The following is a 141,756-nucleotide window of genomic DNA, read 5'->3' on the forward strand; positions in this document are numbered from 1 at the left end:
TCCCACTAACTGTAAGAACATCGGCTCTTCTTCCTTTGTGGCACATTCACCCACATCCCAATCCTCAAGCTGTACTTATATACATTTATATATAAACCCCTCCAAGCTACTATTTCTGTTTCATTCCTTCCCTCCCACCTCATAAGTCCATTGGATTTTTTTTAAATTCTTTGAATTTAGAAAGAATTTGAAAAATTGCTCATCACTGTCTGCTCCCATCTGCTTCTGCATACCACAAGCAGAAATTTCCTTGTGAAATGTTCCTGCTGTACATTTCCGCAGTTATGTCCCAAACCCTACGCTAATTGGCTTTTACACCTACACTCCCTCCTCTTCTTGACTCCATTCTGTTTTTTAACTTAATCACTCTCCTTCATCTCATTTCTTTTCCTATAAGCTTAAGCCAGTTTGGTGTGTACCTTGCTTTTGTATTATCATTTCAGAAGTTTACATTATTTTGAACTCCACATCCATGTTTTAACAGCTCTGCACTCAAAGATGAGGTGAGAAGGATTCAAGTCACATCAGTGACTTTCCCTATTAGGGAGCAACAGAACTGGGACCCCTTCATGAAGGAAGGTCAGCCTTCCAGATGAGACCTCCCAGATGACATGCCATCCCACAGCGTCCTAGCAAAGCAAGAAGAGCAGGGCTGGGGACAGAAATGGTTTTGCTATCAAGTGAAGTGACAAGTCAGGCCCTATGTCAAGTCAGCCACCAAGTTTGGGCAACATGGCTAAGCACAGGCCCTCCTACAACACAGCTCAGGCCAAGAGCAGGGTGCCCCAGCCCAGATGGCAGCCCCAGCCAAGGACAAGACTTAGGAGTGCACTCAGGGCTGGGTCCTCTGCTGCTACATCTGATCTGCAGTACCCTGCATTGTAACATTCAAGAGAATGAACTGGGCACAGCTCCAGGAATTCTTACCAGCTGTAAACATTGTTTTGTCATCTTTAAATATTGTTCAATGATGATTGGAGGAAAGCAGATTATAAACAAATCCAGTTCAGAATTAGCTTTATCCTGCCCTATTACAACCACTGATCTAGTAAGTGCCTTTGTTCTCAGGCCCCCTACCTTCTCTCAGAGACAGGCATGCTTTCAGTTTTCTTCCCTTTCACTCACACTTCTAACTTTAGCCATATTTAAGGGTAATCCATAGATGTTCCTTGTTGTCTCAGCTGATATGTTTGGACCCAATACTCAGAGTCAGCTTCATCTAGACTTAACATCCTTTTTGAAAACCACAGAAATACTAGATGAGGCATATTTTCTCCCCTGGTGCTTATTTCTGCCTTTTATATGTTTATTTAAATCTGCCATTACACTGAAATGATATACTAACACAGTACATATCTTTCACAGGGATCAAGCACAGAGAATATATTTGAAGGTTTGCAAAGCAGCCCTAAATCTATCACAGCTCTCACTTCCATCATAACATGCTGCCAACATTTTCTTTAAAAAATGTAGGACAGGGAAGAAAAACTGTGACTCTTCTTTTCCTCTAAGTGAAAATAAGCCTGTTTGTCCAACTCACTTCCATTAATACCTCCCAAATGCTTTTGAACAAGCATTCCTGAGCAAAGAAATAAATTATCCAAAAGGACAAGGTAAAAAATACACACAGAAATCACAAACTAAGCCACAAAAATATTTTCCTAATAAAATTTTTCAATAATCCCAAAGTGTTTTCTCTTCAGCTTTTAGCTATCTGGTTTGTAGCTGTATTCTGAGGCTGCCTATTGATATTTCTCACAAGTGTTATAAGAATTAGCTTGGAGTTGACAGTGACATGCAGAACTGCTGTTAGCAGCTTAATAAAGGGTGCCAGGAGCATTTGCTACTGTAGAATAACAATGCTATTGCCATGCACAACAAAGCTGTTTTAAGGTATGTTTGTATGTTTAAGTAGTAGACTACTATATCATTCAGCTTTTCAAATACTTTCAGTGTTGGATTCTGCTGAATGTAATTATGGAAAAAAAAAAAGTTAAATAAAGTTCAAAAGATGCATAAAACACATAAAATATCCCTGGTTTGGTACCACATCTGAGAGATTACAAAACAGCATAGCAGACTTGATATGGAACTGAAAAGTGCTGTATACAGGAAATCCGACAGATGCCTTTAGCAGGCAAACTGCAGTAACAGAGTGGAAAATTTGTCCAAGCCACTGTTAAGTCCATCTGACAGAATCTCTGAGACCTGGCAGCATCAGCTGTGGAAAAAAATGCAGTAGAAAACAAAGTTGTAAAAGTCTTAATGAGAAAGTCCCTTACTGGACTGTAGTGACTGGACCAATAGTCTCATCCTCTGAAATGATAACTGACAACGTGACAGTGTCAGCCTTTAGTTTTACACTTAACCTCAGAAGTTTTTATTGCATAGTTGTTTAGGTCTCAAGGGAAATACTAGAAAGGAAGTACATGTGTGCTCCTCTTTAATTTAACATACCATTTGGGATAAAAAAAAAATAAATCTGCTTATTTCTGTACAGGTAGGAATCTGTCAGAGCAAGAAGAGTATCACTTGGAAGTACATTATCATGGTTTAACCTCAGCCAGCAAGTACCAGGCAAATATTTGGTCACATAAGCCCCACAAATCCCCCAGCCCACCCTAGGGGAATGAGGAGGATAATTGGAATGAAACATAGGTAAAAAACATGGGTTGAAATAAGAATAACCTATTTCTTAATAACTTTAATAATTTAAATAAAAGAAGATAAATAGCCTGTCCCTGGACAGTAATTGGTCCTTCATGGCCATTGCCCCCCAGTTTATACAGTGCGTGTGATATTCTATGGTATGGAACATCCCTCTGGCCAGTTTGGGTCAGCTGTCCTGGCCATGCTCCCTCTTGGTTTCTTGTCCACCTGCTCACCGGCAGAGCGAGGACTGAAAAGATCTCGACTTGGGTAAGTGCCACTGAGCAACAAGTAACACATCAGTGTGTTGTCAACATTATTCCCACATTAAATCCGAAACAGAGCGCTGCGGCTGCTACTGGGAAATTAACTGCCCCAGCTGAAAGCAGGGCATACTTAAAAGCAGATCTAGACCAGAAATGCATAGTTGTGTCACTCATCTTGAGAAAACAGAAGTCGGTGCACGTCATGCAAAGGTGACACACACGGACACACCGTTCCGGTGGACGCGGCCCAGCCGAGCAGACAGGTACACAGCAACAACACAGCGGCACGATCTCTTGTTCCTGTATTTCCTCCTCTCCGCACCCGACCTGCAACTGACGCCGAGCCGATAGGCGCCGGTGCAGCGGCTCGCAGGGGGCAGGCAGGGCGAAGCCCCGTCCCGTCCCGTCCCGTCCCGTCCCGTCCCGTCCCGGTAACCGCGGGCAGCTGCCGGCTCCAGACCAGCTCCTTCGAATGCCGGGGCTGCCTCCGCCTCAGCGCCGCTCCCGGCCCGCCCTGCGCGCGCCCCCGCGCCCCGCCGCGCCCCCGGCCTGTCCCTCCGCGCTCGCCGTCGCGCCGCAGCCAATCGGCGCGCGCGGCGCGGGGCGGGCGGGAGCGGGCGCGGGGCGGGCGCGGCCATGGGGGCCGTGCGCGCCCCGTTGGTGTCGCAGAAGATCAGCCGGTCGCGCTGGAGGCCCCTGCCCGCCGCCGCGCCCCAGCCCCCCGACCTCTTCGCCACCGGCTCCTGGGACAACGAGGTACCGGCCGGGCGGGCCCGGAGGCGCGGCGCGACCTTCCCGCCGGGGCGCGGGGCGGGCGGCGGCGCGGCACCCCCACGCCACCTGGATCCCCTGCGCCTCCGCCGCTTGGTGCGGGAGAGCGCGGCCGGAGCCGGCCGTGAGCACTGCCTGGCTCGGCAGTCCCGCCCTTCGCTTGACCATGCGGTGCTCGCGTCCCCAAGGAAGCCGTGGGGCCGCCCCGTGGGGCACGGCAGTGTTATCCCCTTGGGCAAGAACCTCCCTCCGGCCGGCGGCGGCTTCCTCAGGAGCGGCGCGCAGCCCGCAGCCTATTGCTTTCCTTGGCTGAAGCTTATTGCTAGGTACTTTCAAAAGCATTTTCGTATAAATGGGGTATCGTTTCCGTTCAGGATAACAGGATCTCCCTCTGGTCTGCTGGCGACCTTGGAAATGCGGGCCTCAATGGTGAATATCATGGAGAACCTCATCTGCTGTGTGACATCCAGCACAATGGTGATGTTATGGATATGCAGGTAAAATAGTTGTGTTGAGTAGATCCGTATTTTTTAAGGACTTGTCATTTAGGAGAAGTTAAGTGAGAGTGAACCGTCAAAATGCTGAGATTGGCCAAAAAATTCTTATGAAGAAAACAAAACCAATCAGTGTTGTTTTTGGGTTTGCTTTTTGTGTGTTTGGCTTTTTCCCCTCCACCTACCAATAGTTTAGGTTACTCTAAGATCAAAATTATCACTTTGATACTGTCATTGACTAATAGCATGCTTGTTATCTCTCTCTAGTTTTTGGATCAGGAGAGAATTGTGGTTGCCTCATCAACAGGAACTGTAACTATATTCCGTCATCATCAAAATAACCAGGTATGTGACCTTCACTGGCTTTAAGACGCTATTCTCTGTAATACAGGTGACTGATCTTAGCATAAAAAATATCTGGCTACCAAAATAAATTTATTTTTAAAATCTGTTAAAAAAAGCTTTGACTTTACACATACAGGGAAAGAAAATAGTGTTTTGCATGCATGCTACATGAACTAGATTCCAGAGTGAGACAGACAGGGCTGTCTCCTTGTCTGTGTCTGTAACCAAACTGCCCATTCATTGAAAATATACTTCAAGACATTAGAGTGTTTTGGGGCTGTAGGTATTAATGGACTTTTATTTGCCTTACCAGAGTTTTTGTATTCTTGAACTAAATGACTCATGTTCAATTCTAACAAATTATGAATGAGTTAATTATCTCATGAGTGTTAGGTGAAGGAAGATATGTAGACTCACTAGTCTTTTGCTTTGATTATAAATCCATGGAAATAAATGCATAATTTATTTATTTATGTTCAAAATGACACAGTAAAGGTGAATGTCAGTTAATAATTTGGTGTAGTACCTAAAATAAACTTAAGTTCCTTGCAATCAAGATCTGAATCTGACCTTTCAATTTCTAAGGGCCTCAGTTCTTTTCCCCTGTCCTGGGGAAATATTGAAGAGATCAGCCTAGTAAAAGACATTTTACAGTCAATAGTGTTATTTCTGATTGCTAGGTCATTTGAAAATGGTGGTTCAGAGAAGAAATAATTAACATTTCATTTTTGTGTGCTTAAAGTTGATGAAAATTTAGATTTCTTGATCCGCATTTGTATAGGAGGCTCTAATTTCCATTAGATAGTATGGCTTTCCTGGAGCTTGTTTCTGACTTCATGAGTATTCTGGAAGCTTTGTTCTATCAGGTTTATTATTTAAGACCATCATTTCATGTCTGGTTACTACTTAGACGTTGTCTGCCAGCCACCAGTGGGAGAAAGCCCATTATCATGTGGATCAAGACACGTCTTGTGGTGGAGCAGCCTGTACCGGAGTCATCTGCAACAACCCAGAAATTGTCACTGTTGGAGAAGATGGTAGAATAAATCTCTTCAGAGCTGACCAAAAAGATGCAGTAAGAATCATAGGTATGTGAAATATCTGTCTTCTTAAATAAGTCTGTTTTGGAGGGGGTTGTTTGGTTTTCAGCTTATTATAACAAAACAAAAAGGTTAGTTAAGTATTGATTTCAGTAGTCCAGGCTGAACATGTTTGTTCCAGATTATTCCTGTATCCCTCCAGAATTCAAATATGTGAAGCATATTTCAGATATATTTCTATATTCATCTAGGTATTTGTAAGTTCATGGTTTCACAGTAACAGTTGGAGAGGGAAGAGAGAGAACATCTTGGAAGATGCTCTCATGTTCTTCAGGATGGAGTTCTATGGTGTAAGCAATCTGTTTTACTGGTTCCCAATTCAATGACACCTTGACAATTCCCAGGCACTAAACTGAATCCTTAACATGAAGAAAGAATTCTTGTACCTCGTTCAGTTGTTCCATTCCTTCAAAAAGGAATGCCTTCGTATTTTTGTTATTGTGTAGTGGATTTAAGAGTACAGTACAAAGTGCATAGGTTTGTAGTCAGTTAAGGTAAGAAAAAAAAAAATCTTCAGAGACTATGTAAAAATCTTTTGGAGCCATAAGGATGTATCATTGCTAAACCACTTAGTGTTACTCTGTCATAAAACTTTAAATCCTCTGGAACCTCAGTATTCAGTAATCTAACATTTCTTTTTAATGGTGTTCTGGTGAGTTTTTTCTTCCCCTCTGCTTTAATTTAAACAATAGGCAGAAAAGTAATTCAAATATCTGTAACCAGGCATCAGTGTAACTTTTTTGTCTTCATATAAGGAAATGTTTCCATCTTATGCAGAAAGATACTAATTTGTGTACATTTTCAGTATGGGCTTACAGAAATAATTTTAAAATATTTGAGGTGAAAGTAGACTTAACAAAGTTACCTCGTCATTATAATGATGAAAAGCTCATATATAGTAACAGAAATTAAATACTAGACAATAGTGCCTGCTTTTTCAGAAGGTCTCAAAAGTTTCACCTCAAAGCTGTGAATTGTTTGACATTGTAAATTACTCTGTCAGAAGGAGTCACTGGAGAAAAGGACCTGAAAAAAAGGGCTTTGTTATTTAGTTATTAACAAGCACAGCATAATTTGTGTTTAACTTGCTACTACATTGGCAGTTCAGAAAAGGACTAAGTTGGTGAATTAAGTGTTTCTTTATAAAACTGCTTAATGCTGTTAGCCAGAGTTACTGTTTGTTGTGTTTAGAGCTCCATTATCAAAAGCTCCATAGCTGCTTCCTGTCAGTAGGTGCTGACCATATTAAAGAAAACTTTTGAGAGCCATAAACATGGCTGAATTGATTCGTCTTCTATGAAGTACAAAAAGAAATCTTACAAATCAACAAGTAGTTTTGTAGTCACCAGAGCTAATTTAATACGTCCTCTTACAGATTGGTCTCAGTGTTTAATACAGTAAGCAAGGGCTCCTTTTTCACAGGGTATTTGCAGATACCAGACTGTTTCTGACCCTGAAACTGCAGAGGTTGTGCACATGTTTAAGCAGCTGTGTTCTATTCTCTATTAAGAGTTATTTTGTTGCAATTAAAGGGAGATTAGCATTCCATAGGTTTACCTGAATGCTTTCCTCATCTCTTGCAGAAAACGCAGACAGCAGTACACTCCATGCGGTGACTTTCCTTCGCACATCTGAGATCTTGACAGTAAATTCAATTGGACAGTTAAAAATATGGGACCTCAGACAGCAAAGAAATGAGCCATCTCAAATATTTTCTTTGTAAGACCTCCACTTTTTTACTTATTTACTGAAAAGCATGTGCTACTTTTATATAATCTGATTCAAATCTTTCCTAATAGCTTCTTAACAACAGGATGGTAAATTACTGATTTTTTTTTTTTTTTTTTTTTAACTTCTTTGGTACTTAAATAAGCAAAGGCAGGCTGCTTAGTGGCTGAACCACTATTACTCAGCAGTGTGCTTAGCAGGTCTGTTTTACGATTTAACTTTTGAGGGACTATTACACCTGGACACCTCTTTTTTGAGAAAAAAACTTTCAATCCTCAACCCCAAATTCTTTACCTGTTTATATTTGCTTTTCTCCATAGGTTTAATGTAAGGTTTCTGGCATTTGGAATGTATTTGAATGGTAACTTTATGCCTTAAAAGGTACTGTGAGAAAACAAAACAAGCTAGATTTCAATCCTGGTGTTGTCTGTATAATAATTCCCATTGCTGTTCATAGAGTTGTTTAGGTACTTGATTTTGTTAGTGCGCAGTCTTTATATCATGCACCAGAATATTATTAGTAGTACTAGTATTATTATTAGTATATGTAGAGTATTATTTGTCTGTAAGGCTTCTCACTCCTATTAAGCTGTCAGATGCTGTGTAGATGTCAGAGGTTTACCATAGGGCACGGTACCCGATTGTAGCCTCACGTTACTGTCATACCTCTGGTTTCCAGTAGATGTCGTGTGCCTTCAGCCCGGGGTGGTCAGATGTTACAGGAATTGAAGGTGCTGGCAATGCTGGTACCTTGCTTGTCAATGCTCCTGATGGTGAATTAGGGATTAAGAAGGGGGAAATAGAAGCTAAATTAAAAAAAATAATGTTTGGGTTATTTGGTTGTTTTGTTTTTTCCTCTTTGCAGGGCAGGTGACAGAGTTCCACTGCACTGTGTGGACAGGCATCCCAATCAGCAGCATATTGTAGCCACAGGGGGCCAGGATGGAATGCTGAGTATATGGGACATCAGACAGGGTACCATGCCAGTGTCTCTGCTAAATGCTCATGAAGCAGAAAGTAAGTGTCTGAAATGGAGCGGGGGGAGAAGAAGGTGGCATTTTAGAGAAGTTTCTGATTTCTGTAAAAATAAGTCGATGTAACTGTGGTAGAAAACAATCACATACTTGCTACTTCATTGAATCATAGAATGGTTTGGGTTAGAAGGGACCTTAAAGTGCACTTAGTTCCAACCTCCCCTACCAAGGGTAGAGGCACTTTCCACTAGACCACGTTGCTCAAAAGCCCATTCAGCCTGACCTTGAGCATTTCCAGGGATGAGGCATTCCTAGCTTCTCTGGGAAACCTGTTCAAGTGCCTCACCGCCCTCACAGTAAAGAATGCTTCCTAACAACCTAATCTAAACCTACTCTGTCAGTTTAAAGCCATTCCCCTTTGTCCTATCACTACACGTCCTTGTAAAAAGTCCCTCACATGTCCTTCATGTGTTTTAGCATAGTTTCTAGAAGGACTTGTTCCATGTTTTTCCCAGGAGCAGAGCTGTAGCTGACAGGTTGGTAGTTCTCAGGGTGTTCCTTTCTGTCGCTCTAATTAGGAACAGCTGAGAAGAGACGACACAGACTCTCAAGGGAGTCTGAACAGGAGAATTCCTTAGTTTATTGCTTCAGCCTTGTTTTATAGACTAGTTTGTGGAAAGTACAGAAAGGAAACTCTTATTGGTTAGTTAACTGCTACATCACCATCATTGGTCAGTGGTGTACACCACCTCCTGACTTTCTCCTGCAATGAAAACAAGAGACAGACAAACAACACCTGCAAGGGCTGTTTTCTGTCTTTGAGGATTGTTTTTAAATCCTCCCATGAATTTCCCAGGCTAGCTCTCAGGCAGGACTGAGCTCTGTGGCCTGTAATAGCTACAGGCACTCTGGTTCAGATTTAGCATCCATACCTTTCTATTATTTTTAAACATGGGTTTGTTCCCATCTTTCCATTTTTCCAGTCCCCTAGAAATTCATGTGACTGCCATAGACTTTCAGATATGGAGAGTGGCTTGGCAGCTGCATCATCCAATTTATTCAGGACTCTGGGATTCATCTCATCGATTTATGTACATTCAGGTTCCTTAGGTGATCATGAACCTGAGCTTCTCTTACAGTGGGAAGGACTTTGCTCCCCCAGACCCTGTCTTGCAGCCCACCCACTTGAGAGGTATGGGAAGAGAGGTTGCCATTGAAGACTGAGGCAAGAAAATTGTTGAGTAGCTCAGCCTTGTCCTTGTCCGGTGTTACCAGTTTTCCAGTATTGGTTACTGGGGGTGTACACCTTCTTTGACCTTTCTTTTCCAGTTGACATACCTGTAGAAGCCCTTCCTGTTCTTTTCATCCCTTGCCAGGTTCCGGTCCAGCTTCTCCTTGGCCTTCCTCACTCTGACTGCGCTCACTCACTTCCTTCGTCTCTACTCTTCCCAGGATACCTACTACTACTCCATGTGTTTTCATCCAGTTGGCTTGCTTCTCTGTATAGGAAACCATTCTTACCTAAAAGTGAACTCTATCTAAACTAAAAGTGGACTTAGTAAGCAATTCTGTAATGAGCTGTTGGATGCATTTGATGAGAGTGGCTGTGTTTGTAGCAGGGTAGGTGTATAAATAGTCATGGAAGCTGATGCAGAGTTAGGCAGATAGAGTAAAGCAGAATGTAGACACTAAAAAACTTGAAAACATGAGGAAGAAAGGGGAGAGTCAACATTCATTTGATGTCTCCTCTCCACAGTGCTGAAACAGCTCACTTTCCTGGTAATTACATGAATAAGACAGCAATCAGTTTTATGCTGAAAATCTTCTGATTTGATGTTATAATTAAATTAAAGGAGTAAAAATATTTATTGGTATAAAATTTTACTGACTTAAATGTCTTCTGCAGTTGCAGTATTTAGACACAAAATAATATGTGTCCTGGGAAGGAATGCATGCTATGTGCAGATTTAAACTTAATAGCAGGGAAGATGACATGATAGTATGCAGAATGCCTGAATTCAGATAAGACTTTAGCAATTTTCACAGTACTGAAAATGCAACAAAATAGTGTCTTTTTCTTTTATTTTTTTTTCTTTTTTCTTTCCCCCTTTCCCTCTGCCAGAAGAGGGAAAACTGCAGTATATAACTTAGGATGAGGCTTTGGGTTTCCTACCCACACACAGTTAAAAATGAAAGTTTTTGATGGAGACATGAGTTCTTGTAAATGCATGTCTATATCTTACTATCCAAATGCATTGACTGAAGTACTTGAAACTTATTCTGAAGTGGTTTTGTTTGATACTTCCAGTGTGGGAAGTTCACTTCCATCCCTCCGACCCTGATCATTTATTTACGTGTTCTGAAGATGGATCTCTTTGGCACTGGGATACTTCCTCAAACGTATCTGAAAAACCATCTTTTCTTCATCAAGGTAAGGATGTTTGAAGTCCATCTGCACTGAATTTGTCAGTTGGTAACATCATTACAGTGTTCTCACATGACTAAATAACACAATCCTAATACAGAAAATTAAAAACAGGTTTCTTTTCTTAGAAAGCAAGTTCTGATAGGCACTTGAGGAAAACTACTTATGCAGCAAACAGTTGTGCAAAGGTTTTCATGTTCTGGTTTGGGTTTTTTTAATCTCCTACCCTCTGACCAATGTGTGAAGGGGCACATGTATGATTTCAAAGATAGACTGTGTTCACTTAAAAATCATCTGTATGTAGAAAAGAAACAGAGGCAGCCTAACTGACATCATTGAGTCTCTGAGGGAGTTGCACTAAGTTAGAATGCAAAAATAATGGATAGGTTAATAAGATAGTAGTAATATGAGTTTACAATTCAGGGTAATAATTGGAACTTTAAGTAAATGAAACTGGATCTTTTTGGCATGGTAGCAGGATCTTAAAGTTATGATACTGATTTTTAATATAAGCATTTATTTTCACATTCTAATCACAAAGACTGCTAAGTGCTTTCCACTTTAGGCTTTCAGATGTCACCTGCTGCCTTTGGCCTCAAAGTTGTCATTCGAAGTTAAATTTTATCTGTGGAAATTAAAGGATTACTGATTCAAGTTGGACTCTGCATGTTTTCAAGTATATGAAATACAAATCCTTCAGCATCACTTCTGACACCTGCTAATCTTATGCTGAATGACAGTTCTTACAGTGTGAGACTTCAATTTGAACATAAAATGTTATGCGGAAAAAATTCAAAGTCAAATACAGTTATGTCACTTGCTGCGGAGTAAGTAGGGAGGAGGAGCAGTAGGGAGTGATATTGAAGCGAAGCTGAAAACCCCAAATAGAGCATGACACTCTATGAACAGACTTGTGTTCTTGTATCCTTCCATTAGTATCTGGCTAGAGAAACCTGCAGGTACTTACACAGTCTGGTCAGTGAGATGAGATAATAGCAGTCGTGATGTATTTGTCATAACTGAGGGTAGAGCTGGAAAAATTTTGTAAGTATTTCAAGTACTTGTTTTTTTAAGCTATTTTTTCCTTAATTTACCCAATAACAGCATTTCAACTAATCTGAAAACTGACTTTAATGTAAAATTATATTTCCATTATGTCTGACCCATGTGTACTGTGTTTCTCCAAATTCCAAGAATATATAAACTAAATTGAAACTTACTTCCTTGTCTTCCCTCTTTCCTTCTTTCAGGAGGAAGAAGCACTGCCTATCTTTCCCACAGTACCATTAACCAGTCTGTAGTAAGTGCCTGGCTAAGCAATGATCCGACCAAAGACCGCATGGAAATCACCAACCTGATTCCAAATCAGACTTTGTCTGTGAATAGTTTAGATGTTCTAGGACCATGCCTGGTATACGGTACTGATGCAGAGGCTATTTATGTGAACAGACAACTTTTTGCATGAAGTGACTGCAGTATCCCTTTGAAGTATTGGCCAGCTTCAACTACTGGGAAATGTCAGGTTCATTCTTAATGCTACTCATTAGTCTGTTATTGGCGTGTGTGGGAGAGGCCTCAGTTTGGTCCTGGTGCTGTGGAAAAAGTGAGGTACTTCACATTCTGACAGCTGTCACTTGATGCTCCAGGATGGGTAACTGAGCAAGCTTACATGCCACTTCTTCCCTGCTGCCTGCTTGATTTTGACAAGCAGGAAAGTAGTCACTAAGGGCAAAATCTTTGCTGTAAAGTGATGTCCATAATACACGTGCACATAGAAACAGAAGAAAGGTAAACCCTGAATTTTTATTTTTCCCTGTAAAGGTATTTTTCAAGTATTGTTTCTAAAGCAAAACTTGGGCTTCATGGAAATTCTTTTTTATGCCACCTGAGAGAGATGGGGTTTTTTTTAAGCTGAGTTTTTTATATATATATATAGGGAACATAACTTTTAATGTTAGTTCATGAGAGTTGGAAGGAAAACTGTTAAAGCTATGAAATGTGAAAGGTTCTATAGGAATCTAAGCATTCTAGCAACATTATTTTGAATTATTTACAGCTTCATCATGGATGCTGCATGTTAAAACTTGATAATGCACCAGTAAATTTCCCCAACAGAAAAGTGGGGCTTATAATTAAGAAGTCATAACTGACAGATGTGTTGGCTGTGTTTTCAGGTGCAAGAATAAGAGTTTCTAAACTGGAGACATAGTCTTTGTCAAAAAGTCACATCTAACCAGATGAAGTCTTTGAAAAGTTTAATTTTATTATTAGCATTGTACCTGCTTTTTGTTACAAAGAACCCTTTCTCTTTTTAATAAAAAGTTTTGCACAAGAGTAGTGGTCTGATTTAGTAAAATAATTCGTATAGATGTGCTTGCAGGAATTTACTTGGATTGAGCCTGGCTATTGAATCTGAAGGATGGAGAAACCTCCATCCTTTGGGCAGGAACAGGTTAGTTATGAGGTGTTACGCGGCATTTCCACCAAAACCATTCTAGAGTGTACTTTAATGCACGTCGGCGCGAATGGCCTGGATCTGCAGTGTCAAGAACGCCTTACCTGATGCACATTCCGTGTGCGTCTGGCTGCAGGAGCTGGATGGGGACAGGGCGGTCCTCCCTTTGCAGGGCAAGGTACTGAGTCGCCAATGAGCTCCTTCGAGCAGCTTAAATTTTGCTTCCCGATTTATTTGAAATGCAAAAGATGGAAATGAAATGGATCACTCCGAATTCTGACCGGTGGGTTTTCCTTCCTGTTGGTCTGTAACGTGTCCATCGTTCGGGCATCAGCCGAAACACGAAGCTCGGCGGAGCTTTCTTCCCCGCCCCCCCCCCATTAAAAGAAAACAGCAAAATTAGAAAACGGGAATATATAAAAATTAGAAAACGGGCACTGGTCCGGGAGAAGCCAGGCGGTCCCGGCAGCGCGGGGGCTGTGCTGTGCGTACGGCTGCCCCACACGGGCGCGCAGGGTTCAGGGGGCGCTGCCGCCCCTGCCGCCGCTCCATCCGGGAGCCGGCGCCGCTCCATCCGGGAGCGGCAGGAGCCGCGCGAGGCAGGCCGGGATCTGCCCATATCCGGGCGGCTCCGCGGCGGGGACACTGACAAAATGGCGGCGCCGAACTGAGCGGCCCCAGGCGGCGGCGGGCGCTGGTGGAGGGACCGAGCGGGCGCTGCCGGCATCGCCCAGGGGCGGAGGAAGGGCGGAAGGAAGGGAAGGGCCGCGGCCGGCGGGCGCCGGGCGGGCGGGGCCGAGCTCCGAGCGCCCGGGGCGCTGCCGCCGCCGCCGCCTTCTCGCCGCAGGTAGAGTTCGCCGTGCGCGGGGCCGGAGGGGGGGTCGGGGAGGTAAAGGGACCACTGCGGCTCGGCCCGGCGTCCCGGGCCCTCTGCGGGACGCAGCCGTGGCAGGAGCGACCTCAGGTCACGGCCTGAGGCCGGCGGGGCCATAGAAGCGCATGTGTCCCAGCGGGGCACATTCGGGATACTCCTCCCGGCGGTGAAAGCCTCCTGGCCTGCGTGGTCCTTGGGAGGCCGGGTCCTGCTGTCCTGCAGGATTCGGTGCCGGCCTGAGCCAGCGCAGCGGGGCTTTGGTGCTCAGACGCTGCCCTGCTGTTGTTAGCCGTGAAGATCGCTCCGAGGTGCGCCTGAAATAACTCCTGCTGCTCCCGGGAATTCATGTGCACGTAGAAGAGCTGTATCCTGCTAAAGGAGATAGCAGAGCGTAAGAATGGAAACAAACCGAGTGAATGCACAATGTTCCTAGTGTTCAGCTGGCGTCTGTTTCTTTCCAGCTCTGGCTTCTCTGGCCGTATGTAGTTGTGCTTATGGGCTAATTTCAGGGTTCAGTTTTCTCCTCATCCTATGAAAACTTTTAGCGCTGGAAATGCATCCTTTGGGAAATTGCTTTTGCAGCTCAATGACTTGTTACCTGAAACAAGAGCTTCCTTTAGTTGGTCTGAACCAAGTCTCTTCAAACTTAATTTTTATGACTTGCAAAGTCTCTGTTACTTTCTTTATCCCTAGCAGTGAAGCATTGTGATTATGTATAAAATAAGCTGTTAGAATAGGTACATGAGGAAGGGTACCAAAATACATTAATATGTGATGTTCAGTGCTCAGTTGGAAATATGAGCATTGAAAGTGTTTTGATGAAGAATGTTTAAATTAGATTATAAAGCTGTGTATTTTTTCCCTCAGAAAATCGTGGGAGTCATTGACAGTTGTGTGTTGCCATTCAGAGCATCACAGACTGGTTTGGCTTGGAAGGGACCTTAGAGATCATCTGGTTCCAACTCCCTGCCACAACCAGGTTACTTCAAGCCTCATCTGGCCTGGCCTTGAACACTTCTGAGTTATCATTCAAGCACTTATTTATCTAAGTCCAGTCTTCTATGATTATAATGTGAAAAAAAACAGCCAAGGTGAGCTGCTTTTCCCCTTACAGTTTGACCTGTGGAAGAAAATACTGTATTCCCATATTTTGGAAATAAGTGAAAGATTATTTTTTCAAGTCCTTTAAGGAAGAGAATTTAATCAGCAAAAACAGCTGCATTAACAAACAGATCATTTAATTACACAAAACTACTACAAGAGGGAATAGACATCAGTTCTCTTGGATACAGTTGGTGTTTGGTAGTTAGAAGTACAAAGCTGAGATACGTTTCTTACTCAGCAGTCAGCACTTTTCTTCCTTTCAAATGTGTCCCAATGTCTATAAGCAGAAGTGACTTGTGAAATTTGAGGTTCATATATAAAGCAAGGTGAACTGTAGTAATTCCTACTTTCTGGGATACTAATTTGCTTTCTAAGAATCATGACTTAGTTTCACCTATACATGCTGGTACATTGGTGCTGCCAAAAGGAACAACCCACCAAAAAAAGTTATTTGTTTAGGTAAGTTTCTTGGCTTGGTTCATGCTGTGTGGTCTTAGAAACAGTTAGGCTATCTGTGGTAAGTGGTGGGAGATAAGTGGCTGGTTTACACTCCTAAACCTAAGCTGCTGCTGAAAATTTTAGAGTGCAGCTTTATTTTCCAAGACTGCTCCTGATTTATGATTCTACTGTCCCATTAATTTAACCTTGATTTCTCTTAGGGGTGTTAGATTTGTCTATCTTAGATACCCGACATGTAACCATAAAGTGAATACTGAAATACCAGATGAAATTTGTAAAATACATAGGTGCAAAACCCCTGTTTTCTCCTGAATTCCAGGCCTTTGGAATTTGTTAAAAGCTTAAGTATGGGTATTTTGTCAAGTTCTTACTTAATTTTCTTTGGAAAAAGTTCTCTGTTGAAAAAGTATTTTCAATGTGGTCTTAAATATGGCATGTTTGGAAAATTATTTTGAAAGTGGCCAAAATTAAATTACATTATAATTGCTCTCAAGCTGTACTTTCTGCTGATTACTGGGTTTCTTAATACTTTGAGCAAAATTTCACTGTTAATTACTGAAATTCACTCTCATGTCTGATGATCTGTTCCTTATTCAGTGAACACTGAAGATATGCTATCAGACTGTATTTAAAAACATAAAAACAGTTATACTCATTTAAGGTTTCAAAACTGTCACAGTGCAAAGAAAGTTTGTGGATGCAGTTATACCCCTTAAGATTTAGAAAGTTTCATAAGAGAAATTACGTTATTTCTAAAATGGTTCTCCAAGGAGGATGGGATTAGGTGGGTATCCCTAGTGTTTCTTTTCACAGTCCTCATTTATATATTACTTCCCAACTTTCAGGTTTTATTAATATATGGGTAGCATGAGTGTTTAATTCACATAATTTGCATGTACTTCTGAGAGTTCTTTTTCCTGTTAACTTGTCATATTCTTCCTCAGTAGCTGAATCCCTAATTGGTTTGTTACAATGCAAGTATTACAGAAATGAAATGTGAATGGAGAAAGAGTGACTTTTTTGTAGACTATGTAAAATTTAGATACTTGTTTAATTTATGTCTAATATGAGAAACACTTAACAACGCAGTAGTAAAGGGGCAGTGTGAGTTGAGCTTCAACATTTTTTTTGCTTGTGAAGAAAAGACAGTGCCAAAACAGTTTATCTTGCACTGTCTTATTTCATGATACTCTAAAGAGGCAAAGGCTCTGCAATTTCTTCAGTGTTTCACTGTGGTTGCTTTATCCTTTGCCATGGCAGTTGCAGTAATAATTAGTGCCCAGCCTGGACACAGAGATTTGAGTTCTCTGCAGACACGGGGCTCTTTCCCTGGTGAGTCAGCGCCTTCAAAATGCAAACGTTTTTTATTTGGCTTTTGGCAGAAAATTCTGTTTCCCTTACCAAATGTCATAGCTATGCTCTCAGCGAATTTGATGCTTGAGTTGTTGAACAATATTACATTAAAAAAAATCTGATTCAATTTTCTTTGTTTCTCTTCCTGTTCTCATTTTCCCTTATGTAAAATAAATTTAAGAATTACTTAACTGTCGATGAAGACTGGTTCAAGGAAATTGGAGCTAAGAAACTCTGAAAGCCTCAGAATCTGAGTTCTGAGCAGGTTCAAGTGGCAGATGGTACAAGATGGTACAAGAAATCATAAATTACATGTGATGAGCTAGGCAAGTGTTTACTCTTAACACATGTGACTGCTAGGGAATGGATAAAATCACTGTAATTACATGCTCTTACTGGTGTACTTCTCAAATTCTATCTTTTTCTGGAGTTGGATGTCAGAATAGTTGAACAGCAAGGTTTTTTGACCCATATCCTGGCTGACTGGGTAGTAGAGCTGGCTCTTCTGGCTATAAAGGTGTTGATAGGGAGAACATAGGTGACGAATGGACACAGGAGAGAGGGGAGGCAAAGAAGCAGTGATAGGTTAGCACACACCTGTGGTTCGTATCTGCTCTTGAAAACTTTGTCCGCCAGACAGAGGAGTTGCTCTTTACTGCATCCACATCCTTTGCAATTCAGGACTGTTTAAGACTTGAGGCACCTAAAACATTCGTTGTTAACAGACAGTTAAAATCCCAACGTGGTTTGTAAATTAGGTTGGGTAAAGACTGCCTGAAGAATTTGCTTAGCATGCTTTTAGTATCTGTGAAGGCAGAGCTGCTTGTGAACGTTTCACTACCAGCAGTGCTACATTGTGAATTTTTTTACTGCTCTGTTAAATGTGATTTGTTTTGTTATGTTTTGTTAACAGAATAGCAGTTTTGGGTTGTGACAAACTCCAGCACTACCGGAACCAAGGTTTCACAGTGAAGAGCCACTACTTTCACAAGTTCTGACATCAGCCAGTCTTCCTTGAATTCTGGTGTGAGCGAGTCCTTGGTGGAGGTTGCATATATACATGTTTTCATGAAGAGAAGTGAGAAACCAGAAGGTTATAGACAAATGAGGCCTAAAACTTTTCCTGCCAGTAATTATACTGGCAGCAGCCAGCAGATGCTACAGGAAATACGAGAGAGCCTCAGGAATTTGCCTAAACCCTCAGATGCTGCTAAAGCTGATCACAGCATGGGAAAAATGTTACCTGAAGATCCTAGACAAGGCCGAAATCCACCCAAATTTGTAACATATCATAAAGTTTTGCAGGAGATAAGAAACTCACTTCTGCCTTTTGCAAATGAAGCAACCTCAGCTGTCAAAGGAACGTCAGAAGTTAATCGACAAATGCTGCAAGACTTGCAAGCTGCTGGCTTTGATGAGGTGAAGTGTTTTATTTTGAAGATTTGGTGTTCTGCTAACTATAAACTATTAATGCATGTTGGAGGGGGTGTTGGTCAGGGAACAGCATGATAAGCAAAATGCTTCAAAACTTGCTTGGTTTCTGGTTAGGACATGAAACTGGTATTAGTGGGGAATGTAGAAGAAGACTAGAAGGATTTAGAGAGACTTGGCTTTGTTTTTTTTAAGCATCTTATCCAGATTGTTGTTATGTGGTAGATTGTTCTAATTACATAATTTAAGGCAGAGAGGACTGGACTCTAGATTTTGGTTTTGATACTTAAAGTAATTTTGGATTGTGCTCAATTAAAATTATGGTATTAAAATATGGTTGTTCTAAATTGAAAGGCAATACCAGATATTTTGGAAATTAATCTGAAAAGTGGTTTCAGAAGGGGAAAAATTAATACACTTACAGCTCCTGTGTTTTTACTGGGACCTGCACATCAAAGTAAATGACACTTGTTTTCATGCCTTCTTTGTAAACCTGGGTACGAAAGCATGTTTAAAAAAGAGCTAGCAAACCACTTATCTTTCCAAAGGAAAAAGGCACAGTACGACAATAGGGATTAACTTTGCAGGCATATGCTGCTTGCAGTAGTGACCAGCTCATGAGTTCTGCTATCTGTGATGTGTTGGTATTTACAGAGATATCTACATCTACCAAGAGTGAGCTTCTCCAAAACTACCAACTGGCTTTTCCTCAAACAGCATCCCAGTGTCAAGTGCTGATAGTGACTTTTCATGTTCCTTTCTCTTGATTACACAAATGCACAGTCCAGACTGTGTGTCAGGAAGAATGGAAGGATTTTATATTGATAAATAATTTTTTTAATAATTTGCTCCAGCTCTGTGGTTTGTTGCTGCAGTTGAGGAAGTTTCATTGTTGCTGTTGTGTGGGATTTTGGGGCGAGGAAGGGTGTGCATTTGTTTTTTCCAAGTAGACCAGTTCTCAGCTCCATTTTTACAGATTGAACCTGCAGCTGGTTTTGTGAACTGAAGTTTGTGGTATGTGGCTGGACAATAAACTAGAAAGGTATCTTAAGTTGGTATTTTTGTTGGATCCTTTGTATCTTGAAGCCTTTTGCTTCTACCCTTTGTTCTTGGATACAACTGCAAATTCCCATGACACTTGTGATTATATGGGGCTTTTTTCAGGCACAGTGCCAGGATAAGCCCTTTCTGCCATGTGTTAACCTACAGTGGTGTTACCACAATAGCCCATATGGCACTGATCCACATACGTCACTAGGAACAGATACAGCTGAAGTAGGAAAGCATTTTTTCTTGGTCGAGAAGTTTCAAATTGTATTAATTTTTCTTATTTTTTTTTTCCCCCAAATGAAATACCACAAACATGCTGGTTATTTCCCCCCACCTCGCAGGTAGTAGGTAGTATTAAGGGTTAAAGTGGAACAGACAGATATCAGTAAGTATCAGGTGGGTGTATATAGATAGTTTTATATGTATGTATGTATATGTATAAGAATCAGGGTAGAATGCTGTTCACTGTATTTGGGGTTTCTTATCCTAAAGAGCTTACAGAAAATCTCTTTTGCTTTGCTTGCTATGTTTCAAGTCCAATCCTCTTATGTTCTGTGTATAGTGATACTCTTTAAGACATTGAATACTTCATATCACATAGGTGACCAAATTTTTGAGCTGAAAATGTTTTATTTGCTTTTTCTAATGTCAGCTGGTCCATAAAGATTGTGACAACTTTATTGTATAGGTGTTTATATTACAAAATCCCTTTTTAAGGATTGTATGACCAAGCTGTTGTATGAATAGCAAGATGACATGATTTACATCAAACTACAGTGCTTCAACAACTTAACTTTTCTTCTGAACATTGAGACTGCAGTACTATTTTGGATGATCTCTTCTGGAGAAGACATTTTAAAATTAGTTTTAAAACAATCAAGAGAAATTGATACTTTGTAAAATTACTTTGGTAAAATTAGTGGAGGCTATTTGGCTAAATAACCATGATTTTTGGTATTTTTTGTGATTTTCTTGTAAATCATTTTTTTATATAATTTTCTATTTAGGATATGGTTATACAAGCTCTTAGACAAACTAACAACCGTAGTATAGAGGCTGCCATTGAATTCATAAGTAAAATGAGCTACCAGGATCCTCGTCGGGAGCAGATGGTTGCAGCAGCAGCAAGACCTGTAAATGCTGGTATGAAACCACCAGGTAAGTGTATCCATGGTGACTCAGTAACTCACTGAGTATATTCTTATAGGTGAAAAATAGATTTTGCCTTGACATGCTGACAGTAGAACAGAGGTGCTGAGATACAGGTGTTTTGCTTTTAAAAACAGCATTTTACTGTTGTTATCTTATGTAGTCCTTCTGGAAGACAGGTCTATTTGACCTGAGTTTCTTAAGCATTGTTTTATAACTGCATGGTTTTATTACTGTGCATAACCATTTTATACAAGGAATGGCATTTAGATCTCATTTTGGTAATTTCTGCCTTGCTGATGTGGTGCCTGTATTTTGTTCTATGTCAAGCACCACTTAGACATAAGTGCTGAGCATTGAATTCGTCTTTTAATTTTTTGTCTGTCTTCACACACACTCCCACACAACAGCATACTGTATGTGTATTTTTGTGCATATTTGTGTATATTTATATATCTCATATGACTACGATGTTTATATTTTAAGATATTATATTTCAGGATCCCTCTCTGCTTAATTTTCTGCTTGATTCTAGCTTTTGTTCGTATAGTTTTTAAGGCAGCCTTCACATTCTTAGAGATTTTAGAGGATGGACTGTGTCTTTACTAGCAGAGTCAGAATTTTGCCTCTTGCTATTACTGCTTTCTTTACAGATGCTAACACATTTTTAACACAACTTGATGCCTTTTTAGTAGCATACACCGGAAAAAAGGTTAACTTTAAAATGCAGCAGAAATACTGAACTTTTATTTGACTAAAGTTGGGCACTGAGCTGCTAGCTCTAGAGTTAGATTTTAAATTAACAATATAGGCAGGAGGAAAAATTAGCCAGCAAAGAGTTGAAAAGAGCAGTGTTATTTTCCTTTAGTTTATTCAGCAGGATTAGTTGGTTCTTGTATGAAGTTTGTAGGTAAATTCCACCATTTAGACATAGTTTTCATTGTTACCTGCAAAAATATAGTAATTAACACATTCTTTAAATGAGGACAGGGTGATTTTCAGCAGTTACAGTACTGTATGTGTTTACACATATCTTAGTGTTAACATGATAAAAACCACTGTAAGACTGCCTGCACTATTAGTTCCTTGTATATTTTGTTTATATGGTGCAGAATAGCCTCTGTGAAGTAAATATATAGCAGAGTTTTGCTCTGTAAGTTTTGCATTCATCCAGTTTTAGTTCTTGCCTCTATAACACTTTTACTCAAAAAGATACAACTTTTAAAATTAAAGTACTTAATCAAATTCTTCATGATGGGAATATAACAAGTGTAGGTCATCTATATGCACATAAATGTGGAAGCCTTGATTTTACAGCATTCAGTTAAATTTCAGTTTAAGAACACTTAAGTGTTTTAATAGTGTTAACTGGAAGGGATAGCAACATAACATACTTTTCCATGCTATTACTTATTTTGCATTTGTGCTGAACATTCTGAGAGTTTCTTGTACATGTGATTAAAAATACATTGTGTGACTAATAATTTTGCATATTACCATTTTCTTCAGTTAAATTTTGCATTTTTTACTGAAGCAAAACACATTTTCAGAAAAGCGATTTCTAAAAAAAAACACTTTCTGGTATTATAGTTTTATAGTTTCAATGTTGGGGTTTTTCTTCTTTTATGTAGACTGAGCATATTAGCATGCAATGCTATGTATTACTAGAAAAAGTTTTCACGTGAAGTACAGTGGATTATATTGGGTCAGAGAATTCAAGTCCTGTTTCTGTAGTAATTAATGCAGAACAACAAAATACTCAGAGCAGTAAATAGGGATAATTTCCAATAATGTGAATGCTGTGTTTTCTTCTCGTGGAAGCAGGGGCTGTCCAGCAGTCAGTTAACCGCAAGCAGAGCTGGAAGGGTTCTAAGGAGTCCTTGGTTCCTCAGCGGCACGGCCCTTCCCTGGCAGAGGGTGTTGTTTATCGCTCAGAAAGTCCCAGCTCCCAGCCTGATGTAGGAAGGCCATTATCTGGATCTGGCATTGCAGCATTTGCTCAGGCTCATCCTGGCAATGGACAAAGAGTGAATCCCCCACCTCTACCACAGATAAGGAGTGTCACTCCTCCTCCTCCACCTCCTCGGGGACAGACACCCCCTCCAAGGGGAACTACTCCTCCACCTCCTTCCTGGGAGCCAAATTCTCAAACAAAGCGGTACTCTGGAAACATGGAATATGTGATCTCCCGTATTTCTCCAGTGCCACCAGGAGCATGGCAGGATGGTTATCCACCTCCACCTATGAATCCTTCTCCTATGAATTCATCCACACAGGGTCAGAGAGGCATGAGTGCTGTCCCCATTGGCAGGCAACCAATAATCATGCAGAGTTCTGCCAACAGCAAATTCAGTTTTCCCTCAGGAAGAGCTGGAATGCAGAATGGCAATTGTCAGGCAGAATTCATAGTTCACCAGAATGTGGTGTCTGGAAATTCGGTGAGTCGCCAACCACCTCCGTACCCAATGAATCCAACTAACAGGCAGAGTCCCACAGCACTACAGATGCAGGCAGGAGGATCTGCTTCTCCTTCAGCATACACCAATGGGAATCTTCCACAGGCAATAATGGTGCCAAACAGAAATAGTCACAACCTGGAACTTTACAACACAAATGTAGCTGGAATACCTGTATCCTGGTCACAGCCTTCTCCTGTGCAGCCACAGTCGTCGCCGGGCAATGGGCACGACATGCCTGCATGGCAGCCCAGCGTTCCCGTGCGGTCAAACTCCTTCAACAACCATCACGGCAGCAGGCAGAGTCACTCTGGCAGCTCCCAGCCTTCGGCCACCACAGTGACAGCCATAACGCCAGCTCCCATCCAGCAACCAGTGAAAAGCATGCGAGTGTTGAAACCAGAGCTACAGACTGCCTTGGCACCCACTCACCCTTCGTGGATGCCGCAGCCCGTGCAAAGTGTTCAGACCATTCCCTTCTCTGACAGTCCCTCCACCAATATGGCAGTTATGTCTCCTGTTGCGGAGGCTCCAAATTACCAGGGTCCCCCACCACCTTACCCTAAACACTTGTTACATCAGAATCCTTCTGTCAATCTGTATGAGGCAGGACCCAAGCTCAGCAAGGAGGAGCCACCTCCTTTATCCAGGGAGGATGAGAATGAAAAGAATTACGAATGTGTTGATTCAACAGATAAAGAAAAGAAACAAATTACAACCTCACCTGTTCCCGTTAGAAAAAACAAGAAAGATGAAGAAAGAAGAGAGTCTCGCATTCAAAGTTACTCCCCTCAAGCTTTTAAATTCTTCATGGAGCAGCATGTGGAGAATATACTCAAGTCACACCAGCAGCGTTTGCATCGGAAAAAACAACTAGAGAATGAAATGATGCGGGTAAACTCTTCCTTCTTTCTAAATTTATGACTAAATTGTTTCTGTATTAGTTTTATGGGATATGTCTTAATTGAAGAATTAAATAGTACAGATAAGTAGGACATTTAGAACTGTGGTACTGGAGACTGTTTTTATTCTTTGTATTTAAGATGTGGCAAGTTTCTTCCTTGTCTTGTTTACATATTTATTTTTCTTCTTAGAAATTGATTTTTAAGTATTTTTGTTTTATTTAAGTTTTTTGCATGTCTAAAGGTAATTCATATGGCCAACATACAGTAAGATGACAGAAGCAAAATAATTGTTGCATGAACTGAGATGTAGCTTACATGGCTCATAGCTTTTTGTTATGGGTTCTGTTTAATCTTGATTTTTGAGTTATAGGCAACATTTTAATGACTTCTAAAAATATTTCTGTTTTTTTTTTTTAAATAAGTGCTGAAGGTAGAAGCAAATTTGGGACAAGTTGCAGGCTGGCTAGTGCACTTATATAGACACCCAAACAGTGATATTTTTTACATTCTGCAGTTTGTTACCAGTATGGATAGTTTTTCTAAGTTCAAATGAAAAAAACATTTAAAGGTTAGTTGGGGGTTTTTTTTTAGAATGAAAGAGATGGTATCTTTTGTCTAATTATTTTGTAATCTGCACTGCAAATACATCTTTTTAAACAAGAGCAATTGAAAGGCATAATTATAAAACAAATACATGTGAGATCAACTTTTTTTGTGCCTGCATAGAGTCAGTGGTCCAGTTCTAGTATTTGTGTTCTGTTAAACCAAATCAAAAATGTAAAAAACTGGAGCTGACAAGCATATATCATTTCAAAAGAGAAAACAGTGAGAAGTAGCAAAACAGATTTGCAAAAAGATGAAAATGAGATGTGTCACACATATATATTTCTTAGCAATTGCAGTTGAAAGTTTGACATAAGCATGATGTTCCTTTTTATTTATTCTATAAGGGTATGTATTTGGCTTATGCCGCTTTCTTGACATGCTGTTTTTTAAATCTGTGTTGTCTTACTCTTTGAAAGCTGTAGTCTTTTGTAAGTGTTTGCTTAATCACGAATATGTAAATGTTAGCAAGATTTCATCCTGGAACTCTTACTAGATCTTTATTCTTAGTCTTCTCTCTTTCCTTTTTCACTTCACTAACAGCTGATTTAAACTGTTAAGGTGTGGGAAGCTTTCCTGAACTCTGTAGCCTCCATCCCTGTGTAGACAAGTAAGATTCTGAAGCAACAGTGTTTCTTAAGAATAGCATGATCCCTTTTTAGAGGGCTTTGCATGCGATCCTGCATCAAAATTAAGCATGAATTTATTTTGGCTATTTTTGAGTACTTAAATGTAAGATTATAATTAATGTTGATTTGCAAACTTCATTTTCCCTTCTTACTGTGTTGTGTTCTGTAGTATCTCAGAATAAGTATTACTTACATGAAAGCACTGATATAACTTTCCTTGATATTTTTCTTGTGCTTTTAAAGCACTTTAGTAGGCGTATTTTATAATAGTTATAATATTAATGCTAGAGTTTTAATGGTTTATGCTAGATTTAAAGCTGGGATGTTTAATTACAGGCTGGAGGGAGGAATATGGGTTATTGTGCTGCAGCAGACCTCTCCTTTTTCATAAGCATGCAGGAGAGGAATGCCACAACAATAAAGTATATGTTGGGTCTTCATGAGAAGGAGAAAGGGAAACATGCTCATTACTTATTTTCAGAAAGTTTTAAGAAGATTAAGCAAATATTGATTCCCTTCCTCTCTCCCCTTTGAATTTTGAAAGAAAAAATGTCAAAATGCATCCCGGTGAAAATACCTACTTTCACCAGATGCTGTATTTATAGCATGTGACATATTTCCATGGTGTCAGGTCTCCTAGGAGTTGAGTGGTCTCAAAAATGTTTGATTTAAATGTGTGAGTTTGGCCAAGAGTTATAATAGGTGTCTTTCCTGCAAAGAGAAATCTAAGTCACCCTTTAAGGCACAGCAAGATGAGAAGGAACCAGAATGAGAGCAAATTGTGTGATGATAGAGAGCAAGTCATGAAACTTTTGGTGTCTGACATTTTCTTGAAATAATTGGAGATATATGTGCAGAAAGGTTTGTGCAGCTCTCAGTTTGTTAGTTTTTGGTAAATGCTGAAGCTGAGGAGAATTCTGGGGAAAATACAGCAATTCAGAGAGAAGGTTTGTAACTAACATTTGGTTTAGTAAATGACAGGGAAAATTAAGGTGGGTTGAGGGAAGAGATGACAAATTGCAGTATTTGGGCTGTTTTTTTATGATAAAACTGTTCAAAGGCAAAAGCTAGAGAGCAGGTAGAAGAAAGCAAAGCTACAAGGGTTTTGGAGACTGTATGTCTTGCAGTGATTAAATATTGTATTGAGTCTCACTCCTCAGGGGTTGTTGCTGTCTAGGTTTTATTCTTCGCCAGCTTTGTCAGTGATGGGTGGGGTTCAATTTGTGTCAAGTGGGTCTATACTGAGGCAGACTTCAGGGTTCAGATGGGCCAGAAGAAGGTGACCCACCATTGTCTGAACTTTACCAAGCCCAGGTCTTCAGTTGTCTTCTTGACATTTTTAATCCTTCCTTCTGTGTTGAAGTGTGCCTTAAGCCTGTTAGTTCAAAGAAAACTTCAGATGTTTCTGTCTTGGAAGACAGTATGCAGATATTCCCACAATAAGACAATTTTTTGATCCAAAATATGTAGTTGAACCTATATCCCGTACCAGTCTTGAATCTACAGCTAACCAGTCCTAACTACTGATGTCTATAAAAATTTTTGTTTCAAATTTGAGACAGCCTTCCTCATTTAAATCTTACTAAATTTGTCTAACTTGTGAAGTTCCTTTGGGTAGGCAAGCATTTTAAATGCATTTTCCTAATTGCATCTCCTTTGAATCCATTTTTGCTATGATGCCTGTAAGAAATTTCTGTGTTCTAACAATATTTTCTTTAATAGGTGACATATAGTAACTCATGGAAGTATTTTTAAGATACTGAATGATATCTAATTGATTTTTTTTTTGTTTTTTTCTCAGTCACATCAATTATATTTTGTTTCAAGTTATGTTGGAAATTAGGCAGGGCCAAAGTAATCTATTAATATACAGTCTATACAGACCTAGACTAGTTACTTAGACCTATTGATGGTTTGACTGCTATGAAGACAGCATCTCAGATATTTGAGACTTTAAATAGATGGAAAAAGCAAGATTTGGTATCAAGAATTGATAAGATGTGACAGTAAGAAATGGAAAGCTTTTAAAATAGTACTTGATTACAGTTGTGATGTTTGCAGGGGTTCAGTGTGGGCATGTTTGAGTTTATGATCAACTTAAAAAAATAAGGAAGTATGCTATAGGTTAAACTTGGAAATCATTGGTGTGGGATGGTGATTTCAAGCCAGATAGGCAGATAAAATAACTGAGATTCTGTGAGGAAGGTAACATATAGTAATTTGAAAATACTGTCAGAAAACAAAAGAAGGAATGAACATCAAGCTATGTGGGGACTGTGTCACAGAGAAAAAAATATAAAAAATTGAAGACAGATTCTATTCACATTAAAACAAAGAAGGATTATTCTGATTCCAGGCCCTAAAATTTGCCACAAAAAACTGCACCAAAATTGAATGGGACTTTTAAGGAAATTGAAACCAGCAAAAATATACCAGGAGGGCACAGAGGTTGGAGTACAATGAGAGTGATCAATGTGGTTCTTGTAGATAAGGGTTTCAACCCTGTGGGTGATGAGTTGTGTGTGGTCTGTGAGTCTTTCAGCTGTCAGAATGTTGGTGGCATTGGCTGGAACACCAGGGATGTTCAGTCAAGATAGGGATATGTTACACAGATGGGAGCCAAGAAAAGATACTGTCTGGAGGAGTGAGCCACTTCAAAAGGAAGTGCTTTGCTCAGCTGGCTCCTAGGTAGAGTGGAGAGCAGTGGTGAGAGTGTGAGCAAAGAGGTGCATTATGTGATGAGAGGGAACATCAGGTTCAGGCTTGTAGGAGAGGCATGGGCTTGGTGTGGGTGGGCAGTAGGAAGCAGTGCCAGTAGGATCTGTTTTGGGTAGCTACACATGGGAGAGAGTGAGAGGGAGTCCATATTCCCTTCTGCAGCTGAAATTCTAGAGCATGGTCAGGAAGTTCAGTGACTTCTCCTCCAGCTAGTCTGCCTTTCCTGTGGCAGCTCCTTAGCCCTCAGCAAGTTACAGCTCCTAGACATGTTTTGGCTTTCTTTAACCATGTAAGGAGAATCAGGGAGGCAGCTGATGCACACTGTTACTCAGATGATATTTTTTGCAGTGGATTTTACCAGTAATTTGTAAATTACCTTTCTTAAGAATGTAGTAGTCCCTTCTCTAGAACCTTCTGGTGCATGGCACCTTGTGCATTTTGCTGTTGAAAATGATCACATTTCAGTTTTTATCACTCCTATATGTTTTCATAGAATCCTAATATGTAAATTAAAACCAAATCCCTTTAAGTATTATTTCTTGTGCTGTGTATAAGTATTTGGTTTGCTTTGCCTAAGCCTTGTAATTAATTATGAGAAGATCACCAAGAGTTAAGAGTACTGTTCACTCTTCAGATTTAACTCTGTTTGCTGCGCAGGTTGGATTGTCACCAGAAGCCCGGGATCAAATGAGGAAAATGTTGTGCCAGAAAGAGTCAAATTATATTCGGCTAAGAAGAGCTAAAATGGACAAGTCAATGTTTGTAAAAATTAAAACCCTGGGAGTTGGTGCATTTGGAGAAGTTTGCCTAGCAAGAAAGGTGGATACTAATGCTCTATATGCAACAAAGACTCTGAGGAAAAAAGATGTCTTGCTTAGAAATCAAGTTGCTCATGTTAAAGCTGAGAGGGATATCCTTGCAGAGGCTGATAATGAATGGGTGGTTCGCCTGTACTATTCATTCCAAGATAAGGACAATTTGTACTTTGTAATGGACTACATTCCAGGAGGTGATATGATGAGTCTCCTAATTAGAATGGGTGTCTTTCCAGAAAATCTGGCACGGTTCTACACAGCAGAACTGACATGTGCAGTTGAAAGTGTTCATAAAATGGGCTTCATCCACAGAGATATTAAACCTGATAATATCTTGATAGACCGTGATGGTCATATCAAATTGACTGACTTCGGGCTCTGTACTGGTTTTCGATGGACCCATGACTCAAAATACTACCAGAGCGGTAAGAGAAATACAAATATTCTTTACAAGGAATTGAATTATAAATGAGTAGAAAGATGACTGTGCTGTTTCCTTTATGAGAAGGTTTAAGTAGGCTTTTCAAAATCCTACTTGATTACCTAAAACAACAGCTAAAGAAAAAGCTGGAGCAGAAGAGAAGTCACAGTTTTGGGAGTGGTAAAATACAGATTATGTGGCAACTTGTTTTTAGTCTAAAAAAATAAAAACATACCTTCAAAAACAAGGTTTAAATTACTTTTGATTAGTTTTTCTCAAAATTCATGTATCTTGGGCCAGACTGTTACACAGTCTCTGGTGAGAAGATAAAGATTTAAAATCTGCTTTTATTTTTTGATGATTTGAATGTTAGAGGGTCTGTGTTTACGTAAGTGTAAAAACAATATAAACGGTATACACCCAATTTGGTGATGTTAAAAAAAATCTGAAAGGTATCGAAATTGATACTTTCTCACAGTTATGTCAAAAATTTACTTAAAAAAATTGTGTCCTCTGAGGTATTTTATATAAAAAACAAAAACCAACATCTTGAGTTTGATTTCTGTTTCAACTGTCGAGTATTGAAGCTGAAACAGATTCGGTCTTGTAACACAAAATGTTAACGGATAAAGAAAATGTTGTATTAGATAAGAATTAAAGTAATCGTCCTCAATTTTGCCATCCTTGTCACTCCATGGCAGGTGATCATGCCCGTCAGGACAGTATGGATTTCAGCAGTGAGTGGGGGGACCCGGCAAACTGCAGGTGTGGGGATCGGCTGAAGCCGCTGGAGCGCAGGGCTGCACGGCAGCACCAGCGTTGCCTGGCCCATTCCCTGGTGGGCACACCCAACTACATTGCCCCAGAAGTGTTGTTACGAACAGGTAACGAATGCATTTTTGTACTGCAGTCTCACTGCAGAGTAACTGGTATTCAGGTGTCCTGCTTCACCTTTCCCACACTCCTGCTTTTCCCAAGGATGCGATATTTTAACAAAAAAATAAGCAGTTGTTAATATAGAAATCTTAAATGAGTATTGAATAGAATTGAAATCTCTTGTGATCTTTTTTGTTCTTAGAAATTAAAAAAACTGTACAAAGGCTCGACTACCTTATTTGAACTTTATTTCAGGTTACACACAGTTGTGTGACTGGTGGAGTGTTGGAGTAATTCTCTTTGAGATGCTAGTGGGGCAGCCTCCATTCCTGGCACAAACACCACTGGAAACACAAATGAAGGTAACTTTAAAAGTCTGGTATTAACAGTCTGAAAAAGGCTTGAAACTTACATAGTCTTGCTAATTTGTAGTGGAAACAAAGGTGACATTTGAGAGGGTTGCCTATCCAAGCATGTTATAAACTGTGGAGATTTTAAACTTTATGTTACTATGGAGGTGCACTTAATTTATAAAGTGACTTCTAGAATCACATTTGTAACTTATCTGGTCATGCAGTAAATGTTCCAACTAAAAATACTATCACATCTCAGCCTTTCACTGTTTGTATCTGTTCCAGTTGTTACTCCCTTTCCCCTTCCCTTTCCCTCTTCCAGTGTCAGTGTGTTCTTTTTCCACCTCTTGGCTTCAATGCCTGTTTGCCTGCAGAGGATTTCCTTTGGTGAGGTACCTGCAGGTGCTTAGCATGGGAAGGTGGAGGAGCAGTCGATGACTGTCTGCTTAGGGCTACTGACAGCTCAGAACCTTTCCTTCCTGAGCCCCTGCTGTTTCAGAGAAAGCATCAAGGCAGTCTGCTGCAGGTGTCATTTTTGCAAAGCTGTATTCAGGTGCACTACTCACATGTAGTGTATTATTGATTTATTTATTTTTTTTTTTTAACTTGGAATCTGTTAGTCTTTACAGTATGTCATATAGCTCAAAACTCATCCCTCACCTTTTTAGGATTGTAAGGCATGTGCCTAATCTCAGGTTCCAGGTGCTGGATTTTATGGTATCTCTGTTGGTTTATAGCAAGGGTCTTCCATGCTAGATTCTAGTTTAGATTGGAATCTAAATAAACTTTACTTGCATTTTGCCAGATTTCCAGACAACATACTCCTTGTGTTTCTGAAAGAGCAGCTTCATGTTTTCCCCTCTACTGTGAAAAACCTTAGACCTACTGAACTATTTCTTTCTGGTCATTTGTTTTGTTTTGTTGTTTAAATGCATTTTTTCCTTTTTGTGAAATTTTAAATAAATAACACATCTTTTTGCTTTTAAGGTTATCAACTGGCAAACTGCACTTCACATTCCACCTCAGGCTAAACTGACTCCAGAGGCCTCCGACCTTATTATTAAACTCTGCCGAGGGCCAGAAGATCGTTTAGGCAAAAACGGTGCCGATGAAATAAAAGCTCATCCATTCTTCAAAACAATTGATTTTTCAAGCGATCTACGGCGACAGTCTGCTTTCTACATTCCCAAAATTGCTCATCCTACGGACACGTCCAACTTTGATCCAGTCGATCCAGATAAATTGTGGAGTGATGATGATAAGGAGGGGAACAGAAACGATACCCTCAATGGGTGGTACAAAAATGGAAAACATCCTGAACATGCTTTTTATGAGTTCACCTTCCGAAGGTTTTTTGATGACAATGGCTACCCATACAACAATCCAAAGCCCATTGAGTATGAGTATGGTAGTTCCCAAAACTCAGAACAGCAGTCAGATGATGATGATGATGATGATGATGAACAGGCAGGTAGAGGAGTTCAGAGTCGTGATCTGGTTTATGTTTAGTAGAGGCATGAAGGTCAAAAATTAAATAATCAATTTTGCAGCTATAGCTTTTGAAAAGTCTCTTCCTTTAAGAGAATTGAAAGAACATTGCTAGGGTAAATATGGGCACACTTTTTTTTAAATGCTAAAAAAATTATTTCTTCAGTTGCCCTCTGTACATTTTGTTTCCCCAGAATACAGGGAAATCCTTCTGAAAAATTAATTTATTCTAGTGATGTTAATTGTTTAATTTAGAAGAGATTTGATGTTAGGTAAAAAAAAATCACGTGAATATTGTTATTGGTCCTCTGTACTCTAAGTACTCAAAATAGGAAATAGTGATTTTTTTTTTTCCCTAAGATGCCTGGTATCTATTTATACATATATTTAATAATTTTAGAGAACATATCTCTGCTTCAGAATTTTTAATCACAGTTTTTCCATGCATTGACCAAATATAAAACCTACTTTATGCTAATAAAGTTCTCTGATACATTTCTGAAAAGAAAAAAAAAGCTGCTGTCCCCTGACTTCTTACTGTATTTAGCCTTATTATTCACAGTGTTGGAAAAGCAGCCACTTATCTGGTGAAATGTTTCCAGCTGCTGTGGGAGTGGCCTAGTTCTCTTTCAGCTTTGAAACAAGAAAGTGTCAGTCTTGGGTATAGTATGATCATAAGATAATAAAACATTAGAATTAGTATTTTGTTAAATAGTAATTGGATTTGATATTAGTAAACTGTAGCGTGTGACTGGTACTCTAAAAGCAGGACTGCTCATTCAGAAACAACTTGACTGTCTCCTGGCATCAGTTGTATAGATGTGAGAGGAAAAGAAGCCTTAGAAACAATACTTTCTGAAATCTAGTTCAACTTTCTGACTACAACCAAACTGTAAGGTGTGTACAGTGCTACTTTAGTTGGAATTTTTAGTTTGAAAAATAAATTTTAGAGTAGTGTCTTCATGATAAATTTGAGATAGTAATGGGAAAAGATTATAAATTATGACTTTTGAGACTTTTTGTGGAGATCCATTTCCCTTGGCTGGAACAATTATCCTCCTGGTTACACAGGCACTGAGAAGGGCTGTGCACAGGTCTGAGCTGGCAGTACAGTTTCAATCCTCTTTCACAGCCCGGTTCTGAACAGAATTGGGAACTTACAGCTGTGCCTGCTGCCTTCTGCATTACTGTTTCCATAATTTCCAGCAGCAGATGCTCAGGTGTTTCCTAGGGTCTCCTGGTGGGAGGGTACTGAGCTTGTTGAGGTTATGTGGAGCAGGGATGGGAGCATCACTAAGCAGCTTCACTGAGACAAGATCAGGAGTTAGTGTTGAGAGGCAGCAAGAGTTATGTTTTTGTCTCTATCCTTCTTTTTCCTAAAATAAACATAGTGGTAAAAAAAATGTACTATTTTTAGTAAACTTAATGTCTTTTGAAACATTTCTTCCTTGGAATTGAATTCCAATGGATGATGTAACAACATGCATGTAAGCATTACTACTTTCCTAAATTATTATTTGTGCCATTGCACTGGCATTGCAACTGTCTAAACGTCATGAAATTGGTGTTCATAGCTGTTCTTGCAGCGAACATCAGTTACCAGTTTACTTTTCCCACCAAGCTCGTTTGTTTGCTTATGGCCATTTGTTCTCTTTCTGTGCTCCAGTCCTGTGTCTCTCTTTGTGCTAGTGCAACTGTCTCTAGTACTGTCCTAAATACTGGACCAGTGAAGAAAGTGCTTGTTGGTTAGCATTTGGAGTTTCCTTTCTTGTAAGTGTGGTCATTTGAGTGATCCAGTTTCTAGTGTGGTCCAAAAATTATTTATATTGACATAACTGAGGAACTGCAGCAGGTTGGCAGTGAGGAAACTTCTCAAACATACTTTGTCACAGGAGAAAATGTTTGTGGAAGTTCACCCCACTACTGTGAACAGTTTATAATGGTTAGAAAATGGTTATGAGAAATTGTTTTCTCAAACAAGTAGTTAGTTAGTTGCTTTCTATAATGAAAATGAGTTTGCAGCTTAATAAAACAATTCCTGTTCTGCCTTCCCCACAGCTGTTCAAATAGAGTAGCTTTTAAGATTAATTTCATTTAGCTTAATTATTATAAAATGGCTGCAGTGCATAACTACTCCATTTTATATATTACGTAAAAAAAGATTGCTTTTCATGTAAATAAACTTTAAAGATTATCCTCCTTCATAGTAAGTACCCCAGTAAAACTGGTCTACTTGTCTTGGAGAAAAGTATAATATATTGCTGGTTAAAGGTAATTTAATCAAGCCCGCCTCACCATTTTTGAAGTGTGCAGAGAAAATAATGTCAATTCATTAAATTGACTCTTAAAATTGCCTTTTCATCTGAGTATATCTCTCATCTGCCTGCACTATACTATGGTGTATTCCTGTTTAATACTATTTCTGATCTTAGGCAATTTAAAAATAATTCTAAAAAAGGTAAAAAATGTGTCCTGTAAAGGCACCATTGCTCTAAAAAGAAAGAACAATTGCTTTTTTTAAAGGAAATTACTGATTCTTTTAAGGAGATGTGCAAGTACTGAAATACTAAATACTCTTCTGCCTTTTTTAAACAAATACAAGAAGTGCTCACATCTTTAGAATTTGGTAGATGCACCTGGCATTTTCTAATATCAGGTGTTAGAAGTTGTAATGTACCTTGTTTGAATTTTGCCACCTATATGCTGCAGTATTATGTATTCCCTTGCAAAAAGTGCAGTTTGTTACAGTCCAGGTTCTCCTCTGAGAAAGGTAGTTACACGTGAATGTTGTCACAGCTCTCCAGCACGCTCTGCCTTACCCATGTTTTGAAACTTGATGTTTCATACATAGATTCAGAGTCTATTGAGGATTCTTCGTAGTTGCTGCTGAAAACATGGGTGCTTCACTGGTGACCTACGATGGGGATTGGTTTGTACAGGCAGTGGAGAAGAGAGGCTCCTAGCCAGCAGCTGTGGAATTCTGCAGTAAGTTTTAGTTCAGGTTACTTTTACTTTGTAAAGCATGAAAACAAGTTTCTCTTTTATGTGCCCTTGTATACATATTAATTGTATTTATAAAATGTTCTATAATCCTATAACTTGTACTGTAAATACTATTTGATATTCAGTGGCATTCTATCCTCGGGCAGGCCCTCTTGCTGTATCTTTTCTTTCCTCAATTTGTAATAGAATCTATAGAATATATGGCTAGAAAGCCTCTTTGAGACTGATGTATCTTCCGCTGTTGCAAAAACTGTGAGTGGGAATGATTTATTTAGACTCCTTTTAATAGTTTTCAGCTGATAGGCAGTGCAGTGGGTGGGTGGGTTCTTAGATGATGCTGCTGTCACTGAAGATACTATTAAGCTTTTGTTTCGGATGTTGTGGGTGTTTCAGATCAGACCTTTAAATCTGTTTGCTTTATTTCAGCCAAAGCAAAAAGATAATGAACTGGGTCAATGTCATAATAAAATGTCTGAATGCCTTAAGATGCTCATGATAAAGGCACTATTCAAGTTTACTGATTTATATATATCTATACAGATATATATAGACATATTCTGTGTGTATATGTATATATAATGTCTTTTTTGTATTATAAGACTGTCAGTTCTTTTGGATTCTCCAATTAAATACATAGACCATCTCCCACAATTCTGCTTAAGCGGATCATTCATTCTGTGTCTATCTAGTAAACTTAAAAATCTCACATTATCTCATGGCCATAGTAAGTTGTTCAGTGTTTTTTTGAGTATTGTCTCGATCATGACCTGGGCAGCCCCTTTTGCCAGGTCTCTGAATTCCTGCAATCCAGCTACATGTGTGCCATGTGATCTCCCAGTGCCCATTGGCACATTTGGGTCTTAGAGGCTTATGGGATGGTGGCTTGGACCATGATCTCCAAGACTCCAGGTGTTCATATGAAAAGAATGTGCATGTTTGCTAACTTTTCCAGTAGGTACACTGGAGCATCCATCCCCTTCATCCAGGAGTGCCAGGTTTCCAGTTTGTCAGTGCCCAGCAGTTGGGTAGTGGAGGCTTCCTTGCCCCTGCTGACTGAATGCACAGCATGTGTGTGTTTGACCTGGGGGATGGGATGTGCAACCTGGTGGTTGCACTGACACCTTCTTAAAAGTTGTTTCAGAATAAGAGAGAGAATTCCAGCTCTTGTGAGCAGCCTAACTAAATTATCAGCTACTGGTAGTCGGTGACATTCCTGAGTTATAGAAACTGTTCCTGTTTTCTCAGAATCAGTTTCTGTAGTGTAACACTTGATGGAATAATAAACCCCACCTTTAATCTTCATAAGAAGTGAAAATCATATTCTTTAAACACTAGATTCCCAGTTGCACTTATTTTCCTGTCCTTCACATCCCTCTTGTCTACAAGTTCCATTTATGCTGCAACAGCTCTACTGTTTAACAATAAAATTGCACAAGTTTAACAGCAGAAATGCTGTTGTACTTGGCTGTCACCTCATGTTTGTAACCTGTTCTCAAAAGTATACATGTTGATGTTCAAGAGTTCAGTTTGTTTTTTCCATGTCTTCTGCTGCCTATTTCATCAAAATAAGTAAATATTATAAATTACTGTTATTATTATTCTTTATTATGCACACATTATGTACCATTAAGCTGTTCCTTAAGGGGACAATGTATCACAGCTTTCATCTCTACGGGTCTTTGTGAAAATCCCCTTCTTTAAGTGCACATCTCAAAGTGCTAATGCAGAAACTAACATGTTATTGGAGAGACTGAGTTATAGCCTAATTTTTCTATGCATGGAGGGGAGGTTATGGAAGTACAGCACCATTTTTTATTCATTAGCCCACCTACAAAAGGGAGAAAGGAGATTCCTCCAGCTCTCATCAGGCAGGTGATGTGATATACTTAAAATTTTAGAAACTCATCAGCAGCTTTCTGTGTCTTTACAGCTGAAGTAATGTCAGAATGATTGTTTTAAGTGTAGACTCGTTAAAGGGATAGACTAAAACTGCCAGTTTAAGAATGGGTAGAAATAGAATAACAAGACGAGTAAGAATGGACGTGATACACTTAATTAAAGGATAACATTCTGCTGTGGGGGTTTGGAGTTCACCCTGAAGGACTATCATAAACCTCCTGCATTGTGCCCAACCTTTAGATCCTATTTGTTGCTAAGCAGCTGAGTCTATTTAGACAGGTGACGAGGCACTGCTCCATCAGGGACACTTAAGGGCAGTTTCCTGGTCTGACTCCGCTCGGCAGCAGGTTTACCTCAGCACTCTCAGATGCGTTTTCATCCAAAGTTTGACGGGGTGCAGACAAGTCACAAAGAAAGAGCATGTAGATAAAAGTGGGCACTTGCTACTCACTCGGCAAAACTGACATTTGTCAATTACGGAATTAGCCGGCGAGAGGTCCTCGACCGCCAGAGCGGGACGTAAGGTGGGTAAGCTAAGGCAGGTTTGTCATATTTGAGTGATGAAGGCAAAGAACAGTCAAGGCACAAGCATTGGTGGTTCAGTGGTAGAATTCTCGCCTGCCACGCGGGAGGCCCGGGTTCGATTCCCGGCCAATGCAGTTGCTCTTTTCTCGCCCCCCTTTTTAATTAATTTTTTTTTTTCTTCCCACCGCTACTCTTAAAAATTTCCAACCAAACCAGCTCCTCGCTTTTAGTAATAATGCTCAAACACCAACTCCTCGTCAGCCCGGCCGGGCGGACCTTCTCCCCCGTCCCATTAGGCTGGAAGTGACGCAGCCGGATTTGCCTTCAAAAATTGCCGGCGGCGGCGGCAGGAGGAGGCGGTGGGCAGGGCCGGGGCGGGCCCAGCGCCGCTGCAGGAGGAAGGGGGCGGAAGAACTGAAGGGCTCGTGGCTGGTGCTGCCGGGAGCTGCCGCCGCGGGTGCGAGCTCCGGAGAAGAGTAAGTGAGCGAGAGGGGCCCGCGGGGTCCGTCCCGGCCCGCACGGCCAGGCGGGCCCGGGGCGGGGGGCGATGGCCGCGCCAGGCGGGGCCACCCCGAGCGTTCCCGGGTACGGGCGGGCTCCGGCTGCTCCGGCCCGCGGCCGGGGGATGAGGGGCTGCGGGGGTTGCTGTCGCGACAGCCGTGACCGCGGCCACGGAGCTCATGATATCGGGGCTGTGGCTCACACGTGCTCGGCGCCTCACGGGCATCGCCGTCGGGGGCTGCCCGCAGGTGTGCGGCCGGTGCTCCCGGGCCCCGCAACCCGCCTGGCGGCTGGGCTCCTGGCGCTGCTGGCACTGGCAGCTCTGCTTCCTAAGCCTCCCTTCACCCTCCACCTGCTTTGTTGGTTTGGGGGTTTTTTGTTAATCTGCCATAATGCAAGTTTTCTCTCCAGACAGAAGCTGCGGGAAGCAGTTTCAGATATCTGTTCAGCCGCGGACCTCTCTAAAGTTCCAGAGAAATTTGTGAATTTAACATTAATCATCAAAAAGAATGCCAGCCCCCATGAAGTGGGGAGAAAGTAGTCTGTTTAATAAAGCCTCCTGAAAGGCTTAGCCTGGAAAACATAAAATCACATGCCACCACTGTTCCATCTCGCCATCTCTACCTAGTGATTGATTTTTTTAAATGTTTTTTTTTATTTTGTACAAACTTCGAGCTATGGTTATGTTTGTGGCTGCTGGTGGTTCTGCTGCCGTTACTGTTAAATACAGCAACTGCATGAGAACCATTTTGTTTAGTGTCCAGTAAGTCTGGCACCTCTTTTTCCCAAGTAATCAACACAATCACTTGTTGATACCAAATGTTGCTGGCCATGGATGTTATGAAAAGAGTGTTAAAGGTGGAAGGGAACTCAGAAATTTATGCAGGCTGTCGTGCCATCAGTTAAAAACTGATTCCTGAAAGCTGTTACTTTGGGGTGTTTTTTTCTCATCTGGCTTGCCAAGGGAGCTTTGCAAATATTACACAGTTGCTTTGATGTCAAAGCCTGTATAGCAGGCTGAAATAATGGAAACATGTGCTCTCTGCCAAAATTCAGGCTCTGGCTTAGTCCAGACATTAAGTAAGGCTGGAGCGAAGAACCCCTTGGAAGTATTTTCCATGTGTGGCTTGTGCTGTTCTTCAAGTCAGCACATCCACCACAGTAATTGGCACAGTCCAGTGTTAATATTCACTTTTAATATCTGCATATCACTCTCTTATTTTTAAAGTTTGGGAGATTTCCTTGTGTTACAGGATTGATGTAGTGTTCCTGGATTCTAGCATATGACTATGAGCAGGAATTACTTACAGTCATTTCTACTAATGATTTCCTGAAGTTATTGTGGAAAACACGAAGTTTCCCCAGTGTTTACTTGATAATGGTTAGGCTGGCTATTCTCACAAGCTGTGGGGATCTTGAACTTTTGTTAGGTTCAACCCTTGGCTGTTCTATACTCTAGAAATGCTTTAGGTCCTTGGAGCAAATGGTAAAATGTATTTTGTAACTAGAGATGGGTTAATTTCAGGGAACCTTATATACTCACAGCTGGTGTGAAGAGTGATTATTCTTGTTGTGAAGTCTTGCATGTTTGTATACAGTGAAGAATTAAACTTGCAGGAAAAAGTGCTTAGGTTATTTTCCTTATATCCTGTTCACTGTAAACTTTTTGTGCTCTTCACTGTCTCAGCAGCTGTTGGAACACAGATAACTTCACTGGTCATGATTCATGGAAAGGTTGTGGCTGATAAGTGCAGACCTGCTGCTTTGACATCCTGTTACGTGATAGCACCAAGTATTTGTAAACACATGTGATATTGCTAAGTATTTGTAAATACTTAAAAAAATTAAGTAGTGCAGGATTAATTTCGTGAGAATTTTAATCCCTTCGGTGCTGGTGTAACTCTGGATTTGTGTGTAGGCACGCCTCTCCCACGTCCTCCGCCCTGCTGAGCTGCCCCAGTATGTTGTGACCTTCTGCCACAAACTTCCATTTGCTTCCAGATTAGTACTCTAACTCTTTTTTTTCCCCCCTGCTTTACCATCTTCACTTACAAGTGCAGCAGACCCATGGACTCTCGTTAGTGTATCAGCACTGACACTGCCTGAAGTCAAGTGGCAGCAGGAGTGGCATGTCCAGACATAAGCAGAGCCAGCAGCTTTTTCTGCCTCACTTGTACTCAAGAGCCTTCTATTTGGAAGCCACTTCAAGCTCTTCTGCTCTCGTGAGTCAAGATGAAGTAACAAATTAAATTTGTTTTCTAGTTTAAAACAAATTATGCTGCATTTTCAATAGCACCGATGGAAGAGGTAGATTCCAATAACATTATAAACTTGAGTGAGCACCTTCTTTCTTTCTTTCTTTTCTTCCCAGGAGTTTCTAGCTTCTTCTGCTTACGTGTCTGTTTCTACATTTTGTCCTTACCTTCTCTGCCCTTTCTAACCTGAAAATGTCATTGGCTCTTTTATTATGTGCAGTGCTATCCTTTTGGTCCTGAGCTTTCATATGTTTCTGACTTAGCCTCTTTAGTTTTGTTGTTTTGGTTTTTTTTTAATTTTTAATTCTAGTTATTTTCATATTTCCAAATTAAAACAATTCTTACAAACTTGTTTTTTATTTTTCTGTATATATAAAACTGCTGCTTTGCTTGGATTGCTCTACAGCATTCAGTGAAAAAAAAAGTTACCTCTGACTTCTCTGTGTATTTAAAAGTTTAGTTTTGTTTCAGTAACTTGCTGTTACTTGAATTTTAAAATATCTATTAGCATCTTGCTCAGCTTGTGATTTCAGTAGTATTAGTCATCGGTTTGAATTCTCAGGACAGGCAAACAGGTGTATCTGGTAGGATGAGCAGGAGTGGAAAAGCTTGCTCCTAAATACAGCAGGGAAAACTTTGTTAACATCTGTGTGATGATCCATACAGCAGTTGACAAACATCTTCAGGCTCTTTCTCCTGAGGTTAAAACCAACAAAACTCCCAAGCCAATCCCTGTCTCCAAAGCCTAATTAGCCTGAGATATGTTAGTCTTTGTAGTTGGTGGTCACATTGACTGTATCAGCTTGTAGACATCGTGGCCAATTGGGCGAGTCTCTGGCCAGAGTGCAGTGACACCGTGTAGGTTCTGTGATAGCAGGGTTCCTCCTCACCCCCACGGGTCCCCTCTGCAGGGATGGGTGTGGGCTCTCAGAGGCCTGTCTTCAGCTCCCCTGCTGCCTCAGTTCTGCTGTTCTGGACTGAGAATTTTGACAGCAGCTATTTGCTCCAAGGGAAGCTAGGGAACGAAGAGGAAGGAAGCGAAAAAAGAAGAGGATGTTGGCTCAGGAATGCCTGAGCTGTGTTTCTGTGCATGAAACTGCTTGGGAAGGGGATAGAAAAAGGAGTGAAAACCCTAAAATGTTTAATTTGTACTTAGCAGCCCCTCTTTACAATGGAGGGCTCACATTTTAACAATAGATTGGCAGGTGTGTGCAGAGTGGCTTCTGAAACCTCTGATAATGTGTCTGAACTCGACCCTGACCTGGTCTTGAAATATATTCGGTCCTAAGTCTGTTTATTGCGCATGTGAATTTCCTTAAATAGTTGATCTCTATCAAGTATGCTTCATCCTAGGGCTTAGCTGGAATTGCTTGTCCGCAGTTGCTTCTTTCTGGCACTGGGTTCAGGTACCAAAGTGAGAGGAGGATGACACTCTTGCAGGCTTGTTTTTTTTGCCAATTTTAATGTTTTCTGTGCCTGGTTAGGAAATTATGAGGAGAGTGGGGAAATTCTTGGTGTGTAAGAGACAAGAAAAGTGGAGACAGTACGAGCATCTTAGAGAAGAAGGGGATGGGGTGTATAAGACACTGACAGCAATGTGGGACATTGTTGACAGTGGCACTGTAAAGAATGAATCTACTTCTGCTGCTTCTACTTATACTGTACTTGCATAAATAATATTTCTGTCCTATTCTAATCTAAAAGCACAGATTCTGTTAGTGCTGCAAAGTGAAAGTAGTCACAGCCTGTGATGTTTGCTCCAAAAAAACACAAGCACCAATGACAGGGAAAACCAGCATGGCTTGAACAGTATGTTAAATAAAATGGGTTGTTACACACTAAATGTTTAATTGTGGCTTTTGCTTTACTTTTCAGCGATAACTTAAATAGCCTTGATGTTTTTAAGGGGTTTCTTTTTAGGTGTAAGAATGAAGGTGATAGGAAGGTGCAAGCTGGGTGCTCGGCAAAATCAGGCTATTAAAATTCACATGCACAGAAGGTTAAGGCAAAAAAAAATTAACTAAACATAATGCATTAGGAAGAAGAGTTCTGATTTATTGCTTGTTTGGTGCTTTTTGTGTTCTTTTTAAACCACATAGCACAGGCCAGGCACAGTAAAATACCAATTTATGTTACAATAGAATAAAGTGGTAAGGAGAGTATGCAATTGTGACTTGTAATGATGCATTTTAATCTGCATATCTTACATCAACTTTTTGACAGAACCTCCATGACAAGAAAGAAACCTGTGACATGAAAAGTTTAATTTCTTCTAATAGAACATTAATTATCTTTTAATATGTATCACATTCATTTTAGACCTTTTGTTTTTAGCCAGTATTTTCTCAGCTTCTATCTTTTGATATGCCAAATGTGGTAATAAGCATATGACAATACTTACAAAAATTTGTTTCAGGATTTGGTTGTTTTTTTAATTCCTTAATATTTCCTGTTTTTTTTCCAGCTTCATGTTGAACATGAGCCTTGTTATGATCATTGAGAATGTGAAGTTGGCCCGTGAATATGCCTTACTGGGAAATTATGACTCTGCAATGGTCTACTACCAGGGAGTTCTTGACCAAATGAATAAGTATCTGTACTCTGTGAGAGATACCTACCTGCAACAGAAGTGGCAGCAGGTAAATAGCACTTTTCTGGGATGTTTTGAGGGAAAAACATTGAAGTAGCAAGAACTGCCTATCTTATTGTAAAAAAAATACAAAAAGACTTACCCCATTCTCTCATAAACTAGTGTTGTTATATATAGGCTTCTTTTTTTTGTGATGTAGACTTGTTTAAATCATCTTTATGACTTCTTTGTCTGTCATTGCCAGAAGAGTCAATGGAATGTGGCTCTGAGGAGCCAGTGCACTGTCTGTTCTGACAGCTATGCTGATGAGTGCCCGTTACGCTCAAGATTTTTAGCCTGGTATCATTCAGGTCTTATTTCCCTCAATGTTTTAGTGGGATTAAGGTCCTTAATAGCAAGTTGATCATTTGTCCTCAGCAAAAACCCTCTTTTTTTCCATTGATTCCATTTCTAACTCTTCCTGTTAGGTTGATACTTTTGATTGATATTTACCAGTTTAATCTGCAAAATTTATCAAAAGTCTCTTTGATGTTAAGTCGAGAATCTCTTTCTTTGTTCTTTAAATGTGCTGAGGAAGGCAGAAAAACTTCCTTAATATCTAATGTGCGTAATTCTTGTTTATTGAAGTAGAATTAGGTAGCTCATTAAACCCTGTGGAATCCATCCAGGCATTACAATGGCTTGAACAGAGGACTGTTACAAACTTATTTCCAATGTGCATAATCTGCCTTTTTTTTTTTTTTTATATCAGGTTTGGCAGGAGATAAGTGTGGAAGCTAAGCATGTGAAAGATATAATGAAAACACTGGAGAGTTTTAAACTAGACAATACTCCACTGAAAGCTTCACAACAAGAATTACCAGCTCATGATGCAGAAGTCTGGTCTTTGCCAGTACCTGCTGAACGTAGGTAAGAGGAAACCTGAAGACTTAAATTAATATTTATCAGGACAAAGTGTACTTTGACTTCAGCCTGTTGTGGTGTAATTTTTGTTCTTGAACTTAGATGTGTAACACTCACACCAGCAGCTTGACACCATTTGTGGTGAAGGAGGTGTCATTTTGAGGCAGTCTAATCCAGAATGTTCTGGAGGTTTTATCTTACATAGTCCTGACTAATGTCAAGCTTCTTTCCCCTACACACTGTTGCCTGAGTTGTTTGGTTTTTCCTTTTGAGTTTTTATTTCACTTTTGTTTCTGTTGGCATTAATTAGCTGGTTCAAGATGCTAAAGACATTGTTCTGTGTGTATAGTGGGTTTTTGTTTGTTTGTTTGGGTTTTTTTTGTTTTTTTTTTTGTCTTCTTTTTGAGTAGCTATCTGACCTGGTTCACAGGAGGTTCTAACTCATGCCAGTGGTAGCATGAAGGAGGGGACAGGAGTAAATGCAAAGCAGACACAGAACTGTGCAATTTGACAGAAAGTTAGATTACTTTAGCTGTATTGTCAAATTATTGTTTGTTTGTTATTTTTTCTAAGCTCCATATTACTTCTACTGATGAAATATACAAAGGAAGGCACTTGTTTTAAGCAAGTGGACCCTGAGCTCATGGCACAGGGAAAATGGATTTTTAGTCATTATCTAAAAATACCTGTCTTGTTTCTGGCATACAGATTTTTATTTTGAGCAAAATGTCTTTTCAGTTTGTAACCAGTTGATTTGGTTATGTAGTGCTCACCAGTGGCTTTACACTGAGGCTTTTTGCATATGTTGCAACTAATTAGACCTTCGCCAGGACCCAGGAAGCGTCAGTCTGCTCCTTGCAGTGATTGCAGAGGTCACAATAATCGTGTAAGTGCAGCTGTCAGAGGCTCTCACCGTCCATCCTCTCGAAACCCCAATGATAAAGGGAAGGCAGTCCGCAGCCGGGAAAAAAAGGATCAGCAAAACAAAGGAAAAGAGGAAAAGGTAAACTTGCAAATAGCTTCATGGAGTTGAGAAACTCAGTTGTACTCTCTTACTACTGAGTGTATTACAAACTGACATGCCTATAAAATGTTTCTTCTGTTCATGTCAGTGTGCTGATTTGAATCTCGCCTTGTAAGATGTCTTTTCTTTGTGCGTGGTGTTGGTTATGGATTAATTAAAAATGAATGATAGTTCTAGGAGGTTGGGATCTGGTAGATGTATCTAAAGGTGGGTCCCAAGAGGATGTTTCCAGGCTCTTCTTAGTGGTGCCAAACAATAGGACAAGAGGCAGTGGGCAGAAACTGATGTACGGGAAGTTCCAGCTGAACATGAGGAAGAACTTCTTTACTGTGTGGGTGACAGAGCACTGGAACAGGCTGTCCAGAGAGGATGTGGAGTGTCCTTCACTGGAGATACTCGGGAATGATCTGGACACAATCCTGTGCCATCTGTTCTGGGATGATGCTGTTTGAGCAGGGAAGTTGGACCAGATGACCCACTGTGGTCTCTTCCAGACTGACCCATTCTGTGATTCTGTGAAGTGTTTACTGCAACTTGAAGGCAGTTTTTTAAAATGATACCACAGAATTTCTGAAGTAGTCTGTTTGAGCTCCTTCACGTGGGACATTCTTGTGGCTTAATTGCTTTGAGTATAATTTAAACCAAGATTGACTTGCCTCTTGCAAAACATATCAAGATTTACTTAATCCGTAAATGAGACCCTTGCCTTTTTTTTTTTTTTGAGATATTCTGCTAGCTTCATACTCTTTTCAGTTGTAAATGAACAAAACCCCAGCATACTTGAGCTATGATCTGTTCTTGGCAATAAGAATGCTTTAATTTTTGCTCTGTACTCTGGTCCACATAAATTTAGCAGATGACCAAGGTAAGAGACCATACAGGAAACAGTAGATTCATAGTTTTCCAGGGCCTAAATAAATCAAATATCCATGCAATAGTTTGTTAGCTTCAGCAACCTTAAGTTGTGGGAAGGTGTCATGGCCTGTGGAGATGGGATAATCTACAAGGGTGGAATTTTTTAGCTGTGTAAGATACTACTTTTATTAGGAGATAAATTAGATTGTCTTTGAGTGATAATCCTCTCTCCATCAGAACACACCCACAGAGAGACAGGATAGGTCTCTTTTTCTCTTTTACAGTTGTTCTGTCATCACCAGTGCTTGCTGTTAAATGTATAAAACCAGGGTATGTCTAGCGCATTTTATTTCCTTTCAGTTGCATGTTCTCTGCTGTTTGAGCCCTTTCAGCTATGTAGCTTCTCTGCTTTGACTCTGCTGCAGAGTTGCTTCTCTGCTGTTCATATCCATGTTTCTGTATCAGTTAATTAGCTCTGGTTTTACCCCTGTGGTCTCCCTACAGATGACCATTGCTCGTTCTTCATACAGAAGTCATGCTTAATTTATTTTTTTGTGTCCCATATACATGGCATATTTATGATAGGTAGAGAATTTGAGATACTGAGTGTGATGCTTTGTGGTCCAGTGTTACACATAATTTTTCCCTACTCTCTCAGATAATGTCAGGTTTCTGTGAGAGAAGAGGCAGAAACAGTTTCACTGGGATAGGTGTATGCAGTTTTGATTAGGTACCAAAACAAAGAAACTGCAGCAGTACAACATGCTGGCTTTGGGGAGAAGGGAATGGAACTAGGGCAGTACAGAAATCTGGGTGAAACACACAGATCCATCCTGCAGTGCAGCTGTAATATGATGCTTCATAATTTTCGTGCTATTTTATGTTGTCACCTTCTAAAAATATGATGCTGTTATGGACTTGGACTTGAATAATAAAAATTCATTAGTAGCATAACCATTGTTATGTATTTACCTTGTTATATCATTTATATGTAGAACAAATCCACATCTGAGATTTCAGAGTCTGAACCAAAGAAATTTGATAGTACTGGATATGACAAAGATTTAGTAGAAGCTTTGGAAAGAGATATCATTTCTCAGAATCCCAACATTCGATGGTAAGTTTGAGTACTGCTGCTAGTCTCTTGAGTTGTTTGTTTCCTCTCACATCATATGACAAGAATTAAGTATTTTAACAGATACTTACATATAAAAAGTACAAACAGGTTTTCCTTACTGCCTTTAAATCGGCAGCTGAACTTCTTATGTAGTTGAATACTTCTAGAGCTCAAAATTTATTTTTTTTCCACACATAGATTCATATAATAGTTTGGGCTGGATGGAACATTTAAAGATCAACTGAAGCAGTCCCCTGCCACGGCAGGAACATCTTTCTCTAAATCAGGTTGCCTAAAGTCCTGTCCAGCTTAGCCATACAAGCTTCTCAAAATTTTTATGAGTACTAAAATCAAATTTTGAGATACTCTTTTGCATTGTAAAAGTTTCTAATATCTGTCAGTGTCTCTTCATTTGAAAATCTGTTTTGCTACTCTGGGGCATATCAAGATGGAAAACTGATTAGCAAAGAAGTTACATCAATATAGGAACCCTTCAGAATGTTACTGGATGTAATGTGGCCATTAGTATAAAATATAACTCTGTGCCAGTACCTTTACATAAATGTGTTAAATATTAAACTGTATATAAAGGTTGTTTTGTGTTCCAAATGCATCCAAGCTTAGGTGGTTTTGTGAGAATTAAATAAGCAAAAATCTGGCAAGTAAAGAAAAACCAAAAAAAACCCAAACAGTCCCATAAAACACTTTGTGTGCATGCAACTGTCTTATATTTTAGTTTAGCATTTAAATATATGTTTCAGTTTTTATATTGAATCATAAATTACAACTTCAGTTTTGAAATTAATTCTTCATGTAGATGTATTTTGAAACCAAAATGTTACTCGGGCACATGCTGATAAGAGGAATGCCCTGAAAGTTACTTTCAAGGAAATAAGACAGACCTATAAGGTATCTAAGAATTAATACTTTTGTAACTCACAAAAAGAATTCTAAAAATTCTGTTTAATTCTGCTCGATGTTCTAGTCTTCAGCAAGTTATTCTTGTAACAATGAAATATGGTATTTAAGTTTCAGGGACATCTAACGTCAGCAAGACAAGGAAGCATAATTGGTAGTTAGCCTAAGTTTAACCAACCTGCTTTCTTCTCTGCTTGTCTTTCTCTGAATACTAACAGTGGTGCTCTAGTGAAATAGTTCATGGGTTTTTTCTTTTGCATCCATCTGGAGTCTGCAGATGTCAGTTGTAGCTGTTACAGGCTTTTGCCATTAGGCTGTAAGTAATTCTGGAAAATGAATTAGATTTATGAGAGAGCCAACATGTAACAATAATTTTATTGTGTGGTTTTTTGAGCTGTGGAGTGATTCTTTTGCCTGCTGTCTGAATCTGTCAAACAACTTTCTCTTTCTTGTCAGGGATGACATTGCTGATTTAGTAGAAGCCAAAAAGCTGCTTAAGGAAGCTGTAGTTTTACCAATGTGGATGCCAGAGTTTTTCAAGGGGATTAGAAGACCGTGGAAGGTATGAAAAAATCTGGTCCTGCGATCATAAGTAGGATTTTGAGATTGGATCTTGGCATAACAAGAAATTTCAAATGTTTTACAGTTTAAATAAATTCTTACTGCATTTTAGTAACAAAATTTATTGTAAATAATAGCACCAAAATAAAGATGTCAGCCAGATACCTGCACAATGTCTTCAACTATGTGTTTGTGAGTAAACAATGATATTCATTACTTACCTTTGAATAACTTTTCAAGGAAAAGTTTACATCCAGTAGTTTACTACTACACTAAAATTCTCTGTTTTGATTATTGTCCTAAAAGTGGTTCTTTTTCATTTTAATAGGGTGTGCTGATGGTTGGCCCTCCTGGTACTGGAAAGACCCTCCTAGCAAAAGCTGTAGCCACTGAATGCAAGACAACTTTCTTCAATGTTTCTTCTTCCACACTTACCTCAAAATACAGAGGAGAATCTGAGAAACTTGTTCGTCTGCTGTTTGAAATGGTGATTTAAGTTTCTGAATATGAACAGTGAGATAATGAAGCAGAACCACCCCTGGAATGCTGAAACCTTACCAAGGTTTCCATCTCATAGCATACATGAACAGCTCTTCAAGCTTCAAATGCTTGGGCATTTCTGATTTGCTCATTTTCATTTCAAGATTATTCTTAAATGGATTTATAAAAGCTGAAAAATAGGTCATCTTTTATATTCAGGGTTAGCTTGCTGCATTAGAGGTAGCTCACTATAAGCTGGTGAGTGCTGTAGAACATACTTGAATGTAAATCTAAGGACAGAATTAATTGCTTTCTGGGTGAGATCCTTTTTTAGGCTGTGTGTTTTGTTGTTTTTGTGGGTGTTTTTTTGTTTGTGGTTAAAAGAAGTGGCCTTCCAAACTGTAGTTGGCTTCAGAGCACATAATGCTTGAAATGGGCTCAGAGAATAGTTGTTTTTTTTTCTGTGTTGCCAGGTGTGTGTGCAGTGTTTGCTAGGTTGCCCAGTACTGAAGGGGACAGCAGAGTTGCAATTACAGTAATCAGAAAAGGCAGGAAATAAAAGATCTTTTACATTATAGTCTCTTAGGTGGGATACTGGCTCATTTAATGTGATTGTTCAAAAATGCAGATAACACAGCATCACAACTGCTCTAATACAATAGCTTGTATTATCCTGGATCCTTGTCTTTAAAGGCTCTTGTTTTCAGAAAGGTCAGTTATTTCACAGTAGACCTATCTCCTGGACAGGTTCTATGTCATGGTGTCCCAGCTTAACATTCATCCTGGCTTTAACTGAAATATTACTCAAGCATTCTGTGATGACTTTCACAGTTAAACATGTTACTCCTAATGTGGGAAACTGCCTATAGCTTATGAAATGTTTGTTTATAGCTCTTAACAACTACAGGAATTTGCCAAAAGCTCTTCTACTCAAACACTCTGAATGAATGCACAGCTGCTCCATACCTGAGTGCTAGGGTCCAAGAGAGGGAAGGGTGGGGACCATTTGATAACTTAGAAGCTGGGGCAAATACATCACTGCTCAGCTCTGAATATGCTGCTGCTTCTTTAGTGGGATTGAACTGCTATTTCAGCTTCTGCTTTATCTTTTGCTTTCTTCAGGCTCGATTCTATGCCCCAACAACCATATTCATTGATGAGATAGACTCCATCTGTAGCCGCAGGGGAACTTCGGAGGAGCATGAAGCCAGCCGACGTGTGAAGGCAGAACTACTAGTTCAAATGGATGGTAAATAATCTGATCACTGGGAACTGCTGGACTGGAGGAAACTTGAGGGACCAAAAAAAACCAAAAAGAAAAAAAAAACAAAACCCCAAACTTCATTCTTCAGAAGCACTTTTTTGAAAGCCCTACATGAAATAGGGGTTAAAAGCTACAAGTGACATTGTTTAACAGTCTTTTGGCCTCTGAGTTATGATCTTGTATTAGTGACCCAGAATAAGGAAGATTCAGTGGAAAATACAAGATTTCAAAAGAGGAGGAGAAAAATACCCCGCTTCTCCGTCATTGCTTGGCATATCACTCGCTTCTTCAAAATGAAGTAAAAAATGGTTCAAAAGAACTGTTACTTGCTTGTATTTAAACTTCAAAGGCAGCTTAAGGCATTACACTTAATTTCTTAGGGATCTCTTTTTCTCCTAAAAATATAAACAAGTGGAGATCTTCTGTTTTATAGAAGTGGTTGGGAGAGTTTTCATTTTAAAACACTGAGTTCACTACAGATATGTGGGTAATATTTCACAAATCAACAAAGTTCAAAACTAGGTAACAATGCAGAGTTGCTATAGAGGCATCCATTTTATATTCTGGGGTGCAGAGAGAAGGAAAGGAACTACTGAGAAATGCTAATCTGTGGACTGATTTGTGATAGAATTCCATGAGTCAGAAGGTTTGCATATTTATTTCTCATTCTCTGATGTTGGTACCCTTTTATTTTTGTCTTTAAAGAGCAGCAGAGCTCTAGTACTGTTCTCATATCAAGTGTGTACATAATCTGATTTTATTAGTAAGAACTATTTGAATCCTTTTACTTGGGCATTCATAAGTGGTGTTTTATATGCAGACTCCCGGGCAGACTAGGTACAATGGCTACCCCAGAGCCCAATCCTGTTCTAAGCAAAAACACTAGATACAGAGAGTAGCAACTTCAACAAAATTGGCTTCTTCCTGGTGTAGCAGCTCCATAGTATTTAGAAACTGAGGTGGTCTGTCTTTAAGAAGTTGTGATTTAGTCCACCACATTTAAAGATTCATTTCAGCAGTTTATACAGTCCACGTGTACATATGAAACCTTTGGCTGGACTTTGGAAGGGAAGACAACTTGTAGGGGAGTCATGCTGCTTTTGTGTGGCTGTTGGTGAATACTGTGGGGGATGTAGTTTTTTTGTGTGGTGATGGTGTTTGGTGTTGTGTCTTCAAATGCTGCTGCAAGATGTTGAAGCGAAAATTGAACCCCTGTTGCGGCAGAAGTACAAACAACTCTGCTGTAAAACCATTCTAGCTGTGATAGAGAGGAACTTCCTGGTCTGAGCAGTGGCCTATGCCCCTGCTGCTGTTTAAACCAAGCTTCCCATTTATGCTTGCAGGCTGTCATGGAGAGGAAAAAGCAAACTCTGTTGCACTTCATGATTCTATTATCCTTAGCCTCATTAAGGTGCAATAGAATAGCTACTTTAATACTGCAGAACTGTTTACTCTGTACATGAAGTTTTTTAAAAAAATATGTATATTTTACTCCCTCTTTTCTCCACTGCAGGTGTTGGGGGGGCTATTGAAAATGATGATCCTTCTAAGATGGTCATGGTACTTGCTGCTACTAATTTTCCTTGGGATATTGATGAAGCCCTAAGACGGAGACTAGAAAAGAGAATTTACATTCCTTTACCATCAGGTAGGAAGAATCGGGGAGAGGAGTGGCTAAAAATTTCAAAATCTAAACTTTATCAACATTCTTTAAGCTTTGATCACTTGGTTTAAAAATCTAATTGATACACGTATGCAATTTCACTTACAGATTCAGGACCAGCTTAAATCTAAACATGAACATTTATTCTTGTAGCAATTACAGCGCCCTTTTTCTCATTCTTCCCTCTTATCCTCCTTCAATTTATTATTTATCTTCAGAAGGCAAATTGTACAGACTCAGTTTTCTTTTCTCTGATTAGCCAAAGGTAGAGAGGAACTCCTAAAAATAAATCTGCGGGAGCTGGAACTGGCTGATGATGTTGACCTTGCAAACATAGCCGAGAAAATGGAGGGTTATTCAGGTGCAGACATTACCAATGTGTGCAGGTAAGTTGACATTCCATCATGTGTTATTACTGATGCAAACTTTGGGAAAACTGTTTGTAAAGTAACCAGTTTACATGATTAAAATTATAGGATAAAAATGGACTGTAACTTGTCTTTTGTGTATGGCTAAAAGGTGGAATACTGCATTAATATTTACCTAAATTTCCATTTGAAGAGTAGTAATCTAATAAGCTGTGATTTAGGTAAAATTCTTATATAGACTAAATTCTATGCATGAGGACTATCCAGAGGATGGTAAACTTTAACTTGCAGAGTTGCATTCATTCTGCTTGGGCTAAATGACTTCTGCAGAAATCTGTATGTAAGAGGATAAGTGATAGAGGCTGGAATAACTGAAGTAAAAACACGGAGTTTTCTTCCTTCATGGCATGGAAAAGGTGTAGAGTCGTGTGATGGTACAAGACCAGTTGTACCATCTCAGCACATTGGTTCTTGTGATGAGACTGATGAAAGTTTTCTGCTACCTCCTTCATTTCCCTGTCTTCTCTGTACTGCTGGCATACAGTTGTTTGTGGGCCTGTTCTCTAGCCTAGATTCCTGAAATAATTGATTAAAAATACCTTCTAATTCTTCCCTTGTATTTTCTTTGAAAAATCGGAGAGGGAAGGGGAGGACTGAGCTATTAAGAGACACGTGGCAGTTGTCTGTTTACATTAAAGCACTTGGCAAACTCTGAGATCTGCAGTACGGGACAGAGAACTGAGGCTGCTTAGGATGCTGTTGTCATCTGATAAGCATCTGTGTAACACTGCTTTCAGGCTCTGGAGGTAGCACTGAAGCATGGCAGGGCAAGGCTTGAGCTCCTGGTTGTTCCAGCCCAGCTTTTGTGGGGCTGTGCTTCAAGCAGGCTGAGAGAGCTGGAGTAAAAGCACCTCCTGGCTACTTCCTCAAACGCGGATCCGTTTCTTGCCTAGATTCTTAACATGGCTCTGCAGACACGTGTCAGCACAGCTGAGAGGACAATGTGCTGTGCCACAGGGATGAAAACAAGTAGCCTGTACACAAAGCTGCCATCAAAGCCTCTGTCAGCAGGGCCACTGCAGGCTGAGCTAAAAGTTTGGAGCCTCAGTATGGTTTCCTGAACAAACCTTGCGCAGTATCTGGGAAAAGAATGGTACGTTAGTTGCTGTGAATCTGTGTTGTGGAGATTTGTTTCATTTGTAGGTTTGTGAGATGAATTTCTTTTGATCAGTCTTGGTTCTGCTTTGAAAGGAGTTTGTGTTAATAGGTTCATGTTATATGAAAGTTTATTTGGTCTGCTGCTTTGTGCATTTTAGCTGCAGTTAGTCTCCTCCAGTCTGTTCAGTGTTCGTTGTTTGTAATTAATTTTATACTGAATATCAAAACATTTATTTTAGAAATGAAAATACTTGTAATGTTTTACAGTGAATTTTATGTGTTGGTGCACAATTACTTTTGATTTTTTTAACCAAAGCCCCTTTGTACAAATACTATTAAACAAAAAAAAAAAGGCAAACAGATTAAAAAAACACAAAGAAACATCTGAACCTTCTATTTGTGGCAGTCTCTGAAGTGATGACTGAGGTGGCAGCAAGCAGAAATCCAGATGAACTGGGAGTTGGATATACATTGTTTGAAATCACTAAGAAAGTGCTCATATTAGGCTGTGTATTTACGCTTTGTTCATGGTGTCAGGAGAAATAGCTCTTGGATATGACTTTTTCATTTATATTGAGACAAAAAGATGTGGATAATTTAGAAGTGCTTTTTTATGGTTCAGGCTCTCAATATATAAGCATAGTAAAATTCAAACCTGTATGCTATGACAGACCTTGCTAGTGATACAAGCAAAACATAGGTGGACAAAGAACTCTGGTTTACTGAAATGACCCTCCTATCTTAAAGAATTTGAGGTGAAGTCCAAAGTTTGCTGAGCCAGAATGAAAACCAGTCAGAGGTAACAAACACTAGAGTTCCTAGCAGTCAGCATGTAACCAAGGGGAAATGAAGGTGACCGTTCCATTTTAAAATGACATTCAGGAAATAAAAAATGCATCCAAATTGCAGATTAGATGTGAGTATGAACTAACTTTGAATTGTTGTTTTGAGTGGACTGTCAATGTTGAAAACCCTTTAGAACAGAACTGGCACCTGCTGTATCTTCCAGTGGGTGGCTGCTTGTTTTTTGAATAGAGTTTTGGTGCTTCTCCAGGCACCAAGAGTGCATTTGAGAAAGCACCAGGAGTTCAGTTAGGAATGACTATCCATAAAATGACTTTACAAAAGGAAGTGGTGGCAGCTGCACTTCAGTTCTGCCAGTGTGTTAAGGTATGGATGCGCTTGTTGGTTGGCTGGATAATTTTTGCTGGACTTTTTTTTTTAACTGCTGTCTGGAAGCAAATTAGATGAATGGAATGTCCCCCCCACCCCACTGTGTAACAGTAGCTTGTGGTTTACACATGATGTTGTAGCAGTGAAGCATGGTGATACTTGGTGGAGATGGAGGTCAACAAGGCAACTTTTTGGTTCTGAAATTTTAGTTCCTGTATTAGAAATTTTAATTTATTAATTAACTCTGAGATTAGCTCAGTTGGTCAGAGCATGGTGCTAATAATATTAGGGTTGTGGGTTTGATCCCTTGTACAGGCTGTTCATTTAAGAGTTGGACGTGATGATCCTTGTGGGCCCCTTCCAAGTTGGAATATTCTGTGAATTATTTAGTAAATGTCTGAAGTTTGACAGCTATGGTTGCCTTTAGCGGGAGGGGATAGTACTGAAACAGAATATGCTCAAACCATTTTTTCTAAATCCTTCCTGAAGACAACGTGTAAGTTTTTCTCTCTTTGGATTCTTACCTTCTGATATGACACAATATACTATTGTGGTATCACCGAGATTACACTTCCATCTTTTTTACTGCTAGACAGATAAGCTGCATTTTCTTCTTGTAAGATACATAACAATGAATTAGCAGGAACTGCAGCCTTCTAGTGTTACTTAATTATCACCTCACCAGCTCATCACCTGCTGCTACCGGATTTACTGCTGGAAATCTAAATGTAGTCAAACCTAACATGAAAGAAAATGACACACTTGTAAAAACACTCAGTGCTCATTAAGGCCAGAAGTTTGAGGAGCTACAGACAGAACAGGTTTTGTTATTTAACATTTAGCTCTTCAGTGTACAGGTTGGAGGTAGATACTGTTGACTCCTCTCTTTGATGTGGGATTCCTGTTCAAACCAGGAAACATTCAAAACACTCCAGCTGCTCCTTCTATATCTAGGAGGAGTGAAATTGTTATTGCCTTGTTCCTGTTTAAAAATACTATAAACAGCAGCTACATCATAGGCATGCAGTGACATCAGCTAAACCAGTTTGTCTTTACCTGTTTTGCCTAGCCTGTGAATAGCAGCTGTTCAGATATCTGGTGAGGATAATGCCATGTTTGAAAAATATGGATAACATGGTATTGTAGCTTGTACAAGCATTTGGAGATCTTCCCATAAAAGTTTACAGTTCTTTACTGAATCTTTTTGAATGCCACAGCTTAATTGGAATGCTGTGTTGAGCCTTTCAAACAACTGAACACACCATCCTCTATTGAGTAATGATTTTATTTTCTTACTATCCTGACTAGAGATGCATCGTTGATGGCTATGAGGAGGCGTATTGAAGGCTTGACACCAGAAGAAATAAGAAATCTTCCCCGAGATGAAATGCACATGCCAACAACTATGGAAGACTTTGAAATAGCTTTGAAGAAAGTTTCTAAATCTGTTTCTGCTGCGGACATTGAGAAATACGAGAAATGGATACTTGAGTTTGGATCATGTTGAGTTGTCTTCTCTCAAAGAAACCACCTTATGTCTTAAAACAGCTTTAGAAGTAATCGGTGATGTGTCAGTGCACTGCGTGCTCTTTTTAACTTTTGTAATTTAAGAGCAACAGGTGTCTAAATAAATTCTTTTCTAAAATGCAAGTTCTGCCTAGGTCTCTTTGAAGTAGCTCAGAAGTCACCTATTTTTCTCAAATGCTGGTGGTATCTGATTTTATTTTTAAGATTTTAAGATTACTTTAATACTAGAACTCCTTTCATCAGAGTATCTACTCTTGAAAAATTGCTGTTGTATCAATAGAACCCCCCAAACTAGCCCTGCTAAGTGAGTCAGGGATGCTGAAAACTTGAAAATGGGACAAACAAGATGCAGTTACACAGATAGTTTTCCTAGCTGATCTTGGAGAGTTCTACCTGTAAACTGTTGTTAAAGAACCTGTGCAAAGTCTGAGACGTGGAACAGTCAATGGAGTCAGTGAAGTTTGAGCAAGGGGTAAAATCTCATCCCAGTTTTACAGTAGCTGTTAAATAAAACTAAAATAACGTCCAGCCAGTGTAAATTAATTCTGTGCGGCCAGCAGTGATGCTGTCACATGTCTAGTTTCCTTGTTAGTCTGAGAAATCAAAAGCTTTCTGGCATTAATTTAGAAGTAGGTGTTTCTTCCTTGACTGTCTGGTACTGTGAGCAGCAAAACACTAGACTGGTGGGTTGGGTCCTGGTTTACACAGTTACTCTGGTAAGGCTGGTTTGATAAGGCAGCGTGTGTTGTGTTTGTGCTCAGCTGATAACCCTGACTTTACAATTGACATAAAATCTAAATTATTGTTTTTCGTTATTAAACTGCTTCTCCATGCCACTTATTATCTGAGAATGGTTCTGCAGTTAACTATCCAGGTAATAATTTTAGATTTTGCTGAACAGTGGTAATTGTAACTAAACCACCTGTAATTTCTGTCCAAATTCAACTGTTTGGGAAACACTTCTTCCTGCTAGCTCCTCTTAGTGCAGCCAGCTGTAGCTCTGCTTATGGGTAAACTTCATGATGTTTCATAAATCAAGTAGGTTTGGATTTGTTCCAGCTGATAGATGCATGCTGTATTAAAGCTGGCTGTGGAATTGCTGTTCATGTGTCTCTTTAGATGCTGCAAGGTAGGTTGGAAGGACAAATGGTAACGCAAAGTTGCAGTCTAAGTAGGAGGCAAGTGCATTTCAGAGACAGAGCTGTGTAAATGCCATGATTGTGAGCATGTTCGTAAATGTGCCTGAAATTCATCACTATGTTGTGATACTGAAAAGAGAGTTCCAGCAGTGTCAGTGATGAGAGGCTCAATGAAGACACTGAGATCTTGTAAGAGCTCCTGAATCCCTGGGTGGACCTGGCATGATGCCAGAAATGAAAGAAAAAGGTTGAGGTGAGTATACAGGTATGTACATTTATATGTGTATATTAGGGTTATAATAAAATATATATATAATATATATAATATACATTTCCAGAATTTACTGGAAATTTACTATTTTCAGATAGTCTTATCTGTTAGAGTTAATAAAAATACTCTATCTTGAAGATGTGGGTACTCTTAATATTTACTTTTCTGTTTGTACGTAAGGATAAGAGTGTAGCTGTCAGCTGTTGTTGCAGGAGATTTCTTCTCATAATTCACTGCAAACAAACCAGAATACTTAATCAGTCTCCCACATAAGAAGGGAGAGTAGGCAAGCTTTGATCCTTGGCAGCAGTCCATTAAGGGGCCACTTAGACTAAATGTGATATATTTTGAGAGCTCCTAAAGCAAACCTCAACTTAAAAGCAGTAGTTTATTACTCAAGCAGCTCTGTTCACTCCAAATGAACAAAATTAACATCTCTACAGTGCATAGTGTAGGAAAGAAAAGGTGCTAGAGGCTGAAGTTACTGCTCAGAATTTCATTTTGGTTTGGAACAGCCAGTGTGGTGTTCTGAGAGCAGGAAGGGCTGCAGTGAGCTGCTCTTGAGGAGATGATGTTGCCGTTTCTATGCACCTACCACTATCCCACCAGGGATTTTTTTGAGTAGATGGGTTTTGTTGGGCTGTTTTTTTTTTTTTTCAGTTCCCAGTCCCCCCACATGCCTTCCCTTAAGAGGGCACATGTATCCTGATCAGTTCATGTCCTGGAAAAATGAGACCTACCATGACTGGCATGCAGGACAGTTGCCCTTTCCTTACTGTCTTAGTTGGGTGAGGCAATTTTTTAATTCATTTACAAAATAGTTCAGAGTGGTGCCAGCTCAGAGTAGCACTCCTCTGAAAGGCATGAGACTCGTGATTTGGGTAAACTATGTACATGCTAAAGTAGAAACACAAAAGCTTTAACTTTATAAAGACTTGATAACTCCAGCTCTATAAAGCAGCAGAAACTGTCTGGGAGTTACTGTGTTGAAGGTTTGCACTATCTTTAGAATTTCATTAATCTGATGGTAGTGTTTCTTTGCTGGTGTTTTTTAACTTTGCAGAAATCAGACAAGTTTTGAAGCAGTACCAACACTTTCAGGCTTAACCATGAATTTGTTGCAGCTGTTTAGAACAGCTAAATCTCCTTGTGGCTGTTGCAGGTGCTTGGTTTCCAGTTTCATAAGGAGGGATGCAAAGAGCACATGCAAACAGCTGCTGAGTTTCCATATGCAGCATAATTCCTACTGTGTCTGTGCACCAGCTATTGTGTTTCTTGTCTATCCTGGGCTTTTTTTCCTCAGAAGAAGCTAACTTCAGCCTTGTACATCACTTCTTCTTGAACTATACTACTGGAGGGGCCAGGGAAATAGCCACATACAGAGAAGTTTGTCTACACCTGTTTGCAGACTTCTTGTCTGTGCAGTCACCATTGCTGTGCTAATCCTAGCAGTCTCCTGTTCAGCCATGGGTGGCAATCCCTCTGCCACCCACATGATCCTAGAACAAAAATAAAAAACAAGAGGAAGTCTGAGCAGTGTCCTCTGGTGTGGTGTGTACCACACTGCACTGCTGGGTGGTGAAATCTGGCTTTTTTACAAAGCCAAGTCAGTGCTAGAAATGTTCCTTTTATCACTGCTGCGCTGTCAGTTCAGTGAGACAATGAGAGATGTTCCTGTCACAGACGAGCTGTAGGGACCAGCATCTGAGTAACCTGGATCTCATAAAACTCATGATAATGTCTCCTTAGGGCAGGAGGAGGGGGAATCCCAGCTTTCTCCCCTCACTCCAACAACTTCATCCAGCTGCACATGGGTAATTCTGATCACTCAGATGATAACTGTGCTCAGTCTAGTGCCAGGTAGTTACAGTTACGAGGTTGTTTTTTTTTTCTATTCATTCTTTTGACACAATTTTTGTAAGTAAGAACAATGAAAAGCTAAGAAACAGATAGTGCCCTGAGTCTGAAATGTTTGGCAAACTGCTATTTTACCTTACTATAAATGCACACATGAAGACAGTCTAATAAACAATTCAAATGTTTATTTGAAAAATGTTAACAGTACAAACTGGCATGAGCAGACTGGGCCTACTCAGCAGCAGTTCAGCCAGTATTTCTGTAGAATTTAATGGAATTTTCATTTTTCTTTTGGGACTTTTCATAGAGTACTGCTGTCACAGATACAAAAAGCAAGCTGGTTACAACTGCTAACAATTTTTAGGAGTGGAAGGGACCATAAAAATGTAAAGTGCTTGAAATATAAATCTGCCATTCAAATTTTTGTTTTGCATATATAAATTGTCAGATCTTTTGAGTAACATAAATGTTTGGTAGTGGTATCTTCCTTGCAAGACACACTCAACCCTATGAGACCTGGAACCAGGTGGGGCAGGTTTGCTTAGGTTTGCAGGCACAGCTGATGTTTGCAATATTCCATCATCTTTTTCTGAAGAATGCTATCTGCGGACACCCTGCATTTCATCATCTTGTTAGTCAGGACAGCTGACTTAGTTTATGGGCATGAAGGCAGCCAGCATCCTGTCCAAGGTGTGGAAAAGTGACTTCACAGAAGTTAAAACCAATGGTAGCCCTCAGGGTGGAAAGCTGCTCTATTTTGAAGCTTCTGAAAAGGAGGCTGTTCAATTTTGAAGCTTCTGAAAAGGCTGCTTGTTTATGGAGAGGCACAAGGAAGTCAGCTTTGGGCTTCTGCCTGAGTGGCCCTTTATCAATTAATCAACTGACTTAGTTTTCTTAGTAGGAAAAAACCAAGGTATTAAGATTAGGTGCCAAATATCAGATCAACTAAAAGAGTGTTTTTTAAAAACCAGTAACTCCAAAGTAAATACGGTATTAAGTACATGATTTCTCATCTAAATTATTTTTCCTGTCTGAAAGGTCTGAAGGCAGGCTGATGGTAGTCACAGGTACAAAGCTGACTTGATCCAGGAGAAGGATGCCTCTGAAAGGTAAAGTTACCTGGCATTAGAAAGCAATAACATAAAACGATTCTGTGTTCTAAAAATTAGACATGCTCTTAAACTCCCCAAACTTAGTTTAAATCAATGCATCAACTAAGTATTACCCTCGTAATATCACTTACATGAAGTTGTAATGAAAAAGGCTCTCAAAATGTACTGGCTGTGGTTTCTGAGGGCTCTCTTTGTTCAGTTTCTACATCTGAAATGTCAGCAGTGTAGGCTCTATCTGCTCAGTTTCACAGTAGCCTAAAAATGTGTGCTCTCAGGACCTACAGCTGCTTCTCCAGGCCAACAGCCTCTAGTTTTACCAGTAAAATGGCATTAAAGACATGGGATGAGATCCTAACTCATATCTGCAACTGTCCATCACCAGATGAGATGTTCTGTTCATTCTTAATGGTTTACAATCCTGAGTTAAACCTTTACCATTCTTTAGAGGACCACACAGGTAGCCAGAAAATAACTGTGTGGTTTAGGTGTTGTTTTTTGTTGTTGTTGTTTTGTTTTGTTTTTTCTGGTTGGTTTGTTTTTTTAAGTGTTGGGGGGAGTTCAATTTCTTTATGCACACTAACAAGGCTTGAGCAAGCCCCATGTTCCTCAAGTGGAAGAGAAATTAATACAAGCTGGTTCCTCTGCTCCATTCTGACATCTGCTATGGCCATCATCCACTTCGCTGAACAGTTTGTTGGCATTAGAACTTCCCAGTTCTACTTTGTTCAGTTTCATGCATGGCAGTGTTAAGCTACTTACTGCCATGTAAGTAAGCAGTGGTAAGCTGCTTACTGTTGGGGAAAGTACAAAGCGTTTCTCCAGTGCTTCTGCTCTAACCAGGGAAGCCCTCCCATCTGACAGCATGCCAGGGGAAGCACTGCCTCTTTTGTCACTGCAGTTTCCAGCTTTCCTCACCTTCCAACCCTCCATTTTCCTGCTTCTCAGAAGGACCAAAGCCTTCATACTCCTGGGTGGATATATAAATTTACTGCATGCAGGGCCATTCAGAGGCACAGCTGCTCAGCTGCATTTGAAGATACCAGCTGTGCTTGGGGCTGATGAAGCACACTGCGCTGTCAGTCGCTTCCCAAAGAACATAAAGTTCCAAGGGACAGCTCTTCCAGAGCTGACTTAGGTTCCTTTAAAGTGCATGTGCTTGCCCATTCCAGCACTAAATCTACACTGATTTGTGACCTGCAGTTACCAATTCATCTTTCAGCCCCTTGTTGTGAGACCTTGCTTTCCTGAAAAATGTTAGTTCTGCTGGTAACACACTGAGGGGATAGAGCCCTTGCAGGCAATCAGCTTTATTTGTGGCCTCTTGCCACCTATACCAGCACCAGGCACTATGGCTTGGAAGCTGCCTACAGAGGTAGGTGTTCCCCTTGGAGAATTCCCATGCAAATTTGCAAAGCCAAATTTGAGGCCTTTCAGAACTACTGTAAAACTCCAATACAGGAGGAGTATGAAAAGAATTGTTTAGCCCTAGTTTCTACCCTCATTTCTTGGAATTATGTTAATAGCATCTCACAATGTAGTCCTTAGAAGACTTGATGAAAATTTGGCAGCTAAAGACATTTCCAATGAAACACTTTCCCGTGTCTCTCTGAAATGCCTGTGTGTCGGAAGTGCCCTTGGAATGGAAAGTTACCAGTCGCTTTCTCGCTGAATTCTTCCTACCATTATCCTACAGAATGGGCCTGCTTCTAGGAAGATTCTTTTAGTCAATATTTTGCCTTCATCACAGCAAAAAAAGAATTACAAAAATTACTTACTTATTTTCACAGGAAGGAAGAATCACCTTTAAGACTTTGATAATAAGAGCTGCTCCAACAACTCCAACAATAACAACTTCCATGAAACTAAACAAAATAGGTAAAGACTGAAACCAGAATCTGCACAACCCTTTTCTCAAGTCTTCCACCCACTGGCACATCACCTACAAAACAGGTAAAAATACAAAGATTGCAAAACAAAGCAACTGCTGGGTTTTTGGTTTGGTGTTTTTTTTTTAGCTACTGGTAAATTGCATTACATGGTAATAATTTTACTTAAACTCATATATCATTAAACATACATAAAAGCAAGACGGAATTGACTGGTGGCTCAGATATCTTTACTGTTCAAAGTTTGAAACAGGTAAAGGTTTAGTTCTCTGTTCATTAAAGGCCCCTTTGGAAAATAAAGGACACTTGAACAGAGCAGACAGTGCGTTATAACTGTGAGTGTTCTGGCCACAGAGGAGCTCATGAAACTCATCCTTGCCTGAGCTGGAACTGAAAACTTCTCCAGCTGTTACTGTGTTTCCTACAGCAGGTGAAACCAGCTGTCCATTTCTCAGAAGGGTAAGCACTTACGCAGTCAGGAGAAAATGGTGGAATTTAAAGCTAAGCAATATCTGAAATTGTCATAAATGCTTAGCTTGGTATAATGTAAATATCATAACTGACTGTCATGAAGTATCTGTGTGTTCAGAACATGGCAAGAGTTAGAAGCCCAATGGATTCCTACTGGACTTGTCACTGCTGAAGAGTAATTTGGGAGGGGGCGTTTTTTGATTTATTTGGGCTTTGTTTATCTGCAGAAATCCACTTGTCTTAGTGGTTGTCTATCTTTAAATAATTATATTTATATAATAATAATTATACTAACAATTAAAACAAGCAAGCAAACAACAAAAGCACCTTGTAAGAAGATGGAGGCTCTATCCTAAGAGGGGTCTCTGGTAACTTGCCAGGTAATGTCTCTTCATCCACTGTAGTTTCTACTTGCTGGATGAGGTACTGACTGGTAGTTTGCAGTGGATCTTGAATATCTGAAGAAGAAAAGATAGATTTAGAGGAGAGGTTGCTTTTTGTTTGACTCACTCTGCAGGAAAATAAAGACATACTGTGTTTCTCTGCAGAGGATACAGTTCTCACACATTTACAGCAAGAACACAGAAGGGTTTTTTATGACTTGAGTAATGAATTTGATAAGAAGCAGAAACAGTGTTACAGTGCAGCCTTTAACTATGCCCTTAGGTGTAAATTTCAGATTAAAAGGTGATGGATCAGATCAAAATATTCTACTGCAGTTAAATCCTTGAATGTTATTGATTAAACAAAACTGAAATAAAATTAAGGCATCAATTAACTTCTATTTCTTTTAAGTTATTCAAGTTTAATAACAGAAAACTGTTCTGTGGTTTGGAATTGACCCGGACAGGTATTTCCTCTACAGTTCTCTCTTTCATTCTCAGGAAAAAGGGGAGCTGTAGAGAAACTTCCATTGCAGATCTGAGAGAGAAATTTATTCCTGTCAGATGTCTGGATTGCAGACTGTCAAGTATCAAGCACTTCAAAGGAGAACAGTTTTGAAAGCAAACAAATAAAATACCTAATACAAAGAGTTGAATTTAGGTGTTTTAAAAAAATAAAAACCAAGACATACAAAATAAAACCCATATCTGTTAATGAAAAAACTCTTCCACTATGTACAACAAGGGATGAATGATCCTCTCTTACCCAGTAAAGCAATACATTGGACATGGATGAAAATACTACTTAAAAGCTGAGAGATACCTTTTCCTGAGAGGCTGGGCAGTGTAAATAACACGTCGTTGTCCCTTGGCATGGAATACAGCATGCTCTCTTTCAAAGGGACGGTGTAGTTGGAATGTCTAAGTACTCTCAGGTCCTTTACTAAAATATCTATTTCTGTTACTTCTTCCTGCTGAACCTACAAAAGATGCAAACATAGTATTACTGAGTTTAAAGCAACACTGAAGCAGACTGGCAGAGGGCACCAGTACATCCCAGAAAACTTCAGGCCACTAGGACGGACATGTAGGGCTGTTATAACATGAATTAGTATTCTTTACTTTCACATATCACACTTATGTAGACCATAGCACATCAGAAAATATGCTGAACAGACTGGGTCCCTCTCTCTGCAAAAGCACATGGTAGTCAATCCATTGGCTTTTAAAACAAGTCTTACATAGTACATCACTATCCTCTTGCAGGGAGGCATTTTAGGGCATGGAAAACTCAGGTATGTAGTGAAAGCACTTGCAAACATTGAAAGTCTTGCTGAGATAAGACTGACACTTGTGCTTTTGTAGGAACATTGCTTGTTTTTAGCAACTGAAAGCCAAGGGTCACAGCATTTGATAGTGTCCTGCTTCACATCTTTGTCTCCAAACAAGAGACGTGCACTTGACAGATGGAGCAGGCAGTGGGTAAGGCATTGGCTGGATGGTTGCACTCTAGAAAGTTGCTGTCAATGGCTCAATATCCAAATGGAGATCAGTGACAAGTGGTGTCCTCAGAGATGGGTATTTGCACTGCTGCTGTTTAACAACTTTGCTGACACCATGGAGAGTGAGACTGAGTGCACCCTCAGCAAGTTTGTTGATGACACTGTGTGATCAACCTGCTGAAGGGAAGAGATGCCATCCAGAAGCAGCTGAACAGACTTGAGAGGTGGACCCCTCACGAAGTTCAACAAGGCCAAGTACAAGGTGCTGTACATGGGATGGGGCAGTTCCAAGCACAAGTACAGGCTGGGCAGTGAATGGATAAAGAGCAGCCTTAGAGAGAAGGACTTGGGAGTGTTGGTGGATGAGAAGCTCAACATGACCTGGCAACATGCACTCACATTCCAGAAAGCAAACTCTGTTCTAGGGCTGCATCAAAAGCAGTGTGGCCAGAAGGTCAGGGTGATTCTGCTCCTCTACTGTGCTTACGTGAGACTACTTTTGACTTAAAGGAACAATGAAGGAAAGCATTAGCTTTCTGGTTGTTTTCACTAGGTCCCTATGAAAATGTGACATGCATTGTGATGTCTAGTTTGGGGCCTGAAATACAATGCCGCTGTTGTGTAACAACTGAATCAAACCACAATATCTTAGGCTTTTATCAGTGGGATAAAGACCTCATTGGAAAAGCTACAGCCCTCTCAGTGGGGCTTTTTACTAACCAACAGATTCTGACATTATACAGATCCCTGTAAAAATACTGCATGATGACCATGCAATTAATCAGGGATCAGTGGTAATGTCATCGTTATCCTTTTAAAAAAGAAAAAGGCAGCAGTACACAAGCCTGTTTCAAAAAAGCCTGGCCACGTGTAATATGCAGATGTGCAGAAACAGAAGTAAGACACTGGTCTTAACTGGCTTCAGTAGCTGGATGTTTTCTACTGAATCTCTTTGGTTAGTAAATCAACTACACCATACAGGTGATTTTGAGAATTCAATTCTGCACATTTCAATCTCAGCTAGAATTGCAGCCCCTCACATTGACTGCTATTTGTGCAAATACAGTTAGAATTGCAGGGGTGAAGGTGCTTGTTCATCTCAAAATGCACATTCATTATCAATATTCAAATTATCTTACTTGCAAAGTCTTCTAAGGCTAAGCTCTCATGTGTGGTGGGCTTTCACAATAAGGCCTCTTGCCATGAGTTTACTGCTGCAAGCTGTTCCCCATGCTACCTGCTTGAAGCCTTTTGTTAGCTTGGAATAAACAATAGGGAAAACCTCAAGATGCAGAATGGCCCTATGCCCCTTTTTGTTTTGTTTTTTGTGCATTATTTTATAAATCAGCTCTCACTTGTGAGTCTGGCTTTGCTTCCACAAGTTTACTTATTCAAAGTGCATGTGATATAGTTAATGATAATTATTAAAATATGAATAGAAGCATTAAAACTTGAAGTTTCCTCATGAAACATCCCCACTATTACACTGCCAACTCTGCTGTTATCTCCCTTAGTACTGTGTTAGTTAACATTAATTATGTACTTCATGTTCTATCACCAGCCAGATACACGTAAATCTTTTAATCCTTGGGAACTACTTGCCTCTCCTAAATTAAAAACAAGCAGAATGGTGTAGCAGGGATTTTTTTTTACCTGTTTTCCATCAATTTCTGTCACTTCTTCCTGAATGACAATCAGCTGCAAATCTGAAGTAGATGCTAAAGGCCACTCGTGAACCATGATGCGAACACTGACGGTTCCCAGGCGCTGCTGATCCGGTATGTTATCCAAGCTTCTGTTCTCCACTGTTAACACACAATGTCACGATTTTTGAAAACACCTCAACCAGAAAGCAGTAGCCAGCCATAGAGAAAACAGGTGCAACTCTGACATAGATGCCTTTGTACATGCAGCACTTGAATGGAGAAGTCAGAGTAGCACTAGCATCAAACCAGAGATGCCAGGACAACCAGACAGAATATCTGCGCTATGCCGATGTGCTTAACGTTACCAGTAACTGCTTTTACAACCAGTAGTAATCTGGGCAACAGCTAGAACAGGTGCCATGATTTTTTTACCAGTATATCACCAAATCAGACTCAGAGCAGGTCTCATAACACAGCAGAGCTGTACAATCCCCTGACTCAGGAAGGCTACAAACAATGTTGCATCTCTGCCTTTGAGGTTTGCATTTAAGCACTCTAAGCAGAGCTCTTTGGCTTGGTTATTGCTGCGTTCTTATTTCAGTCGTCCAAAGGACATCATAAGAGTTATGCCACAGCCTAGCTAGCCACCTGTGTAAACATCTTGGCTTGCACAACATTCCCCTTCCTCTGAATATAGAAATGAATGTGCTCTTTTCCAGGCACACTGCATCTCCTGCTCAAGATGAGTGCCTGTTCTCTCCTACATATTTTTCTGTCCTCCTCTCTGTATTCATATGTGACTGGTGACACCTCAACCTCTCCTCCTAACCAAAAGCTTTCAGCTATTTCAACAACTTAATATTCTACAAGGACACATAGGACTGCCTTTCTACCCTGACTGTTTCTGCATAGTCTTAGCATCCTCCTTCCAACTACCACACCTCTGCTTCAGGTGATGGCATGCTAGAACTGAAATCCTGGAGAAGCACAAGAGTGGAGGTATCTCTCCAGCATGCAGATACCAAGGGACATGAACTGAGACCAAACCATCCCTGCTGCTAAGCCACAGGTGCTGTGTGTGTCACTTGCAGTGCTGAGCCTGTCAGGTAATGTGGGATAAGGTTTGACTTGGGTCTCTTAGTCACACAGTAACTACTCAGCACGTCCATTACTTTTATGCTGTGATCCCGGTCCTCACAAAGCTATTTTTCTCATTTAAAATATAGAAAAATACTTTCAGGCACAATTTAGTACTGTCTTCCACTGCCAAAATAAGTGGCAGAAAGAAAGTTCACTACAGGTGTGAGCCAGGGCACTAACCTGGTTACTGAATGTTTTCTGACTTGGAGTAGAATGCGTGCACTAAAGGCCTAAAGCCTCTAAGATGCCAAGCAGCTGAAGCTCCCTGTGTTCCCAGCTTTTACTGTGTGTCAGGCTGTTCAACCACCTCTACATTCACAGGAGTGGCAGATACACTTCTGATCCAAAACTGACATTTGGGGGAACTTCAAGTGGGGATGTAGGTGCCAGGAATGATCTGACAACGATGTCAGAGTATGTGGTGTCTCATATTCTAAAGCATGATTATGAAGGTCAAGTTTTGTTTTTATATATACTCAAGGGTATTTTTCCCCTCTATTAGTAAGCATCATGACATTTCTTTAGCATTTTACAAACACTGCCTGAATCTGTTGCCAATAATTTAATAAGTAAATAGTATAAATGTTACATTACAGGTAACAGAGAGAGGTATTGTGGTGGGGACTCAGACCCAAACATGGAGATAAAGAGTTCCAGGTTTCTAGCTCCCAGGTCAAATCAGTATTTTCCTCACTGTTTCAGATTCAAAACTAGTCACTGCAAGCACTACAACTATTATTTAGGAAATTAATAGGAGCTACAGAAGAGTGATCAGAAGCTCTCAGAATTAGTCAATAAAATCATATCTGGATATCATATTTTTCTGGAGTGAGTTATTTTGCAAGTAAATGACATTTTGCTGTGGTTTTGTACCAGAAAAAAGAGAAATTGATTACTGCTCTCTCTCTCTCCAGAAAAGAAATACTGTCAGATTAATAACTGATCATGCTTGGGAAAGAAGGGTTCAAGCAACAAGGTCACAGCTCAGAGAGGCAGTTTGAAAAAGTGTTAGTATTCCCTAAGTGCCTGAGGAGGATGACCTCAGATATCAACCTAGAGACTGACTGCATCTCATGCAGCAGAAGACTCTCCTCAATACAACAGAAGCTTAAATCAAGTAAGTATAATGGTCCCTGTTTAATAAATTATACAGTATGCTCTGTGGATTTCCAAAAAATCACAGTACTTTCTGTTTTTTCATGAAAAATGCAGCATTGACTCAGTGGAAAAACAGTTTCAAGACAATTTGAGGTCGTTAACCACTGCAGGACCCTAGCAAAAGTTCTGTATTTTGCTATAATATCCTATCCAGAAGAAACTTGTTTGTCCAACAGACACAGAAATGATATCATTAAAAGATCTTCCTAACAACAATTCATACTTTTGTTACTGAATCTCCTTCTGGATGTATGCCAGCCAACCTAGGGACACAGCCATTAGCAGGGTGGAGTTGCATCCTTCTGTTTACATTGTCTAGCTTGTAGTGCAAAACATTCTTTTGAAAAGATGAGCAGAGTCTGGATTTCAGATTAGACTATTCACACACAAGCCTGTTAATGTGACTTGAGATGAGGGCGGTAAGATTTTTTGATCTATTTTAATGCCAAAATTAAATTTCCTACTTTGGGAAATATTTTGCTTCCACAATGCTCTGGTTTAAAACATGCAAAACACATAGTCATTGTAAGATTTAGTTGCTTGACAACAGAGAAGCCAAATACCCCAGGAGAGGGAGGAAAACTAAAAAAAAAAAAAAATAGGAAAAGAGAATACTCACGTATTATTGTTTGACACGTTATGTGGGCAACACCGCTTTTCATAGGAAAGTCATTTAGATATACCTGTCCATTAACATAGGTGATGTTAAAAAGAACCTGAAAGAAAGACAGTCAGAATGAGTCTGTTTCCACAGGGATCTGTGCTACAATTCTGCTCTCAGAGGAACACACTCCATACTGACTGATGTCAGAATAAAGGATATACTTGTGGACTTTGTTTTGCTGCATATTAATTCACTGAATAAATAGAAAAACCAGACAAACCTGTCCTTTGTGAAATTCTCCACTGGTGTTCAGCATCATAACACCAACTCTGATTGCTTCCTGGAAAAAAAAGTGAGAAGAGATGTATGTTTGAGAAAATACATGAGCCACTGCAGGCAACTTTCATGTTCTGGCACGTGTCCTGGCAGAATGACTTCGTACTAACCCCATAGTGCATTCCCAGGCTTTCTATCCAGCAGACAGAAGGAAAAGGAATATGCTTTCTTGTTTCATGTAAGGATTGTCTGGTTTTTTATCCCTCTTTTTACTAAAGAGGATTGATGAATCAATCTGTATCCCCCTATGTATAGTTTGTGTTTTTTTGTAATAAAGATAAAATAATAATAATAATAATAATAATAATAATAATAATCCCTTGTTTCACAAGGATAAAATTGGAAGTCTCTCATATTAGCTGAAAAATAATAGACCATAAAAGGTAAAAATCAGATTCTCTGTAAATGTGTTTTTAAGCACTCCAGTTACTCTTTGAAGTGAAGTTTTATACATTTTAGTTTATAGTAAAAAACATTAGTTTTGTCAGCAGAAATCCTGTTTCTTTGGTTATGATTCCCAAATTATGCCACATGGGACACCTCAAACTCACAGAAAATGGGAATTTGCTTCTTTCTTTCAAACCCTAATTGCTGTAATTTATTGAATCACTCATTCTGTACTCTCATTTCTCCCTTGTAATTTCAGTGGCTGCTTTGCAAATGAGACCTTAAATGTCCCAGGTCTGTCCCTGAAAAAAACCTAAATACAAAAATCAAATCTTGCTTGCACATAGCCAAAAGTAATGATTGCCACACTGTTTTCCTCAGACACCTCTTCAAAAATAATGTTAAGCTCCATATTTGGCTTGTGGGAGCCTTAAATCATTCATTTCAATAACACCTGGACATGGCACTTAGTGCTGTGGTTTAGTTAACTGGGTGGTGTCCAGTCAAAGGCTGGACTTCATCTTAGAGGTCTTTTCCAACCTAAATAATTTGGTGATTCTGTAGATCCATTTTCCGCTGGAAAATGTCTCCATACTTTCAGCAATACCTTCTTCTTTAGCTCTGTAGTTGAGTCATTGTTTCACAGCCAACAGTTAAAGAGTGAGTCATGTCTCAATAAAAAGTTGAACATGCTCAGAATTTTAAATAAATAAAAATGTAAATACACAAAAAGACTTTTCATTTAGTATTTTTAAACACTAGATTTTCAGCCAGAAAATATGTGAAATACACAATACCTAACATAATAAAGCCTCAGTTCATGAGCAGAAAACTTCTGAAGCATGATTGTAATGTCAAAAAAGTAATTTAAACAATGAGTGCTAATGAGTATACTCAAGGAGCCAGAACTGTCAAAAACTGAAAAACAATCTCAAAGTCTGATTCAGCTGGAATCTGGCATCATGAGAAGAATGGTTTAACCTACCACAGATAACCTTTGGGTTTGGAGCAACTTGGAAATACTTCAGACCCATTTGGCATATCTGGCCAGCCAAACAGAAATGGCTTCCTCAATACCCCTTCTATGAAACAGGTTTTTATATTGACTTTTCTTCAAAACTTAAATCCTAGCTATTCAAAGGAAATGAAAATTACCAAATTACTCAGTCAAGTGAAGTCTGAGTAATAAAGATATAAACTGGATTAACAGTATAAACAGGATATATTCTATCCTGTCTTCCTGTAATTTCCTCAAACCACTTACTTTCTTCTCATATTTTAAGAATTGTGTAAAACAGTAAAATAAAAATCCACCAAACTTTTAGATCTTTTAGCTCTTAGTATTCAGAATTGTAAATCTTTTACACTCTCAAACTGTTTAACAGATTACCAACTTTGTGGCATCACTTGCTAGGTTTTTCTGTTTTCTGGGAATTCAAAGGGCACAAAAGATGGATTTTCCAGGCAGTCATAATAGTCCTTCATTTTTTAAGCCACAAATTACATCTGAGGTTTTTTACACAGAAAGTATTTCACAGTCTTTTTTTGACATCTACAAAGGGACTGAGATTACAAGAAAAAGGAAATGACTGATGAAAAATAGGAAAATCCCCACCTTCTTTTTTTTTTTTAATGAAATGCTCTATTTGAAAGTGAAGGGCATGAAGGAAGCTAGATATGCTCAACAATTGACTATGAAATGTACAAAGCTAGCTATGCATACAATGATTAATTTCCTTCAAAACAGCTGTCAGCTCTGTTGGCACAGTGAACTCCAGAATATACTTAAAACTTGCCCTTGAAGAGCATGTTACATGTTTAAGAAATTAAATATTTCAGTGGATCACTTCTGTGCCGTTAAAGGTTCAAAAATCAGATTGTAATGTGTGGACAAATAAGACAGTTTAAACACTTGCTGCCTCTGCCACTGAAAGAGAGTGCAGAGCTCTCCTGCATATCACCCTTCCCTCTCATCCATCCCAAGTCAGTGAGGTAATTTAGCTCATTAAATTGGCACAAAAACTTTCCCTTTTTTGCAGACCATTTTTCTGTCACTCACTTGAGCAAGCAAGGAAGAGCTGGACAAGCATGAGAGATACAAGAACTCAGCTGGGAAGAATGAGCTGGGCTCCTTGTTCTGATGAACACAGATGGTCGGACTGCCTCTGCTGCGTGATCTGTCTGTCCTTGCAGCATGTCCTTGGGAGACGTCTGTCCTCACCACCATCTCAGGTGATGCATCTCCTTAATGGTGCAGGTCCATAAAGTAACTCAGAGCAATGATCAGTATTCCCTTACAGCAGCTATATCATGGCCCTTGCAATTTTTTTGTTCACACACAATAGAGAACTCACATTGTTGCCATTCCTGGGACTAACTAGTCTGTTCACATTCGGATCCAACAAATTCTACTGGTATCTTCCCTGTACATCCATTCTACTGAGTTGTCATATGCTCTTGTTTTACAATTTATGAACAGGTAGTTCATTACCCTTCATATCTTCCCACAGAAAACAGCAGTGTTCCAGCTCAGTCTTAACCCTTTCTTGAAGGCAAGTTTCACACTGCTGTCTTCCCATGGCTTCCCACTGGTGTCTCCTGCAGTACCACACTCAAAACTCAATGGGTCCTGCTGTGGCCAATCTTCCTGACCCTACACATACCCCATAACAAAATCTACATGATGGCAAAAATAACAAGATGCATGCCAAATGCAATGAAAAGCTGGGCAGGAGGGCTGGGGAAAAGGAAGCAGCAGTTCACAGAAGAGCAGAGCACCATCCCAGATAATCCACTTTCACCCATGGCAGGGAAGAAATGATGCATGGCACTGCCCCTGTTATCACAAACCTGACTGGTACCCCTTCAATATCTGCATGTTGATGAGTGCTCAGGAGCCATACATTGTTTATTCCTCCTGAAGGGGGGGAAGCAGATGTGGCAGGCCAATGGCTCTTGTAGCCATTTTAGGAGGAAATGCCTGGTCTGACAAGCCACACTTGCTAGAAAGTGCTCCAGTGATAATTCAAATCCCCATTTTCCCAGACCTACGGCTGAGGACTCACACACTTACAGAACATCCTTTAATTTCAACAGAGGAAATTTTTTTTCTGTTACTATAATAAAATTCACAACCTGAAGGTGGAGGGGAAGGAAGTGTTTTATGGTGCTTTGTAGATATGTCTTGTGGTTATGAACTTCAGTACTAAGAAAGGTAAATTACCCCACATCCCTTATTTTGTAAAGGCAAACTAGCCAATCCTGCAGTAACAAAGCCACTGAGAGCAGAACACAGGAACTCTGCAGTAGTCCATACTATTGCACTGCTGATTTCTGGAGAAGCCTTAACCATGAGTGTAAAGGTTGGTTATATAACTTACAATACACTTTTCAGTATCATGCAAGTTTCAAACAGGCCTGTAATTTAAAAGGTTCTGAATTTACTGGGATAATTGAAAAAACAGTGCTTTGACAGAGCCAGAATGAAAGGACAGCCCCAAGAGGCAATTCAAGTCCCTAAGAATTGGGGGGTGCTTTCAGTTTAACATTGACCCCATTCCATAATCCTCAGCCCTTCGTACCCTCCTGTGCTGGTAAATGCCTTCACACAAAACTCCAACCTGCACTAAAAATGGCCCTATCATTCTTAATGCTCTTATAGGATGTAAATGTCTCTCCTGAGTTATCTTATGATTTCTCATCCCTGTTTTAGTGCTCCAGCCGTGATATTTACAGTGGTAGTGGCCAAAGAACCTGCAAAGAGGACAGCACCCCTACCACAAATATAAGTTATTCTGTTCTAGGACAGCAGCACTAACAGCGTGATGGCATAGGTTACAGTGAACTAGTGAATTTCTGAGAGCTTGGATCAGCAGAGGTAAGCAGGTAGTAATCATTTTCTAACCTTTTTCACTGTGTGCTGCAACAGAACCCAGGACTGTTAACTGGGGCAGTATAATCACAGTAGCAGCAGAACAACAAGAAGGGGAAAATATGTCAGCAAAGAATATAAAGCATCTGGCATAAGTTAAAAGGGAATATTCTCAAAGACTAACACCACACAAATCTACAAAGAACATTTCACCTAATACTACTTTTTAAGAAAAATGCCGCAAAAGAAAAAGCTGATGGGTCCAATCACGCAGGAACTTCAAACAGATCTGATGATGTGATTAAAGAATCATGGAAAAACTTTATCCACAGGCAGTGAATACCTGATGGGGTGCACTGTACAGTTTCTCCCAGTACAGGGAAACTGTTCAGTCCTACACAGCTGCATCAATCACACAAGCCTCATCAAGATTCTGCTGCTAGCAGCTGGCCCACTTGAAGCACAGCTGTTCTCTACTGAGGCTCTCTCAAACAAGGCTTTTTCTGCACTACAAGGCCCGTGGGCAGCACTAGGAACAGATGGCACAAGGCCTTACAAGATGGCCAGCTGTACAGAGACTTGAAAGGCAGACAATCCCCCCACAGCCATTACACAGGCACTGCTGATATCCTGTTTGTGACTGAAAAATGTAAAGTCCCATGCAGGTTGCCGAGCAGGTAAAAATAGACAAAACTAACAGCCTGTGTCTAAATTTGAGAAGAGATTATAGGAAAAGAAGTGTCTGAATAGAGAGACAAAACTACCACAAGAACTCATACCACTTGACTTCTGGCACTCACACGATCAACTGGGTCCAAGTAGTGTAAGTATTGCAATCTAGCGCTCCATGATCCATGCTCCACATAATTCTTTCACAAGAATCAAAACAGAACTATGTTGTGGAGTCTTAACTGCAGTCAGGCATAACTGAATTGAGAAGTAACCATGATAAAAGTTTGATGTGACAAGTTATAATTTTACAAGTTTGCAGGACAGTAATTTGGCCCTCACATTTCAGAAAATTTTTGTACAAAATTTTCTCCATTAAGATTTGGCATTATTAAACTGCATGACAATATTTAGGGTAAGATAACTACATCCAGTATTTTCTTAACTAGCTAAAGCTGAGCTCTTTCTTAATATAATAATCTAACATGATGCTTTTGCTTTACTTTGCTTTTCTGAAGAAGCACACCTAATTTCATTCCTTCCTTGTTTTACAATAGCTCTTACTATAACTTGGCTTATACTTCCCTTTCCCCTATGTGTGTTACCAGAATTAATTGCCTTTGTATCCTCCCTATTAAACCAACTCATACAAGGATATTTTATCATGAGTTTTAAAGGTCTCACATCATAGAGACACAGTTGCATCATACTGGTTTAATTTAATCAAATATACACAGGAAGATGATGTCAGCTCTTTAAGGCCTAAAATTCACACGTGCTGGGCTGCCAAGAGAGAAGCTGGCATAAAGCAATGGAAGAAACATTCCAGCATGTTGCTATTAACAAGTTTCTTCTTTGATTAAAATACATTGTACTCAATGCACCAAATGGTTGATGTGTAGTGAGGATTATTTCCTGCTGTTGTGAAACGACACAGAGGCACAGAGGTTTCTTGCAGGCAACAAATAATATAAAATTATTTTTTTCCCAGGCAACTGAACTAAAAAGAAATAAAACATCTGTTAGGCAAGTATGCTATTTAGAAAGAACTCTGCTAGCCTAAATTATCAAGAGGTAAATAGAATAAGCAAATAACATGGTGTTAGCACTGCTTTTAGCCAGATCCTATCAACACATTAAAAAAATACTCTAAAGCACAAAACCTTATTCCTGACCTTGCACCAGAACATTACTTTAACATGAAGGTCAACTGTCTTATTGCATCATTCCCTTTAAGTTTCTTTAAATGAAAAAAAAAGCCCAAAATAACAACAACAATAAACCCTGAATTGTGCCTAAAATCAATCAATTAATCAATCAATTTTAGTCCAGTTTTGCATATCCAAATTTTATGAGGAGAAATAAAAACCGTAACAGACGTGCTAATGTTAAAAAAAAGGTCGATTTCAAAACAGCTTTTTTAAGAAATTACAAGTATTGCACAACAGTTGAGGCATTCACATTCCAGAGCTGAACAAAAGCATTTCAGCCTTACAAAATGCTATTCCAGTGTCTCAAGGTTTTTCCTCAGTCCTTCCACTATGGTTTCTCTAACACCATTGCCATCAGCATGGAGGTAAACTTTAGCATCAGCTTTAATCCCCACATGGAAGAGTTAATAAAATGTGAAGCTGTCAGTAGAGTGCAGGCAGTGGGCTCACAGAGTTGCAAAGCACAGTTGTGCTGTCCAGCCAAAGCAAAGCTGACCATGTTGATGCTGCCTGCTCCCAACCAGACTGCCAGTCCCAAGCCACCCTGAGGAAACAACACAGTTATTCTGACCTCACTGCCACTGAGCTCATGGCTCCTGAAGGCAACTTGACAGCATGGTATTCCCACTCTGCCCATTCGCACTGCCTAGGCACTTCTGTTCCTAACAGGCCACCAAAAAACAGCTCAGTGTCAGAAAACATTGATTCTTCTACACAAAACTTCCTCAAGACACACTGTTCCTTTTGAATCAGAACTGATCCTGTATGTACAAAACTAAATCGTGCAGGAGAAAACATAACTTTTTATTTGGCTAAATCTAACATTTAAAAAGAAAAAAACATTAAAGTAAAAATTTGTATGTCCCTTTTTGACTCTAGAAGAAATTTTCTGCATATACTTAAGCCACCAGACCTTTATCAAACTAGACGAGTGCAGACGCTTCCAAACTAGCAAATCATGAGTTCACAAAACCACCTGAGCAGTACGGCACTAGTGGACAAACTCAACCCCACCAACAGCACAACTGTGCCCATAAGGCATTACAGTTCCTAAGTCAAGCCCTATTCACACTCCAAAACATACCTAATGTTCTATCTCTGACCCCAAGCTGCCTTATGTGGGACTGCCCCAGCACCCCTGCACGCTGCTCACGCTTTCACATCCAAAGACAGCAAACACAAATGTGCCTACATGTCCTTTAAAACTGCCAGCAGTGACAAAGAACTAATGTTACCAAGCTGTAGTTTCAGTGTGGAATTGTGACAGCTCCTGGCTAGAAGGTGAGCAAGAGCATAAGTCTGTATTACATCGTCATTTCATGAGCCTTTCGGCAAATTGAAGCCAGCACTCCCTTTCTCAGAGGGATAAGCGAAGTACCCAAGGATTGAGCTCCCTCTGCTCTCTTTAGTGCACCTCACTTCAGGCATTCAGGCACTTTTATAGGTGTCTGAAGATCTAGATCCCTGTTTTGAAATCAGAGCTAAGGAGGTTTCTCCTCAAAAGTTCATAAAGAGAAGCAGAAACCAGGAAGTAAGGCCAGGAATGAATCCTGCTTCGCAACACAGGATGTGTCACTGCAGGGCCTCCGTCAGGCTTTCTTGGAAATGCTGTACTTAAATTACACTAATAAAGAAGTAACTCTGGAGGAAAAAAAAGACATAATAAATTTGGTCAGTTAACAGTAACTTCACATTGGCTAGATAATTTGACTACAAACCCCTCACAACTTCCCTCTGTGATCTTACACTTTGGGTTCACTATTGTAACAATTTTAGAGGATGTATCTGACCATGACTTAACCTCAGACAGAAGTACCCAGCTCTTCTGTAATTCTAGAGGTCAGAGCTTACCTGGTTCTACGGCAAATCTTTTTATTCCCACTAGAGAATTCTCCTAAGTAGTACACAAAACATTCCTTCCACTCTTAAAAAGCCACCGAATTTAAAACTGATGTCACCAAGATACCACATAGATATTGGAACAGAAAAAGACACCACAATGCCCTGTGTATTTACAGATATACACCAATATATCAAAACCCCTTCCTTAGCTCGATTCACGAGTAGGCTACACTCAAGTGTGGACCTAATGCAGTGTGTACTTCTACGGCACTGAACCACGGAGATGTAGGCGGACAAGCCTGAAAATAAAATATAAACACATCTACACTGCACAGAAGTAACCATCTCCCCCCTCAGACCTGCCAGATACAGCACATCGAATCCTACACAGACGAACCAGCAAAGGGAGAGGGGAAACCCTGTCGCCCCTCACTGGGTCTGGCTCACCCCTGTGAGGGAGCGGGGCTGAGGCAGGGGCACGGAAAGGGGCAGGGGCAGGGACAGGGGCAGGGAGAGAGGCATGGACAGGGACAGGAACAGGGAGAGGGGCTGGGGCAGGGGCAGTGCAGGGAAAGGGGCAGGAGCGGGGGCAGTGGCAGTGGCAGGGCAGGGAGTGGGCTGGCCCCGGCGGTACCTGTCCCAGCGGCGCGGCCGGGCCCAGCAGAGCGGCGGCCAGAGGCGGCAGCAGCAGCGACAGCGGCAGCAGCAGCAGCAGCTCTCGGCGTCCCAGTGCCGCCTCCATCTTGCGACCCGGGAATTAAAAGCAAGTGAAACATCAACAGGCGGGGCCGGGAGGAAGCGGGGTTGGCGACGGGAGGGGGCCGGCCCTGCCCGGCCCTGCCCCTGTCGCTGTCCCTGCCCCTGTCGCTGCCCCTGACCGGGCAGCGCCGCCGGCGGGAGATCCCGAATGCGAACGGAGCTGCGCCTGCAGGAGCCCGTCACGCTTAATAGGTGACTGCAGCCTTTGAAAGCACTAAGAGAGGTACCCGTATAGAAGGTGTTAATAATTGCAGTTGTTTGTCTTGAGCTGCTGTTGTGGCCTGCTTTGCGTGGAGAGGGTCTTTGGGCCGGAGCAATACCGGGCTGTGCCCTCAGCACCACACTGCAGGAAAGGGTTCTGGAGAGCAAAAGCAGGCAGAGTACTCCAGGAGGGAGCAGAAAGAGTCATCGAAAGGATGAAAGCACAAGATAAACTTTTCAGGAGCTAGAGGTCATCATCCTAAAGAAGACAAAGTAGAGGGAAACTTAGTAGTGGCAGTCAAAACCGTGAAAGTCTCAGACAAAAATGAAGAAAACAAGCTGGACCACCAAGTCCTCAGTGGATTTGAAGATAACAAGTGTTTTATTTGCAACAAGAAGGATTGCCATTACCTATTAGCAAAAAAATGGTAGGCGTGGCAAATATATGAACACATTGTCTAGGGAGGTTCCAATACTTACATAAGTTAGCTGTCCCGTTGAAGCAATCTTTAGCCTGATTTTATATTGCTCTATGACTCCCTCTTGGTTGATAATGAAAATAAATCATAAAACCCACAAAAACTTAGTATTTTGTGTGCAGTTTGCATTCATGAGACACTGATAAAAACATCTGGCACAAGGAACAAGACACTAGAAAACGAGGCCTAAGAGTTGTGTATTGTGAAGTACATTTCACACACTTCCATGAAACCCTCAAATATTTAATCCCTAAACACATTTATCATCAGTAGTTTCTACTGCTTCAGAGATTGCAAAAAACAAAGCTGACTAATTGCGTTTGTAATACCCACAGAAGTCAGTAATAGAAGAAGGGATAAAAACTGACATCTTAATTTCCACCACCTCTCTTCACCATCACCTAGTTTACCTAATTTCTCACATACTTGTCCTCAAGATATTTTATTTTTTATTTTTTTAATCTGTTGTGTTTGGTAAACTGAAAGCAGTAGGTAAAGGATCTGTTCACTGTGCAGTCTCATGAGGCAGAGATGTACGCAATAAGTGAGCTCCCCGACATGGCATTTTGCTGCCACTCCTGAGGGCTGCAGGAGCATGTTCAGGGATATGAGGGCTCTCAGAATGCAGTTCTTGTCAGGACTTGCAGTCATTTCCATGTGCTGGTGGGAGGAAGTTCAAATTACCAAAATTCCTAACTATGAGTTGTATTCTCTAGAGTTCAGAGTGGGGGTTGCCTTCTAGCGGGAGAATTGTGTTTTGTGTAATAGATTCATTACCTCAAATGTGTACAAAATGTACCAGAGGTATAATAATTAATGTTATCAGAGTACATTAAAATGAAAGGAAGCAGAGATCCCTGCTCTGCAGAATTTATAGATTCAGCAAAATTCAGGCTGGGTTCTGAGCTGACCTTGAGGAGTTCAGCATCTCACTGAAATGGAATAGTAGATGAATGCCTATTCATTTTTTACTATGTGTTTGCAAATTGCCTGGTAAATTACCTATCAATCAGTGTTCTCTTTCTGTTTCCATTGCTCTTTTCTTTTTCTTCCCATCTTTTCCACCCTCTTTTCTTCAATCCTCTCTCTTACTCTTTTTTTATTCTCCTGGAACTTAATTAAAACTTCAAAAATTATGGACTAATAGTGCTTTCAAGTAGTTATGTTTTCTTCAAATTTCAAAGCTTTCATTAGTATCACAGCATAACAGATGTCATAACAGTTTTATTTAATGTAAATGGTAAAATTCCTTGCAATAACTAAATAAATCATGATCAGTTTCACAGGTAAACTGTCCTTGGGTGCTAGGAAGAGCTGGGAGAGCATGACAGAGTTTTCCCTTTGGGCTCAGCTGTGAGGCTCTTAGGCTCCTCCAGTCTGCTAATGAACATGTCCTGACATTTTAAACTGTTATTAGAATATGTAACATTTTTAAGTATGTGGTATTGAGACTGACTACTGCTTGAGCTGCTGTGTGCCAAAAGTGCTAATTTTCATTGGATTTTTACTTAGGGTGGAATTGATATCTTTTATATCTTGATATCTTTGATATCCTTTCTAAGTAATTTCTAAGTAATTGTGAAAAGCTGTTTTTCAATTGAACCTTCATTACAGGCATGGGTTATTAGGAGGCAGAAGCCAGTGTAAAGAAGAAGAAAATTAGGATTTATTATTTTTTTATGACTAAAAAGAGTGATAAAAGCCTGCTCTTAGTTAGTATGTTTTCTTACTGAAGTGCAAAGTAAGAGTACTTAGCATAGCAAGTAAATAGTTAAATTTCAGGCAGCACAGGCTTGCATGAGACTGATATACCATTTGCATCCCTACTAAAGTTTCAAAATAATAAATGTGTGCTATAGTGCTTTCTTCTGTCGATAACTGCTGTGTGGATGGCTTAAAACCAGCCTTGAATCAATTCTGGATTGACACACAGGCTGGGAATAAGCTCGCAAAAACAATACAACACTGCCAACCACTCAATGACAGCACAAACAGCTTTGAGAACTAGCACAATGTGGAAGCAGAATACAGTTCCCTGCAGTGCAGATCTTGGCCCCAGGACCAGCCCACTATGTCTCCAGGACCATCCTGCAGCAGTATAGCATCAAAAACTAAATTCCCTGTTTGGCCATTTATAAAGGTGCTGCTAGATCTTCTATTTACTTTTGCTGCTACTTAAAGAGGAGACCCTGCTCTCACCAACCTACACACATCTCTGCAATCCCAGCTCCTGCTCCTCTCTTTCCCCTTCGCTGGTTCCATTTTACTGTACAGTGAGTCAATTCAGGCCACTAATCTGGCAGAAAACAAATTCAGCAATAAAAAAGAGAAATAGTTTTACAGCAGATTAGTGACTTGGACCAGCGCATTATGTGATGAGAACCAGAGCATGATTTGGAAAGAAGTGAAGACAGTGAAGTAGTTCTCTACTCTGGGGAGCAGGATCCCTTCTTTTGAAGGCAGCAGGCCTGTTTTGATGAGTTCAGCTGTTAACACATAAGCCCAAGAACACACTACAGCATATGAAGTACAGGAAGGGAATAAATTCTGTTTGCTTGGCTGTCCTTTCAGAGGTGCCCACAGTACTACAGGTCATGTTGTGACCATATACTCACAGTAAATAGCGGGACTGTTAATTGTTTTGAAATCCTCTAATTAATATCTGTGAGGTAGACTGGGTAAAATAAGCACACAGCCCCTCAGCATGCACCATGTTCAAAAGCTGAGTGATCCGCATCAAAATGTGTACTCTCCATTGGAGGTTGCTCTTGGGGCGGTGTGGGTGTATTTCATTTCCCACATTCCCTCCAGGACAGGCTCCCTGTCGGCCTACTCACAGCATTGTCCACAAAATTGGATTAATTACCTGATGTGCAACAAGCCAATAATTACACACTCAAAAGAGGTGCCCTACTTTAACTGATAAAAGGTATGTCCTGCCTTGAAGGTGGACTTCAACTCTGAAAAGGGTGTGTCCTGTTAAAAACATTATACTATTCTAAGTAAGTATCATCTGTTTTATTTCAAAGGTGGACAGTTTAGGGCTAGGCAGTCTCATAGAAAACAGTTATTCATTGTATTCTAGTGCATATGATCCTAAATGGAGAAGGGGCTCATCCATATCACCAACGCCATCATCTCATTCCACAGAAATGCAAATCCTGTTGGATGCTATAAAAGGCAGGGAATAAGATAAAATCCTTTCCTTCTCTGTGAATCGGTCCAGTGGCAGTGTCCTTCAGTGTAGCTGTGACACTGCATCTGATATAAGCTAGTGGGATTGAAATTTTTTTTGTGTTCTCATGGAATGCATCTGAACATTTCCATGCATATCTGTGTAGAGAAGATGCGTATTTGGAAAGGAAATTTAATGAAAATGGATGTCAGCAGCTAAATTTAAATTTTTTGTATTTTGCAATCTAGCTGTTGTGATACAGAGCACGGTAAGCAATTAAAGCTCATTGTCTGTAAATAGGACTAATATTTTGTTTCCGACTTCATATGATTGTTGTGAAGCTGCATAAGTGAAAAGAATATTGAGTTCCTGAATGCAGACTTTGGTTAAGTGTATACTTAGTTTTCTGTGACAATTGGCACAAAATAATAATAATGAAGCAGAATAATTGTCTTGCAAAAAGCATATGAAAAGTAAAAGTGAGGTGCTTTGGATGCTGTTGGAAAAAAAAATGGGGGACATAAGTAGTTTGGGAATTAAGGTAAAGCTTCTCTGCGTGGGAATCGATTGTTTCTCCTTGTTCTGACCTCATCACTCCTGCTGTACCTGAAATCTATTCAGAGTCACGGAGCAGCCAGTTACTGCTCACCTCTCTGTGACCTGTGGAGTCAAAAGCTGCCTTTTTGGTGCAAAAGAAAACAGCTCTTACAGAAGCACACACTGCTGAGGCCAGTGCTTATGTTGGGAAATGCGGCTTTCTCCCACCTCCTGTCAGTCTTTCCTGTTTTGTTTGAATATTGTCTCCTCCGGAGTGTTCTCATTTCCAAACTGCTGGGAACATGAGTCTCCATAGAGCAAAGTACTTAGCAGTAGACCTGGTTAGAAGCTTTTCAGATGGAAATCAAAGGGAGATTTGTGTTCATTAATTTCGGACTCCTGTAGTCTTAGCAGAATGTGACAGCAGTCCCGGCAACAGCAAATCACAATGACTCTGGCAGTCTCCTGAGAAATGGGAAATGCAGGGTAGGACCTGCTTTCCCAGGTTCCAACAAGAATCTAATGGGAATCTACTAGAAAAAGGGATCGTGTTGCAGGAGTCCAGTGGTCTGGTAGCAGTGCCAGCACTGCCCAGGCTCTGCAGAGATGGAGGCACCAGGTGCACTGTCAGTGTTTCCTGGTGTGCCTTTGGGTTGTGCATGTACTGAGGATTGGAAGTCAGGGTACTGGGAGCTGGACATTAGGGACCAGTCTCTGGGATTTGGTGCTCATAGAAACAAAGACTAACAGAGAGGGAATAAGAAAAACATTATGGACTGAAACAAGATTCTTAATTTCAGTGAAGTACGAAGAAATGTGAGTTATTTTGCTTTGAATGAAAGTACTGAAACTAAAAAATGAAGCAGATAAAATGCATTTATGTAGTACTAGGAATGCTTGGATATCAAAGCAGTGAGAAATTATAGCTATTATGCTGCAGCCTTCAAATAAATATTTACATATCTTTAAACTAATGCACTACTACCTTGATTTATGTTATATCACTGGCAACTTAGTTTCCATCAGTATAGGTTACTACCACTGAAAATACTGTCTTAGCCATCAGTATTTCAGCTAGTGATTTATGTTTAAAATGCATTGGTACAGAAGTAACACTCTGTAGCAAGCCGACTCTCCAAAACCCCAGCAAAATCAGTCAGTCTCTTTTTTTTTTCTTCCAAAAGAATAAATTAGATCCATTTTGTTAATTACATTGACCTTTGGTTATGTATCGTAATACAGTAAATAGTGGGCCCACTTCACAATCAAGTAGCATGAACTCATTGAGTTAAGGTAATGAGAAAATATTGTTGAAAGAGAAAAAAGGATTGCTACACTCCCATCCTGCAGCACCAAGTACAATGGCTGCTCAGGATTGGGCTTTTTCAATTATAGCACTGTTTTTCAGCTTGAATCAGGACAGGTCATCTGTTTTCCTCTTAAATGTAGATGATTTGCATTTTCAAAGGTACCAAAGCAGACTGACACAGTGGTTTGCAGCCGTCAATAGCCCCATTTACTGATTCAGGGACGCTTTTTTTAAGAAATAAGCATTAATTACACAGGTATTGCTGTAAACCAAGCCCATTGTCCAAATGAAGCACATTTCTTACCTAATTAAAAGTTTGTAATAAAAATATGTTTTTATAATGGATCTGAATAGCTGCTGTGCAAGTTATTAAAATCGTGTGTCTTCCTGCTCACACTTTGTACCAACACAAAAAATGAATAAACATGCAGTAAAACGTAGCACCATTTAGAAAATAATGTGTAAAAAAAAAGGTAGGTATTTCCTAGTGCTGTGCTGGGACATCTTGCTCCCTTTGGTGGGGAGGAAGATGAATGGCTTCCCTCTCTTGGAAGTGTTCAAAGAAACTCAACAGATACTTTCACAGGTGAGAGTGGGGAAGATGTGGTCCTTTTTTGTGTTCATCGTCTTCTCCCAAACTGTAGTGAATAAGGACTGAATAAGACTGCTGTTCTGCTATAAATTATGGGTTTGGCTGCTTTTTCAAGGCTAAGTCAATGAGTGTCTCCTAAGATCATGTTGAAAAAGAACGTCTTTATTAAAGTGTTTGTGCAGTATGTATGCATGTGTCATGATTTTCAACCAGCCTTTCCAGAGCAGCATTCCCAGTGGCTGCAGTTGTTAATGCTGCTGAGCTGTCCTTTTCTCTTGATCTGGAAGTGATGAGCGTTAGCCACAGCACAAGCTAAAAGCTCCCCCCTGTGGTACCACAAATTTTATTGTGCAAGGATCACACTTTGCTTTGAGGGATTCATAAGCAAGAGCTCTGAACTTTGAGAAAGTACTTGAGCCTATGCTGGAATGATTTGGATACAGCTCATCCTCCTGAGCAGACCTCTGCATCAGGGCAGGTAAGCCCAGGGGTTTTCTTGTGTAGCTGAGTCTAGCTTAAGTTCTTCTGAGTAGAGGTGAGGTGACAGACTAGGGAAGCATGAGTGAAGGAGGAGGTGTGCCACATCATTATTTAATTGTATTTTCTTTTTAAACAGTAAAATCTTGTAGACCTGGAAGCCTTAATTTTATTTCCACTGCCATATTTGTATCCATTGGATTTGTGTTAAGTTTCTCCAAAAAAGTGAGAACAAAACCAGGTCATTCACCTTTCACAGCCTTTGTCCTATTATAAACATTCTAAATAGTGCACTTTGTGTTCAGCTGTATCTGAGAGAAAAATAATTTACTGGCCATACATAGACACTCACCTGATCACTACCTGCTGCCTTCTCCCAGTAAAAGGGGAGCAGTTCTTGGGCTGAGCGATGGCAGTCATCCTGTGTAAAGAGATATGTTTCATTTGATGTTTTATTTTGCTGTGTGAGGGTAGCATAGGTTGCAGTACATTTTATGTTTTGTTTCACAGCATCTTCTCTTGACAGCAGTGGATGTGGAACTTTGAAATTTGGATTACAGACAGAAGTAACATGTAATGATCCAAACCATGATCCTCCTAAACAAGATATGGTGGCCAGTTCTTTCCATTTGTGCTGACAGATTTTCATGCCTCATTCCACACGGAAAGTAGATTTGACTATTACAGATCGTTAGAGCATTTCTCTTAAAGAGAGGAATTGTCATTTGCTCTCCAATAGGACTAATAGATGAAAGTGTTACCATATTCTTATAATCTCTATTCTTGGTATTGGTGAGTGACTTTAAAATTTCTGAAACTACACTCTTAGATGACTTTACAATAAGAGAACAGGATCTTGCTGTCTTTCCATCTGGCTCTTCCTTCCAACCTCTTTCACTGGGGTTATTTGGGAATATTTCTTGTCTCTAGTTCCATCAGGACTAGAACAGTGTCTTGTTAAGTTTGAGCTGCTGGGTATTAAAGACTGAAAAATTGTGCCAGAAGGAGCTGGAATGCTGTTATGTCTTTTCTTATGGCTATACATAAATTACAGATTGTGTTTCTGTTGCCTGCTTTACTTCAGAGACACTTCACTGTGGCTAACAGTAGTTGCTGTAGTTTAGATGGGAAAAAAGATATTGATGTGATTTTGGCTTGGTGTGGGATCTCTAGATCAGGTCTTAAAATCTGTGCCTGAGGTTCTTCAGTAACTTTAAGAGATTTCAGAAATGGATGCTTTGTCCTCTTCGTTAGCACAAGTTAGTGAGAAGCCTCTTTTCACAGGGTGCTTTCCAACCAAAAACACCTTCTTGGGCCATCATCCTGTTTCTTCCTGTTCTTTCACAACTTCCCAGAGTCCCCCAATGATTCAGCCTGTGGTTATGATCAGTCTAGTTTTGATTTGTGTGTGCTCACTGCCACTACTGAGAAGAGAGAGAAAACTGCTTGAAACATAAAGCTTATTTTATAGCATGACAGTTTATATCAAGTGAAGAAAATAGAATCCTACATGATAAAAGTACTTGATGCCTTTTACGAAACACTATGATGCCTTTTTAAACAATTGGTTTTGTTGCTTTGTGGAAGAACAATGGATTCCCTGAAGAATCAGGCATTTTTCTATTTTAATAATATTGTCTTGAAAACTCTTGTTTTAACTTGATTCGGAGTGTTGTCGCTCCCTGCACTGTAGTCATTCACCAGAAGATGGGGCTTAAGGTATATTGTCAGTGAACTAGAACTGATGGAATTTCACGAAGTCCTTTGGATTGGAGAGTTTGAAATGTGTATTCTCTCCTCCCTGTTTTGCAGAGGAAATTCTGGATCAGCATACAAGCTCCTCAGGTCATGGCACCTCATGGTCAGGAATCTTAGTGGTCCCAGACTGTCTGGTACCAGCACAATCTAATTAAGCCAAAATATCATTACCTAAGACACATCAAAGAACAGAATCGTTGTACCAAAAATGAGAATCATTGTGCCCCTGGAGATGCTAGTGCTGTTCTTTGGGATTACTGTGAAACTAATGAATGGGAGAGAGAGGAGTGTTTGCCTCATGTTTCTGCCTCAGTCCCAGCAGGCACCACTATTACAGAATGATAGAACAGTTTGGGTTAGAAGGGTCCTTAGAGATCACCCAGTTCCAGCTCCCATGCTATAGGCAGGGGCACCTTCCACTAGACCAGGCTGCTCAAGGTCCTGCCCAACCTGGCCTTGACTTGTGTCCCTACGGGCCAGAAGTTGGTCAGCTTGATTCCTCTGTGGGGATTTGCAGCGCTGGGCCCCACGCACCCCTTGGCAATCTTGGGCACATGTGAGCTCTCGGGGAAGACTCTCTCTGGCACCCAAACCACTGCTGCCTTGATGTGGAGTTAACTTGTCAGCTGCAATCATTGCACTGCAGTAGCAGGAAGCCTTCTGGACAGCAGGGACCCAAACCCCACAGTGCCTCGGGGAGGAGTGTTTCTGATGTTGAACCTGCATCAATTCTCTGCGAGGATGTGTCAGAGAAGCAGGGGTACATAAGGTGTCTCCAGTGCCATGTATTACTAGGATGCTGAACACCAATGGGCTGCATGGAAAGGAGCATTCTCATGGCTTTCTGCTTATATACACACGTTGCTTAAATCCAGTCTGGATCATGCTAGGTCATGCTTATTTCCATAACTAGAAGCTGGATAGATTTGCTTAGCTTCTTTATGGATGTACTCAGGATTAAGACTTCATACTGAGCAGTACTTGACTAAAAACATAGCAGCTTCCTTAGCTTTTCCTTTTTAGCTCTAATTTGGGAGGAAGGATAGCTACCTTCTTTGCATGATGCAGGGAGTGTTTGACTCCAAGCAGCTCTTGTTCATGCTCTTTTATGGGTCAGAAAGATACAATTTGGGTCCAGTTATCTTTGCTGGAAGTCCATGTAGATCCTTTTCCTGGACGATATGTATGAGATGAGATTTTGGTGTCTTGCCCTTATGTGAGCTTTCTACTGAAACTGACCAGAGTAGCTGCTCTCTGTAGTGGCAACTCACATCACAACACCAGAAAAGTCTTTTTTGGGTGAAACCAAAGTTTCAGGTAGATCCTGTCTTTGTCAGTCTTTGGGAATGGCCAAAGGCTGATGCCTAGGGAAGAGGATAAGAATAAAGCAAATGTATAGCAATTGTTCCCTATAATACTTCTCTGATCAGCAGTGATTTCCAGCTGACGGATTCATTGAACTAGAGATGATGCCTTTATGTTCAATTCCCGTTTTAGAGACTTGGAACAATTCTCGTGAGCAGTTTTCCCAGGCCCTGTTTGTCCTAAAGTTAGATTCCCACCACCTCAACTGAGGAGCTGTAATGGACCCACTGGAAATCACTTCAGTGTTGAATGTAACAGATTCCCTTGGTTAGCCATCTAGGTGCTGGCAACACTGATCAGTGAAGATTTAGTTCCTTCAGTTTTACACCGTTCCAATGAAAGGTACAAAATCATTTGCTCAAGATAGCAAAACCCAAGAGGGGTGGCAAAATTTTTGACCTATTGAACCAGAATGAGTGGTTCAGTGTCTCATGAAGAATAAATGAAAAATCATTTTCTGCCTATTTTATTTCAAAACAATAGCCTTATCTCTACTTCAATTACGTGTCCTTTTTGAACAGTGAAGATAAGTTCTGATGGGTATTCAAAACATTAATCTCTTTCCTATCTTGAAAAACAATCAATAGGCTCAAACACTACTGGCACCTAGCAGAAGCTAACCACAACTGAGAGTGAGGTTAACAAGGAAAATCCACTTGCTCAGGAAGTTTTTGAGACAAATCTGAAACACAGTGTTCCTGTCTGGCAACAAAGAACAAAATAAGTGTTTTTCTTAGCTCTTAAAATGCATTTAAATGCCAGCATTCTCATGGGGAAAATTGGTTTCTGAAAAGAATTTGCATCAAAATTATCTTTGTACCCACTTCTTTAGAAAAATAGTTGATTGTCATTTATTTTCATAATCACTCTGCCAAGTATTCCAAGTATGAGGAAATACTGAATTCTGCATCTGACTTGCAGCAGCAGATTTTCTCCAGACAGCCTCACCGTCCAGAAAATGGATGCCTGTTCCCCTTGCAGTGTGGCTTGGCTGGGGTGCTGCCAGAGTCCAGCAGGGGTGGAGGTCTGGTTCTTCTGGGTGTCATACAGAAGGAGGAAAGAGACTAACTCTGCCAAGACATACAGACAGAAAAAGGAAAGACATACAAGAGCAAGGCACCAGAGACTGCTGAGAAATGACCCTGTTGTGGTGAGGGGTTTTCAAAGACTAGATTACCTGGAAGTATGAATGCAAAGTGAATTAGTTAAATTTAATCTGTCTGTCATTCAGCTGTTCTTATTCATAGTGAAGATGACCTGGTTGATGCTATTAAACCAGTTTCACTTCACAATTTTCATTACTTCCACTGGATTTTTTTTTTTTTTTTTTTTTTTAGTTTTTCATGGTAGACAGATCATGGTACTGTTCTCTTTTCCAAGCTTGGACTGGAAGAAGGAAGGATAGAAGGAAGAGAAACAATTCTTCTTAAGGTCAGAAATGAGAGAACTGAGTACCTTGTAAAAGAGATGAGGCTTGAGCAGAGACAGATCAGCCCTTCAGAGCAATTTGTGACTTGCAGAAAATCTACTCAGGAGAAAGCAGGGCAACATCAAAGGCTGCAGGTTGACAGAAGCTGAGAATGGTCACCTAGGGAAGGTCTCAAAGGTAAAAAGAGAAGCCTTTGATGAGGTATAGCTAGTGGGTGCTAAGAAGCAAGAGGACGAAAATAGAGAGCTAAGAAAATGATTGGGAGTAATGCTCTTAAGGGAGTGGGTGCAAGAGAGGACGGAACTGGAAAGGAGAAGGGCTGTGGAAGGATGTGAGAAGACATGACAGATTTTAGAGGGGCTGAAGAAGGTAAGAAAGCTGAGACATAAAAACAGTCACATCCAGAGGACGGCATAAATGAAAGATGATATCCAGGAAAAGGGTGGAGGGGACTTAGAGGAATCTGGTATTGACCACTCAAACACAGAGGGCAGTGCTAAAGCAGATATCAACATCACAGCCTAGTGGCCCAGTGAGGGAGTAGTCCATGGCAAAGGTGAGATCCATTCCAGTGGATTAATTTCTGTATGAAATATAGGTCATAGCTGTGGGGGAAATCAAAATGAAAGAAAGATGCCAGGTAATCAGATGGGCACCAGTGTGGAGGTAAGAGTTAGTGAGGCTATGGTTAAAAGGTTGAAAGGTGATGACCTCCAAGTTGTGACCTCCAAGAGAGGTCATCCAAGAGTTATCATGGCGCAGCAGTGTCAGGATGGGACATGTAGAGAAATTGGATGAAGTGGTAATGATGGGAAGAGGGTGTGAAAGAGCAGGGAGGTGCTGGAATAACTGATGATGAAAAGAAAAACCCATCAACTTCTTTCCACTTTTTATCCCTGGAATAATTAATTGCTAAGAAAAATGTGGCAAAGAAAAGGAAGGAATACAGTGACCTCAAGAATGAAGAAATGGTGAGATGCTATTTGAGGATAAGGAATGAAAAGTTAATAAAGAGGGAGGAAATATCATTAGGCAAAGGAAAACTGAGGGAAGACAAAACAATAGTGCTGGAGAGGACAGGGAGGCAGGTGCAATTGGAAAGACCGTTTGAAAATGCTACTTGTACTCCAGGGTTCTTACAATTCTGAACAGAAGGGGAGTGACCTCTGTGACTTTGAGGTGACTCTAGCAGTTGCAGTGTGTTCAAACCACGACTATTCCTGTGAAAGGCTGAGTTCCCTCTTCCTTTGTGGTACCTGAATCCCAGCAGTCCATAATCCACAGTCCCATGCCACATGTCTCAAATAAAAATATCTTGTCCCTGAAGTAGAGAGAGAACTTCATCATTGTAAAGCTTAATGATAGTACACCCTGAATGACACAAATACCCCAGAAGAGCTTTTCCCTGTGCTGTGTTTCCAAACTGGTGCTTCAAGTATGCAGAGCCACCATACATTGAAAAAAAACTTCTTTCTGAGGCAGCAGCAAGAGAGCTGCTCACAGCATGGTAGTGTCATATTCAGCAGAGCATCCTCTGTGCCTGGGACACGGACACAGCTGGCCTGATTTGGTAGTGTCTTCCAGCCCCATTGGGCAGCCCCAGGTGTGCCCAGGGGCAATTCTGCCCTCCGAGCTGCCCCCGTGAGATCAGCCAGGCAACACTGGGCCACTCTGGGGGCATCCATCTCATGGAAACCTTCAGGCGATAAGCCCAAAGAGCCAAGCATCAACAACGCCTGCTGCTGAGCTCAGGAGCAGGAGCAGCTGGCTCTTGTAGGGTGGCAGCCAGGGCTTTGCATGGATCTGGCCTTCCTCATGGCCCTGGTGACAGGAAGACCATTCATGAAGAAATTAGGCACAACCCTTCAATGTTTTGAGGGTCTGCTTGTGCAATGACAGCATTGTTTCCAGTCACCAGGCTGACATGGAGATTTAGGCAAGGGAGCTGCTCAGCAGGAGGGCCCTTTCTGAAGAAGAAGAGGAAGCACAAACATCTCAGTGCTGCTGGAGTCTTGCTTGGAGCATGTGAGGAACCTGTTGGGCTTTGGCTAATTCCTGTACGCAAAACGAGCAGGAAGGAGGATGCCTTGGCCAGGATTCCCCATCAAAGATAGCCTGAAATAGCCTGCTCTGTGCATGGTCCAGAGTATTTAATAGGTTTGATTTTATTATTTGATTTTATGCTCATCAAGCAACATTTTGCAAAGCTGTTTGAGAAACCCTGACTTGAAAATATACATAACACTGGGGAGGGGTATGGTGAATAATATTTTGGGGATGATTTATTGACCTCAGAAAGTTCATTTATTCTTCTATTTAATGAGAAGTAATGGCTGCCCCACACTTTTTCAATTATCTGTTTCAGATCTGCAACGACAAATAACTCCAAATATTTTAAGTCTATGCAAGTCACCCTAAAGGTTGAAAATCCTTTATCTTTCTTCCAAATATCATAGATACACCCTTAATTAATTTCAGGTCTTAAAATACCACAGATGCAAAGTCACCTAATTCTGCAGATCACCATCTGCACTTTAGCATGTTTTCAGGGTTCTGTTACTGAGGGGTAACGTGACCTCAGCAATGTGACTGACAGTAAATTCATAAGGTCATGCTGTGGAGCAACTGGAAGAATTAGTCTTGACTAGTGAGATGCCTCTCTGCCTTGTAGCTGTCAAAATCAAACACTAGTTTGAAATTCATTGCACTGGGTGCCTGCCAGAAAATGCAGTGCAATGCAGTTTATTTGAATTCCAAGTATTGTGAGTAGGGCTGAAGCTGGAGTAAACAATATCCCTAAAAAAACACTGTGAGAGCAAAGCAGCTGTAGTTGTTAAGGAAACAGTAAGCCTAAGCCGTTGATCAATCCTAGTTCTTTTCTTGCCAAATAGAGCCATAACAATAGCCATCTCTTTTAACAGAAGGATCTCAGAGAACACATTTCCTCTACTGCTGTAAAATTAGAGTTGTCTTCTCACTCCTAAGTTTCCAGGAACATGAGTTTCATGGAGGGGCCTATCAGGAATGGGCTGTCACTTGCTCTTAGTGGTGGGGCAAGAGGAGTATTAGGGCAAAAAAGCTTGGACACCTTTGTTAATTAGTGGAGTTTATGTGGGCCCAGCAGACATTTATTAGTTGGGAGATTAATCCTCTGAGGCTCTCAAATTCACAAAGCACATCCTCTTACAATCCTGTGACTGCTGAGTGTGGTGAGAGCTTTTTCCCCACAGGACCAGATCTCCCCATCTCTGTCTCTTTCCCCATCCCAGTCACCCTCCTTGGGCCAGCAGCACGAGTGTCCCTGCAATCACTGCCCCTAGGTGTGATTCTCATCAGATGTGGTCTCATAAGGCTGAGGTCTCATCAGACAAAGAGGAGCATTAAGGGTAGCCCCTCCTGGACTATGTCTTTAATGTTCCTAGTTTCTGTCAGAGTAGCTAACTGCTGTATGTCTTAAGAAGAGGAGGGTGAAAATGGGGGTTTAGAAGTCCTAAACTCTCTGTCACGTAGACAGGCTGTGCTGCAGGGCCCATGCAACTCAGATGGCTACTACCCCCTGGAGTTGTCACGAAAATCTGTTTATTTTGACAAAATGGCAAAGATCGGGGTTTTGTGTAGAGCCTCAAACTCACCAAGTTTCTATTGGAAGCTTTTTTTCCCCTATTTCTCAAAGTTACCACCATCTGCCATGTGGGGGTACAAGCACCATGCAGGATGCTTAGAATCGCTCCACATGCCTTTCCAGTTCAGTGCTCTTCCACTGTGGAGGGCTCAGTACAGAAGCATGAGGCATTTTTTCCTGTTTTGGAAGCAGCCCCGATTGTGTTTAATTTGGAAGAACGCATGGTAAGAGTGGCCAAGCTGACACACCTTTTATTAGACTGCTGATTGCCATGATGAAGCTTTCAGGACTTGACACTTCATTGTGCTGACTGAGCTTTAGCAGCTGAAATAGTCTTGGACGTGGACAGACAGAGTTGCATCTCTGATGGCACCCATCATCAAAGCCTGTGTCAATCAGTCTCTCCCCTGACAGTTCCCAGGGTGTGAACATTGATGTCCAGGCATCACACTGGCAGAGATCTCCTACCACTGGAGATTGCATGCTTCAGGCAGTCAATGGCACCCAGGTTTGACATGCTCCAGGCCTGTCCTCCACCTTGCTTCTCATTAGGTTGTCATTTCCAAAGTTGGACTTGGGTTTTGTGACACCAGGCAGGAACACAAGGAACTTGTTCTTGAGGCTTTAAATACAAATTTTGCAAGGGCTTTCATAAATAACTCTTATATTCTGCTATTTTAATGCTGACTAGTTGCAGTGTTGAAAGGTGTTTGGCAAGGCAGCGATGGCTGAGTTATATCAACTCAGTCTCACCAAGAGATGAGGACTGGGGGATCATGACATGGCGTTATTACATTCACTGTTCTGACAGAACTGCATGGTAGAATAACACAGCTATCTCCATATTCATAAACACTCAAGGAAAATAGTAATTTGCTCCAGAAGCTGAAGCAGTTTAATGGAGAGCAGCAGCATTACTGCCACCCTCTACTGTGGTACGTAATGTGGTAAGGAGTGGGAGAATGACAGGTGTAGCTTCTGTGAGAAGCTGCTAGAAGCTTCCCCTTGTGTGATAGAGCCAATGCCAGCCAGCTCGAGAACAGATCAGCCAGTGGTCTAGGTTGAACCCACGAGTGACAGTGGCAGCACCTCTGGGATGACATATTTAAGAAGGGGAAAAAATTGCACAACAGCAGCTTCAGCCAGAGAAATGAGAATATATGAGAGAAACAGCTCTGCAGGCACCCAGGTCAGTGAAGGAGCAGAAGGAGAAGGTACCAAGTACCCGAGCAGAGATTCCCCTGAAGCCCCTGGTGAAGACCATGGTGAGGTTGCTGTCCCACTGCAGTTGATGCAGGTCCATAGTGGAGCAGAGATCCAGTTGCTCCATGGATGACTCTGTGTTAGTCATGAAGTTGGTCCATGTTGGACCCCATGCCAGAGCAGAATGCTGTGAAGGAGGCTGTGACCCCTTGGGAAGCAAGCACTGGAGCAGGCTCCTGGAAGAAACTGTGGACCCATGGGGAGAGAGAGAACCTCACACTGGATCAGGTTTGATGGCAGGACTTGTGACTCAGCCCCAGAACACTGGAGTGCAGTCTGTTACTCAAGGACTGTGTCCTATGGAGGGGATCCACCCTGGAACAATTAATGCAGCCTATGGGAAGAACTCACATTGGAGAAGTTAATGGAACACTGTCTTCTGGGGGAGAGACCCCACACTGGAGCAGAGGAGTGTGAGGAGTCCTTCTCTTAAAGAGGAAGGAGTAGCAGAGCTAACGTGCTGAACTGACTGCAACCCCATTCCCTGTGTCCCTGTGTTGCAGTGGGGGAGGAGGTAGAGAAAATCTGAGTAAAGTAAGCTGGTGAATAAGAGAGAGGTAGAGGGAAGGTGTTTTGCTTTTATTTCTCATTACCCTACTCTGATTTGATTTGTAATAAATAAATGAATTTTCCCAAGTCAAGCCTGTTTGCCCGTGACTGTAATTGTTGAGCAATCTCTCCCTACTCTCATCTCAACCCATGAGCCTTTTGCTATATTTTCTTTCCCCTGTCCAGCTGAGGAAGGGAGTGATAGAGTGGTTCTGGTGGGCACCTGGCATCCAGCAGGAGCTGCTAAAATGTAGCTCAACAGAAGTAATGCTGGGCACTTTGTCCATAAAAGTAACAGAATCAGAGATTCATTTAGTTTAGAAAAGACCCTTAAGATAATTGAGTTCAACCAAAGCCAAAACACTGACGTTGCTATAGAAGAATGGCATGGAAAATACATGTTTTCAGACATAATACAGGAAACAAGGCGTACCAGCTCTACAGCTGCCTAAAAAACTTCAGTTACTCCTTGTTTGTTTGCAGAATTCTTTAATGACATAATCTCCTCTTCTTTAGTTTTTGTTTAAATGAGTCTACCAGATGGGCATACAACAATTCTGATTCTACTGACACTCATCTGGCAATTTCATTTAACTTAAGCAGCTTTTCATTTTTTTCTGGCAGGTTTTTTTTTTTTTTTTAATCTCTACCTAGAAGCTGGATTGGGTAAATACTCCACATCTCTTTAAGAACACATGCCTGAACCATTTTGTTATTAAAAAAACAGAAATCTTTCTTTTGGTTTAAGTGGGAAGGTTACTAAAACATATAAATGTTAATCATTAATAAATACATAAAAGAAACTGTTTCCAGGCAAGTAAACCAGAACAAAAGGCAAAATTCAGCAAATAAATTATTGGCTACTTGTGATTTTCCCATAACAAGTATATATTCTATGCTGTCTTCTTTTTTTAAAAAATGAGCATTTATTTTACATGATGCAGCAATTTGTGCTTCTACCAATTTGTGCTCACACTGAAATAGGGCAACCTGCAAGGAAAAGGAGTGGTTACCAGGCGCATGTAGTTTTACATTGCTGGAAGGTATTTCCTGGGTCTCTTTCAGCCTCTTTTCTCTGTGTTAGTGGCCTTCAACAGAATTGTACACTTCAACTCAAAAGAATTACACAATTAACATGCTTAAAACTTCTTCTGTTCATTTCGGAGTAAAATAGACACTAAGGCTTATGCATTTAAATATTTCTTTCATTTTGTGCAGGTTTAGTGTTAAACAGATGCAAAATATTTACAAGACAAGGGTCTTAGATCATTTAAACAAAATTATGTGGAACGGTGGTTGCCATTAGAGTAAGTGGTCAGAAACTTTCTTGGCAGTGTTTAATGTGGCATTCCTCCTTCCTTGTGCATAAATAAAGCAAATGTCACTGGAATTTAGTAAAAGGCTGCTGTGTTTTCACTTGGATCTGAAGCTGTGATTACAGATTATGTAGAAGACATTCCACAGCAGATGTGGCTTTAGCTGTTAGGTGTTGACTCATGCCTGTATTTTAGCCCATGCTGCCATACCTGGGCTGATGCTGGGGCTGGATCCTGCTTGCTTGTATCCAAGTGAGCTGCAGGCAGTACTGTAGAGAATTGCAGAGGAGAGAAACTCTGTGCAGAGCCCTTGAAATTGCTCATAAGTATCTGGACAATTTGGCTCACTAAAATTCTTCCTTTATATGTCTCTGTCTGCCTGAGTCTTCCATTTGTAAACCTTCCCCTACAAACTCTTGGGGGTATCATTTCTATTTCACAGCCTGCTGCTGTTCCCTTTGCATCAATGACAAACATTGTAGAATTCAAGAGTCAGTAAGTTGTTTGCGAAATGCAAAAAGCTGTTCCATTAGCTGGTATAAATAAAAGAGCTCCACAGAGAATGAAAGGAGGTGAGACAAGAAGCTCTGCTAGACTGTGCCAGCTGAAGACCTGTTTCAATGAGTTTTCTAGAAATCCTGAAAACAAACTGCTGGTGTATTGCATCTTCTCTGCTCAGGATTTTCCAGTATATAGTGATTATTTGGTCTGGCCTCATATGGCTTCAAGAGAAGCATTTGCATAAATAAGAGAGAAAGAATCAGCAATCCCAAATATCCCTTGTTTTGGTTTAAGCTATAATTTAATCTTAAATGTTACACTAATATCACCTGGGCTAATTACAGAAAATTCCTTTCCTGCAAAGAAACAAATTTCACATTGCCATAGGAACAAGTCCATACTCATTGCAGTATGGCATCTTGGTTGTTTCCTGAGCAATCCATATTCTCAATGGAATACTGTCTTTTAATGAAAAACCTTCAAGACTGCACAGCCCATACAGGTGAGCATGGTGTATAATTTCATCCAGACAGATGGCTGCACCTCTGCATGTTCAACCCTCTGTCTCTCCTGGATGCACTTGCATAGAACAAACAATGAAGAAACAACTGAGGAAAATAAAACCCCTTCCAGATTTATGTACTCTGCAAAGATTCACTCTTTCCAATACATCTATATACCATTTTGCCTCCAGTTAGTAAGCACCCTTTTTTTTTGTTTGTTTGTTTTTTCCCTTTTCAGAGCTGTGATTTTAAAAGCAGCAATTGGGCTTGAGCCTGTTGAGTAATGTCAGCTTCCATGGGGGATTCCTCTGCCACCTATGACCAGCTGGGGGGGTGAGGGGGGGCTGTGTGGATGCTGGAGGGGGCATCATGCTGAGGCTGTTCCTCCTGCCTTGCCAGGTACCATTTTCTCTTAGGGCAAGCTCAGACATCCTTGTCAGGGAGTACTGGCACAGTCACATTGTTCCACTAACTACATCCACTGCAATTCCCAAATGCCCACCATGTACAATGATACCTTCCTCACACAGAACAGCTCTTGCTGCAGATAACAGGCAGGATTTGGATTTCTGTGGTGCTGAGATCCCTGACTCTAATAGAGACTCTTCACCCAGGTTTACCTGCTAAAACTTTTGACCCAAATATCCAGATCTCTCAATGTGTTTTTTTTCTCTTGCTGTCATGCTTTGCTAATGAAGTGTACTTTCTCTCAGAAACAGCTGGTGTCTCATGTGAGAATTGTATGTCTTTAACCATTCAATGTTCAAGTCAGTCCTTGATTCATAATCCAGAAAAGGCCTTTCAAAGCTGCTCTTTGGCATTCCATTCCTCACTGTATGACTGATGCTATTTCACTGCGAACCACATCCTCGAGAATGCCACTGAGGAAGGGGAGAGCCAAAGCTGAAAGGGGATAATGATGCTGTGATGCTCAAGCAGGAGGGGCACTGTTCAGAGCAATGAGGGATACAGTGACCAGTGATGTCTGGTATGCTGCAAAGCCAGGAGGCTGCAACAGACAGCAATCTACTAAAAATGTGGTATTGCAGATGTGCTTTAACTCGAGCTTCCAGAAACCCTGTCATCTGGAGACTCCTTCTGTTTGGTATGCTGCTTTGTTTTTAAAAGCCTCTCCCAGGCTGTAGCAGTCAAGTTCTAGGAGGAGATGTTCCAGGAGTTCTAGAGATGCCCACAACTCCCTTTGCTTGTCCCAGGGTTCCTGCTTCAGTTCTGGACTACAGTCCCTACCTTGTGCATGGCTGCTCCAGTCTCAGCTTGCTCCCAGGCTTTCTTACTTACAAAGTGCAGTGTTCACCTTGCAATGGAACAAAGCCCAGGTGTAGTTCTGCAGGAGGCTGCCCCATACCCAGTATGGGTGAGCAGCTGCCAGGTTTGGCTTCCTATGTCCTGAACACACATTCAGCTCATCAGTTAACCCTGTTAACCTCATTTTGGATTCTGCAAACCATGAAAATGCACATATGTAACACATGAAGGATACCACGTAATCACTGATACCAGTGAACACATGGCCAGTCTGATCCTGTGGGTTGTGGGACCCTGAGCAGCTTGGCCAGGAGGACCAGAGTGGTGAGTAGGACCAGAGACCCAGAAGCAGGTACACCCAGCAGCAGAGATGTAGCCTGAGACTTTGGAGCCACTCTGTGCCAGTCCTCCATGTGCTCAGCCATGGAGATGCATGGCAGCATGCCAAAAGCAGGTGTGGAGCCAAGATTCCTGTGCAAAGCCTGCCCCTGTTATTTGCCTTCCTTTGATTTGTGCTTTTGTTTGTTTTGTGTGTTTCTCTGTTTTTCACAAAAAATATGGTGTTTATTTTTCCCAGTATCTTTCCTCTCCCTTCACAGTAGGCAAGAACTTTTATGCCCCATTTAGTTTAGTTTTGTTTTTCTTTTTGCTTAGTTTCCACAGCAGAGGATCAATTATTAATTGTTAGAGAAATATCCTTCAGCAATGCAGCAAAAGGTAGATGGGGGATATGGGTTGGAGGGTTGTGGGAAGAGCCAGCCAAGTCGGACTGCGAAGTGCCTTGTATATCTAACAGTGCATCTCTCCAGTGCAAGGCTACTGAAGGAAAAATCCCGGCCAGATACGTGGTGGAAGTTCAGAAAGAGCAAAAGATGACGTGGAGAAGGAAAGACAAGCCAGTATAGAAAGTTCTGTATAGTGAACCCTGTGCCCACGCAGGACTGAATACCCACCCCAGCTGGGAGGACACAGTGCCACAAGGGGAGAGGACAGAAGGCAACACGAGGGTGCGTGTAACACGAATGGGGCAGCTGAAATTCCCCTAGGTACCGAGAGGCAGGCTCAGAGCCCGTACGCTCCTTGGGGAGATGTTTCCCGGAGGAGCCAGGTGCGCGCCCGCCAAGGCCGGGGATGCTGCGGGCAGCGGCCGCCGGGGCGGGCGGGCCGGGGCGCCGGGCGGGCCGGGGCCGCGGGGGCGGAGGGCCCGTTCCCGCCTCCGCGGGGCCGCCCCGCTGCAGTGTCCCGGCAGCCCGGGAGGAGGAGACGGCGGGGCGCGCAGGCAGCAGCGGGGCAGCCCCGCCGAGACGGTCGCCGGGCGGGCGCCGGCCCCGCGCCCCCCCCCCCCCGCCGCCCGCGCCCCGCGCCCCCGGCCCCATGGCGGGGCCCGCCGCCCCCTGGGCCGCCCTGCTGCTGCTGGCCGCCCTGCTGCCCGCCGCCCTGCCAGGTACGCGGGAGCTGCCCCGCGCGGGGGTGAGCGGCTGCCGTGCCACGCGTGTCGCTGCCCGGCTGCCTGGGGCCCGCGGGGCGGGGGGCTCAGGGGCCACTCGGTGCTTGGGGATGCCCAGCGGCGCCGCTCTCTGCCCCCGCCCGGCCCGGGGACAGGCGCCGCGGCGGCATCGCAGGGACACCCCGGCCGAGCCGGCGCTTCCCTGCCCGGGAGCAGGCACCTGCCGCCGCCCCCGATGTGTGGAGACCCCTCGGCCGGTGCCCACCGCGGGACGGAGGGAGACCCGAGCGGGGAGGGGAGCTGCAAAGCCGGGCAAGCTTCGGCACCGAGGGTCACCCGGCTCTCGGAGAGCGGCCGGGACCCTCCGTGGGTTTGCTCTGCTGCACTCTGCCGCTCCGCAGCGCGGGGCTGCAGCCTGCAAGGACGCTCCTGGCCAGACGCTAGCGGAGAGCGCCGCAGGGTGACAGCCTCCCGCTTGCCTTCAGCCCGTGGATGCCTTTTCCCCCCTGGAACCGCGCGCTGGTTCCGTCGTCCCGTCTCGTCTCTGCTGAGGAGCCCCGCTCGCGGGGTTAGCGGCACTGACAGCGGGCAACCCAGCAGCTCCACGGGAAGCCAGGAGAGATCCCTCTTTTCTTCGTTCCCGCCCCCGGAGTCCTGTGGATCGAACTCTGTATCAGGCCGGGCGAGGCTGGCGCTGCTGTCAGAGTTCCCCGGGCCCTCCGGATCAAGTTTAAGCTGCTCTGGAGGTGGCGTTGTGGGAGGCAGTGGCAGATCTGCCCTGTCCTTTTCCTTGTGGAAGCAGTGTGCGGTCACAGCAGCCCCCGCGGCACTTTTTGCACCGCAGACAATGCCGAACCGAATCTCCTCAGCTTGTGGCCGCAAGGTCTGCAGCAGATTGCGGCTAAAGACAGGGTATAGATACACATGCGGAGGCATTTCAGCGCCAGATTGTATCTGCTGGGGTTACAGTAGCCAGAGCGGCACAGGGACACTTGCCCGCATGGTGGCTGTCCCATCTCCAGCCCCGTGCTGTAGTCGCAGAGGAGCCAGCCGAGGACGATAGCATCCTCCCCAGCAGCTCTAGGCTGTGCGGCAGAGCTCGGGACTTCATGTCACCCGTGGCTCCTGGTGAACTTTAGTGTGCAGCTAAGTAATCCTTCAAGGAATGATCTGCCTAACCTGGAACTGTAGTCTCTCTAAAACTTGCTGTTCGCATCCAGGTTAAGCTTGGGATCACACTTCTGGAAGCGGTTTTATCATAGTGCTCCCTTGTGGCAGTGGTAAATGAACGGGGAACTGGATCTCTGCGGCTACCTGCTGGCAAGTGAGAGGAGGGAAGGGAGCAGGGGAGTTTGTGTTCTGCTAGTGAGGGAAATGTGAGAATTGTCATAGCCTCTGAGGAAAAGTGTTAGCTGTTGAGTGCATGCACGCTCTTGCTTCCCCGACTGTGTAATGTCTAAAGTGAGTCTTGGAGATTCTGATACTTCACTAAAAATTTTGCATGTAATATCCATGTATATATTTCCTTGTTTGCAGTCCCACACCAATGTGCTGTAAAAATTAGGCCAGTTTCTGAACAAACCCAAATGTGTTGGCACAGTGTTGCACAGAGCTCTCTGCGTGCTTCCCAGCTATGGAACTCTGGAGCACACCAAAACCTGCTGGAGTGCAAATAATGCACTGTTAACCCCGGAGTGGCTGGACAGAACTGGATGTGGGCTGCATGTGTGCTCCCTGTCCTTGTTGGTGTGCTGGCCAGATTGAGTGGACACCACTTTCCTTCTCTAGTCTAGAGAGTAGTTTATAAGCTACTAAACACAGGCTGTGTCCTGAGCAAGTGCAGTCTCAGCAGGAGTTCTTTCTCAGGGCATAAAAGCCATTACTGAGCAATTTTGCTGCCCTTGGTCCTGCTTTCTCACACTCCAGCTGTGTTAGAAATGGTCCTGCTGACCACCTTTACTGCATGTGCTCTGTCTAGGGAACCTGTCCCAAACTCACTCTGCACTTTGGAGCCTTTGTCCAAGTACCGTGTCTGTGAGACAGGGAGGCTGTCTTGGCTCAGCAGACAGGCTCCAATGAAGTGAAAGAGTCCTTCAATTTTTGTCTGCGGAAAGAAAGGAAAGATTTTTTCCTCAGTAAGGGTCTGGCATTGGGCTTGTGCTGTCATTGACTGTGTTCTCTTTATCAAAATAGAAAGTCAGTGTGGGGCCTGTGCCCAGGATTGTTGTGGCTGTCCTTGGGCCAAGAAAGTGTAAGAGTAGGGTTGTTGTGCTGGAGCCAACTTAGGGGGCAGATCCCATTCGTGTATAGCCAGGAGAGATTTGTTGCTTGCTGCCAGATCCCATGCATGGAAGAATGGATACTGACTACAGAAAACAGTCACCTACTCACCTTATTGTCTTAGACAAACAGTATTCAAGCTCCACCTGCAGCCAGTGGGAGAAATTTGGGGGAAACTTTAAGAAGAGGCTATGCTCAGAGGAAGAGCTTTTCTGACAGCAGCACTAACTCTCATTTTCCTTCCTTGTCTAGACTGTCTGACATAAACAGAGAAAGCAGAAGGGTCTCCAAGGGAATTTTCCACTTCATTTAGCTCTAAGGAATGTATCTTCTCAGTTATTTAGGACAGTGCTGTAATGGTCTTAACTGTATAGCTCTGTACCAGCCTCTGGGTGTGTCAGATATATGAAAGCTCCTGTGCCGTCCAAGTCTGTGATTCCAGCTCTTCAGACAGCACGTGGACTGATTTTGGCTGGACGTGTGGTTTAGAAGGTGCTTTCAGAAGCTGATCTACACAGAAAGAAATTAGAGGCGGGGCTGAGTAGATGTTGCAGCGAGACAAAGACATGCCAGCAGGGGGAATAGGATCTTGTGTCTATGATCTACAATATTGAGTGAGCATTCAGTTGCCCAAAAATGTAGCTCAGACACATTCAGTCATCGTATTTCCTCTGTAGGACACTGAAATGTGACTTCTAAGTTCTCAAGATAACTTAGATTGGACTTTATATCCGCTTCAAATTGTATGCAGCTGTCTGCAATTGGGCTGTTGTCTTCACATGAAGGAAGCATAGCAGTATTTTCACCAGGCTCAGTTTCTGGTGCATGTCTAGGACCCATGGTTTCTCTAGCTGGGAGTTATGTAATGTAATGCATCTTTGTCTGTCACTGAGGAGGTGCTCAGGAATGTGGCTAAGTTGGCATTGGGATGTGCTGGCACCAGGCATTAGGTCTCTTAAATTTATGCTGTTGCAGCTGAAGTATAATCAGGACTGGAATCCAGTCCTAACCAAAGACCTCTAGAGTGAACCTGTGTTTAGTAGCCTGGGTATGATCTCAAATATGAAAGAAAATGCAGCCAAATCAACATTTTCTTCCCCCCTTTAGTTTTGAAGTGTCAGGATCTGCTTATCTTGTTTAACTTGAGTTACCTGTCTTCATAAATTAGTATTCCTTTATTCCCCCCTTTGCCTGCCCAAGTGAACCATAGCTACATGCATGCATGTATCATGGGAACATTTACCTTTTGTTGTGCTGTCTGCTGGGAAAGAGGAGGGAGCATGGGTGATAGGCACGTCTCCCACAGACTGCTAATGCGCTGTGGCGGTCACTTCTCCAGAGGAAATGGTGTGGATATTGATGTGCCTTCCTGTTGGGATGCTCCATGCTGCTATTTCCTCCCACAAGCTGCAGATGTACCACACTTTTGTGCAGCCTTGAGAGGGTTCTGCCAGCCTTGCAGACTCTGTACTGATCCTTCAGGCAGGTGCCAGCACTCCCTGGTGTCTTTTCTACCCCTGAAATTGCCACGTGTCATTTCTCTTTTACAGCTCCCTAAAGCAGCAACACTTTCACTGGTATACTGCGCTGCAGGATTGTTTTTATTCCTTTGAATGCACATGAAATTTAATTCACTTGGAACTGTGAGTGTTTTCATTATTCCCCAAGGTGAAAAAGATGGCTTCACCTCTGCAGCCAGTGCCCCTGCCCACCCCTCAGAGGGAGAGAGGGAGGGATGAACTGCTGGGTTGTGAGGCAGTGAAATCTAGAGGAGAGCAGCAGAAACTGAAGCTGGGGAGATCCTTTCCCTCTGTCTCATGAGAAGCCCAAACATTTTGCTTCCACATGTGTTGAGAACTTCCATTTTAGCTATGTTTGCACTAGTATCGTAAACCCCTGAGGGGTGTTATAGCTTGCATTTTTAGATCAATAGAGAAGTGATGGTTGCCTTGAAGAAATGTGAGGTTGTCTGAAAGATCCTTTGCTGTGCAGGACCCAATAGAAAGCCTTTGAAATAATGTTTGCATTTTCTTATATGTGCTTGCTATGCTGCTGCTTATTCTGCTGCATTGTTGGCTGCAAAACCTACAGTCTGTGTTGAATTTCACAAACTGAAGTGCCAAAATAAGCACCGCCAAGATCAAGACAGTGGCTTAAATTGCACAAGATTTAAAGAAAACCAAGAACTGCTGAGATCTTCTGCTTTGCTATCTGTTCTCTGGGTCTCGGGACACACGTTTCTTAACTTTCCTCCACACCCTGGATGCCTAGGGATTTAGAGGGGTGGTGTGCTTTAGTCCTGCATCTACACTGCTTGCCACTTACCAAAGGGGCATTTATCCAGGCAAAATCCAGCAGGATTTTGCACTGCCCTTGTACCTGGCTAGATTGACTATGGACACTCTGATCCCAGCTCTCACATTTATTCTCACTTGAGCTTTTGCCTGCAGCACCTCTATAGTTGGGTTCATTTCCTTTGGGGGATGTACAAGCACCTGGAAAGTGTCTGCTTTCCTTGGTTCCTCTTTAAACTTTAGACAAACCTGTAATGAAAAATAACTTTTCCACAGTGTACCACATGTTTGAGTGCTTAACTGCTGTACTGGCAGCAGAGTTAACAAGATCGACATCAAACAGTGTTTACACAGCGTCCCCTTCATTGCATGGTCTCGATTTGCCTGGGGAGATGAGAAGTTGTGCTGACAGCTCATGTGCTTCTGGTCCCCAGCAAGACCTGTGCAGGCTGCTGAGTTCCCTCTGCCTTCTCTCTGCTGGATGGGACCTGGTACCCACCTCTCTCCAGACCTCTTGTCACGTGTCCTCCTCTCCTAAGGCATGTGGCTGCTGGGTCATGTAGCTCTGGAAGCGGCAAATTCTCTTCCCCAGTTCCCTGGAACTGCTGTCTGGGATGTCATTTAAGGTCTTTTCTCCTACTCAGAGTTTCTGCAAATCTGCGTTTAAACTTCTGCATATTTTGTACTGTTCACAGGACTTTCAGGATGGTTAAAATCTCTCTGGGTTAAATTGTACCTTTCTCTAGCAGCAGTCACTGTACCTCACTCTCACTGAACTTGTAACCTCTGGCCCACTGTTAGCTCTTCATAAATGACATCTGTACAGTGAGACACAGCAGCTTTTCCCATGTGCCATGGGTTGTGTTCCCTGGCTGTGTCACATCTCTGTGCTGTGGTGAGAGCTGAGCATTCTTCACTCTTCTGAGCAGCCTGCATGTGTCTCCATTTTGGTATAGGTGCTTGCATTTGGCAGGTCTGTGTTTAAAGCAAATAGTGTTAAGGAGTGTAGAAGCATGGAAAAGTGTAAGACCCAAGACATGTAGAAATTGTGTGCTCTAAACAGAGAGCTTTTCCTAAACAAAGAGAAATTGTTAATTACATCAAATGTAATACTGAAATCCAGTGGTAAGGAAGGCAGTCCAAGCTTCTCCTCATCCTGGAAGCACACATGAAATGTACATCCAAATTTAGCTATGTACACATTGAAAAGTGGTCTGGAGAAGTGTGCATTTTAAATCACTCCTCTTCAGTGAGTAACTCAGTCATCAAACCAGCTCTTCATTAAACAGAGTAAATTACTCTTCGAGGACTGCGGAGTGTGTTCATATTTCACAGTTCCAATGCAGCTATTCCACTATTACATAGCTATTAAGTCCTCTTGGGCATCATGGTCCTGGTTCCAGCAAATCTCTCTGACTGTTGTATTCTTCCTGCACTAAACTGATTATTTTTCCACTGGAGGAGTTGGTTGTTCTTAATATATACATTTGCCGTAAAATAAGAGACCACTTTTCAAATGGTTATTTGTCATGTTTACTGTAGAGCTGACTCCTATATTTTGACTGAAACTTTTTTTTGGGGGAAAAAGTGCAGGACTTCTGGAGCTGGAATATTAGTGTTTCCTTGTCTCTAAAAAAAGACAGAAATAAGAGAAACTGAATAGTCAACATAATTTGTTTTGGTATTCTGTTATGAAGTGCTTAATCCTTTCTTTCAGAGTGGTGTCCTTGGAAGGGTGTACAGAAGGATTTAGCTGGTATGGGGAAAAACTACTGAGTGTGCCTTAAAATTCCTGCAATGGAAAGCAGCAAATGCAACTGGCAAAATGTGCTGCTGTGGCTGAAAACTTGTGGTACCCAGAGAGCAGCTCAAGCCTTGCCACCTGCCTGGCCAGCCCTCTCAGAGCCCCTGGATGCTCCTGCTGCTCAGGGAGGGGAGTGTGGGAGCAGCACCCCATTCCCAACCCTAGCACCCATGCTGCAGCCTGAGAAGTAGCCAGGCTTCATGTTTTCAGCCTCAGGAAGATAGCATTTAATTTTGCCTTTGTTGCTGAGGTCTTGGGGCAGGTCTGAGCACTGCAGGACACAGGCTCTAGGCAGATAGATGGAGGGCTGGATTTAGCTGCTGTAACTCCTGCTGGGTAGTGTCTTGCTTCATGTGGCAACCCCATGGAAGTACCCAATGGCATCAGAATCTGCCCCTGCATGAGTAACTGAGCTGCACTTTCACACAGTCTCTATCTTTCCCTTTCATCACCTTTTGAAGCCATGCTGAGTTCAGTGACATAATGGTGTGGTCTTTAGCATGGGATGCATTGCAGATGGCCCTCAGCTCACGTGCCAAGAGGCTGCAGCAGCGTGAAGCCAACAGTGATCCGGTGTTTTGGCAGAGGGCTCGCTGCACTTTGCAGGAGTGGGTGCTCTGGGTTATGTGCTTGCAGCCTTGCTGTCTGCATCACTTGAGCTTCCTGTCAGCCTCTGTCCCAGCTGTGCCATTGGTTTGATGTTTCTGGTCTCCCAAAGCAGAGGTGATATAAACAGTTTAAAACCAAATGGCAGTGATGGAAATGCTCCATTTGGCTTTGCTGGTCTGCGACTTCAGGCTGATTTCAGGTTGCATGTATTTTTAATATATATATTTGATAAGTGTCTGAGGTTGTGTTACTGGGGAGATGGGTTGGGGATCACAAGGCCTGGTTTCATTCAAAAGTCTAAGACAAATGTTGAAAGTGACATCTCACCTTTCCCAAGCTCCACTGGCCCTGTTTTAAAAACGAGTTGAATGTTTTTTCCATGCTGCAGTGCTGAAGAACTGCCCAAGCTAAGACCTCGCTCTCTTCTACTTGAAATTTTCCAAAAAGAAGTAATGACTGATGTCTTTTGAATTGCCCAGTTTCCCAAAGCTGAATGTTTGAAAAATTGCTGTCTTTACAAAGAAACAAAGCCCAAAGAAAAGGAAATTAACCGGAAAAGCTCTACTGTGATAGCACAGCAACAGTATTGAAAACCTAGAAAGTCTAAACCTTAAAAAACAATATTAGCAAACCAACTTTTCATGTTAGATGTGTACAGTGATGTATTATTTTGTTTGTAATGTGGTGATTGCTCTGCCAGGGCACTGAGTTCCTTTTCTTCACTCTTAATGGCTAATGTAAGTCAAGCCGGTCCTCCAAGAGTCTGATTACATGTTTAAATGGGAGTTCAGAGGACTGAATGCTCAGTGGGCACTGTACATGTTTCCATGAAAGCCCTTCCCATCAGGTCAGGGCTGCTGGGTTTCAATTGCTGAGCACAAATTTATTGCTACAAGATGTCTCAGACCATATGTGCTCCTCATCTGCCCTCCCAGCAGTCAGCCCCCAGTGCAGGATGTGCCATGCTCCTTGGAAGTGCTGATTGCTGAGGGCTAGACACCTCTGCAAGCACACTTTCTTTCCTCTGCAAAACCAGCTGTTTAAATTGCCCTCAGGGAGGGATGATGAGTGGTATGAGACATTGTGGGATTCTGGTTGTGCTTGGTATCACAGCGTGCAGATCGGGCTGGAAACCTGCAGCTAATGTGACGTGGGAATGGGAATGAGTGTGAAAAACCTTGGAGGGATGGAAACAGATTTCAGACCACTACTTAAGTGAAATTAAAAGAGAAATGTCTTTGAACTGACTTAAGTCTTTCCTTGTGGTGGTGACAAGCCAGCTGTGCCATGTTATGCTAGCACAGGGTAGTCACAGGCAGCGTGGTGTGGGCACAGCTGCACCTGCACAGCTGCACAGTGGGAGAGGATGGTGTCCACACTCCCTCTGGGTGTGGAGGGAAGGAACCATCCATGTGGGTGTCAACAGAGGGAAGGGAGAAGGACATACAAGAAAAAACAAGATTTTTTTTTTTCTTCTCTAACACCAGCAGGAAAAGAGGAAGGATTCAGTCCAGTGGAGAGAGCTGAAGTGAAAGCTCAGATAAATGATGGATCTCAGGGTCTGGTGGGCATATGCATCAGAGTATCTGATGAGTTAGTATGGATGTTTCTGAAGGAGGGTGGTGTGTTTGAAGACAGGGAGAATTATTTTTAGCTCATGCCTACCATTCTACCTGTTGCTTTTCTTTGGGAGAGAAGCTCCCAAAGAAGATTTTCTTAGGACTGGATTTTACTTAGGACTGTTACAGAACAATCTGCTAATAAGTGTAGTAATGGTGGCAGAAACAGACTCTATGAATCCAGACATAAGAGCCTCATAAAATTAGACATAGAGTTTGCAAGATTTTTGGCAGTATGGAACGAACCATTTGTCTTTTGCAGCAGTTGGACCTTCTGCAAATATAGTTTTTCTCTGCTTGTGCTGTATAAAAATATTTTTAAAACCCCCAAACTTTTGTTATGCTTGCAAGTAGTCCCTATGAAAACCGAGAAGGCAAATAGTGAAGCTTCAAAATGTCTGTAGGAGCTTTTGAACCATTTGGAGCCCCTTTGTATGGAAGGAAATCACTGTGTTTCAGGAAGCTTTGCCACTTCAGCAAGATGTTTGTGCTCCTGAATGGTAGCAGATGGCCGACACAAAATATGGTAGCAGGTTCCTTAAGCTACAGTGCAAATTTCCTTGCTTTGCTCTTAGCAGTCAGCCTTGGTTTGAGGGATCCAAGCTCGGACCTTGTCTCTGCTGTTGCTGTAGGGCTGCTTCCCCAGCCAGACAAAACACCCAGATTTAGGCTGCCCATAATGCTGCTGGGTAACCTGGCGTTGCCATGCAGATCTAGTCAAAGCTCTGTGACAGCAGAGGATACCACTGCCACAGGAGTAAAGGCTGGTTTTCATCAGAAGCTCATGTTCGAAGAGAGGAGGGATTATTGTTCATCACCACATCATCATAGGTCACCAGCATTGGTGATGGGTGGGTCAGAGCTCACAAGAAACAGTGGGAAGTGCAGACTGGGTGCTTTGGTATTAGAAAGCTTCATTCCTCTGAACTGCACCAGTGCCAGCTTGGTGTCACAGGTCACCTAGCAGCAGTCAGAGAGTGGGCTGTATCAATACACCCTTCCACTGCATCCTTCCTTCCAAGTCTTCCACTTTGGGTGTTCAAATACCAAACAGGAATACCGTAAAATAGGAGTCCATGTACATTGGTATATAGCTCTAGCAGACTGCTGGCCATGGCATGTTAAAGACACTGGAAGTCCATCCTGAGACTTCTCTCCTGATTTTTGCAGAGGCTTCGTTAACAGGAAGGATTGATTTTCTTTCCCAGAGGCTCCTCTTGCTGTACATCCCACTGGTCAGGGATATTCTGTGTTCTGTGGGGAGAAGCTGCAAGTCTTGAACCTCAACCTTGGAGGTTGACGTACCAAACCAAACCAATGTACCAAATGTGTATTTTCAGTTCTAGATATCCCTGGGCTAACCCAAGGAAGATGGCATAGATTCTCTTTTACAAACCAGCAGAGCTGTGACTGCATCTTTTTGATCTGTTGAGATGCTTTTCAAGGCTATTCATTGGGTAAAATCTTTGCCAACTGTCCCAGTACTTGACAAATCATGATGAGGTGAATCCAAGTGGCTGCTGCCACATGTCTCAGTTGTGTCTGCTCAGCTGTGATAGAACTGCTTATAATGTGTGAAACAGCCCAGGGTTTTGCATGAAGACATTGCTTTGAATATGTCTGCAGAAAGTTGTTCTTTGGAAAAGAAATGAAATAAGTAAGTAATTTATCAGCAATGAAGATCTGTGCCTATCTGAGCCCAACCTAATACAGAGCTCCTAAGAATAGCGATCATAGTATTCTCTCCATTTCCCTGCCATGCAATTTATCCAGGATCCATGAGTTTTGCACTTTGGGAGCCTTGGAGGGTGCGCCACCAGCTTCCCTTTTAGGACACAAAGCTACATGTGTACTTTTTGAAAGAACTTTTACAATAAATAATGTGGAATAAACTTTGAGGAATCAGAGTGGGTATTACTTCAAGACATGAGTCGCGAATCGTTTTATATTAGAGATAGATAAATAATATTTTAGTGGTTTTTATTTGCATTTTCCATTAAGACGAAGCAGGAAAGGCTATGTTATTTTAAGATTTATGTTCTCCAGTCTCTGTAAAGAAACTTAATCTCAGAGAGCTGCTAATGAAAGAGCAGAGGCTAATGTTGAGCCTGAGTTTTGTTCTTAGCAAACTTGCACCTTGGGAAACTAACTTTTCTGATTTATAAAAGACTTTGAAATGAGAAATAAAAATGAAGAGTTTTAAATTTTATTTTCCTTCAATGCATGATGAAGCTTGAATTCCTACTCTCTGACTTTGTGAGTCTGAGGCATTTTTGGCAGTTTCGAATGGAAAGTTGAACTTGCACTTCAGCTAGAGATGGAATGGAAAGACTTTACATAAACATACGGATCTCCACTAGATTAAAAAATCTGTGCTATTTCATCGGGTAAGGGAGCAAATCTATCTGTATTGAGGTGGTTTCAGAGAGAGGTGTAAACCAACCACTCCAAATGTAAGTAGGATGCTTGAGGATGATTTCTTGAAATTTGTGATATGCATAAAGGAATGAACTAGAAGCAAAGCCACAACATCCAGATTGTCAGTGTTGAGATTAACAGGTTTTTCAGGGGATGTGAAGGTGGCTGAGAGTTGTCACTTTCCTCCCACAGCCCGTCACAACCTGATACAGAGTAGGCTGTAGGCTACCATTTGTCTCCCACTTTGAGGATGGCCATGAAACATCCCAGCAACCGGCAGCTGAGAGAAATTTGTAGGGAAATCGGGTGTTTGGATAGAAATATTTAATTAAAAATAAAATTCTCAGATAAAGTGGTGCAGAAGCATGCGAAGCTCTGTGCTTTGTGCTTTATGGATGTTGGTAACCACTGCCTGATGAGGTTGGAATGAAAGCTGGTGCAGAAAGAGAACTGTGCTTCCTGCTGTGACCTCCCATAAGTCTAGTCTATATCTTCCATCAGGATAATTACATACAATGTTTTTTTCAGCCTTTGAACGAGCAGGGCCTCATTCTTCACTTGAGTGCTTCTATAACATGCCACTGGTTTTAATGAGATTGCACGGATGTGAAAGGAGAGCAGTGGAGTGGAGATTTAGGTTCATAAGAAATGATCCAGGTGCACAGCATAAAGATGCTGCCACGGTTTAGTTAGCCTCCTAATGAGCAGTGCAATTTTAGTAGGTGTGTTTTCCTCACTGGAGATCTCTGGCCATAGCTGTGGGGAGCAGGACAGAGCTTGGCTCACAGAAGTGCATACTCTGGCTCTGACTTGTGTCCCCTGCCAACCCACTTCAAAGCTACCTCAGGCTGCGGGCACAGGGGGAGGGAGCAGTGGTGGAGGGGATGCCTGACAGCCTAGAAACAATACTCTCTTTCTTTTACTACCTTGCCTTTGGGCATCCTTTGAGGTCCAGCTAGAGGGAAATAAGTTGTCTCATCTGCAAGCCTGTGTGGGGGTGACAATAAATGTGGGTAAGCTGCAGTGCAGTAATTCACACCCAGTCATGTCCAGTCTGGGCAGAGCAGCATCATGCAAGCTCCATGCTGGTGTCAGTGCTGGAGAGAAGGGTGTTTGTGGGCTTGTAATCCTGTCATCCTTCCCATCTAGCCATACTCATGTGGGCATTAGCTATGGCTAGAGTTTCACCTTCAGCTTAAAGAAAGTTCTGCATATATTTCCTCATGTGGAAATTAAACATTTCCTTGGTGGCAGCTTCACAGAATGTAAGAAAGCCACTGAGTCTAAGTCAGTCTGAGCAAATATTCTGTCTTATTCCAGGTTTTCATAAAACCACCATAAACTTCAGTTAAATGGAGTAGTGCTAGCAGCTGATGTTATTTCTTCTTACTACCATGCTGGATTTTACCATGTGCATTTGTACCAGCAGTCAATTCTTTGCATAGAAACACATGCAGAGATTGTGTCTCAGAGCTGGCAGCTCTCAGTGTGGGAGTCAGTATACTTTACAAGAGGTAATGCTCCATCCTGCAGCAAGCTTTTTGTTGTCTTCATGCCACCTTCTGTTGTCGTGGACAAAATTGCCAGGTTGTTAGAGGAGAATAAGAGTGTTGCTGCTCATCATGGGTTGTGCAGCCAAAATCCTGCCTGGGTTCCAATTGGCGCTTAGAGTATCCCCACGCCTCTGACAGAGCTTTGAAATGTTTGAGGGACAAGCAGTAGACTGGGGTAGGGGTGAGCAAAGGGGAACTCTTCTCTCCAGGAGCTTGCATGGAAGAGCCTATTGAAACCCATGAGTTTGCCCCAGGTACCAGATGGATTCATGAGTGCCCTTGGGTCTGCCCTCGGGAGCCATGGAGCTGCTCAGGGGGATCCTGCTGCCTTTGGAATCTCCCAGGGATTTCTTCTCCTGCAGTCAGAGAGAGAAATATGAACTGTGCTTAAAACTCACTTCTCCCCACTAAGGAGAGCGTTACCACTTGTGATACCAATGGGCTTCTTTAGCATTGACTAAGCTGTGTTTCCAGAGCCAATGCTGCTAAAGGCCCCAGCTTTTGTAGAGGTGGCTGTGAGGAGAGTGTGAGGATGGTGCATGCGTGCAGGTGGAAGTCAGGGATGTCCCAGAGAAGGTGTGGTTTCCAAGTCTTCAGGAAGACCAAGTCTTGTTGTGGGTTTCTCTTCTGTGCTGTCCACTTCTCTTAAATGGACAGTGTGTTTTCAATACCTTCTTTGACAACAAAAATACACATTAAAAAGTAGTATGAGTCAGGTGTCCCTAATTTTAAAGAGGAAACTAACCAAAATTTTAGGTCTGTTAGCTTTGAGGCAATGTTATGTTTGCTGTTAACTTTCCTGACACAGTTTTGATGCGGTGTGTGCTTCATCTTAGACTGTTAGAAACAAAGAAGTTACCACAGTTTATGGTAAATAAAGTACATTAATATGAAAAGAACAAAGTGTAGATAGGTGAAAACAATGTGGTGACTACAGTCATGAACAGGGTGTGGAAAGACAAACTTTGAAGGGGGGTGTTTTATTCCTGACAATGTCTTGCCATGGCATGAATTGCTTGGTGTGGGTTCATGTTCTAATTTTCTCAGGCAGGTTCCTTTCCTGTCACTGAGCTTCTGACTAGGGCTAGAGGACAGCCTGTACAAGGATTATCTAGAAGAGAACAAGCTCAGTTCTAACTTTATCTTGTGCTTTTGTCATGTTTGTGATTGCAAGCAAATGAAATTCAGACCGCACCACTTAAAGCAGCCTCAGGCTCTGATTTAGCTCAGAAACAGGACTTCAAATGCTGTAAGTTGATATTTGTGCCATTTCTACAATTGAATGTCCAGTGAAGCCAAGAAATGTGAGTTTCTTGCACACTACGAAGAATCTGAGTGTCACAGGATCTGCCAGTTGATTCAAGCAGGAGTCTTGTGAGGCAGTGTAGTGTCAGCACTGGGAAACTTCGGGTGCATTTAGCAGAGAAGCACTAACATTCCCTTTATCCTGCAGCTGAGGAGTTGAAGGGGTGTATATGGCATCATTTGGGATCAATGGCTTTATCAGATCCATTGACACCTCAAGCTATTCCTCCTTGTTGATGTTAAAGAAATAGGTGAGCTTTGCTATAAACTTGTTTTTCTGTAAAATCAGAGAGTCCCCTGTCTTGCAAGTCAAATTTCCAGTGAGGTTTCCACTGAAGCCAGGGAGATTCGGGTCAAACTGGAGTACCGCAGGCATCCAGTCCCTCCTTACAGTCTTCCATTTTTAAGTTTAGAAAAGGTTAGACTTGAAGTCAGTAAACAAAGATTAAAAGGATACCTGTATTAACATTTGAAACTTAGTCAAATATTATAGAGCTGATTTTTATTCGTTATCAAAAACTTAAAGTATATAATTCTGCTGATGATACCACCTAATCCTCTGACAGTTTTCTGGACTCTCAAGGAACAACTGGAGTCAGAATTATGACTCTGTCCTGCATAGGAAGAAAAATCCTTATACTGTCAGTCATTTTGGCAGTATCTGTGGCTGATATGGTTAAGCCATGTAAAAGAGAACAATCCACCAGAAACAAAATATTTTACACCAGATAAAGAACTTCTAAGACTTCAAATGTAAGCAAGCTAATATTATCAGGACCTTGAAAGATGCATTGTCGAGAATCCCAAAGAAAAATAGACTAATATCAATGTGAGTTAGTATTAGACAGCCAGGTGGAGGAAATGTATCTAGGCAAAGGGATAGTTTGAGTGACAGGTTTAAAAGCCACCTTTCAGTGCTGGTTTTGGAGTAGCTGGTTTTAAAAACACTTCCGAAAGAGGTCTGCCAAATGTTCAACTTTTTCCGTATTTTACTTATTAGGGAATTGGGAATAATTAAAGTTTTTATGACATTCAAAGTACATTCTTCACAAATGCTGCTCCCTTTTTCTGTTAGTGATTGAAGATTTTATTTTAGAAGGGTCACACCCCTACATACTGTGCCTGATTTACAGATTATGCTATATTCATCCATATCCATCTCACTGCCTGATGTATGGAAACATTCAGGAGGCCTGCTGCTGGAATAGGTTTCATGTTGTGCTCTCCCAGAAGTGGCTGCTGAGTCGAGCTGTGGGCTGTATTTCTCCAGGAGCTGAAGCGGTGGCCTGAGGTAAACCATGTGTTTTGGAGCCCAGGCCATGCACATTAGTGTGGGTGGCAACAAGGAGCCCCAGGGCCAGAGCTGTGCAGCCACGAGAGCTTGAAAACCACCTGCTCACCTCTTCTGGACTGCCAGGGGTTACTCTTCTCACTGGACCTAAAGGAGCAATAACTTGATGCCTCTACCTCTGGAGCCAGAGTAGGTTTCAAAGGAAGTTGGAGACAAAGTGTGCTATCAAGGCTTCAGCTGGAAACTATGAAGGTTTAAGCTGTGAGAGCAGTGAAGAGCTTTGAATGCAGTCTTGTGTCAAAATGCATGGGGTGAGGGATATTTTTAAGTGCTCGTGAGACTAATGTCAGTCTCCAAGTGACAATTATAAGTGGAAAATATATGCTGTAGTGGCACAGCTGTGTAAAATAAAGCTAGGGAGCTGTTTTTAAGGCATAGCTGTTCTCAGCATCTCTTGAGAAGAATGTGGAAAGAGATGGAAATTGCAAGTTTTAAAATTATAACAGTGGTGTTCTGGGAGCTATATGGCTCAGCATGGATGGCTTTTGCTGTTGCAACTCTGGGCCCAGTTGGAGGAACTGTTTGCATAAAATTTTCTTGCTTGATTAATGCAGGCAGCAAAGCACAGCTTAATGAGTCTCAGTTCTCCCTCGCCAAGTGTCATGATTTTATCCCCTTGTCATGCTGGCTGGAGATGCTATCCATGTCTTTGCAGTCGTCATTTTAGAAGGAACGACAGGTGGGCCTTAATCCATCCCTGCATTTCTCTATGTGGTACATTGTTTGTTTTCTCTGGAAGTCTTGACTGACAGACCCTTTCCCAGGTATATGCTGTGGATGGATATGCACTGATACAAGTGTTGCTTTTCTATCACCTGAGATGCCTGTTCAAGCCAACCAGTCACACCTACAAGGCAGCAGGGTTAGAAGGCAGCTCTCTCCTTAGGGTGACTGACAAGAGGAGGATGTCCTGCCAAGGAGTGTGCACAACCACATACCTGTTGTCCATACCTCACATGTGGTTGCAGTGACTGTGCACTTCATCTCTTTTGATGCTGGAGTTCTTTGTAGTGCCCATACCTGCCTGGTGAGCGATATGGTCACCGATGGTATCTTGAAGTTTAAAGGTTTTGGCTGTATAAATACGCTAGCAGATGAAGATGAGCAACATCATGACTAGGGCAAGATATCAAGGGTGCAGTCTTCAGGGAGAACAGACAATTATAGCCCAGTAAGTTAATGGAAAGGAGTCCCCCAGCTCAGCCTGTGGGTGAAGCCAGTAATGGTGAGGGCAACTCTGTACCTTTGCCAACTGGTTTCACCTGCTCTGTCCTCATAAGGAACCCCCAAAGCTGTTGTCACTCCAGTACTGCCTTTCCTCCAACTCAGTGAACAGTCAGGTGTTGGACAACACCCTGGATGGGCACTTGCAGACCAGGGCCATGGCTGCAGTGTTCTCTGACAGGCTTTGTGAGGTTCCTGGGGGCCTTTGCACAGTGGTTTGATCACTGGAGAAGCCCAGCTGTGAGGTGCCCAAAGCCAGTGGGTGTGAGACAGACGTAGCCCAGCCTCAGTGGGCTCCCTTCAAAGGTCACTGATGCAGAAGGAAGCCTGTGCATTGATGTCAATGGGAGGACGTGAAGCCTTCAATAACTCACTGTTGTTTTTTCCTAAGTCGTAATACACGTGTTAATCGTGTAGAATTACATTCCTGAGTTTGAAAAATGTCCTGGTCTACTGTGCTTAGCATTCAGAGGCTCTTCAAAGGGAGCACTGGAAACTTCTGTTGATGCTGTCAATTTAAAGAATGTCCTCCGGATGCCAGGTAACTCCTCTACAGATGTATAATGAATCGCTTTCCTTAAATCAGACATTACAGTTGGATACTGGTCCGCTGCCCAAAACTCCTGACCAGAGCCCAATGAATTATGGCACAGATTCCATTGTGCTTTGCAGGAGCTAAAGCATTCCAGTCCCTGCTTTCTGTGCCAAGCAGAAGTGTGTGGAAATGTGCTAAATGATTTTTTTAAAATTTTTTTTCTGCAAGAAACAAAGGATTTTTATGTTGCTTGCCTCTACTGCTTTAACTGATAATTTCCAGGAGGAGATCTGATGTTGAGTGTATAAATTAGTGGCATTACAAGTTGATCAGCCCACACAGGAAAAAGTTTAATAGTGCATTTTAAGATACTAGGGGACCTACCGAGCCAGTAAGCCTCAGGGTGGATTTGTTTTTCCATTTCAGTCCTGCTTTCTCTGGTCATATACTTAGGCTCTTACACGTGTTAACTGCTGCAGTACTCTGAAGATCCCAACTAAAGCTTGTGTTCTGCTCTGTGCCAAGGCAGGTCTGAGGGAAATCACTGAGCCCAGAGTCTTGTGCATTTGGAGCAGTCAGCACATTGCAGTTTGGAGGGCCACATCAGCACTGTTTAAGATGGCTCACCCACTGCTGGAAATACCTTTGCAGAGTGAACTCTTCTTGGGATGGCTCCAATCCAGCCCTCATCAAAGCTGGTGGAATTGCTCACATTTTCTTAACCAAGATTGGGTCAAACCATCAACTTTAAAAAAAAAAATCTAGTTAACACTTAGCCAGAGTGACAGTGGACATTAATTTTTGGGTGGAAAGCAACTATCTTCCTGTAATACTGTGTTTTTCCTCTTTCTTCTTTCCTGCTGATGTGGCTTGGGGATAGCTGTTTGGTGACAGGTAGCAGTCAGAGTATGTGATGGTGAGGAGGAGAGCAGCCACCTGTGTGGATTGCTGGATGAGAAATGTGAGATGTTTTCTTTCCCCTATGCTTTTCAGTTATGGTAAAATGACATTTTCCTTTTCCTGTTAATGAATAATCAACAAAGGTTGAAAGCCTTAAGTTGCACAAAGGACTACAGACCGTAGATGCCTGGCTTTGCTGGTAAAGCTCTGCTTTCATTTCTGCTTTCTTTCTCAGAGATCTAGGAACCACCTCTGGCTGAGGTACTTTTCTAAGTCCTGGTAGTGGTTTTGAGTGGAAAAGTGCAGGGTGTCTGTAAACTGAGTTTCTCAGCTCTGAAACTGGATTGCAGATTGTCTGTGGTGCAAGGTTCTTACCTCAGAGGAAAATTGGTTGAGTGAGCTTAGAGAGCAGTTAAAGACTTCTTAAGACAGGAATCTACTTTTTGAGAAGGATGATTGAAGTTCAGTACTTTTTCTTTAACATTTCATACTTTTTTGTCTGGTAAAGCAGCAGTGGTCTCAAGTACAGGGTTCAGAATCAGTAAGTCTCATTTGACACCTGGAACTTAATTTAAAATAATAATAAAAACCGAAACACCACCTTTCCCCTTAAAAAAACCCTGCAAAAATCCCACCAGTTTGCTATTGCAGTGCAGATTCTGATGATTTTTGGTCAAATTGCCCATTTCAGGATTTCATTTACCAGCTACCATTTTTGGTCTTTTCTGATGAGTTTATCTCCTAGCAGCTACAATTTCTGCCTCTAAACTGTTACTTTGGCCATGGCTGGGTCACTGTACTCAGTCTCCCAGACTTCTGCCTGAAGTGAAAAGAGAGATGGATAGTTGCTTATAGACTAAATGGATGTTGTCTACTGACTGTGCCAAGTTATGTGTCATCTCTGCAGCAGAAGCCATTTTATAGGTCCAGACCTCAAATTTCAACTACTTTTTGTGCTTGTATCTTAATAGGTTTGAGTTGTTTGGTATGTTTTTCCCTGCAGTTATAGATTGATTGCTAGGGGTCAGTACTTCCCTTTTCTTCTGGAACTATTTTGTGTTTTCCTTTGCTAGATAATTGATGAGACCCTCTGAAGAAATCTGTATGATTTGGCAAGAGCAAGCTGCCTTCTTGTGTGGTTGTTCAGAGGATGTTTTACCATCAGCTTAGACCTTGTGCTTTGGGCTTACATAATTTGTAAAATGCTTTCCTCCAGTACTGACACAGAGAGAAATTTTGGCAGTACTAGTGGACGTTTCATCTGTGAAGTCAGTACCAAGGCTTTAATCAGCCCTGAATTTTTGGGGTCAAGATACTGTACACAGATTCCTGCAGTTCTAAGTAATGTTGGATTTCTAGACTGAAGAGAGTACAAGGGAGTACTCTTGAGATGACCCTTTTTCGTTTTCCAGAATTTAGAAAAGCATTTTATTTTAATGTAATTGCAGGTAGCTCTTTAGATTATTTCTGAAGATGATTACCAGTTGATTTAATTTGACCAGAGTGGAAGTCCAGAAAGCTGTTAAATCAGTTTTGGAACAAAAGACAAAAAATACTTAGAGATGCTTACCGGGGTAAATAATGGGAAGATGAGGAAGAGTCAACCTTAAATCACTCAAGTACCTGATAGCTAATTCTTTTAAGACTGTTTAAAACTACTGTTCCTGGGGAATTCAGTATCCCTACAGGAAGGGACTACACTGGGATTTGAATGACTTAAATGATGCAAGGGATTTATTACTTCCTCCTCCCATCCCTTCTCTAGTGAGTGTAGCTTGTTTAGGACAGTTCTAATTTTTTTGGTGTGACTTTGTTGTTGGTGGTGGTTCTGAGGGATTTTTTTGAACATGAATGAGCCTGGCCAGAAGGACAAAACTCTGGTCTTTAGGATACAATGAGTTTTTCTTGTTGATCACTGTCTACAGTCCTAGGGTTATCCTCTCTGTGGAATTCAGATTTTTTTTCCCAGAGCCAAGATGAGAGCAGGAGACCAGGACAAGGGGATGCTGAGGTACAGGGGCTGTGACTGCAGAAGACAGTGGCTCTTAGGGTCTTAAAGAGCATGAAATGTCCTCCTGATTGGGAAATGCCCACCCTTTGGCATGGTTAAACCTGGTGGGACAGCAACTTGATAGATACTTCTTTGGGGAGGTGTGAACCCAGCTTTATCTTTCTCTGTGTGGCTGAGGTCAGGGCCTTCAGCCTTATCCCAGACCAGACTGATGGCTCCTGGGCTGTGGTAAGCTCCTGCTCTTCATTTTTAATGACAAGTCCCTTTCTTGTAAAGCCTGGCACAGGCTTCAGACAAAAATGGTGGTTTTGATGGATCAGCAGTTATCAGCAATGCCATTTTAACCATTGCTGATAACTCCATCTTAAGCATTGGTGATAACTCCATCTTGGGTGCCTTCAGATTCCTGCTGGTCAAACTGTGATGAGGAACGATAAATAGAAACTGGAACTAACTAGTGAAATGGGAACAATGGGTAGTAGAGTAGTGAGGAAATTAAAGCCTTGGAAAGCCCTGGTTTTAAAATCTCAGCTGATCCCTGCATTCAGCCTTAGGGTCAATACAATTCTCTTTGCCTAAAACCACATTTGTTTTAGGTTGAATACTTTCCATATGGCTCTGTGGCTGAGCTGGTTCCTTTTGTATCCTTCATCCCTTGCAACTCTCTATTTTAATTGCAGATGAAAGCTGCAGCTTTGACTGGGGAAGCAGAGCTGTTGGGCTGCAGTGTTCTTCCCAGAAGATACAGGGCTGCTGAGAGAAATCCAGCACAGTGTGCTTCCACTGCAGCCTAGAAAACTGCAGGCACCTGGGAGAGCATGGCTGGTTGAGGGGAGATGTTACTCCCCTCAGCCAGGGCTGGGACACTCAGGAGAAGTGTTGAGATCTGGGCATGTAGAGGCTACCAGTGGCACATGGGCTCCAGTGAGAGCCTAAGGGAGCGGGGCTGGCCAAGTCTGACAAACAGGAGGACAGGGAAACATCTCTCAGCAGCCAGCTGCTCCTGGATGGGAGGCTGCAAGAAAGTCACTTTTTGGTGGGAGCAAAGCACATGTACTGCTGTAACACTGTGCAGGTAGCTGTTTGGGAGGCTTGGGTTGGACATGAGGAAAATGTATGAGAAATTGTGTGGCCAGCAGGACCAGGAAAGGGATCATACCCCTGTACTTGGACTGGTGATACTTCCAGTTTTGGGCCCCTCACTACAAGAAAGATATTGAGGTGCTAGAGGAAGTCCAGAGAAAGGCAACAAGGCTGGGAAGGATCTGGAGCACAGGTCTTAGAAAGAAACGTTGTGGGAACAGGAGTTGTTGTCAGCCTGGAGAAAAGGTCTCAGGGGACACCTTGTTAATCTCTACAACTGCTTGAAAGAAGGTTGTAGCATGGTGAGAGTCAGTCTCTTCTCCCATCTTTCAGGTGACAGAACAAAAGGAAATGGTCTCATGTTGCCCAAGAGGTTTAGATTGGATACTAGGGATTTTTTTTCACTGAAAGATCTTTCAAGATTTGCATCAGTGCCACTTCTTATAAAAACGCTGCTAACTTGTCAGCAAATGATAAAAGATACCCAACTTGCATTAAGTACCTTTTACAGTGCTCAAGGGATCATATAATGGGAGTTTGGGAAGTCAGGAGTTGAGGCAGAGCAGACATTTTAGGTATGAGTCTGTTTGCGAGCAGAACCATTGGGGAAACCCATTTCTCCATGGTTTTAGGAGAAAAGAACCTGGTTTAAAGAGTAAAACTGTTCTGTGCTTCATTGTACACTTAACTTTAGCTCTTCCCCAAAAGTAATGTACCAGTGTGCCTGAACTAGGGAAAGGGGGTTTAAAGAAGGAAAAGGAAAGGAAAGCTACAAGACAACCCCAGTTTCTGGCAGGAGTCCTTGTATTATGATATGTTTTCACTTTCAAGGTCTTGCACCAGTCTGTCTGAAGGGCCTGGGAAAAAACACTTGCTGAGTATTGTAAATCCTGCTTGGAAAGCTTGTTGTTACTCCAATTTGGTTTTACAGGAAAAAAAAAAAAAGCTATAAAATCATGCCCTTTATTCTGATCTTTACAGATGTGCTTGCAACAGACATATGTTGACTGATGTGAGTGTCATGTGCTTCATAGTAACTGTCATGGGGTTTGTGTGTGTGTTTGTTTATTTTGTGTGTCTTTGGCATAAGACATGCCAAGCAGACCTCTGAGAGTGCGAGCCCAGTCTCCAGATGGCAAGTTACCTTTTCGGTGGAAACCGCCTTATGGAGCAGGCTTCAGAGGTCCACGCAGCAGATCCCAAGGTTATCCCCGTGGATATGGAGAAAGCAGCCGAAGGATGAGCTATGCCCCGATGCCACAAGAGCGACAAAACCAGGAAGCAAGAAAACTAGGTGAGTCAAATTTCCCTGATAGTGCCTGGCTGAGGTAGCACACTTCTGTAGTCCCCTGTGGCTGCTAGGTGTGCGCATGTCACATGCTGTCCTAGCTATCAAAAACCCTTCTTCCTATAAATTAAAATACTTGTTATAATTGTGTTCTGTATCTTAGCAGAGGGAGGGCATTACACAGAGAATAGGGTAGAAATTGTAGGAGAACTTGATGCTGTTTCAAAAAGACACCATGTGCAAGTTTGTCATATTAACAGCAGAGGGAAAGGGTGGAGAGAAGAGCCATAGCTCAGATTCTGCCTGCATGTGGTGGGACCACTCTGAAATCCAATCCTTCTTTTAAATGAAAAAGGTTACATGAAACCTTCTGTTTTTCCCTGCATGCACAGCCTCTGAATCAGTTCACGTGGTTTCGCTGCCATCAAGGAGCTCACAAGGACGGAGCCAACCTGTGTATAGGTCATCTTTAACTAAAAGAAAAGTCACAGGTACGTTTCTTTCACATCTACTGTCAATGAGTGGAGATAATTGGATGCGGAGATAGCTTTGTGATTTTTGCACTGGAAGTCTTTTAGTGCTGGAGCTACTAGGTATTTCATTGTGTGGTAAAGAGCTTGATGGATATCTCTAATTCTTTAATTCAAGCAGGATTAATAAAATAATACAACTTTGTAACATGGTTGGTTGAGTTTCTGAGGTCTCGTTTGTTTGTTTGGTTTTTTCTTTAATCTCTTCCTCTCTATCTACTGACAAATGTTATGCATTGCAGTACCTGCTTGAGAAGACTTGACTAAATCAAAGCCAGGACCCCCAAAATGATATGCCTTCTTTTTCCCAGATCTATAACCTGTTTTCTGAAGGGTTGATTACCAGAAGCGTCAACCTGGTCAGCAGAACTTTTCACTTTCTTTTGGAAAGAAGTTATTACATGCTGTTGACAAAGTTGAAAATGATGAGTGAGATTCTGAGTCATCTCCATGCCGGTGTGCTTTTTTACCCCTTCATATTGTGATGTGAATGGCATGGGAATGGCAAAGTGTCTAGGAGATTTTGATGGTGATGAACACCTGTGCCAAAACTGAGAATTGTGGCTGAACTGTGTTGACATCCCATTTAACACCTTTTCTGGAAAGTTGATGCTCACCCATTTCACATGCTCACTTTCTTTCTCCAGATTTCTTCCCATTGCAAAACTTTGTAAATGGGCCCCCTAACCTACTTGTGGGTAGTAGATGGGTCCTCTTGGCCATTATTGTATGGTAGCTGTTTGGCTTGGAAAGCCTGGAACTGTCAGAAAACGCTCTGTGTTAGAAACCTGTTTGGAAGAGGGGAAATGTGCCTCCCTGCTGCGTGCCATCTGTGCAGGCAGTGCTGGTTTTTGGGCTAATGTGACACTTGCTGAAGAGAAGGGCAATCTCTCCTTGAATTTCAGTCATATATGAGTAAGATCCCTAGAGAATGAGATCATCCTCCAGAGTTTACTGGCTCCTTTCCTTTCCTGAGACATCAATATTTTTTCCAATGTTACTTGTCTATAAAACTCTGTCTGGAAGGTCATGCCTTGTACATTCTGTGCCTTTGGGAGACTTGGAAATAGTTACTATTATAGTAGTAAGGAAAAGCAATAAATCTTTCATTGGCTAGTAGATGGACTAGACTAAAACAACTCTGATTGACAGATAGAAAAGGGAACCTTATAAAAATTCGAAAATTCAAAATATCAAATTAGTTTCACTTAATTTTAAAATTTTGTGAATTATTTTCAGAAGGTACTCTGATATGTCAAAACAGCTCACTTCAATGATTTTTTCTTTTCTTTTTTCTTGTATACCATAAAAAAAATAAAAGCTGAATTCAAACAACTTGTTTGAAGCACTCAAAAACATAAACTATATACTAATTTTCCCTTGTAAATTTTTTTTGAAGAAGGTTTTATTGCCCTTCAAAATGAAACCTGATTTTAAAATCTCAGAATTTTCTTTGAGACAAAAATTCTGCTCTCCAGGTACCTCTAGCAGCACATTTGCCAGAGATGATGAATATTAGTACATTAATATAACATTTGCTGTGAGTAACAGTTTGGGGGTTAGTAGAATTTTGAAGGACTGGAGAATGTATTAGTACTGTGGTCTTGCAGACACACAGCTAAAAAAAGGAATTATCTTTCCATGAAATACCATCAGTAATCAATGTAATTAGTTTTCCACTCCCACCTGTATTTCCAGATCAACTGTGATGTGTGAATTTTATAGTGTCAGTTGAAGATATTTGCTGGTTTTTATGAGAACTCCAATGTTGTTAGTGATATGCTGTTCTGTTTTGCCATTTCAGAGGAGGAGGAGGTGGAGGTGGCACAAGACATAACTGTTCGAGTTATGTCCTCTCAGTCTGTGCTTGTTACTTGGACAGACCCACTGTATGAAAAGAGGAAGGTTGCAGCAAATAGGTACTTAGCCCTGGGTTATTTAAATGGGTGTTGGAGGGGAACTGCTGCCAATGCTCTACTGAATGCTTTTGCATTTATTTAATTGCTGTTGGTCATGAGAATAATTTAGCTTGCCTCCTAGTGCCCTGCTCATTAGCATTTAGAGATCTGTATGAGTGTTGTACTACAGGGGTTTACATCTCTTCTGAAATGATGCCAGCACCAGCTCGGGTATTTGGCTGTTCCAGTGTTGGTATGCCACTACAACCAGCAAATCCCCAAAGATGCATGGGGAAAGAAGGAGTGGGGAACAAGGCAGAGCCCACAGAGGTGAGGTGTTGAGTTGAGTTGTCAAAACAGACTAAGCTTTGAGATGACCATACTGTGGGTGGAGGAACCATCACTGCAGTGGGAAAGACACCCATCATTGCACCCTGCATCCTCTGACCTCCTAGAAGCTCCATGCAGCTGAGGCTGAACAGGCTGGGGCTCCTGTGAGTGAGAACTTGGCTTGTGGCAGCATGCTGCAGCAGTTGGAGACCAAAACAAACAAGGAAATAGGCTGGAAACTGCCAAAGATCTGAAAGTACTGGGTTGTGTTGCTCAGCCTGGGAACACTGAAGAGCTGTGCAAACTGGTGCTGAAATACCCTGAGAGTCAGGGCAGGAAAGCTTGCAGTTTTAGATGTTCTATATTTCTTTGTGGAAGCAGTTATCTAGGCAGACAGGTGGGAACTGAGTCACTGATGCTGTTGTGGGAGCAAGGGCCTGCCAGCAATCCAGCCATGCTCATGGCCACGAGGCAGTGAGATGGTGGTGTGGAACCCCCAAGGATGCCTGCCTCAGTTCACAAAATCCTGCAGCTTTCCCCCAGGGAAGAGGGTGTTTTGAGTCTTGAAAGAGCGGTCCATCCTTTGGGATGAAAACAATCATACTCCATTAGAGGAAGGAAAAAATACAGTGGGTTTTGTTGTTGGTACTTTGTTGTTTGCATTTCAATAGGTTCCTCCCTAAGCCCCACAAGGCTACTTGAAGTCAAAGCATCCCTGTCCCACTCTGGTTCTGCTAATGCTAAGCTTTCACATGTGAACTTCTATTTTCCTGTGTTTCTGATGCCAGGCAGTATAATGTTCGCTATCGGGAAAAGGGGGAATCGGCAAGGTGGGATTACAAGCAGGTGTCCAACCGGCGGGCACTGGTGGAGAACCTAGTGCCAGACACTATGTACGAGTTTGCCATCCAAATCTTGGAGGGAGAAAAGGAAGGCAAATGGAGTGTGTCTGTTTACCAGCGGACCCCAGAGGCAGGTATGCATTCAAAGGGTCATTGGGGTAACACAAAGTTGTAGGGTTTGAGCTGTGGAATAGGGCTGACTTAAGGCCAGAACGAGCCAAGTGATTGATTGGGGCAGCAGAGGGTTGAGAGTATGGGAAAGGCCTCAGTGCTGCTGCCTGCATCCCTGTGGTGGTGAAGCATACCAGGGGAACACACCCAAGTGCTCATGTGGTACAAGGAAAGCAAGGGGAGGTGGCTTAGGTATTTTTGTAGGATGGGTCCTTGGACCCCTACAGCTAGATGTGCCCCTTCCTTTGAGAAGAGTAACCTGGCTTCCATTCCTTTCTGTGGAGAGCAAATTTAAATCCTCCCTCCTCCGTGGAGAAGCTGTCAAGCCCCTTTGGTACAGGGAAGTGGTCCATAACAACCAAATTACTGTCTCATTCCAGATAAGCCACAATAGCAGTCTTGTGCAGAACTCCTGTTCTTAAAAATATGGAATAAAATTTCACTATGGCAGTCTGAGAGAGAGATGTGACAGAAACAAGCATGGACCTGAGCCATGTGTACTCTTCATGTTTATCTTGGAAGTAGCTGTATAGGAATCTCTGCTATGGAGCAAAAGGTGTAGGCTGTTGTTCTGACTTGCTCCTTTTGCGTATGGCTGCTTCCCAGCTCCTGCCAGTGCACCTGAAAATTTGGATGTTTGGCCATTAAAGGGGAAGCCAACCTCTGTAGCAGCATCCTGGGATGCTCTTCCAGAGAGCGAAGGAAAAGTCAAAGGTGAGTCTTCACTGTTGCTTTCTAACTCCCTCAAGGATCTGGTGTTCTCAAAGGCAGCTGCTGTCCTGCAGTAAGCTGGAACTTGGCTATGCCAGGATTCATTCACTTGATTAAACCCAAGCAAGATTTTCATGTTTCCAGCCCAGTGTCTCTACAGTGCCACCAAGAAGCCACCATCACTGTCTGCCTGGGATATCACAGAGGTTCCTGGGGTATCATGCATGCACACTTTATCTCTTCTTCCATTAATAGGCAGGTCAAAAATGAGGCTTGAGAAGGAAGTTTCCAGAAAGATTTTTAAGAATTAGTTGAAGAGGAAAAAATGTTGGGGAGTTGCCAAGAAAGTGAGTGGGTTTATGTTGTGTTTTATTTCTAGTTTGTCATGGAAGGAAATCCTCAGCTTAAGAAGCAAGCACAAATCTGATTTCAGCAGACATCATGCATAAATCTTGTGTACTATAGTGTTATTGTACACAGTCATAAACATAATTTGCCAGTTGGCTAAGTTTTGCATAGAATTAAAGAAAAAGAAAAAGCTCTTTCTGGGATTTTTTTTTCCCTGTTTCCCTCTGAAAACGAGGCTGATTTTTTATCCTCTTATTCTTCAGTGGTTAACAGGATTGTGTTCTCAAATTACACAAGTTTTTGGAGGTCCCTTATCACCACTGCAGCATCTCAGGACTTGAAAAATCGTTGGCCTGGAGGGAGGTACACCGTGTCTGGAAGACCTACTTTATGTATTCTTCAGGGCAGTGGTGGAATTCCTTCTTTTTTTGAAGTCAGTAGAAGTCATGCCAATTGCTTCAATGGAGCTGCAGTTGTGTCCAAGAATCATTATTTCTGTAAGAAGGGTCATGCAAGGACATTATCTTATATTTCAAGTCTGCTCCTAATTTTGACCAATCTGTAGCACTTTGTGCAGTTTTGTCTGCATTGTTATTAGATTATTCATCCAAGGCAATCATTTTAAAGATACCTAATATTCAAGGGCTGAATGCTTACACACATCTAACATATCATTGTTTGAGTATGAAGTGTTACAAGAGAGGTCTTATTTTTAAACTAAATAAATGACAAGATATTTTTATTGGCTAACTAAAATCACGGCATTAGCATTTTGTAGTCATTTTGATAGCTTGTGGTAATCAGGAATTTTTGTCTTTTGATCCTTTTGTTTTTCACCCTGTCCTTTTATGTATTTATACCATGTATAAAAATAATGGGGGAAAATGTTCTCCAGTAGCCATTTGATAGTTATCAGAAGCTGCACCAATGTCTCTGCCATGAAAGCAACTCCTGTGTAAAAAAAAAAGGAAAGAAGTTTCAAACAAAAAAAATTCATGCCTTCTGATACCTTGGTTTGTTTTTCAATGAAGCATTAAATGCATTTGCATATAAAATATTGATGATTCTTTCCTTGATTTTGATGGACTGTGCATGGCTTATTTCTTAACACAAGGAATATGGACTCACTTTCAAGAAAAAAATCAATGCCATTATGTTTTAGAGTTTTCTCATTGTGGCACCGTGGCCCCTCAGGTATTATTGTGGGGTTTTGTGTAGAGAGAGAAAGATGGAAGCCCATAAAATTTATTATCAAAACCCTGGTTTTGTCTGATACCTGTGCCTCTTACAGAGGATTTGAAAAGAAAACAGCTTGCACGTGTCTGAGGTCTCACCTACACTCCTTGGGAATATAATGGAAAGATTTCTCTTTGTGCCCAGAATTGTTCCTATAGGGGTAAAATTTCTCTCAATGCAGAAAGCTAAGGCAGAGCACAGGTATCACAGTAATTCAAAACTCAAAGGTGAGAGCAGGGTGAGCTTCAAAGTGGTGACCAGACCTTGCTTTGCTCTGTCTGCTGTGGTGTTTGGCCATAGCTCTGGTTAAGCACAGTGTGTCATATTTTGATTTTGTTGGACAGACATGATGTTGCTACCATTTGGCAAATCTGCAGTGCTGATATTTTCTGGTAGAAGTATCTCTTCTAAATAAGAACAAATATTCAACTTAACCTACATATATACATGTATCTCTCTCTCATGTCTTTATACTCCAGCTGTTGACTCGGCGTGCATTGCTAGTGTATTAATTTTAGTAATGCACGTTCTAATTCATCCTACCCATACAGTCTGTCCGCTGGAAACAGGACTGTTTTCAGTTTCCTCCTTCCAACCGTCTGCCAAATCATTTCAGAATACATTCTTTCATACGCCCCGGCTCTCAAGCCATTTGGAGCAAAGTCCATCACCTACTCTGGAGCTACAACATCAGCCATAATAGACGGTCTGCAGGCTGGGGAGCGCTATATTTTCAAAATTCGTGCAGCAAACAGGAGGGGACCGGGTCCTCAGTCAAAAGCCTTCAGTGTCGCCATCCCAGCAGGTGAGCACCAAGCCATGAACCAATGCTGTAGTTCACTCACTCCTGCCTTGGTCCCAGCTGTGTCAATTCTTACTGACTCAACTCCTCTGCACTCTGTCTGACCCACGGGATTTCACTTCCTTAATATTGTTTCTGCTTGCTCTTTTCATCATTATATTGTCCAAATAAGTATTTGCCACTCTGCAGCATGCAAAAGGACATTTTTATGGACATTTTAGCCTCTTAAATAAATGCATGCCATAATCTATGACAATATTATGTGCTCTTGTTATCCAAAGGCCAAAAAATGTAATGCTTTGGGTTTTTGGCTGCTCTGTTCCTGATAGCTCTCACTCTTGAACGTCACTTAGTGTCTTACTTGGATACTACTCCTTGTATTTGGCTCTTGCCAAAAAGTTACTCTTGTTGGGTCAGAATATTTGCTGGGTTAGGTAAAAAGGTGGGACACAGCCTTACATGGGATAGTACAGCGCCATACCACCAACATGACTAAATTTTGCTGAAGGTTTGGTTCCCTTGAAAGGGTGTTGCAGTCCCTGATTTTAGATATTTGATATTAATTGGTCTAAGTTTTATCCAAGCTACAGTAATTCCACATGGATACCTTCCTACAACCCAAAACTTATCTTGGCTGGACTCCACAGCCTGGTTAATACAGAAATAATTATTGTCTCGTATTCTCATAAGTTGTTGTGTTATTGCTACCTGGGAGATTTCTGCTTTTGGTCAGTTTTTGTGAATCTTCTATTGTTGTAAATAAACACTTTTCTTTTTACCCCTAGCTGCTCAGGAGGATTCAGTCGCTCAGCAAAAGACAAATATTCAAAATAATTCAGAGGCTAAAAGGACTGGGAATGCTAGCTTATCTCCTCCTCAAAGTTCTTCTGTTTCTTCAAAAGCCCAGCTGTCACCTTCTTCTAAGCAGCTGTCTGTTCATTCACCTGCTGTTAGTGATAAAAAGAATCTTCTTTCTGAATATAAGAATAAAATCTTGACTCGAGGGGTCCTAAGTAAATCCCAGTTACCTTCTAGAAGGACAGGAGAGCTGGAACCTGACCTCCAATCCACTGAGGTGACAGATGATAGCGATTCCTCCCAGGAAGCTACAGCATCACCGCCAAAAGCCCAGGACCAGAGAAGGAATGTTAAACCCTTGTCCCCTAGTCGGCCAGTCTATCCTGTCCTTGCCTCAGGGAGGACATCTGTTCGAGCCCACACATCTGAGATGTCAAGCCAGACGAGCACAGAGAAACGTGAGCCACCAGCACTGTTACCATCATCAGTACAACAGTCTTCTGCCTCGTCCGTTCCCAGATACACAGATAATGAAACAAAGCAATTGAGGCAAAGCAACAACAATGTGCCTTCTAAGACCTCTTCCCATCCTCTGCCCTCCAGAAATAATGGCCTTGCGAGTAATGTGGAAGCGAAGCCTGACCCCATGCTGGTGAAAGTGTCTTCTAAAACTTCAGAGCCTGGTCACCAGGCCTTGCCATCAAATCGGCAGTCTGCTGTCTCTCATGAGGGTGTCTTGGGCCATCAAAGTAGGTCAGGCTCTCTAGGTCATTCACATCAAGCTGCTTCCAAATCAACAGATTCCCATGCTCATGACACCCATAATGAGTTTGACAGTGAAGAAGCAGAGGACAGAGCAAGACAGCCCAGTTCTAGGTCACAGCAAACAAGGCTATCCTCAGGCTCCAGTTCCCACGCATGGAAGGATTCAAAATCAGCTGTGGTGGCAGTCTCATCAAGGTCTGCTGTTTCTGGTTACACTTCACCTCACTCTCGCTCCTCCACCAATGCCAAATCCAAGGGAAAGGATGTTGATAAGAATTATAGGGAAGACTCACAAGATGAAAACCCCTTATTTCCTTCTTTGCCCTCTTCCAGGCAGTCTTCTTCAGCAATCTATTCCAAGAGAAGAAATCCTCAGGTCAATTCCAATTCTCACCCCAGAGACACACATGGTGAAAAATCACCCCACTCTGACTCAGAAGAACAACAAAGTCAAACAGCTGCTCCAGAAAAGCATTCTCTTTTGCAGTCTTCTCTTTCCAAATACAAACCTGAAGAGCAGGGCAATCGAGAGGTAAAAGAAATGCTTGCTCGCTCAAAACCAAGAGAATTTTTGCCTAGAAAGACATTATCTTCTCATCTTCCAGTGGAGAAGACCTCCCACTCAGAGCCTCCACAGAGGTCACAAACCAGTCCTTCCATACTGCATTCAAGGGGCCGGCGCCTCCCATCTCACGTCTCATCCCAAAGTAATGAAGAATTACAGGAAGATGATGATGAGGATGGAACAGAGGGCAGTGACAGAGCAAGCAGGCGCTCTGTGTTTCTTAAAGAGGTGTCCTCTTCTAGGGGATTATCTGCATCTTTCTCTCAGGGAAGCTCAAGCTCATCTCAATCAAAGCAGCAGCATCCAGGTTCTCAGGTACATTCCAACAAACCAAAACATACTGTGCCAGACTCCAGTTCTGCCAGTGATACAGAAAAAGGCAACCACTATAATCAGAGGTTGTCACCCACTTCGAGACAAGCTCGTCCTTCACTACCTGCTCGCTCAGGAGCTGCTACAAGAACAGCGTCCCAAACAGAGAAAAAATACGGCCTGTTACCCTCAAAACTGTCTAACACTGAACTTCCTCAAAAAGTTCCTTCCCCCTCTTCATCTAAATCTCATCAGTCAGTTTCTAATGAAGAAGATGATTATTACAGTGAATATGACCAGAAAGAAATGGAAGAGAAACCCACATCTTTGGCAGCAAAACGGTCCCCTTCTCTTTCTAGAGGTAGCAAAAACGTATATGAAGACACTGCTAACAATAAAAGAAAATCTACGGACACTCTTCTACTTCACAAAGTAAGTTCTGAAGAAGAGATGGGAAAACCTTCTATATTAAAATTGTCTTCTCCAGAATCACCAAGAAGCTCTGCCGTAGCATCACAGATTACTCAGTCCTCAATCAAACATACCCCATCTAAACCAAACTTTGTCTGGCCACGTTCTTCTGCATCTACCACCACACACACCATTTCTCCAGCAGTTTCTTCCACTTCATCTCCTCGTCAGCGACTACTGAACTCCAGGCTAGGAAGCCCTTCTCAGCGGCAATTTGTTAGACCTCCTTATAGATCAGGTATCCTGCCTTTATTGTACTAATGTCATTAATTGTGTTTTTCCCAAGATCAGCAGTTAGATGAAAAGTCCTCCAGCAGGATGCAGGTTCAGTTACTTAGTATAATGTGTTGCTTTTTATTTTGGTGGTTTCTGGGAAGCCCAGTCCTTGAGGACATTGCCTATTTGGTGTAATGTGGTGCCCCAAGCCCTTTCTCCTGTAGTCTGATCTGCATGGGATCCCATGATCCACAGAGAGGGTGACAGAGTTAGGTGCTAAATTGGAAAAGTTCCTTATCAAGAAATGACTTCACCAAATGCTCATTGAAAGCCCATTTGTACTCAGAATATGACAACCTCTCAGGTATGTAGCTCTTCATCGTGAATTGCAAAAAGGCCTTTGTAGGTTCCAAAGTTGCCCATGCCTAGTGAGGTGTTTCTTCATGATGCCCTGGCATTCCACGTTTTCTTTGATGAGTTTTTAAGCCACTTTCCTCTTTTTTCTGAGCGACAGCTCGGGGTTGCCCATACCTGTTGAGGACTGCACCCATCACAGCCAGGCCATCTAATACCTTTATGGCTGTGATTTACCCCCAAAGTTAGAGACTTGCTTTCTGACAGAATATCTGTGGACCTGGGTAGTAGAATAGAAGGTCCACTACACATCAAGGTATTGATTCCTCATGTCACCTATGGAAAATCCCTGACAGCCTCAGTGACTTGGCTAGGTAGAAATACCTTTTCTCCCTCCAATGCATGGACATTCAAAATAATATTTAGTGACCTGGGTGTTTTAGTAAATACCTTCTGTGTTATCTGTAGATAGTAATGTTTTGTTTTAAGTGGCCTCACTGTTACACAATGAGGACTGTGCAGCTGGGCTGTTGCATCTGATATACTTTAGTCAGACTCTGTGTTGTGTAGAGGTTCACCAGATTAAAGAGCTTTATGATGGGAGTAGACCTTGAATAATACCATGGGGGATGAGATGTATGGCATGAAAAAAATAACAGATTTCTGTATGGAGGTTATTTAAGGTTACTACTAGCAATGCAATTGTAAAGTTATAGTTCACAAGTATTCAGTTAATTTTTTTCCAGTCTATATTTTTTTCCTATTGTATTTTTCTGAAAGCATGTCTCTGAGAAAAGATGAAAATTGCTGCCCTTTCAGAGCTGGGGGGCCTACAGCTCAGTGCTACTGCTTGTCCGCTTGCAACCTGAGTGTGCTTCTGTTTAGCAGTGGTTTTTCAGCTAGAGAAGGAGATTCCTTCCTTTTCCAGGTTAAGAAAAATAGGTATAGAGAAAACTCCCATTCTCTCTCCTTTCAGTTTGTCACACTACAGCTTTGTATAAGGATAGGATTGCACAAGGGTTGTGTTTAATAATGGTTTCTTCCTCCATCCCATTTCTGAAATGCTTACAAAGATGACAAACATTTTAATGACTGTAGTGCCATGAAGAAATGTTGCCCTGCTTTCTTAAAAAAAAAATAGAGGGAATAGAGAGACCAAATAAACAAATTACAGAGATGAATAATGAGTGTTTAACCTCTTCAGAAAAAGCAATTTCAAATTCTTGTATCAGCTGCAAAAATCTGACAGTGTCACAGCAATTGCTCCAGGAAGAAATGGAGTGCCTGGTTTGTGGAGTATGGTGAGGCCTCTTTCTGTTCTTGTTTATATTCAGATCAGCCAGAAAATGTATTTACTTGCAATTTAAAATATGGCTTGTAGATTGCACAGCTTTCTTCAGAATAGTGTTTTCTTTCCTGTTTCAGGTTATAATGGCAGACCAAATCTTACAACAAAAAATGGAAATGGAAAAGTAATCCCCGGTAATAATGGAAAACCAAGTGGACAGAAAGTAATCAATGGCCCTCAAGGAGCAAAGTGGGTAGGGTGACCTTCTCTTTAAATTCAAGATGTTTTGACCTTTTATTTTACTTGTATTTTCATTAAGAAAAGACAGGCAAGCAGTGTCCTTAGTCAATGCAGCTGTAATGTGAAGCTATGCTTAGTGGTTTACTTTCCACTCTTCCACTGAAATCTAATGACAAATTTTGGGTTTTAACATTTTAAATTTAAAGCCTGATGGGTTGAATTTTAAACTATAACATTACTCCTGTAAAATTTAGAGAAGCATTCTATCGTCAGAGTCAGTGAGATTTGTGCTCCCCAGTGACTCAGAGAGTCTTGACACAGTGGGCTCTTGTCTGCTGTGCAGAGTGAGTGGAGACTGCCTGGGATAGGTGCTGTGAAAGATGTGTTCAGCAATGCTTCTCCCAGACTCGTGCTCCAGGTAGAAGCTCCTGAGCAAGACTTCTGAACAAAAAGTGACTCCATAACTGTCACGATGCTTTGAATGCACTTATGTAGTTTTCGCCACTCTTACAGACGTGTTTCCAGAGGTATATGCAGAAGAGCTCAGATGCCATTGATAGGACAGCCCCACAAACTGCATATATGTCCACACCTTGTCTTTTGAAATCCTTTACATTGAGTTTTTAACCAAGGAAAGTAAGGGAAGGACCTGGTACTTCCTGCATGTTTTCCCAAGTGCTGAGCAGTAGGAGTCTGTGATCAGCCTCCCTGGCATAAGTAGAGTTGCTTGCACATGGCATGACACATAATGACATTTATTTTATGGCCTCTTCAATGGTGCCATTTTCATTAAAGGAACATTGAAAGGTGCATTAGGTGTGTCATATTCAAGGGAGGCATTTTGAAAAGCCTGCCCAAAGTCCTTCAAATGGACTCCAGAAAGTGGGCTAGAAAAGTCCTTGGAAGGCCGTGGGGCATTTCTCTGCCTCTCGAGGGGAAGGCATTGCTGCAAGCAGGATGAACACCTTGTAAAGAAAGAGGATCTATGCCAAATCTGGGGCCTGGAGGGCTTCATAGACTGATCTCATCATTCGCTGTCCTTCCTGTTGCCGTCTTCCTTAGCACCAGATCTAAGTCTGTCTTGCCAACCTGGAATTGATGTTTCTGTCCCTTTTGCTGGTTTTTGACTCAGTGTCTGTTACCTCAGGTTAAAACAGCATACAGTTCAGCTGTTTGGGGTTGAAATAGCAACAAGGACTGAATTTTAATTGCACTTAGCTCTGGAATTCAGTCCAAGCTCTCAGACATATTTGCTTTATGTGACAGAGGCTTTTCTTCAGTCTCCTACCCCAATTAAAATCTTAGCTACTTTGTTTTCACTGCTGTTTCAATATAAAGTAACTAGTCTAATATTTAGGGTTTTTTTTTTTTTAGTTAGACATAATTCTAAATCCCATTTTCAAAATGACTCAGCTCATCGTAGTGAAATCAGTATTACAGGAATTCACCTTAACTGTCACACAGCCCAAGAAAATCAAGGGATTTGCTCATTTGCAGAGCTACAGTAGGTGATAAGAATTTGGCTGTGCAGCTCTGGAGCCCAGTTCCTGGGAGTCTGCTCTCTTCAGCAATGATATCTCAGTAATTACTATACACTTAGTTAGTTTTAAAAGTTCAAGTGTGTTGTAGCTGTTCCTGAACATCACACTTACTGTCTGAATTTCCCCAGGATTCCTGTTGTTGTGAAATATAATTTCACCTCCTCTTGGGTTAGCTAAACTTGAGTCCATCTATTGCTTTTAGATTGTAGATCTTGACCGAGGGCTAGTGTTAAATGCTGAAGGAAAATACCTTCAAGACTCCCAAGGCAACCCTCTCCGAGTGAAATTAGGAGGGGATGGACGTACAATTGTTGGTAAGTTACAACTTCCTTCTTACAGAAAAAAGCTCTACAGTTTTTGTACATTTACAAATCTTTGAGCTGTTGAATGCTTCAGGCATTCCCTAGGTCCCATGCAAGCCATTTGGAGTTGCTTGTACCTCAAGCACATTGTGGGATGTGGGGAGGCTTTGAGTCACCCTTTGGGACTCCAGAGTACAAGGCAACAAGAATCACTCAAGTCCATATCACTTGTATCAGCATTAGAAAGGACTGCAGAACTGAGCCAGAGCAAAGGCTGATGATAGAATAAGGATTGATGATTACTTATAGCTTTGTATACATAGAAATAATTAATCCCCACTGCTAGCACTGTATCAGCCATATGGATGTGTTTATGCCATTTCTTTCTTCTAAACACGACCAGAAATAGTAAGAAACCCTGTTTGTGTTCTCTGAAGACACTGCTGTTTGCATGTCAGTCCATCTGTACAGATCTCTCAAATACAAATTCAGTGCCTATTGTTAAGCTGGCCAAGAATTTGGCAGCAAGTTTATCTACAGTGGCAGCATCTTGCCAGCTCATCCCAGTTTTTCCTTGCACATGTTTGACATTAAGGAGCAGAATATGGATTCATCACACATTTCATCAACAGTTATGAGAGTGACTTAGATGAAATGCCTTCATTGCACATTGTGATTCTGCAATGAAACCTCCCTGCAGTGTTTATCAAACCGCTGAAAAATGTGAACACCACCATGGTTTCTCTGAGGTTCCTCTGAACCATTTTCCAGCTTCCTTAGCCATGGCTCTTCCCTCCTCTGTCAGTTTAGTTACAGGAGGCTGTATTCACTGTATCCAGTGCTTTTGTGGCATCTAATGCGATAAAACACAGTAATGCTTAGTGCTATAATCCTGAAGTGGCTTATATTAATGGTGAGATTTTTTGGTTTTGCTCTTCTCTCTTAGATGAAAAGGGCGCTCCAGTGGTGAGTCCTGATGGACTGCCTTTGTTTGGACATAGCAGATTTAATAAACCTGTAGCGAGTGCACAAGATAAGCCAATAATAAGCCTTGGAGGAAAGCCTCTGATTGGTCTTGAAATGATTAAGAAAACAACCACTCCCTCAACTACTACTACAACAATACCAACAACAACTACCACGACAACTACCACAACCACTACAACAACTGTTGCTACAACCACCACCACCACCACTCCTGAGCCGACCACCACTGACCCACCCACTGAGAAACCCGCACCAACCTGTCCTCCAGGCACCTATGGGCAGTATGATGATGAAGGCAACTTGCTCCTGGGGTTTGATGGCCTGCCAGAGTGCAATGCAGAAGGTAATTTCCTTTTGCGCTGCTAGAGTTTCCATGGCTGTGCTGTTTGTAACAGATGTGGAATGGTGGAGAATCTGCCTCTGAATATTTTGGTCCTTTCGATAAGGTAGGAGCGGAGAATACGGCATATGAAGAGGGGTTTGGGTGTTAAATGGACTTTCACTGGAAAATGCCAACTTTCACCAAAGCTGAAGTTTTTTATGGAATTGTGTTGTTTTCAACAAATTTCTTACATTATGTTGGATCCATTTTTATTGCATATGTTCACTCACAGGGGTACAAGTATAGGCAGTAGCTTTGTGGTCAAAGCACTTACATATAAGTTTTTTGTCATTCCATTTCAGGCCAGAGTAGGACCCGGAGGAGCTATATATTTTGTCTGTTTTGTGTTCACTTATCACAATGAATTCTGAAAAGTCTGTCTTTTGAGCCATGGTGGAAACAGCATTTGCAAAGTGCTTGTTCTCTTGCCAGCCTTTGGAGATAGATTGTCTAGCAGGAATCCAGCACAGCACAGATGAAGCTGGTGAAAGGCAACCCAGGTTCTGCAGAGATAAGGCAGAGAGTTGTACACTGATTTCTTTAATATCTGAAGATACGAACCAGTGTCAGTGTGTGTCATTTTTTCCTATGCCAGTTATATAAGCTTCGGTTGTTGTGCCAAACTGAAATCCAAAGTAAACACATATAAGACTCTAGAGTCTTTGGGTATTGAGCCTGTTCCCTATCATGTTTTATGCTTTCAGCACCTGGATGTTGCATTGCAAGTGAATTAGCTGCTTATTTTGCCAAACCAGATCAGGGACCACCATGGTAGCCCTTACCCTTCCCATTTGTAGGTAATCCTCAACTCAGTCTACTAATGGGCAATAGCAGCACAGCCATAACTTTACCAGCATGTTGGCAGTCAGACATCTGACAACTGCAGGAGCCAGTTTTAATGGGTAATGAAGCCCAGTTACCTTTCTCCCATACACCTGTATCTTTTAAGTCAAAGTAGATTTACACGTAGGTCACGTAACCGCGGCCTAGGAAGCTGAGCTATCACTTTGAAAAAGGGCAGTGATATAGAAAGCAACTCACAGTGAGTCTAAGGATGGCATCTTGGGAGAAGATCTCAGTAGCAGAAAACAAAATTCCCTTACCAGTGGCCCTAGGTAACTAATGAGTCAGAGATATCAGTTCCTTGTGCAGGTGAAATTACAATGAGTTATAGTGTTAGCATTTATTAACAATTAGCCACATTTGACAGTGTGCAGTTATAGAAGTGTGCTTGCATGTGTAGATATGCACAGATGTGTACACACACAAACATATGTATGTAAAAATCATATCATCATTAAATATTAATATGAAGAGTTTTGCTTTTCCCTATGGAAAGTTCATAGTTATTAATTGTACTTACAGAAGTGTTATAAATATTGTTACATGTAGTCACTCTCATACTTTCAAAGCTGCCTAAAGGGAACCATGATTTTTGGTAGTTAGAATCCCTCCCACACACCCCCTTTTGCTCCTTTTTGCTTATCTTAAAAGTTGATTATATCCTGTAATGTTTCCTCTTATTTGCCCTGTGCTGTTTGGTACCTGGAGGACCTTTTCTGAGAATACACCTTGTAAGAACAGTAGAAGTTCATGACGTTTTATCTGGGATGAAACTGAAAGTAGACTCCAGAAGCTGAGCAACAAAATCCTTTGTGGTGTTATGTTTAGCAGAGTTGTGGGCTGGGGAATTTTCATGTGATTTTCTGAACACATAAAAAATTCTGCTTGGGTTTTTTGCCTTCTGCCAGATGGGCTTGCTGAATTTTTGAACTTGATAGAGGCACGAATGAAAACTAAGTTTATATTCAGGCTGTGTGTTCAATGAGAATGCATTTAAAGTAACTCATAAGCTGCCTGGCATTTTGACAGTATATCTGCAAATGCCTCACAGTGGCAGACTGAAAGGACAAGATGGTGCTGGATTTATGCTTCTTACCTGATTTTTAAGGCTTCTTACCTTATAGCTTGAGCAATATTAGTCCCTACCTGGGAATTCTGAAAGCTTCTCTAAAGAGTCTTTCTAAAGTTTTTTTAAATCCTCGTTACCTGCTTCAGTTTTAGATAAACATAGCAAAACAGCCTGCCTGTTCCACAAAGGAACTTGCTTGAAAAGAAAAGATATTTTTGGTATTTATTTAATGATGGCTATTATTGTTTAACAAGGGAAGCGTATATTTCAAGGGGGGTAATCAACTATTACTTGAATTATCAAAACAATGCAATTTTCATTTGATCATTTCCAAATTATATTAAATTATATTTTATCTTGTCTTTCCCTTTAATCTGAGTCTAGAAAATATTCCACACTGTTTAGTGAAATACTTTTTCTGCCAAAGCTTGATATTTGTTGCTAAGTACTTTGCTCACAAACAGACAGGGGCTGCAAGTGCCAAAACCCAGCTCCAAATGTTCTTCTTCAGCCTTGGCAGATTCTTTTATCTCTGGCAGGATTTCTCTCAATCCAGCAGAATTTATTGTCAGCTTTTCACTAGATTCAGCAGTCTTTAACTTTCAAGGAGGAGTTTGGCCACACAGGCGTGATTTGTCAGTGAAATCAACTAAACTTTATTCATGAACTCACAAAGGAAAGAACAGGTGGAGACTTAAGCACTCATTACATGTGATAAAATCAAGTGATGGATTTTGTAAGACAAGTAAAGACAACAAGACTGTCCTTATAGATGCCAAAAGTTTGTGGCAAGTGGTCATAGGAAGATTTGGCCCCATTTGTTACAGGCAGGGTTTACTCAAGAGGTTCAGCAAAGGGTGATGGAGCAAGGTGAAGAACTGCTGCTGGAGTATGTACAGAAAATAATAAAATGAGAGGTCTGTTAGGCAGTACTCTTATCATCACCGTGACAGAGCTAGAGCTAGAGCTAGAGCTAGAGCAACAAGAACAGACACTGAAATTGAGTACAAAAATAGAAAAATAGAAATTTGGCTTTGCTGTACTGTAGGTAGGCCAAAGACTTACTAGCTAATAAGCATGGATGAGTTGAAATCTGCCCATGAAAGATTTCAAATTTCTGCATATCTGATCCTCTTGATTACTTGGATGTAGGCAGTCAAAGGTAAGTGCATACATTATAGATGTTAGTTGATGTTGGCCAGTTGTGGGTAGATCTGAAGAATTCAGCAATCTACTTTGTGACTGACTAACCTCAGAGAAGTCAAGTGACTTCCAAGGGGATCATCTCCTGAAGACTGGCTGCAGAAGTCTACCATGAGGAAATGTCAGATTCTAATATATGAAAGTCTGACAAGAATAAACCCATTTCCTGTGTTTTAAAGCTTATCTTGGCATTAAAATCACACAGTGTATTAAAAGAAAATTATTTTATGAGAAAAAAGCAGTTATACAGTAATTGTTGGTTCTAAAAAAAAAAACAGCAAAATAAAAATGTATCATTCAGATTATATTTGTGAACTATTTAACACTGGCAGTTGAAACTTTGCACTGTTTGCAGCTGTGGTTTAGTAAAAATAACACTATTGCTTCCATATGGAGTGTTACAGGAATGTAACCAATGCATGTGAAGTGTCCTGAGGTCAAAGCTGTCTTTCTCTTGTCTTTGTTCACATGCTGGCAACTCCCCAGCCCCAGCATGGCACTGGAGACTTCTGATGGTACCTGCAGCACAGGTTACACCAAAGTGCTTTTGCTTTGTTTGCATGACTTTTTGTGACTGTGCTGAGCTTTGTGTAGTCTTTGGCTTCCCTGAATAACTTGGAGAAATTCTTTCCTCAGAGTGTGTAGGAAAGACTTTGGGATTCATTAGATGTACTTGATGGCTGATGTATCTGGTACTGGAGTCATGTCCTGCAGAGATAATGAGATAATATAAAGGAATAGTCAGCTGGGAGGTCTATTGGTGCAGCTGCATTGGATCTTGGGGTGGATCAGCAGAGTGTTTTTCATGTGCACCTTATAATCATCTGTCCTTGCTGTGCTTTCATTTGCATCCTGGAGCAATCTCACTCTGATTTCCTGAACTGAATTAATGTTGGATGAAACTAATGCAGAAACAGTGCTTCACCTATGTGGCCAAACCTGTAATGGGCTGCCATTCCATAGGACCAAGGTAGAGCTAGTGCAGAGTAAAACCCCAGAAAATCCAGCCCTAATTACTTCATTCTACTAATCCATTCCTTTTAGGCTGCATTCCTTGCAAGACCATTGACATGGTTTATAAATGTCATGGCTCTGTGTGCTGTTTGTTTTTATACCTCCACAAAAATATTTGGGTAAAAATATTTAATTGTTTGGTTGGTTTCTTTGGCATATGTTTTCACATCTGCTGCTTCTGAGACTATAAAATATTGTCAAATCCAGATGTGATCATTATGTAGTTGCTGGCAGCCCTATCTTTCACCAGAGCAGCTGGGGCCTGGGGCAGAGCTTCTGGAAGGTAATTACTCTTAATTTTGTGTAGCAGCCCTAAACCCATTTTCCCCCAGAAAAACTCCTGACTACTGTACTTAGCTTCTCATCTGTTATTCCCAATGTGCAGAGTGGACTGTCACTGCATTATTTGGAAACCAGGAAGTTATCTGATTTCTTTACAATTCAACTGGCTAAATATTTTTATTTAAAACTTTACTCCAGAATTCTTTTATTGAATTCTTATAGCATCTTTTTCTTTCTCTGACAATAGATACATTCTCAGGACTGGATTCAGATG

At 41.6% G+C, this 141,756-nt stretch overlaps 5 protein-coding genes, 1 non-coding gene and 1 pseudogene across 15 annotated transcripts in view; 5 read left to right on the top strand and 2 right to left on the bottom strand.

Moving 5' to 3' along the window:
• The first annotated feature begins 3,536 nt into the window (after positions 1-3,536).
• NUP43 (nucleoporin 43) lies at positions 3,537-13,086 on the top strand. The gene is made up of 8 exons (XM_005518394.3): positions 3,537-3,671; positions 4,061-4,183; positions 4,448-4,525; positions 5,436-5,613; positions 7,209-7,344; positions 8,219-8,370; positions 10,636-10,758; positions 12,003-13,086. The coding sequence occupies exons 1-8, from the start codon at positions 3,552-3,554 to the stop codon at positions 12,215-12,217; spliced, it is 1,125 nt and encodes a 374-aa protein (XP_005518451.2). The 5' UTR covers positions 3,537-3,551; the 3' UTR covers positions 12,218-13,086.
• Positions 13,087-13,978: 892 nt separating this feature from the next.
• Positions 13,979-35,545, top strand: LATS1 (large tumor suppressor kinase 1). Of its 4 annotated transcripts, XM_014263532.2 has the most exons (9): positions 14,003-14,054; positions 14,949-15,172; positions 17,911-18,416; positions 20,486-20,636; positions 22,449-23,977; positions 28,596-29,178; positions 29,876-30,058; positions 30,306-30,412; positions 31,391-35,545. In XM_014263532.2, the coding sequence occupies exons 3-9, from the start codon at positions 18,066-18,068 to the stop codon at positions 31,910-31,912; spliced, it is 3,426 nt and encodes a 1,141-aa protein (XP_014119007.2). In that variant the 5' UTR covers positions 14,003-14,054; positions 14,949-15,172; positions 17,911-18,065; the 3' UTR covers positions 31,913-35,545. The 4 variants fall into 4 exon arrangements, with proteins under 4 accessions (XP_087908531.1, XP_005518450.2, XP_014119007.2 ...); XM_088052405.1 differs by lacking the exon at positions 14,949-15,172 and having other exon boundaries at positions 13,979-14,054; XM_005518393.3 differs by lacking the exon at positions 14,949-15,172 and having other exon boundaries at positions 13,979-14,054; positions 22,452-23,977.
• Positions 35,546-37,115: 1,570 nt separating this feature from the next.
• Positions 37,116-55,798, top strand: KATNA1 (katanin catalytic subunit A1). Of its 6 annotated transcripts, none has more exons than XM_088052407.1 (13): positions 37,116-37,317; positions 37,535-37,794; positions 39,875-40,041; positions 42,539-42,713; positions 43,416-43,573; positions 44,387-44,570; positions 46,442-46,563; positions 47,938-48,043; positions 48,371-48,529; positions 49,645-49,771; positions 51,300-51,434; positions 51,709-51,835; positions 55,457-55,798. In XM_088052407.1, the coding sequence occupies exons 4-13, from the start codon at positions 42,543-42,545 to the stop codon at positions 55,653-55,655; spliced, it is 1,488 nt and encodes a 495-aa protein (XP_087908533.1). In that variant the 5' UTR covers positions 37,116-37,317; positions 37,535-37,794; positions 39,875-40,041; positions 42,539-42,542; the 3' UTR covers positions 55,656-55,798. The 6 variants fall into 6 exon arrangements, with proteins under 6 accessions (XP_087908533.1, XP_087908535.1, XP_087908532.1 ...); XM_088052409.1 differs by having other exon boundaries at positions 39,880-40,126; XM_088052406.1 differs by having other exon boundaries at positions 39,880-40,041.
• On the top strand, positions 37,382-37,452 carry TRNAG-GCC (transfer RNA glycine (anticodon GCC)). The gene has a single exon. It is a non-coding gene; the product is annotated as a tRNA-Gly (tRNA).
• Positions 55,799-59,107: 3,309 nt separating the features above from the next.
• GINM1 (glycosylated integral membrane protein 1) lies at positions 59,108-77,951 on the bottom strand. Of its 2 annotated transcripts, none has more exons than XM_005518390.3 (8): positions 77,795-77,951; positions 69,125-69,184; positions 68,860-68,956; positions 65,950-66,101; positions 63,618-63,774; positions 62,739-62,869; positions 61,830-61,993; positions 59,108-60,044 (listed from the first exon to the last, which is right to left on the bottom strand). In XM_005518390.3, the coding sequence occupies exons 1-8, from the start codon at positions 77,900-77,902 to the stop codon at positions 59,936-59,938; spliced, it is 978 nt and encodes a 325-aa protein (XP_005518447.1). In that variant the 5' UTR covers positions 77,903-77,951; the 3' UTR covers positions 59,108-59,935. The 2 variants fall into 2 exon arrangements, with proteins under 2 accessions (XP_005518447.1, XP_014119188.1); XM_014263713.2 differs by lacking the exon at positions 77,795-77,951 and adding an exon at positions 71,627-72,208.
• A 7,086-nt stretch (positions 77,952-85,037) lies between these two features.
• LOC148184655 (uncharacterized) lies at positions 85,038-94,193 on the bottom strand (annotated as a pseudogene).
• Positions 94,194-99,634: 5,441 nt separating this feature from the next.
• Positions 99,635-141,756, top strand: part of FNDC1 (fibronectin type III domain containing 1) — a 60,799-nt gene continuing 18,677 nt past the window's right edge. The window contains exons 1-12 of the mRNA XM_005518639.3: positions 99,635-99,705; positions 121,785-121,988; positions 122,375-122,473; positions 124,317-124,431; positions 125,529-125,716; positions 126,360-126,467; positions 128,665-128,853; positions 129,636-131,999; positions 133,757-133,872; positions 135,603-135,714; positions 136,649-137,032; positions 141,730-141,756. The exon at positions 141,730-141,756 is cut by the window's right edge and continues 39 nt beyond it. Coding sequence (XP_005518696.2) covers positions 99,636-99,705; positions 121,785-121,988; positions 122,375-122,473; positions 124,317-124,431; positions 125,529-125,716; positions 126,360-126,467; positions 128,665-128,853; positions 129,636-131,999; positions 133,757-133,872; positions 135,603-135,714; positions 136,649-137,032; positions 141,730-141,756 — 3,976 coding nt within the window. The 5' untranslated portion in view covers position 99,635. The remainder of the gene's footprint in view (positions 99,706-121,784; positions 121,989-122,374; positions 122,474-124,316; positions 124,432-125,528; positions 125,717-126,359; positions 126,468-128,664; positions 128,854-129,635; positions 132,000-133,756; positions 133,873-135,602; positions 135,715-136,648; positions 137,033-141,729) is intronic.

Source organism: Pseudopodoces humilis, chromosome 3, assembly GCF_049639895.1.
Source record: "Pseudopodoces humilis isolate 2021_Gansu_Grassland_sample_001 chromosome 3, ASM4963989v1, whole genome shotgun sequence".
Lineage (NCBI taxonomy): Eukaryota > Metazoa > Chordata > Aves > Passeriformes > Paridae > Pseudopodoces > Pseudopodoces humilis.

What these genes read in the sequence shown, in the direction of transcription:
- LATS1 (XM_088052405.1), top strand. Translation starts at nt 18,066, where the DNA reads ATGAAGAGAAGTGAGAAACCAGAAGGTTATAGACAAATGAGGCCTAAA. An exon ending in AAGCTGCTGGCTTTGATGAG is followed by an intron (nt 18,417 to 20,485) that starts GTGAAGTGTTTT and finishes TTTTCTATTTAG; the next exon opens with GATATGGTTATACAAGCTCT. An exon ending in TGCTGGTATGAAACCACCAG is followed by an intron (nt 20,637 to 22,448) that starts GTAAGTGTATCC and finishes TTCTCGTGGAAG; the next exon opens with CAGGGGCTGTCCAGCAGTCA.
- GINM1 (XM_014263713.2), bottom strand. Translation starts at nt 71,794, where the DNA reads ATGGTGGTGAGGACAGACGTCTCCCAAGGACATGCTGCAAGGACAGAC. An exon ending in CAGAAATTGATGGAAAACAG is followed by an intron (nt 63,775 to 65,949) that starts GTAAAAAAAAAT and finishes CATCTTTTGTAG; the next exon opens with GTTCAGCAGGAAGAAGTAAC. An exon ending in CTTCCTTCCTGTGAAAATAA is followed by an intron (nt 60,045 to 61,829) that starts GTAAGTAATTTT and finishes TTTACCTTTCAG; the next exon opens with AGGCATCCTTCTCCTGGATC.
- KATNA1 (XM_088052407.1), top strand. Translation starts at nt 42,543, where the DNA reads ATGTTGAACATGAGCCTTGTTATGATCATTGAGAATGTGAAGTTGGCC. An exon ending in TGCAACAGAAGTGGCAGCAG is followed by an intron (nt 42,714 to 43,415) that starts GTAAATAGCACT and finishes TTTTTATATCAG; the next exon opens with GTTTGGCAGGAGATAAGTGT. An exon ending in GACATTACCAATGTGTGCAG is followed by an intron (nt 51,836 to 55,456) that starts GTAAGTTGACAT and finishes TATCCTGACTAG; the next exon opens with AGATGCATCGTTGATGGCTA.
- NUP43 (XM_005518394.3), top strand. Translation starts at nt 3,552, where the DNA reads ATGGGGGCCGTGCGCGCCCCGTTGGTGTCGCAGAAGATCAGCCGGTCG. An exon ending in GTGATGTTATGGATATGCAG is followed by an intron (nt 4,184 to 4,447) that starts GTAAAATAGTTG and finishes ATCTCTCTCTAG; the next exon opens with TTTTTGGATCAGGAGAGAAT. An exon ending in AAATGCTCATGAAGCAGAAA is followed by an intron (nt 8,371 to 10,635) that starts GTAAGTGTCTGA and finishes TGATACTTCCAG; the next exon opens with TGTGGGAAGTTCACTTCCAT.